The sequence below is a fragment of the Oryx dammah genome, unplaced genomic scaffold (assembly GCF_014754425.2).
Source record: "Oryx dammah isolate SB20612 unplaced genomic scaffold, SCBI_Odam_1.1 HiC_scaffold_28, whole genome shotgun sequence".
Taxonomy (NCBI): Eukaryota; Metazoa; Chordata; class Mammalia; order Artiodactyla; family Bovidae; genus Oryx; species Oryx dammah.
The window spans coordinates 25,975,014-26,119,192 of record NW_024070212.1 but is presented as its reverse complement, the minus strand read 5'-3'; the positions used below and the strand labels follow the sequence as shown (position 1 = coordinate 26,119,192).

The window sequence follows — 144,179 nt, the reverse complement described above, 5'->3', positions numbered from 1 at the left end:
AGATGTCACCCAAATCATGGAGGGGAGGGGGAGTTTCAGGCTTTTATTCATTCTATTTATGTCAAAATTAAAAGAATTAATTCATACTTCTAAACCAGAATTGTGTCATTATCACAGAGTGATCATTTTGATCATTCTTTTCCATTCATGGAAATCCAAACGGATGAAGCCATTTTACAAGTCTGTACTGTCCATTATGGGTAGCTACTAGTCCAATGTGGCTGTTTAAATTAAAATTAATTAAGATTAAAAACTAAGAATTAAGTTTCACATTCTAAGTGCTCAGTAACTACCTGTGATTGGTGGCTACTATATTGAACAGTGCAGATTTACAGAACATTTTTGTCACCATGGAAAGTTCTATTGGACAAAGTTGTTCTACAGCAAAAGATTGAAACCCACACAGGCCACAGAAATACATCCCATACCCAAACATCTATTTGTAGAATAATATAGTTTCACTGGGTCTTCCCAAGTGATGTTAGCAGTAAAGAACCTGCCTGCCAATGCAGGAACAAAAGAAAAGCGAGTTTGATCCCTGCGTTGAGAAGATCCTCTGGAGGAGGGCATGGCAACCCACTCCAGTCTTCTTGCCTGGAGAACCCCATGGACAGAGGAGTGTGGTGGGCTACAGTCCAAAGAGTTGCAAAGAGTCGGACACGACTGAAGTGACTGAGCACGCACACATGCATAGATCCACTGAGAGTGACTTGTAGGACCAGGCTGCTGGCCTGGGCAACAGTGAGGAGGTGGCCTGCAGCCTTCTTTCTCAGACTGAAACTGGCCACGAGTGTCATGGGAGAGGATGAGTCTAATCTCTAGAGAAAGGGCAGGTGCAGATGAGCCATTTCCATTTTCCACTCCTGCAACTCCCAGAACCTCCAGTCAAGACCTGCAGCCAAGTTGTGCTCACACAGAAGCCCAAACCAAAGAGCATTTTGGATTAATTTTCTGGCCGTTACTTCTTTGCAAAATCTATCTTGTGCCTTTGATTAAGGATTTTCTTTCTTTTTGCCATGAATTTAAATGAGTCTAAACCTAACAGTGTTTTCCACCAGCCACGATATTTAGCAAGGCATTGACCAACAGAAAGAAGGCCTTGGACAAGCTAGGATTATGAGACTGAACAGTACAGTCTGGTGTTCCTGGGCTGACATCCTTAAGGGAATGCCATTCATTGACTCTGCATCATTGCAGCAAGTAAACCTATGCACAGACTGAAGTTCTTCCTCTAAGATGGCAAAATGGGAATAATCCCCAGTATTTGCTGCATTAGCCACTTAACCTTGTATAAACTTATAAAACTTAAAAGTACTACATCACCAATCATATCCTTTTCTCTGATGTATCATACAAGGACTATCTTTACTATATCAAGAATGAGATCGAGATAGGATGTCTTTTATAAGATTTTCAGACATTTGCAAAAAACACATGAGGTAGACAATTCTCATTGTTTTAATCACACATTTCTTCAAAGTGGGCTTATTGGGAACATATTTTATATTCTTAGTAGACTCTAAGTCCCTTGAAACTGCTAATACCTATTTGTATCCCACAAGTACCTGATACAGTAGTTTCTCAGAACCTTGCTTCAATTCCATCAACAAATATTGCATTGGCAAAAAAGTTCATTCGTTTTCATTTACTGAACAAGCTAATGAATGAATAAGATGGGTGACAAATCAGTCTTGCCCAGTAACTTTTAGCTAATAGCTGTAGGAAGTTGGAGGGCATGGGAAAGAGTTTCAAATTTTGAGAAGAAACACAGATCGTGAGCTTTTTGAAAGTGTATCACTTCAAAGCTTCCTTTGACTTTCCGTAGGATTATAAGGAGAGAGAAAATTTTTGAAGGTCAACTGTGTTTCAGTTGATGGAGCAGAAGTTCGGTGATGTGCAGCTAGCCTATTCTCTCCTTTACAGAATTTCCTTTCTGACATTCTTTCTGGAAGTAGGGCATCTGAAGGAACGTCTGAATGTGTTCTGTATTGTTTTGTATTGATGGCTGAAGGACACAATAATGGACTTAGCTGACATTGAAAATGATTTACATGATTGAGCCCAAGCCCATACACTTTTTTGTAAACTTAATGAAAACAAATTCAGAAATTAAAGTGATTGCAGGAGAACCTTGAATTCCACCCCCATATTTCTAATCATCCTTGATAAATCAGAATCCAACCCTATCTTCAACATTTCCAAGAAAACAGAACCACAGGTGTATGCTAAAGGCTGTAGAAGGGCCTTTTAAAAATATAGTAACCTCTTTTGTGTTTTAACAATGCCAGTCACCTATGTAAACACATATTGTGATGAAGCTTTCTAGGTTGTGCATCTTTAAATCACCATGACTCATATTTGTCTCTTGTTCCCACTATTTTTCTGGTTCTCTCTTGCAGAATGGTTTCAATTGGAGCCTGGAAAGGGTTGATGCAGGACTCTTGCTCCGTGCTTGCCAACGTGGGAATTGGTTTTAAACATGGCTGTTTCTCATCCAAAAAAAAAAAAAAAATCCCCCCTTCCTGCCCTGGAGTTAGAAGAGATTATTCTCAGACAGGCATTTAGCTGATTTTTAATGTCAAAGAAACTTAATTTGCAAACTCGTTAGAAACTCTTTAGTAAAAGCTGCCTGGTAAAACAGATGATTAATATTGGTAAGCTCCTCATTTACATATTAATGAGTCTCCATACTCAACTAATTAAAACTGCACTGCCTGTTTGAGGACTTCTAGACTGCTGGTCTTGTTTCCATGTACAAACATATATTTTAATGAAAATAAGGGTTAGTAATCATGTCTGAACTTTTCTGATGTACTGTTCCACCTGTGACACTTAGGACTCCTTGAGAGGTCATAGAACCATCTCCAACCAGCCATTTCATTGGCCCAAAGGTCACTTTTGTTCTGGGATTTGTGTGCTCCGTGAGGTTTTTTTGATGGGAAGAAAATTGTTGGATTATTCATGATTGAAATAATCGAAAATAAGTAAGAAAGTCATCTCATTGTATCTCAATATTTGTTTTCCTGAAGAAAAAGAAAATGAAGTTGCTCAGTCGTGTCCGACTCTTTGCAACCCCATGGACTGTAGCCTAGCAGGCTCCTCCATCCATGTGATTTTCCAGTCAAGAGTAATGGAGTGGGTTGCCATTTCCTGCTCCAGGGGATCTTCCCGACCCAGGGATCGAACCCAGGTCTCCAGCATTGCAGGCAGATGCTTTACCATCTGAGCCACCAGGGGAGCCCCTGAAGTCTTACTCTATAAATGTATCTTTCCAGTACAGTAGTTTTTGATATTGAACCTTAGCTACTCTACAGTTTATTCTACTTTTTACTACTTTTTAAGAATTCTAATAAAGAATTACTGGGTGGGGAAGTAGGCTAATCTGTTTCAGAAAATTATGTTTGCAGAAAGCCTAGTGACTTGGTCACAGATCCCTAGCTCTCATTGTTGAGAATACATTGCTATTTTCACTGTACACAAAACAAAACCAATGAGACAAACAAAAATACCTGTGAAAATGAAACTCCTTTTATTACAGTGCCCTCAAATGAGATTCATGAGAAGTTATATTAGTCCCAAAAATCAAGTGACATTGGCCAAATTGCTGGACTTTTCACTCATCTATAAGAACCAAAAATAAATATGCAATGAGTGTCTACTCTGTTCCCAAATTGAGCTAGGTGCCACGGCTGGATTCTTCCACAGCACTCAGTGTTTACTGTTCTAACAGACCACATTCTGTAGTTTCACAATCATATTCTTATTTATTTATTTATGCTTTTTACTGGAAAACTCTCCATAGCAAGGCCTCTGTCTTTTTTGTTATTATATTCTCCAATGCTTATCCCAGTGATAACCGTGCATGTGCTAAGTTGCTTCAGTTGTGTCTGACTCTGTGTGACCCTATTGACTGTGGCCTGCCAGGCTCCTCTGTCCATGGGATTCTCCAGGCAAGAACACTAGAGTGGGTTGCCATGCCCTCCTCCAGGAGATCTTCGTGACCCAGGGATCAAACTCGTGCCTCCTGCATTGGCAGGCAGTCTCCTGCATTGTAGGCAGATTCTTTACCACTGAGCCATCAGGGAAGCCTCATAAGGTTCTTGATGACTTAGCTTTAACCAATCAGATGAATACTATGAAAACTGACTTTAAAACTAAATCAAGTGGGAAAAAAGGCAGTAGCTTGAAGAGCAACAATTTTGCTGGTGTGGATAATAGCAGCTGTGGCATAGCTCTGGGGACAGCAGTCTTGGGTGGAGTCATGTCCCTGGTGCATGGTTTTGAAGGTATGATCTCAGAGTCTGCAGTGGATGTGGCATTTTCTAGACGCTTAGCATATAAACTGTAGCAGAGGGAGCAGTTCCCTTGGCAGGCAGCTTCCAAGGTGATGTTTGGAGCCATTTTTCCTGAAGATCTTGTCTAAGCCTTGGCCATCTAGCCCTTTCAGGAGTTTTGTAGGCATCAAATTCCTTTTTAAAACAACCAGCATAGTTTGTTTTCTATACTGAACCCTGATGGGTAGATTTCTTCCCAGGATTATTATGGAGTTTCCATGAGACATTTTATGTAAAAGTGACTGGCTCTTAGTGAGTATTTAGTAAGAATTTTCTTCTCTCATAATTTGTATATATAAAATCACAGATGAAACAGGTGTTTTGAAAGATTCTAATGACTGTCTCTTAGTTTTCAATTGACCTATAGACAATCTTCAGTCAAAAACTTAGAGTCACACCAACACACAAACATAGAAATATAGAGAGGCAAAATACATCCTTCTTTTATTCATTCTTTTAGCAAAACCTTATTGACTACATATTAAGATCAAGCGCCTGATCCTGAACTTGGACAAATAATTTTCTCTCCCTGAGTCTCAGTTTTCTCATTTAAAAAAATGAAGATGTTGAACTATATCATTTCTAAGTTTTCTGTCTTCTTTGCTTCAAAATTGTGTGTTCTTTATATCACTAAAAAATTAACTCTCAATCTGATCTATGCATATGCAATCTCAGTTTGTCTCAGGGTTGTAGGTTTCTCTAGTGGTTTGGAATTACGTGAGAAGAGTTGAACATGTATTTTTAAGTACTTGTTATTTCTCAAATCGTCTAGGACCACCACCCCCTTATCAATAATAATACATTTTCCTGACCCTGTGAATCATGGATCTAATACTCTTAAGCATAATTCTTTCCTCCCTTTAACATTTAAGAAAGCACTGTCATCATTGGTAACATTTACTGAACAATTACTATTTATTATGCACTTTGTATTTTCTTAAGCCCGTGACTTGGTGCCCATTTAACATCTACAATGCTCTATATACATTTTTGATATGATGAAACTGAAGCTGAGAGAAGTAAAGCAAGTTGCCCAAGATCATAGCACTAGTAAGTGGCAGAGCTAAATCTTGGCTAGGTTTATTTGAACCTAAGGTACATAGATGACCTCTTGATAATAATAGTGATGATGATAATAGTAATAATTAGCAGTAGTAGCTTTGAAAATACTGTTATTTTATTTATTACCTTTATTGAGTATTTAATACCTTTATTGAGTGTGTGCATGCTGTCACTTCAGTTGTGTCCAACTCTTTGTGACCCCGTGGACTGTAGCCCACCAGGCTCCTCTGTCCATGGGATTCTCCAGGCAAGAATACTGGAGTGGGTTGCCATGCCCCCCTCCAGGGGATCTTCCCAAGGCAGGGATAGAACCCCCACCTCTTACATCTCCTGCATTGGCAGGCAGATTCTTTACCACCAGCACCACCTGGGAAGCCCACTGAGTACTCACCCTAAATGCCAAATACTCTGCTCTTTTATTCATATCCCCAATTCATTCTCATAATTTATAACCTAAAACCTATTATAATTGCCATCTTATAGATGAAGAAATGGAAGTTTATTGGTTTTAAGCACCTTGACCAATGTTCAGCTAATCATTTGTGGAGCTGGGCTGTGAGCTTAGGCAGTATGAAACCAGTGCCTTATGGCCTCTGGTACCTTATGGCCTTCTGTTTCCCGTATCAATGGGGCTGAGGGAAAAATCTTGACTTTGCCTTAATTTATGGAAGATGTAAATTGTTTGCGTACTTGAAAGTCATATAAGTAACAAGTACCTACAGCACTCTCACAACTGATTCTGTTCATCTGTGTGCTCTGATACCACCAGGACTGGTGATCCCTACAGACTTGTGAGCACAGAAAGAATGGATCAAGTGGGCTATGCACGCAAGAAGTGCTATGCCATGGACACGCACTCCTGCTTCTCAAATTGGTGTATGATGGCCTCAACAACCCTTTTAAGTATCCTTCCAGAGCTATAGAGTTTCTGACTCTGTTTCTATCAAGGTGATGGTAATTATGGGAGATCACTTTCTATTTCTGTTTTAAACATTATTTTTAATGTTATGTAGATATGTGTTTAAAATGTACATTTTTGCGGGGTGGCGGGGGGTAGAGAGTATGACCATTTAAAAATCTGAATCTTATAAGTGACCTAGATGCCAGCTAAGAATTTAAGAAGGAGAAAAGTTGCAAATCCAAGCAATTAATTATTAAATATTTAAAAGCCAAGTATAGTACCTATGGGCAGAGAGGCCCTTTCCTTTGAGGAGGTAAAAACTAATTGCAAACACAGAACTATTGAGCAGTCACACTGTGAAGCATGGGGTGCACTTAGCAGTTATCGTCTTCTGTTGGCTGAGCCACATGAAAAGAAAGGTGGAGATCCAACAAAAATGTATTTCAAACCCCTTGGGAAATTTATTCAATAAGTCTACATGAAAAGAAATAGATGATAATGAGAGCCAGGGAGAAAGGCAGATGGGAGCTGTTTACTCTGAGTTGCAGGGAGGTTTGTGAGTCCTGAGGTTTTCAATCCCTGAAAGAGACAGATCTAGCACATAGGTAGGTGCTCAAAAATTATTAAAATAACTAGCAAATCAATGAATGGATGAATAGCTTTCCCACCTATGTTTGAGAAAAGAGGAAATTTTATAAATATTATTGAAAAGAGTACTTGTGATGGATTGAATGTTTATGTCCCTCTCCAACTCATATGTTGCAGTTCTACCCACCATCAGCATGATGGAATTGAGAGGTGGAATTGGCACTTGGGAGGTGATTAGGGTTAGATGACAGCATAGGTGCGGGGCCTTGGTCTGATGGGATTAGTGCCCTTATAAAAAGAGACACTGGAGAGTTTGGCCTTCTCTCTCTCCCCAGCTGCGCAAAGATGAGGTTATGTGAGAATGCAGGAAGAAGGGAGCCATCTGTAAGCCAGGAAAATAGTCTTTCCCAGGAAACAAAAAGCCTGGCACTTTGATTTGGGACTTCTCAGCCTCCAAATTGTTAAAAACAAATGTCTGTTGTATTTGTTATGTCAACCTGAACAGACTAAGTCCTTATTTATCTTTAAATCTTACTCTACTTGAAGTTTTAGTCACTTAGTCATGTTTGACTCTTTGTGACCCCATGGACTATAGCCTGCCAGGTTCTTCTGTCCATGGAATTCTCCAGTCAAGAATACTGGAATGGGTAGCCATTCACTTCTCCAAGGGATCTTCCCAACCCAGGGATCGAACCCACGTCTCTTGCGTTGCAGGAAGATTCTTTACTGTCTGAGCTACCTTGTAACTTGTATAAATATACAATAGTGTGTATATATATATATGTATATGTATAGATTGATCATTTTAATGATTTTTTAATTAAGTAGTTAATTTTGAATGTGAAATAACTTGCCAGTTGAATGAGAATCATAGTATTTTCTATGACTCAGAAGTGCTTGTCCAAGGAGAAATTGGTACTCAGATCATAGGACCAATTCCAGGGCCCTAGAGTTAATGTGGTGGCATAATACCAACATGTAGGCAGCATACCAAAGAAGAAATTCTAGTTTCTACACTATAGCTAAGACAGAAACTCACTATGCAGTCACTTTCTCTTCTTTTTCCTCTCTTTCTTTCTTCCTTGTTTTGGACCTTTGGGACACATAACAGATAGAAAAGCAAACAGAGGCCATGGGGCTTTGAGACAGGGTGTGCTGGATACATGATAACTGCCACAATAACAGATTTCAGAGGAGACTCAGATCCCTCAGGGCCTGCTTCCTGAGGTCAAGTTTCTGGGGTTGCAGTGTTAGCAGACATATTTCCTTCTCTCTCTCTCTGTCCTCCTCACAGTGCATACAAGCCATTCCTTAACTAGCAAAGTGTAGTACTAGCAAATTTTAGAAAGTACTAGCAAATCCTGGTTATGAGAGTTCTTGCTTCACCTGTGGGAGCAGTCCTTTCTTTGGGTATACATAGCCAGGAGCTGATAGCTTTTCCTAAGATTTGTCATAAAGATGAAAAAGGTATAGTAAAAGAGCAGTTGAATCCTGGGGATTAGGGTTAGATCTCATGTCTATTTCTTATTGACTATGATCCTTAGTACCTTGCTTAATCCTTCTGAGACTTTCTCCTTCTCTGTAAAATGGGGCTAGTAGTTTCTTCCCTACCTGCTTCAGTGAATTGATCTCAGAAACAAATGAGGCACATTTGGACATACAAAAGCCTTTTGTAAAACATAATATTCTATGCTGGTGGTGGGCAAACTCTGGTCTACAGGCCAAATCCATACATCCCTCTGCTTGTTTTGTATGGCCTGCAAGCTATGGCTGATTTTTACATTTTTAAATGGTTGAGAAGATTTTATGACATGAAAATTATGAGATTCAGTTTCAGTGTTTATATGAATGAGTGTGTATGCTCAGCTGGTAAAGAATCCGCCTGCAATGCAAGAGACCCCAGTTTGATTCCTGGGTCGGTAAGCACCCCTGGAGAAACCTGTCTCTTGATAGGCTACCCACTCCAGTATTCTTGGGCTTCCTTGGTGGCTCAGATGATAAAGAATCTGCCTGCAATGAGGGAGATCCAGATTCAACCCCTGGGTCAGGAAGATACCCTGGAGAAGGGCATGGCAATCCACTCTAGTATTGGACAGAGGAGCCTGGAGAACTACAGTACATGGAGTCGGACACGACTGAGCGACTAACACACACACACACACACACACACACACACACACACACAAGAACAGCACATATGCCAGCTTATTTAACCCTTAAACTGTACTGGTAACCACCATTGCACACTGCCAATGACAGAGGAGAACAGTCCTCCAAAAGCTCAGCATGGAGCCTCACTAGAAACAAAAGCAGGTGAGATTGCAGTGTGGTTCTCGGAAGTAAAGTTTATTTTCTGAATCAATGTTTTGCAGATAAGGAAGCTGGTTTGAAGACTGGTCACACATGACAAATGACAAATAACTCAGTTCTTTGTCTGACAACCCAGGTCTGACCATATCTTTTCAGTGTACAAGGTCATTATTTTCACCTACTTATGCTGTCAGAAATTAAAGTGGTAGATTTGACCCTACCAAATCTCCATAATACAACTCAGCCATACTTGACATAAATAACATCAAAAGCATCTTGGAGTTCATCCAAAGGATTTTGTTCTGGAGGGACCATAAAGACATTGATCACTTTTTAATGTAGAGTAAGGTCACTGAGATGACCTTTAAAGTAGGCAATGTACTCATTTTAACTGAGCTTCACCTGTGTTGCAATGGACTCATTTATGAAACTGGTCCACCCACAAGCCCTTGAAGAGAAAGACCCACCTCCATCTAGTCCCTGTAACTGAAACAGACACTTGTTACATTACTTGCCACCGCTGATGAGCCTTGGACGATTTGCTCGAAGGCCACAGGTTTAGAGACTAGCCTATGGCTTTTGCAACCTGTCTTAAAAAGTTGGGCCAAGCAGCCCCGCCGCCTGGCCGCCAGTTGCCACGCCTTCGCGCTGTGCGAGAAGACGGTGGGGTCTGTGGCTGACAGCAATGCAGTGGTGAAGCTAGATGACGCGCATTTAAACAACTCCTTGGGCTCTCCGGTTCAAGCTGACATATTCCTCCCACAACTGAGTGTGCCATTTTGTAGGCACATAAGAGGTGGCATGAGACCAGGCAAGAAGGTGTTAGTGATGGGCATTGTAAACCTCAACCCGGAGAGCTTTGCCATCAGCTTGACCTGTGGTGATCTGGAAGATCCTCCCGCAGAGGTGGCATTGAACTCAAAGCAGCGTTCACAGACCAGCAGCTACTCAGAAATTCTTGTATTTCTGGGGAAAGGGGTGAAGAACAGTTAGCGATCCCTTACTTCCCATTCGTCCCAGACCAGCCGTTCAGGATGGAAATCCTTTGTTAGCATCCAGGTTTCAGAGTGTTTGTGGATGGACACCAACTTTTTTATTTTTACCACCGCATTCAAATGTTATCTGCAGTGGACACCATAAAGATCAACGGAGACCTCCAGATCACTAAGCTTGGCTGATGTTGTTTAAACCACACCTGTTTCAGAGCATCAGGTGCCGCAACTGTCTGACTGCTGGTCTGGAAGAAGTGTCCTAGCAAGGTCTGAAGACTTAAAAAGAAAACAAAAAGGTAGACTTCACTGTTTTCTTCTTTCTGTGCAGTTTAAACCCAAATGACTTCAATGGTGGTTTGCCCTTAGGAAGCTGTCAGAACTAAGACATGGAGCCATTATTCCTAGAACAAAGTAATACATTTATACTGGATTTTATTCAGACTTAACTGAAATGGATTTGTGATTTGGTAATAAGTTATTCATCTTTTCAAAGCAAGGTGATATTTAGAACAAAAAGTGCTAAAGACTTAAAACAACAACAAAGGTGGTACATAGAAATCAACTCATTTCTGCAAACAAGTGGAATTGTGTAGCACAACCAACATTTTAGTCAGGGTATTTAACATAAAATGTAGATTGTTCAAGGTTTGTTTGTTTTTTTTTTTTTCTTTTTGCACAGCATAATGTTAACTCAGATTTTTTAAGCTTTCTTGTAGTTATTTCTACTAAGTGTATGTGTTAGAGAATGATTAATGTCTCAAGAACAGTTAGTTATGAACTTTTGAATGTACAATTATCTTAGGTCTGAGTGGGGAAATTACCTATTACTGTTATGAGAAAGGTGAATTTCTACCTTAAAGAGTTGTCTTATCCTCCTACCCCTAAACTTAGGATCTCTTGATATAAATTGCTGTTAAGTGATTTTGGGAAAACTACAACAGTTCAGTAAGACTGCTTTTCAAGTTTTTGATGATTATGTAAAATTCTACTTACATTGCTTTTTCTCCTTACTGTGAATTAGCACAGTATTGGCCTCCTTAAGACTAAATAGTTTTCCCTAGATCTACATAATAGCTCATCAAGTTGTTATTAATCTAATTGAAAGCACATTAACAGGTAATTGCATTGACAATTTTTAAAATGGACTGTTGTATACATTTTTAAAGGTATAGTATGAAAATGATTTGGGAATGCAATGGAAAGCAGAAGCAAATGGGCCCAAAGAACTTACTTGGAAAGAATTTATATCAACTTAAGCTGTTAGTTCATTGTATGGCTTTTATTATGTGACCCTCACCCATCCCTAAGCAATGACTTTGGAGCCTCAGAGTAGAAGATGCTTCCTACTGCGTGGGCTCTGCTGAGATAGTACGATAAGATAGGATCCAACCTAGGAAATGATCCACTCAGTTTATCTGAAAAGTTAACTCCCAGGACTCTAGATCTTTGAGTCCAGCCAATAGTGTGAAAGCTCCAGTGAAGCTCTGGGATTTTCCCTGTACTTGTGGAACTGATTAGAGCGCAGGGAGTCTCCAAGAAAAGCCTGCAGTGACACGCATGTCACCACAAGGCAAGGGATGGCTGGAGTCCTAGGTGCTGGATTTCATAAACTGCATTGGCCTTCGAGAGGACCCTTGGCATTGCTCTGGTCAGCTAGTGGCGGCAGGGGAAAGGGGTGCTGGGGTGGGAGTGTGAAGTCACTCAGTCTTGTCGGACTCTTTGCAACTCCCTGGACTATAGCCTACCAGGCTCCTCTGTCCATGGGATTTTTCAGGCAAGAGTACTGGAGTGGGTTGCCATTTCCTTCTCCAGGGAATTTTCCTGACCCAGGGATTGAACCCAGGTCTCCCATATTGTAGGCAGATGCTTTATCATCTGAGCCACCAGGGGTGGGGGTGTATTTATATATAGTTTAGGTTTTGTTTGTACAGTATACTGTGTCTTGTTATGACACGTCCTTGTCCTGCTTTACTTTTTGAGTTTTTTTACACAACATGCAGAGGCACTGAAGTGGCCACGTCATTTTCACGTGTCAAGAATGTAGACAGTGTTTCAGAACCAAAGTTTAAGAAGCAAACTAAAATTGTGAAATTTTTTAATAGGTGATATATTTGGATTCTCCTCAACTTTGAAACTGTTTAGCACAGTTCCATTGTGTTATGTAAGAAGATGCTTTATCCAACAAGACTGGCTGAGCATTGAAAAGCTTTATGTCCCAGCTGACTTAACCAGCCATATTCAGCCAGAAGGGCTGTGCTCTGGCTCTGAGTATTTGGAGCCCATGACTAACCTTGTGCACCCACTAGATTTTGTCGTGTTTGTAGAGAGACCTAGAGGGCACCCTGAAATATATTGGTAGGGGTTTTGATTCTTTGTGGTAGAAGACACCCTCCAACCCCAACAGGATGTTTTCTTTGAGTGGGCATCCATTCCCACCCACTGCATAATTCAGCAGAAACTAAAGTTGGGAGTATAACTTTTGGAACTGACACTGTTCTCTCTACCTATCAGGCAGTGGTTGGCAGCCAAGCCCTTAGGCAGCTTTGTGTAAAGATACACTGTAAACCCTTCATTGTTCTGTGGGGTCAGTGAGAACCTCTTGGTTAAGCCTATTGAAATTAAGCTGAATGATGTGATGGTCTGATTTAGGTATAATTAAGATATGGGGGGGCTAGTCCAGCTGTCCTAATTATTAACTGTAAACTGGAAACTGTTCACATCCTCTCATCAGCATGTGAGGTCTAAGGTGGGAATTCAGGATGAAAAGTACAATTTTAAGCTTCACAGGAAAGCATCTGGATGTGTAAGGTGTTATTTCTGACCAGAGCCCTAATTCTGCAATATGACCAAAACCAAGGAACATAAATAACAATCAGGCTCTGGGGGAATAATAGGCAGGCTTTAGACAATTTATTCATTTCTGCATCAAAATTGGAGTGAATGTATGTATTCTACTTAAAAGTTAATAGAAGTGGCTTCTACTTTCTGGGCTATCCCAGAATTGTCTTAAAAATTTTGTTTTCTTTTAATTTGAAACCCCATTTCAAATCATGCCAACCTAAGTTCAAAACCTCCAAAGAGAGCACTCTTAGAATTGATGATTTGCTAAAATGGCAAATCCTTTCATTGGTATTAAAAAGAAAATATCCAAAAAGAGGGAGGGAGCCCTTTTGCCTCGAGAGAAACAGCCTTGGCATTTTCCAGCTACATTATTAATATAGAAATAATGTTCCTAGAATGACATATTTTCAAAGAAACACTTTCTTATTTACTGCATGTCAGATGTTGCTAAATGTTTTCTTTCGTTATGATGTCACTGCTGAAAGTTATTTGCACTATCAGAAAGGAATTTTCTACCAAAAAAAGATGGGCCATGCAAACAGCTCTCATGGGAACCAGAAACCAGGAAACTGAGAGACTGAGCAATGTAGTCACGGAGCTGAAGGGAAAGGGAGGCTCTGATATCAAACTGATTTTTAAAATCACACTAAAGCTAATGTTAAAAGGAGGTAAAGTCTGTGCTCTGTAAAACAGAGGACATGGGAACTGGCTGGTGGAGAGAAGTGGACAGAAAGACACAGAGATGCTCAGAGATAGAGAAAAAGAAAGTGGAAGGGCTGAGCGATGGAGGAGGGGAAAGCAGAGATGCTAAGAGAGACCCAGCCTTGGGACTTCCTGGGTTTTCTGAATTTCCCAGGAAGCTTTGGTGAGTCTCTATTCCATACAACTACAAGATCCTGTTTGAAAAGCTCTTTCTCATCAGTCTTTAAAAAGGAAACTTTTGGGGGCTTCCCTAGTGGCTGAGTGCCAAAGAGTTTGCCTGCCCTGCACTGACGCAGGTTTGACCCCTGATCTGGGAGGAGCCCACGTGCCACAGAGCAACCGAGGCCGTGGGCCACGAATACTGAGCCTGCGCCCTAAAGTCGGCAAGCTGCAACGACTGAGACCGGCGTGCCCTAGAGCCCATCCTCCACAACAAGAGAAGCCGTCGCAGCGAGAAGCCCATGCGCTGCAACCAAGAAAAGCCTCCACTCACTGCAACTGGAGAAAGACCCGCGCAGCAACGAAGACCCAACACAGCCAGAAATACATTTTTTTAAAAGGAAATTTGTGAGAGAATTGGTCCTTCCTCTTTTTGGGTTTAGGGGCTTCCCTGGTAGCTCAGCTGGTAAAGAATCTGCCTGCAATGCAGGAGACCTGGGTTCAGTCCCTGGGTTGGGAAGATCCCCTGGAGAAGGGAATGGCTACCCACTCCAATATCCCAGCCTGGAGAAATCCATGGACTGTATAGTCTGTGGGTCGCTTATCCCGTTCTTCCTCTTGTGACCTAACTAATCCAAAGTCTGGAACCAAGAGAAAAGTGAAATGGGAAGCAAGAAGTCAGGGTATTTCATAGACAGAAGACTCAGAGTCTGAATGGTGGAACCTGATTACATTGTGCTGAGACTTGGGTTTTTATAACCACTCTGCTCCCCTCTGTGGATAAAGGCAGAATTGAGAGTATTTTTCATCCTATAAACTGTAAAAGCAGAGGCAAAATGCATTTTTTTTTCCTCCTTCCATTTCAGGACTAGGAACCAAACACATCAATCCACTTCGTTACAAAGTATCTTTTTTTTTTTTTCTTTCTGATTTAACAACTTGCTCTACTACGTCTAAGGTATTCTAAACACCTGGACCCTTCTAAAACTCTGCCACCCTGCCAGGCAGGTGGTTCTAGTACGAAAAGCCACAGTGGGCAGTCACTTCACTATACGTTTTATAAGAGACTACCACCTTTCTCCTTCACACTAATTTGCTTCAGACCAAAGCCATGTCAGTTAACAATGCCCGAGGGCCCCCTCTTCCTTTCTGAGCCGACAGTAATAGTCTGCCAGAACGGCCCAGCTGATAGAGGCACTGAGGATAGTTTCATGTCAGGCTGTTTGGCCTTCAAACCTCTGTCAGGCAATCAGAGAAGGGTCTCCCAGGCTCCCCCCGAGTTCTTTCACCTCCTACGTGCTGTTGTTCTACTTTGCTTGGCAGAGCAGGAGTTAGCAAAGCAGGACCAAGGTGCGGTGCTTATTCTCCTGGACTCTAGACTCGAAGTACTAGGCCTCCAATCTTGCCTGTGCCGCTTAAAAATAGATAGCACTCTCTGAACCTCAGTCTCCTCATCTGCGAGATGTGGACGATGGTATTTGTTTCCACTGTGGAACTAAGGGAGTTAACATCTATAAAAAGTTCAGGATAGTCCTTGATACACGATGCACCATGTGCTTGCTAAATCATTAAGCAGACAAGCTCCAAGGAAAGGAGACGACTCCTCCCTGACACAACAGCCGGTCTAGGGAAAACAGAGCTTGGCTTGAGAAGAACTGAGTTGTGTTTCAGGTTATAAAGTGATCTTTTTTTCCTGGCAGGAAATTTCCATTTGCTAATTCATCTCTATTAGACCACTGAATATTTTTAAAGTAAGACATGAAATTAAAAGACGCTTACTCCTTGGAAGAAAAGTTATGACCAACCTAGATAGCATATTCAAAAGCAGAGACATTACTTTGCCGACTAAGGTCTGTCTAGTCAAGCCTATGGTTTTCCCAGTAGTCATGTATGGATGTGAGAGCTGGACTGTGAAGAAGGCTGAGCGCCGAAGAATTGATGCGTTTGAACTGTGGTGTTGGAGAAGACTCTTGGGAGTCCCTTGGACTGCAAGGAGATCCAACCAGTCCATTCTGAAGGAGATCAGCCCTGGGATTTCTTTAGAAGGAATGATGCTAAAGCTGAAACTCGAATACTTTGGCCACCTCATGCGAAGAGTTGACTTATTGGAAAAGACTCTGATGCTGGGAGGGATTGGGGGCAGGAGGAGAAGGGGACGACAGAGGATGAGATGGCTGGATGGCATCACTGACTCTATGGACGTGAGTCTGAGTGAACTCCGGGAGTTGGTGATGGACAGGGAGGCCTGCCGTGCTGTGATTCATGGGGTTGCAAAGAGTCAGACACGACTGAATGACTGAACTGAACTGAACTGAAGACAGTGTTTCAAATTACAGGCAATGTGTTTTTAGGGAAAAAAAGGAAATTAAACACAGAAATGCACCATTTAAATAGAGGTTAATTAATTGGCAATTTAGAGCATGGAAATCAGCGACAGGGAAAAAGAATGGAGGACTTTGAGGTAGTTCTGCCAAAAGACCTGGGCTGCAAGCTTTTAACTGTTTGACCCTTGGCAAGACCCTCCCCCTTGCTTAACTTCAGTGTCTACATAATGAGGATACTTATCCCCAGCTGCCAGGGTGGTCGTGAGGATGAAGTAAGAAACACAGCACAATGCAGGATATAGTGTGTGGCACATAATGACTGAAGCAGTCCTTGAACTTGAAAATAGTTTCCACTGAGCTCAGACACACAACCCTTCAATGTGGGGCTCAGGACTTAATGACCTCTCCTTTAGGCAAAATTCAAACCAGGACATCAGACCTACAAAGGAGGAAACTCACTGACAAGTGAGAAGGGACACAGGGCTGAAAGAGATGATAAATACATAAAGAAGAGAAAATAGAACATTTTATAAAAATAAGACAAAATGTCTTAGTTTAGTAGCCTGAGCTCTTTTACTGTACATAACAATAGCCCTCCAGCCCTAAGTTGCCTCTGACGGATTCACTGTTTCATAGTCCCGTGTAATGATTAACATTGACATGTCTAAAGCCCCTCGGCAACACACAAAGATAAAGACTATCTCTGAAATATCCTGTTAGGACTGCACGTGCCTGAACCCCAGGGGAAAGGGACATGGAGGAGGGAATTCACTGTGTTGTCTCAGATAATGTGAAAATGAATTGCAAGACTAAGAAAGAGGCTGCCTGAGGTTCCAGCTCCTCATGAAAGGACCTTAAAAGAGTTGAAAAGCCTGGGAGGAAACCCTTTCACTAACAACATAAGGGAAGAATCATTCTGAGCTTAGTTAAGATATGCTCCTATCTCCTGTACAGGAAACAGTCAAAGAGGGAAAGAAGACCCTTGACAGAAAGGGCTGTCTGGGAAGGTGGGAATGGTCCCACCCGAGGGCAGGTCTCCAGTAGAGATGCACAGGACTGAAGGCAGGCCGCCCCGGGTCACAGGTGGCCCCGTGCTGGGCCGCTGGGGCCAGGTGTCTGGGTTCCATCCCAGGTTACCCTCTTACTGCCTGCGTGACCTCCTGCTTAATCTGACTTCAGCTGTTCTTTGTGAAGTGAATGTCTGACAGCATCGTTGCATGTGACAGACTGTCCGGCACACCGCGGTGCTTTAGCCAGTGTTCAGGTCAGGTCCGTTCAGCCGCTCAGCCGCGTCCGACTCTCTGCGACCCCACGAATCGCAGCACGCCAGGCCTCCCTGTCCATCACCAACTCCCGGAGTTCACTCAGACTCGCGTCCATCGAGTCCGTGATGCCATCCAGCCATCTCATCCTCTGTCGTCCCCTTCTCCTCCTGCCCCCAATCCCTCCCAGCATCAGAGTCTTTTCCAATGAGTCAACTCTTGGCATGAGGTGGCCAAAGTACTGGAGTTTCAGCTTTAGCATCATTCCTTCCAAAGAAATCCCAGGGCTAATCTCCTTCAGAATGGACTGGTTGGATCTCCTTGCAAACCAAGGGACTCCCAAGAGTCTTCTCCAACACCACAGTTCAAAAGCATCAATTCTTCGGCGCTCAGCCTTCTTCACAGTCCAACTCTCACATCCATACATGACCACAGGAAGAACCATAGCCTTGACTAGACGGACCTTAGTCGGCAAAGTAATGTCTCTGCTTTTGAATATGCTATCTAGGTTGGTCATAACTTTTCTTCCAAGGAGTAAGCGTCTTTTAATTTCATGGCTGCAGACACCATCTGCAGTGATTTTGGAGCCCCCCAAAATAAAGTCTGACACTGTTTCCACTGTTTCCCCATCTATTTCCCATGAAGTGATGGGACTGGGTGCCATGATCTTCGTTTTCTGAATGTTGAGCTTTAAGCCAACTGTTTCGCTCTCCTCTTTCACCTTCATCAGGAGGCTTTTCAGCTCCTCTTCACTTTCTGCCATAAGGGTGGTGTCATAGCCAGTGTTGGCTACTGTCAAATGTAACTTTGGTATATGTTTTACTTTTCTGTACTTCTAATAATGAATGATTGGGTTGCCTCAGCTCCTCTTATCAAAAACAATCTTGTGATGAACACCTTCAGAAGTCTGCTCAATATAAATTTATTGAGTGCCAAAGGTATGATAGACAATGCTTTTCTTTAGTCCTATGCAAACTAAACTCTGGGAAACTAACTCTTCTTACAGCCAGGAATGAGTTACTTACCTAAATTCACTGAACATTGGTCACCTGCTCACAAGTTCACACATTTGCTGCCGGCACCTGAGGGCTCTTGTGTTTTCTTTGTCAACATCCAGTGTCATCAGACTTTGAAAATTTTTGCCAATCTGATTGGCAAAAATAGTATTTTAATTTTCAATTCTGAAGAGAGTGAGACTGAGCACATACTTATTAGCTAATCCAATATCTTTTCTGAGAATTGTCTATAGATGCATTTTGACTATTTTTCTATTGGGCATCCTATCTTCTTGCAGTTGATTTGAAGTTGTTTCTTATATATTTTAGAGATGTAGCATTTATTAATGTTGGATATTGGAACTATCTTCCCTCAATTCATCACCTTTTTTATTATCTATGTTTAGATTTTCTTTATCGAACAGAAATCCTGTGGTACACTGAGCCCGCTTCCTGACTAGACTGATTAACCCTCAATATCTATTGGCCTATTGACATAAATACTATCTATTCCAGTCTCAACTGTTTTTCTACACACAATGTCCAGCATCTGATAAAAATTATAGGATATACATCAAACAGAGAAAGACAAATACTGTATGATATCACTGATACACGAAGTCTAACAAGTACAACAAACTAGTGAAAACAGAATAAACAAAGCAGACTCATAGAGAACAAACTAATGATTGGGCTGAGAGGGAACTAGGGGAAGAGGGGCTCGAGATACAGACTATTGAATATAAGGTGGGCCCAGGGATGTATTGTTCAACACGGAGAATATATATTTGGTAATATTTTGTAATAACTGTAAATGGAATACAGTTATTCCATTTTATAATAACTGTAAATGGAAAGTAACTTTAAAAAGTTATATTAAAGAACTTTAAGTCATAGAACTAAAAAGAAAAAATTATAGGGCGTACAAAAATTAAGGGGAAAACAACAGTGTCAAGACACAAGCAATCAAAGACTCTGATCCAGATATTCAAGTTATCAGAAAGGGACTTTAAATAACTATGATTTGTATGCTAAAGGATCTAATAAAAAAAAAGAGGACAAGAAGCATGATAGAATTTCAGCAGAGATTCTGAATCACTGAATCAGAGACCATAATAATGAGTCAAAAAATTACACGTTCTATTTTTATTCTCCTGGGTGTTTCACCAAATTATTAAGTCTTTTTTCCTCTTAGTAATATCAAAGTCAGACATTATTTATGATGTCAATGGTCACTACTCTGAAATACTCAGATTCAGATCAGGTGTTTTAATATGTACTGAGCTTCGGTTTTACTGCAGTTTTTCCGTAGCTCCCGTTTCCCTTCATTCATTAGCTCACAGTTTTGATATACTAGACTAGCTCTTTTAATATCCTAGCCACAAGGTAGGGATTGTGTATGTGTTCCATCACTCAGTCATGTCTGACTCTTTTTACCCTATGGACTGTAGCCAACCAGGCTCCTCTGTCCTGGGGATTCTCCTGGCAAGAATACTGGAATGGGTCACCATTTCCTCTTCCAGGGGATTTTTCTGGCCCAGGAACCCTCATCTCTTGCATCTTCTTTGCAGGTGAAGTCTTTACCACTGAGTCTTTACCACTGGGAAAGGCCACGATAGGGATGATTTGAGGTTAAAAAGAGTTTTTTTCTGAAAGAAATGGACAGTTTTGCACATCAACCAGTTTTGCCCCATCACATTCCATCACTGGGAATAAAGAAAATTGGACCTGTGGAGACAGGACTTTGAGATGTCTTCCTCTGGGCTACTTATCCATCGAACACTGAAGGCATTCTACCTTCAGCTTCTAAGTTTTTAATGGACTTTCAGAAGTGTTTGAGACCTGAAACAAAAATTGTCTCTCAAATACCAAAAGAAAATTGTGTGCTTGATATGCTATGAAGTAGGGTAATGGGGCTCCAGAGGAAAAGTACTTAGAACACACGCAAGTCCTAGGTCAGTCTTGAACCTCTTGGAAATGGACTACCACCTACTTTGGTTTTAGTTTACAGCTTGTTGACTGAGACCACTGGCTGATAGGGCACAATGGAGAATAACAGAGAATTAGAATATTTAATTAGACTATCTATTCAGATTTTCAAACTGTGCCTCAGATGCATAAGAAAGGTTGAGAGAGTAGGGCTCTGGTTCACCCTGCTTTTGAACCTCCATCTCCTTCAACTCCCTGCCCTGACTGCTATCAGAGCAGCTCCACTTAGATCTGTTCAGTGTACCAGGATTTGTAAAGTTTTGTTTGGAAAATGAGTTCACTGTTTAGTGTTAGAAAACCACTGATCTATTCTGACTCCTCCATTTTACAAATGAGTGCCCCGAGGCTCAGAGAATTTAAGTAAGTTTTCCAAGGTCTCCCAATAGCTAAGAAAGGGAAATGTCCAACCTCAATTCAGGGCTTTTTCTTTAAGCAGAGATTGAGGTGAGAAATGGAGTATTTCCTGCCATATCAGTAAACAAGGATGCCGTAGTCATCAGTGATTCCAGCCCTCCAAATGTGAATTTCTGAGCACTGAGGGCACCTGGGATGGTGAACAGTACCTGCCATCTGGCAGTCACTCCCTATGGTAAACACTGAGGAACTCAGAATGTGAAAAAAGTGTGAGATACTGGCCCCAGGCAGCCGAGATGCATATGAAAGGAATGATTACAGTGAGCCCAGACTCTTGCATCTTCCCATACACAGAAACTCGGCTGCTGAAGCTCCAATACTTTGGCCACCTGATGCAAAGAACTGACTCATTGGAAAAGACCCGGATGCTGGGAAAGCTTGAAGGCAGGTGGAGAAGGGGACAACAGAATATGAGATGGTTGGATGGCATCACTGACTCAATGGACATGAGTCTGAGCATTATCCGGGAGCTGGTGGTGGACAGGGAGTCCTGGAGTGCTGCAGTCCATGGGGATGCCCTTGCGTCAGACTTGACTGAGCCACTGAACTGGATTCATAGAAAAGTGCTAAATTCCTTAACTTGAGATATCCGGTTTTCTTTAACTGACAATAATCTTTTGATGTTCAGACTACTTGCCCTTTGTTGTAAGACTTCTATATAACCTAGCTCCTTTCCTTGGCTCCTTGGAGCAGTTCTCTAAAGGCTACTTGAGATGCTGTCTCCCAGGCTAAGTCCTGAAATTTTCCACTGAATAAAACTTAACTCTCAACTTTCCGATTGCAACTATTTTTTAAGTTGATAGAGGAATCCCAGATATAACAAGTTTATTTCACAGTTTGGTCCTGACCTTGTGCTGAGGTGTTACTGCCATCCTGGGAAGCATGTGGGTTTTGCTAGGGCAGCTGTGATATGGCTCCATCACCATTTCCCATGTGTGTCTTTCAGACCAAGGTCACATTCTGAGTCTTGGAGGAGATATTTTGAAGGGCTCAGAAAGCATCTGTGAAGCTAACCAGGGAAATAAAAATCATTTTTATCTCATATTTACTACTTTTGAAAGGCACCTCCAGTGAAACCAAACTTAAATAAATATTTATCTGATTAAAGGTTTATTTTAGACAGGACAAAAAAGAAAACTTCCAGAGATTTCTGTTAGGCAAAGTCCTGAGCAACATAGGGTCTATCCTATGGGTTATCCTCTGACTTTCATTAAGAAGTTCTTGATTCCCACTGGGAAAAAAAATTTTTTTGTTTTAATCTCTAGAAAAAAAGATTTGTTTTTTAAAAACAAAGATTTATAGCTAATAAGAAAATCAATAAGTAAAACTACAACAAAATCAGAGATGTATATGAAGGAGTAAAAGAGTGTGTCTTTGATGGCAAAGAGCCACTATTGACTAGTTTTGTTGTTTATTTGCTAAGTTGTGTCTGGCTCTTTGCAACCGCATCATGCCAGGCTTCCCTGTCCTAACTATCTCCCAGAGCTCACTCAAATTCATGTCCATTGAGTTGGTAGCGGGGATAAGTTTTCTGGACTCGTTTCTTTCATTCATTTACTGCATGCCTTCTTGTGCCAGACAGCTCTGCTTAGTGTACTACATGTGTGTGGATTAAGGGAGAGAGCCTCTCCCTGCTCTCTTGGAGCACAGTAGAGGTCAAGTGCTGTAAGGGAAAATCACAGGGAGCAAACGAGTGGTTCATAGGATTCCCCAGAATGATCTGGGCAAAAGAAGAAGGCTTTAGGGAGGAGGTGGCACTTAGGCAGGAAACTGAAGGATAAATAGGAGTTGGCCAGTTAGTGTGTATATAGGGAGGAACTGAAAAGGTGTATTCCAGGTCTATCTAGAGTCCTAAGGAATTAGCATGCTAGAGGAACTGAAAGAAGTTCAGTGCACAGAGGTTGAAAATGAGGATTGGGAACTTCCCTGGTAGTCCAGTGGCTGAGCCTCTGAGCTCTGAATGCAGGGGGCTCAGGTTTGATCCCTGGTCAGGGAACTAGATCCCACAGTGTTATAACAAAGGGTTCATAGGCACAACTAAAGATCCTGTATGCTGCAACTAAGACCTGGGAGCAGCTATATATATATATATATATATATATATACACATACACTTTTTTTTTTAAGTGAGGCTAAATGAGAGAGGACCACATGGGTAGTAATCTTGGAGGCCCTGGTAAATGAATTTGGACTCTACCCTAAAAAGAAAGAGAAGCTGTTAATGGGTCATAAGCATAGGAGTCATAGGCTCAAGTTTGCATTTCAGAAAGATCATCCATGTTTTGGTTTAGAGAGTGGGATTGCAAGTAAATATGAGTGAAAATGACAGAACATTCAGTAGGTGATTACTGGCCTTTGTCAACAAAGATCCGTCTAGTCAAGACTATGGTTTTTCCTGTGGTCATGTATGGATGTGAGAGTTGGACTGTGAAGAAGGCTGAGCGCCGAAGAATTGATGCTTTTGAACTGTGGTGTTGGAGAAGACTCTTGGGAGTCCCTTGGACTGCAAGGAGATCCAACCAGTCCATTCTGAAGGAGATCAGCCCTGGAATTTCTTTGGAAGGAATGATGCTAAAGCTGAAACTCCAGTACTTTGGCCACCTCATGCTAAGAATTGACTCACTGGAAAACTCTGATGCTGGGAGGGATTGGGGGCAGGAGGAGAAGGTGACGACAGAGGATGAGATGGCTGGATGGCATCACCGACTCGATGGACCTGAGTTTGGGTGAACTCTGGGAGTTGGTGATTGACAGGGAGGCCTGGTGTGCTGCGATTCATGGGGTGGCAAAGAGTTGGACATGACTGAGCGACTGAACTGAACTGAACTGGCCTTTAGGCAAGAAATGATAGCGGCTTGGATGAGGATGAAAATTTCCTAATTGCAGAGCCTACTTAATCTTTTCATTTACACTTATTTATAATTTAAATTAAATATCAAGTCTTTATCAATGAAGTTAGCCAGATACTGAGTATAACTTTTATTCCTTTGGAAAGAAGTAGCGTAATATTTTTATATAAGTAAAGTTAATTTCAGTTTCAAGCTGCATTCTTATAGAATTTGTAAGTTTTACTTCAGTTGCTTTACGGGGCCTTGCCATCTCTTCTTTGGTATGGATCTGAACGTGGAGGGGTGGTATGCTGAGGTCTTGCACAAGATCTCGCACAGGTGAACAATCCTGTCCCCTTGATGGTGTTCCACTCTGAGATCCACTGACACATTCTTGGTCTCATCTGACCGATGGTCAGAGGTTCACCCAGGCTTCTGCTGCACCCCCATATCCATATTACTTTACAATGTTGTGTTGGTTTCTGCTGTACAACATGGATCAGCCATAAGTATACGTATTTCCCTCCCTCTTGGGCCTCCCTCTCATCTTTGTACCATACTGATATCTCCTTATGCCCACTGATTCTTACACTGTGTCCAAACTGTTCTCCAAGGGAAAACGTTCTGCTTCTTCCCAATCTGGCTGTGGACAACACTCGGAGGCCTCTCGGCCCTGCTACATCAACAGGCCACTCTCTTCTGCTCGAGTCATGCTTAGTGTCCAGGACCAGTAGTTTCTTGTTAGGTACTGGGGACAGATTCAAAAGATAATTCGAAGGAAAAATGTTTGTACTTTATGATTTATATATGTTGAGAAAGAAGCTTCAAGAATGACTCCTAGATTTTTTTTTTTTGCATGAGAAACCAGATGGTGCCTTTCAATGAGGCAGGAACCTTGGAAGAGAAGCAGGTGCAGAGCAGTGGACTGGAATCACACGGTCACTTTAGAACATGATATGTCTGAAATATTCAAGACAAGAAGTGATTGGTAGTGGGGAGTCTGGAAATCAAGCTTGAAAAAATTTCTGGGGTTGAGAAAATACACAGTTGACTCAGTGGTAAAGAATCCACCCGCCAATGTAGGAGACCTGGGTTCGATCCCTGGGTCAGGAAGATGACCTGAAGAAGGGAATGGCAATTCACTCCAGTATTCTTGCCTGGAGAATCCCATGGACAGAGGAGCCTGGTGGGCTACAGTTTGTGGGGTCGCAAAGAGTTGGATATGACTGAGTGACTGAGCCAACTGGTCACTTGCTGGCAGGGCCAGAAGAAAGCTCCAGCAGTAAATCCATTCTTACCTTCTATCAGTTCAGTTCAGTCGCTCAGTCATGTCCGACTCTTTGCGACCCCATGAATCGCAGCACGGCAGGCCTCCCTGTCCATCACCAACTCCCGGAGTTCACTCAGACTCACATCCATCGAGTCAGTGATGCCATCCAGCCATCTCATCCTCTGTCATCCCCTTCTCCTCCTGCCTCCAATCCCTCCCAGCATCAGAGTCTTTTCCAATGATATCCAGCTTCAAATAAAACATACCCATCAGCACATCTTCTCTATGTGCAAATCACTTCATTGAACAGAAAACTTCTCTGCTAAAGTGATGTCTCATTACTTGTATTTTGATATCCAACAGTCTGGTGCAATATCCAACAGTCTTGTGCAATAACTTTCCACTATACGTTATTTCAAGAGGCACCCGTCTCCTTGCAATACAGTGTGTTTTTATATCACAAACATACACACAGCTGAAAAGAGCAATGATAAAAAATAAAAACTTAGCGACTTCCCTGGCAGTCCAGAGGTTAAGACTCTGCACTTCTAATTCAGGAGGCACAGGCTTGATCCGTGGTCAGGGAACTAAGATCCCATATGCTGCACAATACAGCCAAAAATTAAAAAGCAAAACAACACCCCCCTAAAAAAACCCAAAAACATAAACACAAAACAACTTAGGTATCTTTTATCAAATATCTTTATTGTCCATTATATTATTTTATACCATAGACATTTTGTTCCTAAAATCTCTTCTTTCACTTACTTTAGTTCATCATTTTAGCCTCAATGGACATAACTCATGTCTCTACCCTGGGAAGAAAATGGTGAGGAAAAAGCAAGCTGGTCACTGGGATGCTGTAAATGGCAATGACACGTCATTAGGAACACAGTCATGTAACAGACCAGGCCAAAAATATATCATTAAGAACCCAGACAGAAGATCATCATCTTTCGTCATCAAGTGAAATTAAAAAGTACCTCCGAAGGAACTGTTTACTGCTTTGTCTGCAAAAAGTGCTCCGAACAGTAAACCAAAGAGACAAAACATCCTTTAGCGGATTGTTAGAGCACTTAAGGAGGTGTAAATTGTAATTAGCCATATGCTAGACTTTCACAGCCCAATAAGAGAGACGCCTGATGGTGTAAGATCTCTGTGGCCCAGTTTTTCAGGTCAAAAGCAAAGTGGCTGTTGAGTAAGGAATAATCCACCAAGGAAAGTTACAGCACTATTCCATTCTCTGGCTTCAAACACAACAGATGAGAACTCCTTTTGCACATGTTAGAGACTGCAATCACGTTGCTGAGTTATTATCTATGCCTAACGAGAGTGTCTGGCCTCAGAGATAGGGAGGGAGGGCCCTATTCAGTTAAAGCCCCAACCTTAAAATCGTGGATCCAGGGACACATTTACTCTGTTTACAAAGGAATCAGAGTGCAAATGTGTTAACAAAGATAATATTGTTCTGTATTAACATTTCCAGGTAAGAAAAAAGTGGTTCTGAGATGGGACCTGTACCAGAGAACGGTTTCTGTGAATAAAAACAAAAATCAAAACCAAAAAAATAACCCACTAACTTTGGAGAACGTTGTTTTATGTCCTGCTGTGCCAACTATGTGACTTTCAGTATGTCCCTGAACCATCTTAAACCTATTATCTAACCTCCCATAGCCTTAATTTAACATTTTTATAATGTGGGGAGTGGGCTCAGTGATTTCTAAAAAATGACATTCAAAATGTGTGTGAAAGTGTACCTTCTCCAGTACTCTCATTTTCCTGAGAAAAACCATTAATTTCACTGGGTTTGCACAAGGCCTTGTGACTAAAAAAAGGTAAAGGGAAAAGAATAAAATAATGCTATTTGCAACAACATGGATTGACTCAGGGATTATCATACTAAGTAAAGTAAGTCAGACAGAAAAAGACAAATACCATGCGATATTGCTTATATGTGGAATCTAAAATATGACATACATGAACATATTTACAGAACAGAAACAGACTCACAGACATAGAAAACAAATGTATGGTAACCAAAGTAGAAAAGGTGCTGGGAAGAGATCAAGTAGGAATTTGGGATTAATAGATATATAACACTAAATAGAAAACAGATAAACAACAAAGATTACTGAATAGCACAAGGAACTATGTTTAATATGATAACCTATAATGGAAAAGAATCTGAAAAAGAATATATATATATGAGTCATTTTGCTGTACACCTGAAACTAACATAAAGTTGTAAATAAATTATAATTCAATTTTAAAATTTCTTTATTAAAAAAAGAAAGGTGAAGGGGGGTTCCTTAGTTGAAGAATCCACCTGCCAATGCAGAAGGCACAGGTTTGATCCCTGATCCAGGAAGATGCTGCATGCTGCAGAGCAACTAAGCCCATTCGCCACAACTACTGAGCCTGTGCTCTACAGCCCACGCGCCACAACCCCAAGCCTGTGTGCCTAGAGACTGTGCTCTGCAACAAGAGAAGCCAGGGCAATGAGAAACTCATGCACTGCAACTAGAGTAGCCCCTTCACTCCACAACTAGGTAAAGCCCATGCAGCAACAAAGACCCAGCTCAGCCAAACAAATAAATAATTTTTTTTTTTTTAAGATGAAGGAAGAATCCCAGGGCTAGTGAGAGGGGCAAATAAAACCGACAATACTCAAAATCTTGTGCCAGAACAGATAATTAACAGGAGGATTTGATTTGCTCTGTTTGGCTGAGAATAATATACTCATCTCATACAAATGAAAACTGATGAAGAGTTGTTTATATAATTTAAGATGCAATATGATCTTCTGGCTCAAATAGCTAGATGCCAGTAATTTAAGGATTCACTTGGTTCTGAAAAATCATATGAATTTATGCACTAATGTAACTTTCTAAGTGACTTTCACTACTGCAGGGAGATAATAAGATTTGGCTAATTCTTCTTAAGGCAGATAAACATAGGGAGAAGAGCCTTTAGACTGAAGAAGACATAATAAATGCCATCATTCTTTATAATCTATTTGGTTCACATTGTTATCTTTTGATTTGGAGTCCATCTCATGATCAGATAGTAAAGCAAGGATTCAATTTCCATAGACTACAATTCCTCCTCCTTGCTCTCACCCCACCCATCCCATCCAGTACCGCAGCCAAGAGTAACGTCTTCACTGGAAGGGAAGGGCCACTAGGGAGAGGGCGAGGCTTTGCTGGTTTAACACTGTATTCCTCACACCTTGAACAATGTGCTGAATACAGAGTGGTCGTTCAGAACACATTTGTTGAATGAATTCTCACGCTTAACGGTTTTCAGAAGGGTTTCAGAATTGGTGACTTCTTTCTGAGACTGAGTAGATCCAGTGGATCAAACTTGATAAGCTGAAATCTACTTTGGCTTCCTACTTTTTGAAAACAATGTAAATTTCTGGTTTTAATTTAGAAAGCCCAGTTGGGGGTTCAGACTGTTAATCTGCAGGTTATCATCATGTTTTTGTGATATTCAATCAACTCTAGTGTTTCAGGCAATTCCAATAGCATCCAGATTTCAAGCCTGGGGAACTTTGGGGGCAACTGGCAAATTTTTATCACTCCTCCTGAATCATAGCCTCAACTGAACAATCCCCATGAGTATGGCAAATTCATCATTTCAGTCTGTATTGTCTTGTTGTAGAACTCTCCTATGTAAGTAGCACAGTGACAATAACAGCAACAACAACCCTGACATTTTCATTAGAGTTGGGCACTCAGGAATGAATCTGTTGAATTAAATGAATGTCCTATTATCTAAGCTCAGTGCCTCTTGGGACAGCATGTAAAATTGGACTCTTAGCAAGCAAAACACTCTACGATCTAAATTCAAACATAATTAATGGCTAATTTCCCTCATATTTCATCTTTCTCTGCTGTAACCTCCTGAATTTTAGTCCTAACTCTATTCATATTCTTTTATTGCTAAGGTTTGAGACATGGAAATGGCCAACTCTTCCATATTAAATTTAGATCTATTTTAGTATACGCTTTCATCCACTTATGGATGGTTTCTGAATGATAGCTGTTAGTTTGGGAGGCCAGATGACAGAGACATGTCCATCTCACTGTTAATTCCGTTTTCTTTTTGCTTTTCCTCCTTTTGTCTTCTTGCTTCTTCTTCCTTCAACTGCCCTCAAAATCTGGATTCCTTGTGATCTGGTCACTCTCATCATATTCGCTGTGTTTATACCAACTTAAATGTTGACAGAGGTATTTGCCCTTTAGCTATCTTTATTAAGGAATGTTGTTGTGCAATACTAACAGTAGTTATCCAGCATGAAGGTTTATGTAAAAGGAAAAATGTTCCTCAGATTTTTAAAAAAGACTCATTCTGGGTACGTTTAGGCTGGTAAACATTAGGCTGGCAACACTGATTCCAAGGATTTGAAGCAACACTTAACACACTTGAAGTCTACTATCTTGCAAAGGAAATTTTAGTAGTCTTCTGGGACATCAAATTACCAAAGAAGCAAAAGGCATGACACAGCGGTTAAGTGTAACAAAAGAAAGAAGGTAATAATATCTAGATATATTTGCTTCAAGGCTTTCTGTAATTTACCAGATAAGTTACCTTTCTTCCTCACATCCCAACAAGTGTATATTTGATAGACACAGTATTTTAAATATTATTTTAATTTTTTATTATTCAAAAAACCCCAGATGTTTATTACTTCTGAGTTATAAAAGGAAATACAGGTACTATATAAAATTATGGTAGAAAAGAACTTGAGAAAAAGAAAAATGAGTAAAGAATGGTCAGATGGGGAAAATATGCTCTCAAAATGGAACTCTTTGCTAAGAGCCACAGATGCAATACCTTGAGCCTCAGGAGAGCCTTAATTAGGCCAGCTCTTCTTTCAGCGCATGCTCAGAAGCTCTGGCACAGACTGTAAATTAGGGCAAGGAAATCCAGCAGGGGCCTTGGTGGGTTAATGTGGGGGAAGGGCAGGATCTTAAAGGGGCAATGGCCATTTAAACGAGCAATGCCTCTTGGCCCCACCATTTGCCTGTGGCCTTTAGACCTATCACCTCCGTCTTATTCCACCTTCTATTTTTCCTACCTCGGTTAATAATACTACCTCCATTTTCCCAGTTATTGACTTCAAAAACATAAGCATCCTTGCTGATTCCTCTCTTACAAGTCTGCAAAATGAATGACTACCAATTTTTGCAGATTTTACCTAAAATGTGACTTCACTTCTCAATCACTATTATCACTGGGTCCTGCCTGGGCCTTTACTACATGCATGCTAAATGGCTTCAGTCGTGTCCGACTCATTGTGACCCCACGGACTGTAGCCCACCAGGCTCCTCTGTCCATGGGATTCTCCAGGCAAGACTACTGGAGTGGATCTTCCCAATCCAGGAATCGAACCCACGTCTCCTGTGTCTCCTGCATTGCAGGAGGATTCTTTACTGGGCCATTACTACAGTGTCTCCACTGGTGTTCTGTGCATTTTCCACTGCTGCCAATCATCTTTTAAAAATCACACCACCCAACCTTAAAAAGCACTTCAGTGGTGCCCATCACCTGTGGGGAAAAGTTAAAGCTCCTTAGTACTGCATACCTGGTCTCTATCAACCCAAAGACCTCATTTCTGACGCTCCCTAGGTTGTATCTTCTGTCCTCACAATAACCAATTGCTTTTAGCATATATGTTCCAATATAATGTGAATTAACACTGAATATATAGAAAAGTTTCTGATTCATTTAAAATACATAAAATTTAATTAAGATGAAATAACCCAATTTTTACTTAACAATTTAATTTAGCTATGTATCATAAATATTGATTTATAATTTTTCACTCTCACACATCATAATCTCAAAGGAAGATTTCAAAAGTTAAAAATATGACTCTTGTACCTATATAGAATGAACCCTTGTCAATGATTTTATTTTAATTGATGAAAGAACAGGTAGGATGGTAAAGCTGGTTCCAAAAGCATTTGACAAACTGGTTATTTCTAGGGGGAAAAAAAAAGATTGCTAGGTTAGATATAAAACGAGTTAATGTTTTACAGGGCAATGAAATAATAATCATTATCTTTCCTATTAGACATAATTATTTACATCTCTACCAAACAAAAATCTACAAATTTACATGTAACTACACAGTATCTTGGAGAGGGAAATGGCAACCCACTCCAGTATTCTTGCCTGGTAAATCCCATGGACAGAGGAGCCTGGTGGGCTACAATCCATGGGGTTACATAGAGTCAAATTCATAGCAAATAGCCAGGTCAAATACAGGTAAATTTTCCTACTGAATTAAATAATTAAATAATTCTGGGGGTGGGCTTGTTGAATACTGCTTCATTACTACACTGAAAGGACATTTAGTCCTCTTCTTGCTTTCTTGTTATTTCTAAATACAGGATAGTGTTCCTTAACAATAGAAGTTAACACAAACACTTCACATTAGTCTTCTTCATCAGTGTTCTGGCACCACAATAGTCACTTATTGAGTCACCTAACAAAGTTTTCCAAAACATAACACTTTATGTCTCCTATGTTTTCTCAGATAAAGCATTCTTGGAATCTCGGGTAGTTTAAAAAGAGAATAGATATATTAAATAACTATCAACATGGTAGAACAGTATTTCAGTTCTGTGGATGTTATAATGTTGAGTAACTACTAATATAATAACAATAACTGTGCAATCTGTAGCTCCCAAAAGTAGCAGAAAGAGAGAAGGATCATATAAAAATGTCTTTAAGACTTCAATAGATGGCCAGGAAGTAAAAAAGAAAGAAGATGGTAAATATAAAACAGGAAATAGTAGAAATGAGTCCAAATCTATCATTCACAATAAATATACATAGATTTAACTTACCTGTTAAAAGACCAAGATTACAAAATTGTATAAACAAATTTAAAAAGCTTTCCTTTCATAAACATGTCTAGAATATAACAAAACTGAAAATATGAAATAAATAAAAGGATTACAAGGAAAATAACAACAAAAACCTGACACAGCAATATTAACACTAAACAAAACAAAACTTAAGACAAAAAGCATTAAAAGTAAAAAGAGGTATTTTATCATGATTTAAGAGGAATGAATTCAATTGGTACTTTTATAAACTTTCACAAATAAAAAGACAACTTGATAAAAACTCAAAAATGATAATCTCTAGATCACAAGAAAATTCAAATGATTTCCAAGATTTCAGATCTTCATACACAAAGCACTTAAATTAGTAATCAACAATGAAAAGATGGTTAAAAAAGAGCAACAACCTTTAATTGGAAACTAAAGAAACTAATGAACTAACAAACAGCTCATTGGTTAGAGGACATTACAAAGTCATGGAATATTTAAAACTAAAGACAATGAAAGCACCGCACGACAAAGTTGTGGGATAGAGCAAAGCAGTACCGAGAGAGAAATGCTTAAGTCTTATGTATAATTATTCCTATAAAAGGAAAATTGAAAGCAAAAACCTAAACTTTCAAGTCACATAGGTAGTAAAAGAATTATAGACTAGCAAAAATAAGTAACAGAAATAATTCATATAATCCATAAAACAGAAAACAAAGACATAAACATTTTAAAAAATCACAAAAACTGGTTCTTCAGAAAATAATAAAGTAGACAAACTTCCAGCAAGATCCACAAGAAAAGGACAATAAAAATGAGTAATAAAAAAACAGGGCATAAATACAGCTGCTGCTGCTGCTGCTGCTAAGTCGCTTCAGTCGTGTCCGACTCTGTGCCACTCCACAGACGGCAGCCCACCAGGCTCCCCCGTCCCTGGGATTCTCCAGGCAAGAACACTGGAGTGGGTTGCCATTGCCTTCTCCAATGCATGAAAGTGAAAAGTGAAAGTGAAGTCGCTCAGTCGTGTCCGACTCTTCGAGACCCCATGGACTGCAGCCTACCAGGCTCCTCCGTCCATGGGATTCTCCAGGCAAGAGTACTGGAGTGGGGTGCCATTGCCTTCTCCAATAAATACAGCTAGAGCATAATTAAAAACCCTATGAAAACAAGATGAACAAGTTTATTCCAAAAACAATAGAAAAAGTGGATAAAACAGTAACACTTCTAGAACAAACTAAAAGTGATTCAAAAACAAAAGTCCAAAACATATGTGACAAAAATCTCTCTATCCGTCTCTGTAAGAAAGAGGCTCCCCCTTCAAAACAAGCCAAACCTAGATGGCTTGAAGTTTTACCAAACACTTGCAACTCATTTTACTAGGCTACAATAATCTTCCAGCCAAACCTAGACAAGAACAGTAACAAGAAAAGTAGAGGCCTATCTCACTCAATGTGTAAAATTCTAGATAAAGCATTAGCTAGTCACCTTTTCTGTTCAGTATCGTATTGGGTGGCATGGCCTGCAGAGTGGAATACTATGCAGTTGTTAAAACCAACCTAGGGAGGTGGAGAAATGAGGGGACTTAAACCAGGTGACTAGTGTCTCTAGGTCCTGTTGCATTTTTCTCCATTGCCAGCCTTTCAAACTGCTGTTTATCCTTCAAACATTTTAGCAGCCATCACGTCCTGTCCCACAAATTAACCTTTCATATTTTTTACCTCGTGTCTATTTACATAACCAAATGTATCTCAGGCTTTTGCAAGAATTTGGTTACCTGTGGCCTGACCGCATAGCCAGCAGGGAGCAGGAGGAAAGAAATGTTAAAGAGCACTCTTCTCCGAAGGATCTAGAAACCATTTCCACTTCCTGTATTTAACCGATTTGTACAAAAGGACAAATTTTACCAGCGGTCACCGGGTCTCCCAACCGTCATTGCGCCCCACAGCCCCCGAAGCGGGCGGCGGGCAGGCCGTGGCTTAGACGACAAGGCTGCGCTTCACCTTATTTCTCCATCAGAGAGGATGCCTACACCGGAACCCACTTCCTCTTTCCTCTCGTTTTAAGCCGCTTTAAGCTGCGTTTTAACCCACCCTCTCAGAAGGAAATCTTTAACAGAAAGCCCAGAGGCCCGGGGAACCGGGCATCCCGCCCCCGACTCGCGAGCTCGCGCGGCCCTGGGCCCCGCCCGCGCCAACGCGCCGCCCGCGCGCCCCGCCCTGCCCGCGCTCTCACGCCGCTCCTCGCTCCCCGCTGGCTGGGCCGGGCGGGCGCCTAGCGCACCGGGCCGGCCGGGGAAGCCCACGCCGGGCCACGCCGGAGCCGGGGTAGCGGAGGGCGGGCCGGCGCCGGGGCCGCGGCCGGGCTCCAGCTGGGTGCCGGGCGGGGGCCGAACGCTCGGCCCGCCATGGAGGTGGAGGAGGCGTTCCAGGCGGTGGGCGAGATGGGCGTCTACCAGATGTACCTGTGCTTCCTGCTGGCCGTGCTGCTGCAGGTGAGTCTCCCGCAGCTCCCACCGCTCCCTCTTCTGGCCACCCAGCTTGGGGCGAGGCGTACCCCTCTCCTCCCGCCCCCCGATTCCCCAAAGCCCGGCCCAGATGCCAGGGCCCAAACCCCCAGGTGTGGCGAGCCTCCCCCGCCTCCACCTCCACCCCGCGCGAGGGCGGCTGTGGGCCAGGCGCCACGCTTTGGCCCGCGCCCAGGAAAGCCAAGGTCGCCGGCCGGCCTGTCAAGCTTTGTCCCCGCCCACGCCTCGGATCCTCGCCCCATAGGCGCCCTGCTCCCCTCACCTGCGGCAGGGAAGGAATCTGTGGGGAATGAATACTTAATCTGGCGAGCTGGTTAGTAAGAGATGCAAAATCCCCTTGTTAGCTGGAATACGCTTTGACTATGGAAAGGGAATTTCTAACCTGTGGCGCTGTCCCCTTGAAATTTTGAACAGAGAGGGCCCTGATCACCCGCTGACCAAAGGGCCCATCCTTTAGCTCTGGTGTCGACTTAACTATCTTTTCCTAGATTTGAGGGGGCTTCCTGTTCCAGGGGCTTTCAATGCTCCGGGTTTCTTTCTTTCTTTCTGGTTTAAGTTCTGCTGGGTCATTCTGCCCAGAGCCACTTTGGGCTTAACACTATTTTAAGTCCATAGTACCATCTACAACGGGTGGTGTAAGAGGGAATCAGTTCTTCATGGTGTAGAATTCTCCCAGACTGCCTGCACACCACATCCTAGAAATGTGAGTTCTGTATGCTCAAGATCACTACAAATACACTTTGCCATGCAAATTTACTTTCTTTGCTTTTTTAAATGGCCCATTTGACATTAATTACTACTTTCATTCTAGTGGCATTTTATTCATAGATCCTTTTTAGTATTTACTATGAGTTGGCCATTTTAGTTTTTGCTTTATTCAGCATATAGTGAGTGCCTAGTGTATGCTTAGCAGGGGCTGCAATGTAAATCGAAGTCTCTTTCCTGTGAAGTTTGCATTCTTGTGGCCTTGGGGTGAAGCAGTGTGTGCTAAGTTGCTTCAGTCATGTCCCACTCTGCGGCCAGACACCTCTGTCCATGAGATTTTCCTGGCAAGAATACTGGAGTGGGTTCCCATGCCCTCCTCCAGGGCATCTTCCCCACCCAGAGATTGAACCCTCTTCTTTCATGTCTCCCACAGAAGGCAGGAAGTTAAATAATTGCAATTAACCTGTGATGGTTAATTGAATTAGTTATTCTGAGGTAAGGACAGGGTGGTCATGGATATAAGTACCAATCCACCAGTTGCTTAAACTTTGCATAAGTCAACTGCTCAACAGGAAGATTGGGAGGGTTAGAGGTGAGGATTGACTAAGCGATTCTCTTTTCCACTGAAATGTTTGACAGTTCAGTTGGTTTCATCATCTGGCAGTAGAACCATCTGAACAATGCTCTCATAGATTAAGTCAGTTCTTTCTCCAGCAAAACAAGTTCTCAGTTCACAAATATGCAATTTTCTGAAGTTCCTTTAAGTGTGTTGTTTTAGCTTTAAATGCACTTTACTGTGGAGAAAAAGTGTTTGTGCTCAATCATGAAAGATTTTAATGCCGAAAACAGAATGGTAAGCATGATGCCTGGTGGGTGCTTATTGGGTTGGCCAAAAAGCTTGTTCAGGTTTTTCATAACATCTTACGGGAAAACCCAGTATATTTTCTCTTTGAGAAAATTCTTTTCCTATTCTAACCAAGAATTTCAGGAACATGACTTCCTCTCTGAGTAACCTTACCTCCCCATCGCTGCACTCTAACTCCTATGTCATTATCTTCTCACCTGACTAGCCAGGTATTCAGGGACCTTGAATAACTTTGTCTTGAGTGTGGCACTGAAAAGGCCACTATTCCTGTGTTCAGGACCTGTTAAATTTCCACCACTTACCTTTTTTTTCTGGGATTCCCTGGTGGCTCAGACGGTAAAGAGTCTGCCTGCAATGCAGGAGACCTGGATTTGATCCCTGGGTCGAGAAGATCCCCTGGAGAAGGAAATGGAAACACACTCCAGTATTCTTGCCTGGAAAAACCCATGGAGAGAGGAGCCTTGCAGGACACAGTACATGGGGCTCGCAGAGTCAGACACGACTGAGCAACTTCACTTTAACCTTTTTTTTAAATGGTTGACCCAGGTGGTTAGAGTTTGGTACCAGTGTGATCTAAGCCCATGACCGTTCATTGAACCCTACTTGTTGTGTGGTCAGCATTCATCATAGAAGAACTAGCTCTTAGAGCGTTAGGCATGAATACCTGTTTATCTTGTGGGTATGGGCTGGGAAGGTACCCTGTAGCTGTGCTGATCCCAAAAGAGATTAGATGCCCATCCAAGCAGAAGTGAATTATTCACAGCTGTTACCTGTTTGTGAGGACTTAACTACTCCATAGAGCTATATCATCCAAATGGTCCTAGGGTCACTCACAGCTATCCTGGATATGAGAGTGGAGCTTCCCAGAGCCCATTCTACCAAGTCTACTTGGTAGATGATTTGGGCTAGGGGAGCTGGCCTGCAGAGTGTGAGAACTGGAGAGCCCCATAACACAGTTGTAATGCGATGCTTTCATCATTCATGTGGGGGTCGCTTTCTCTACCAAAGGAAAAAGCCATTTTTAGAGTTGATTGGCTTTAATGGAAGGAGCTTGATGGCTTGTCTGCTTTTAAAACTGAAGCCTCTGTCTCCCCAGTGTTCAGCAAGGGTACAGACCAATGGTTTAGCAGCCCTGCCCGAGACGGGGAGTCCTGCACATTAAGACTGCACATTGTGGACTGCCAGGGAGAGGGACTGTGGTGGAGGGTGGGGGGGGACTGCCTCAGCAGGAGCCTTTTCTGTGTCTGTGGTTTGGTGATGACCAGCTTCATCCAAGGAACACCAAGCTAGAGGGACAAAGACCCTTTTGCATTTTCTTCTTTCTAGGATCATTTAAAAAAAAAAAAAAACTAACTCCCTGTACTTCAAAGACATCCAAGTTAAAACTGAGAGGACAAAACCAAATTATAAGCCACATCTAAAGGTCTTTAGGTTAACTGTTTTCTTAGATTGTAGATACCATCATGTAACTCCTCAAACATTTTCTCAATATCCAATTTCTTTTGGCTAGGAGACCTACCTTCACTTGCTTTGCAAACACAATCTTTGGAATCTCCATAGTGGTCAACTATCCGATACATAGAGAATAAATGCAGGTTTTGTAGATTTCTTATCATCATGATGGGATCACATGCCCTGATAATAAGGATGCTTGGTTTTAGTGGCTCCTGCATTGCAGATGGAATCTTTACCCTCTGAGCCATCGGGGAAGCCCACTTTTTCATAAGCAGACATCTAGAGGAGAAAAATTACCTTCTGTGAAACTAGCTGTGTTATAAACAAGCAATAAGATTTCTGATTTTTTAGTTAGAAAAACTCTTACCCACCCCCGAAATATACATACCCTCCTTTGTGTGCGCTCAGTTGTGTCCAACTCTTTGTGACCCCATAGACTGTAACCCGCCAGGCTCCTCTGTCCATGGGCTTTTCCCGGCAAGAATACTGGAGTGGGTTGCCATTTCCTCCTCCAGGGGATCTTCCCAACCCAAGCTTACATCTCTTATATCTCCTGTATTGGCAGCTGGATTCTTTACCACTGTGCCATGTAGGAAGCCTCGCCCTCCTTTGGGTAGGAGGTAAATATTTGTAATATTAAAATATGAATAATTCTATTTATTACCATTTCTATTTTCTAGTCATGATTCAGAATTGATGCTGTCATCACTATTTTGTGTTTGTGTGTGCTTATTTGCCAGACCATTTGGGGGAAAGTTGGAATACAAATCTTTGCTTCTTGATCCCTTTGGACATAAAGTGGAAAAGGACCCTACTACTTCTTTGTTCCGAGTCAGAGATTTCAGCTCCCTCATTTTGCTCAGGATTATAAATCATAGGTTGTGGTATAATTTGCACAGAATTTAAAACACCCATTAATTAACAGGAACATGTAACCTGTAATAAGCCTTTATTTCACCTGCAGAATTGAGATGATGCTGTGAACCTCAGCTTGAGATATAGTACTCTGGTGTTTTGGAGTGCATTATTTTTATATAAACTCTGAATAACCTGAACGATACTTTTCAGCTCCTAGAACTGCCAGTATTTTCATATCGTTCATGCAATAAATATCTTTTCATGGTGCTTTAGAAAGTGGAATGACTGAACAGATATTTTGCAGAAGAGAAAACTATAATAGTCAACACATAAAAAGATGTCTACCTTCAGTGGTCATCTGGGACAGGCGTATTAAAATAACTATGAAATATGATTCACACTTATTAGGTTGGCAAACATTTAATAATCTAACAATACAAGTGTGATGAAAATGAGAAGTAGAAAGTATCGCACTTAGAGAACAATTTGGCACTGTCTAGTAAAATCACAACCCGTGCCGGACTCCTTGGTATATGTGTGGTAATATCTCTTGAGCTTCTGCATAAGCAGATACATGTAGGAAGTTTATTGCAGCATTGCTTGTCATGATAAAAACTAGTAACCACCTAAGTGATTGCTGGCTAAGAGGGCAGAGCATCTGCCTGCAGTGCAGGAGACCCGGGTTCAATCTCTTGGTCAGGAAGATCGCCTGGAGAAGGAAATGGCAACCCACTCCAGTACTCTTGCCTGAAGAATCCCATGGACGGAAGAGCCTGGTAGGCTACAGTCCACGGGGACCCAAAGAGTTGGACATGACTGAGTGACTTCACTTTCTTTCTTTTCTTTCTAAATGGTTCCCCAAAAGGAACTGGATAATTAAAATGTAATATAAAATTTGATAGAATGAAACAGTTAACATGAACACACTAGGTCTACACATGGCCACATGGATGAATCTTGTAAAGCACAATGTGAAATGAAAAAAAACCAGTGTGATATATACAATGTGAAACATACTCTCATAACAAATTTTTAAAAATTAGGAAACAATACTGTATGTGGTTTATGAATGTGTATGAACAGTGTAGAAGCATAAACATGAAGTAGATTGACACACAATTCCTTCCCTCTTGGGAGGAAGGGAGGGGATGTAAGAAGGGATGGATACAAAGGAGAGTTCTTCTATACCTGTAATATTGTATTATTAGAATCTAAGACAAATATAATAAATTGCCACTAGTTAATTGTGGTGGGTTCATGAATCATTTTTATTTGTTCCACTTTTCTGTGTTAAATTAAAAAAAAAATTAAAATGGTAAAAGAAGATCTGCATACCTTGGAGAGGATGCTACAATATTGGAATAACAGTTCACTCTTTTATTGCTCTTCCTTTAACCCATTATGATTGTGAGTTGTGGACATTTACTACTCAGGAGTGGGGTTTCCCCTGTGGCTCAGTGGTAAAAGAGTCTGCCTGCGGTGCAGGAGACCCGAGTTCGATCCCTGAGTCAGGAACATCCTTTGAGGGAGGGCATGGCAACCCACTCCAGTATTCTTACCTAGAGAATCTCATGGACAGAGGAGCCTGGTAGGCTACAGTCCATAGGGTCACAAAATAGTCTGATGTGACTAAAGCAACTGAGCAAAAAGCAAATACTCAGGAGGAAGAATGGGTTTTGTTCAGGATGCTTTATTGAACTTTGTATAGAACATCATCCCATCTCATGGCTCCTACCTGCTAGTATTTATCTTTATGTTCCTTCTCCCCAGGAGATTCATTGGAAGACTGCCTTTGCATGAGGTGTCACTGAGGTGGACAGCTTATGGTTCTAACCTCTCAACCATAAGTGCGTGATACAGTCCACATCATAAACCTTAGTGAATAGCTTAACGGACTGCAATCACTAAGACCGCCCCTTAGGCCCCAGGGAATTCTCACCACCCTCTGGCGTTCAGCCATGGTGAGAACCTGTGGTATTAGTTAGAGCTTCTGTCAGGATTCCCAAGCCATGGGACCATCTACCAGGGATCTCTGCTAGTCTGAGCCAGTTTTATGCCACACTTACCCTCAAATTTAGTTCTGTCTGCCTTGAGACAATGGCTGAGAGCTTGGATGATAATCTGGGGAACTTTGCCTTCTGTTCCTTCCATCAGTTTAGGTGAATGGGTGCCGGTAGGTCAAGGAGACCATAGTTACTCTTGTCCCTAGTATGACCTCAGGAAAAATGTTGTCTACAAACAGACACTGCCGCCTGGTGTAAAGCAGAGGAAGCTGCGGATTATCAGACCCTCCTGTTTCCATTTGGGGAGGATATGGAGATACCAGGAGGCCTCCAGAAGGTGTGAAAGTCGCTCAGTCGTGTCCGACTCTTTGCTACTCCATGGACTATAAAGCCCATGGAATTCTCCAGGCCAGAATACTGGAATGGGCAGCCTTTCCCTTCTCCAGGGTATCTTCCCAATCCAGGGACTGAACCCAGGTCTCCTGCATTGCAGGCAGATTCTTTACCAGCTGAGACACAAGTGAAGCCCAAGAATACTGGAGTGGGTAGCCTATCCCTTCTCCAGGGGAAGTTCCCAAGCGAGCTCCTTAGAGCCTGGAGGGTCTCAAGAGCTAGGATGCACCTTGGGAAGCAACTGACACCATTGTAGCACCCAGCCCCCAGCAGCATGCTAGCCAGGGCTACTTGCAGCTGATTGATACACGCCATGAGAGAAGGTGTTACACTCAAAGACAACACAGAAAAGTCATTTAAAATATGAAGCTGGGCAGTGTGAATATGACAGTATAAACACTAGACTTGAAGGCTGTGACTCTGCTGAGAGGTGGCTGAGTCAACTCATGCCGCTGACCCCCCCAGTTTTTTTTGTGCTCTTGGAAATGGCTGGATCATGACTTTAATTCATTTGTTTCGCAAGGTCAGGATCTCTTAAAGTTGCCCTGTGCCTGTCAGTTAGTTGGCATTGTGTTAGTGTTGACTTTGGGATTGTCAGAATACTGGCTTGATTCATCCCCACAGCTAGAGGCTGCCTTAGAAGAAGGAGCCATCAAATCCAAAGACACACACAGCTCAGAAATCTCCTTTCTCATTTCCTTGACCAAACACTTAAACAGAAACTAACGTCTGCACTAATGGGAATTGTATGGTGCTCAACAAATAGTATATGGTGACTGTAAAAAAAAAGAGAAAATATAGGGAAAAAATCACCAGAACTTCTGCCACCCAGAAGTAAAATATGCTCACCCTTTGGCATATAGATGAGCTTCCCGACTTTGTATTTTATAAATATGTACATTTGTCCTTTGTGCAAGAATTTTTATCTTGACCTGATTTTGTCTGTCAATAATATTGTGAATATCTTGCTGCACTCACAGATTAACAACTCCGTATTTTTTAATGGCTGCAGCATGGTGTCCCAATGTGTGGCCATATCATAATTTGCTTATTCCAGTTCTCTTTTGTTGCAAATGTAGATTGGTTGGTTCCTCTTTTTCAGTGTTCTGGAACTCATGACTTCTGGGTCATCCTTTGACTCAGTCACTTTTTCCAGGCAGTTTTACCACTCTTTTTAAGCCCAAATTTCTGATGATATGGTTCCTCTCGTTTCCCCCAGGTCTTGTCTCAGCTTGATGGATGAGATAGAGGATATGGATGTAAACTTCCTAAGCATTCCTTCCTTTAACTTCAGAATTAATTTTTTATTCTTGTCTATGTTTCTCCACAGTGTCCAAGAGGAAAACATACCTCTGCTTTCTTTTCAGGGATATCCTCTCACTTTTGTTCTTGATTCTATATTATTCTACATCAGCTCTTTCTTCTTTTTTTTTTTAGCATAGAATTATGTAGACTTTATTTTTTAGAGAAGTGTTAGGTTCACAGCAAAGTTGAGCAGAAGGTGCAAAGGTTTTCCCCCTATATCTCCAGGCAAGAATACTGGAGTAGGTTGCCATAGCCATTGCCTTCTCTAGGGGCCTTCCCAACCCGGGGTTTGAACTCAGGTCTCTTGCACTGCGGGCAGATTCTTTACAGTCTGAGCCACAAGGGAAGAGCTAGCTGAACATACAGCCTTCCCCATTGTCAACATCCCCCATCAGAGTGGTACACTTGTTACAACTGATGAGGCTAGACTGACACATCACTGTGTCTCCAGTTTACATTAGGGTCCCTCTTGGTGTTGGACATTCTATGAGCCTGGGCAAACTTATAATGACATGTATCTACTATTATAGTATCATATTTAGTCTTTCTACTGCCTTAGAAATCCTTTGTGCTCTGCCTATTTCTCCTTCCTAAGCCCTGGCAACCACCACATCATTTATTTCTGATCTTGCAGCTTTCTGCATTCTCGGACATCCCGAGGAATGGACTGCATGGTAGATTTAGGTGGTGTATGGAAATATTATTAAATAGCATTAAGTGAAGTGAAGTCACTCAGTCGTGTCCAATTCTTTGCGACCTGTGGACTGTAGCCCACCAAGCTCCTCCGTCCATGGGATTCTCCAGGAAAATACTGGAGTAGGTTGCCATTTCCTTCTCCAGGGGATCTTCCCAACCCAGGGATCGAACCCAGGTCTCCCACATTGCAGGTAGACACTTTAACCTCTGCACCACCAGGGAAGCCTAACACATAAAATAAGAGGGTTACTCCCTTTTGAATCCTTGAATCCTTTTGTTAATTTAAGAAGAAAGTGCTAGCACTTCTCGAAACATTAGCAAATACCTCTTTTAACAAAGGGACTGAACCAGAATTAAGGAAGGTTCAGACTTTGTATAAAAACATTACTTGGTTAGGATTGAACAACATTATCCTGTTTTTATTGCATTTATTATTCATTTTATTTTCTTTTTCTTTTTTTTTGCCATACCACGTGGCTTGCAGGATCTCAGTCTCCCATCAGGTATTGAACCCAGGCCACAGCAGTGAAAGCCAAGGATCTTAGCCACCAGGCAACCTGGGAACTCCCCTATTACTCATTTTTAAAAAAAAACTTTCAAAAATTATGAAACATTTCAAATGGAATACAAGGAATAATATCACAAACACAGGTATACTTACTTCCAGGTTTAATAAATGCCTGTATTTTGCCATGTTTGTCTAAGGTTGTGTTGGTCATAGTTCAACCAGAGAAAGAGGAAACAGAACTCGTAGAGAGAGATATATATTTGTATATATGTGTGTATCTGTGTTGTATATATGTATACGATTATATATCTATCAGTGAATAATTTGTTCCAAGGATTTGACTTTATACCATTGTGGGAGCTGATTTGGCAGTCTCTGTAAGGCTGTTGTCTCTATAAGGCTGTTGTCTCTGTATTTGAAGCTGGAGCTTGAAGTCTGCAGGGAAGGCAGCCTGGAGCCCATCAGAATTGATTGGAATCAGTGTCATTCTCACTGCCTGCAACCTTGATGAAGCAAATGCTATCATGGAACTAAACACACGTCTGGCCCAGGAATCAGAGCAGCTGAAGGAGGGTCCAGGGGAGTATAGATCAGAAGCAGGTCCAGATGAGGCAAAGACGTGACGGTGGCTGTGAGGCACAAAAGCACTGACCCCAACCTTCTGAGCATGCTCCCTTGCTTTCACGCCTCCCTGTCAAAACTTGCCCCCAAATCTCTCTTGTGTCCTACCTTAAATAAAAATATTCTAGCCAACACTTACATTGTAACAGGGTGTTTATAGTTACACCTGGATGGTTATATTTGTATTGATATACACTTTTATTTCTCTGTAAGTTCACTTAAGTTAAAAAAATTTGAGTCAACTTAAAAGCAGACCGTTAAGTAAATAATAAAAAACAGAAATGGGCATGTAGCACTCTTGGAGCTGGGGTTACTCAGGTGACTGAAGTTTGGCAAAAGCTGAGCCTGCCCTGTACTACTTCTTCAAAGAACATTAAGAATGTGTTCTTTATTTTCCTGGCTCTGACTGGACTTCTTCTTTGGCTTAAGAATTCTCCCTGATTTTTAAAAGATAATTTCATTTTCTGTTTTGGCTGTGCCGGGTCTTCATTGCTGCTCGGGCTCTTCTCTAGTTTCGGCACGTGGGCTCATTAGCTGTGGCTCCCAGGCTCTAGAGCACAGGCTCAGTAGTTGTGGCACTTGGTCTTAGCTGCTCTGAGGCATGTGGGATCTTCTGGGATCAAGGATAGAACCTATGTCTCCTGCATTGGCAAGTGGATTCTCTACCACTGAGCCACCAGGGAATCCCCCTTCCTTGATTTTTGTTTTGATTAAACCCCTCCCAGTCTTTCCCTGCTTAGCTCAGATGTCACATTTGCAACCTTTCTCTTTATTCCCTGAGTTAGAATTCCCATCTGCTTTCTTTATGCTCTCATTAATTTCATTTCTACTCTGGCTAATAGAGCATTTGCTAAATGTGCCTTGTATTTATATTTTGGGGCATATTTGTTGTCCTCACCTGAATGTATGTGCTCAGAAGAAAACAACTGTTTCTTACTCATCATTGTGATCACCCGAGGCTTGTGATACACTGTGTTGTGAAGTGTTGGTGCTCACTAAAATTTTTTTAAAAAGTAAACTAAAGTAACAGAAGGGAGGTGGTCAGGTGGTGGCATTTCCATTTAATTTGGGAGATTGAGAGTGAAGCAGATGCATATCAAATATGTGTCCAAAATCTTAATTACTAGCTGGTCCCGGAATTACTGGGTTTTAACCCATTGTCATTTTCTGTGCCACATTATGCAAGGAATTCATTAACAAAATGTATCTTAGACTGTTAGACACACAGTAGTGTGTTGGTTTTCATAAAAGGATATAGAAGTACAAGTCAGGGTTTCTTCTCTTCAGAAGATGATCAATCATTAGCAGAGGAAAATGTAACTCTATCTATACTGTTAAATAATGATGCAAAATAATATTTTCCCAGTAAGTAATGGAGAAGGCAATGGCAACCCACTCCAGTACTCTTGCCTAGAAAATCCCATGGACGGAGGAGCCTGGTCGGCTGCAGTCCATGGGGTCGCTAAGAGTCGGACGCGACTGAGTGACTTCACGTTCACTTTTCACTTTCATGCATTGGAGAAGGAAATGGCAACCCACTCCAGTTTTATTGCCTGGAGAATCCCAGGGATGGAAGAGCCTGGTGGGCTGCCGTCTATGGGGTTGCACAGAGTCGGACATGACTGAAGCAACTTAGCAGCAGCAGTAAGTAATAGAACCATTGAATGCTTTAGACATTAAAAAAGAAGGGGACATATGTATAACTGTGGCTAATTCATGTTGATTTTGGTAGAAAACAACACAATTCTGTAAAGCAGTTATCCTTCAATTAAAAAATAAATTAATTAAAAAAGAAACATCACTGTAGTCCAGAGTGATTTGTTGAAACTTCAGAAGAACTGAGCTTGAGCTAAACTTTGAAGGTTGGGTTTAGAGAGAAGCAGGAAGGTCATTTTAGGTGGGGAGACATAGCTTTGGAGAAAGTATAGAAGAGGGCATACCCTAGACCCTTGCTACACAAGGCGTGGCCCAAGCCATCAACGCTGACACCACCAGAGCTTGTTAGAAAAACAGAATATCAGGTCCCATCCCGGCCTACAGAACCAGTCTCTGCAAGGTAGAGTTTGGGAGGCTCTGCTGGGTGCTATTTGGATGGAGCTATATGATTTACTCTACATTGTTGGCTAAAGAAATATCCCCTTTGACCTTCAGAATAGGCTAGCTAGATATGAATGAGTTAGATAAAGATGTACTGCCAATGTCCAGTCTTACTAGAAGGAAACATGAAGTTTAGAAAGGTTTTGATTTGCTGGAAATTTACTAGAGCTGCAGTTCAGACTCAGGTGTACAGATTGCATATGCTTTTCACAGCACACCGTGAAAAGTCCTGTTTGGGGAATTCAATAGGCTAGTTCAGAAAGCTCGAATGTGGATAAGGTAGCAGTTGTGCCAAGTGGTACAGATCTGGATGCCAGGACATCTGTTATTTATCCATTAATATGATTTAACCAGAAGAATTTCATGAGGACTGCATCAAGGAGACCGATCTGGTGGCATTATGTAGATAAGAGTCGGGGAGGAAATGGGACTTAGAGACACCAGTCATTTAGAGCATAATTAAAATTTTTAAACACAAAAAATAGTGTCAGTGGGACTTCCCTAGTGGTGTAGTGGTTAAGAATCTGCCTGCCAATGTAGGGGACACAGGTTCAACCCCTGGCCCGGGAGGACCCCGTATTCCTCAGGGCAGCTAAACCGGCCCACCACGACTACTGAGCCCGCGCTCTAGAGCCCATACTGTGCGACAAGAGAAGCCCCCGTAATGAGAAGCACACGTGCAGCAATGAAGACTCAGTGTTGCCAAAAGAAAAACAAGTATCCGGAAATTCCCTGGTGGTCCATTGTTTATGACTCTGTGCTTCCAGTGCAGGGGGTACTGTTTCGATCCTTGGTTGGGGAACTAAGATCCCACGAAGCTGTGTGGTGTGACCAAAAACACGTAAGTCCCCCACAGATGTTTATTGAACACCTCCTTTGTACTGGGCCATGGGCATTTAGTGGTGCCTTCGTGATGTGGTCGTGCTCATATAATGCTTTTGGTTGAGTCAATTAGATGACTGAGTACTGAGTGCGTAAAATATTCACAGTGATGACCACCATGAGGTCGCCTTTGTTTCCGCTCTCCCAACTTTTTCTCTGAAAAAAGTTCTGGCCCCAAAGTTAGGTGGCTCCCAGTCTCATCCTGGTTTTGCCATTAGTGTGTCACGTAATTGCCCTGTGGCTCATCTTTCCTACTGACAACATAAACATCACATTTACCATGACATCACAGCACAAGATATTGTGATGAGATAATTTATGGGAGACATTTTTCATTTCCTGAGCATGATAAAAGCTTATAATGCTGCTAGTATAAAATTACTTCTAAAACGTTCACTTTTTGAAACTTTTAAAATTTCAGTCCCCCAGTGCATCTTAGTCACTTTTCTAATTATAATTATTCTGAGAGGGAAACAACAATCCCGCCATCTGCGGCACTTGTTTTCCTTCCCTGGAGGTAGCACTAGTGAGGATAATGATTTATTTGAGATGTTGTTAGTCCCACTCCGAAGGAGAGTAGATGGTGGTTTTTCATCGTGGCTTTAAGGCCCATCTGCAGATGGGTGTGATTCTCTAGACGAGGCTTTGTGGTGAGTGTGCACGGTGTCACAGCAGAGGGAAGACAGGAAAGTGTCCTTGGTGGAAGAAGCAGGATGAGAGCTCTGGGACACTGTCACAGCTGAGGAAGGCAAACTGGGGAAAACCACCCTGTGTTCTTGTGTAGGTGGCACATCCTCTGACTAGCTAAGGGCTAAACCATCTTTGACTTCATAGGACCGTGTGTCCCATGTCTGTGGCTCTGGTGTAAAGGACCTAACGGTAATCTGTATGCAGAGTTCAAGCATCTCCACTTTCACCTAATCCTGGTATCCCTATCACCTTTCATAGTTAGCTTGCATCATGCGGTAGCATAGTTGCCAGGCTACTCGGTCTGTTTTATCTTTAGCAAAGCCAGGTGGCCATCTGTGTCAAAGACGGAAAGGCTGATACCGTGTTATACATAAGTATAGTGCAGTGAAGCAAATGATATGGGTTCCAAGAAGGGTCTGGGTGGATGTTTAGGGGGTGAGCAGAAGCAGGAGGGGGCTTCCGGAGGAACTGGAGGGAAGACAAGGTGGTGGGAGGTGGGGAGGAGGAGGTGGCACTGAGGGAGGAGCTGCAGGTTTCTGACCCCTCTGGCGACACAAAGCCGTGGCCCTGTGTGTTCCCTGAGGCGGGTGTGTGTGCGCATGGGGGTAATGAGAACATTGCGGAGTGGGAGAAGGAGGGCAGAGAAAGTGGGAAAGGAGGAAGTATTTAATCAACCTGCAGAACGGTAAGAATGATACAGATAATACCAGTTAGCTAGGTTTTACTGCTCCCGGTGTTATATTCCTATGTTATGTATCAGCTCCAGCTTTTTTGTTTTTTAACTCTTTTCTATACATTGTAGTTTCTTCCAGGAATGATAGTCTCCACCGTGAAATATGCCTCAGATTAGAGGATCCTTTGGAGGATTTCCTCCTTTACCCAGAACATTACTTATCCTAGAATGATCCGGATAAAAATAAGATGCATTAATATATTTTCAACAAGCACTTAGAATGGTGCCTTTTATATAGTTAGAGAAGTGCTTGCTGCTGTTATTAGTATTCCCATTCTGGTCATTCATTCATCCATTGACTTGCTGAATGTGTGATATCATCTATTTGGGCTCTTAGTTTCTTGTTTCAGGAACCTGAAGGTGAATCTGATGTAGATCCTGCCCTCAGAGAGTATATTTCAGTAGAAAAAACTAAAGTAAATACATAAATGTATAGTGCAGTGAAGAAAATGATATGGGTTCTAAGAAAGGTCTCGATTGAGTTTTCAGAGTGAGTGGAAGCAGGAGAGGGCTTCTGGGGGTTTGGAGGGAAGGTGGTGGTAGGTGGGGTGAAGGAGGGGTATCTGAGTTACATCTCAGAGGTGGGGAAAGAGTCAGACATTGACAGCAGGAGAAAGTGCTTTCCAGGAAAAGTCAGTGGTACAACCAAGGCAGAAAAGAGCATATTTAGAGAGAAAATACCATTAGTTAGCTTTGTTGGATTGAAGGCAGACATGTGTTCTGCCTCATCTCCTGAGTTCCCTTTGCTGTATTTTTTTCATTTCTTTACCCATGAATTAAGTTTCAGCAGGTTGTAATCAGGAAGGGCAGTTACTAAAATGGGTGCAAGTGGCTTTGTAATTATAGCTGCTGCTAAATGCTGTTCTTGCAATTATTAAGGTTTTCATTTTTGTAAGATGATTGCCTCCTGTTCTGAAAACATCCTTAATAATATGCAAATAGGGGCCAAGAAGCAATATAAGTCTAGAAACATGTTTTCCTTTGCATTTTACAGTAAATCACACACACAGACTGACCTGTGGCGACTTTGCATCTCCAGAGGCCCACAGTCATTGGACTCACAATAGGTTGGGACTGCTTACATCCTTGCAGCCTTGGCAGACAGGGGAAAAATCACATCTTGGGCTTTGGCTTTCTGTTATGACACACACAATGTCATGACTTCTTTTCTCTTTCCTTGACAATAATTCCATCATCTGCTTGTGATAAATTACTCTGCCTTTGGAGCTTCAGCTTATCCACTTAACAGCTGAATATGCCCCTCCAGAATGGTGTGGAAGGAGCTGGGAGTTCCCTGGCAGTGGAGATGAATCTGTGAGCAAATCTCTCCACCTTTTTATGCCTTGGTCAACTCATCCATCCAGTTAGGTGTTACTAGGTACTATACAGAAATCATACGCTTTGTGTTTTTTAAACGCTTAATCTGTTTAAAGGTATTTTAAGACTTTAAGTTCTAAGTTAATAGCGATAATTTTTTAGCTTAAATTTTTTTAAGTAGTGTTAATTTCTTAGAATAAGATTGTTTCACAATGGAACAGACTTCCTGTAATTTCCTAATAAAATTTAAACTTGAAACAATCATCACGAGAGTAATATAAAATGGATCTATAGTTAGTCAGGTAGAGGAGGAGAAATATAAGACAATCCTTATATGCAGAATCTGAAAAGAAATTATACAAATGAGCTTATTTACAAAACAGAAACAGACTCATAGAGAATGAAGTTAACTGTTGCAGGGGGCAGGATTGGGGGGAAAGAATAGTTAGGGACTTTGGGATGGACATGTACACTCTGTTATATTTAAAATGGTAACTAACAAGGTCCTACTGTATAGCATGGGAACTCTGCTTGATGTTATGTGGCCTCCTGGATAGGGGGGAAGTTTGGGGGATAATGGATAGATGAATATGTATGACTGAGTCCCATCCCTGTCCACCTGAAACTATTACAACACTGTTAATCAGTTATACTCCAATATAAAATAAAAAGTTGTTAAATGGAAAAAAAAATTAAAATGGATCTATAGCATAAAAAGTTTGCACAGGGCTCAACAGCTTACAAACTCAATATGGCTTTGTGAATAGCCATAAAGCCCAAAACGTTCAGTGACAAATGTCATATATGCTCAATAAATAATCATTGATTGAATGAATGAGATATTTTTTCTTTAGAGGGAAGCTCCGTTAAGATTAAACAACAATTACAGCTAAAAGCCTGGGTGAGCACCTAGGATTTTGAGTTGTTTACATCTTGTAAGTTGTATAGGATACCTTAGTACCTACTCAAGTGCATATAAAGCTTCCTTGCTTTAACAGAGCGTGCTTCCTTCCTCCCCCATGTGTGTGAATGTGTATGTACACACACACATAGACTACAGCTTATGGTGAACGGTGATCAGTGCTGCCGGATTCGTGGTCCCAAGGAGAAGATTTAACTCCAGGACCAGAGGCAGTCTCAATCACTCAGAGCTTTGTATAGATTTTATTAAAGTAACAGGGATAGAGGCACTGGAAGTGGACGGGAGAGTACCTGCCTCACTAGTTTAAGTGGAACCTTCTATACTTTCCTGCTAGCTGCTGAGAATAGAAAAGAAAATAACCTCAAGGCTGTGAAAATTTTGCCCAGACCTTCTCCCAAAGCGTGGGATTCCCTGGTGCCTCAGAGGGTAAAGCATCTGCCTACAATGTGGGAGACCCGGGTTTGATCCCTGGGTTGGGAAGATCCCCTGGAGAAGGAAATGGTAACCTACTCTAGTACTCTTGCCTGGAAAATCCGATGGATTAAGAAGCCTGGTAGGCGACAGTCCATAGGGTTGCAAAGAGTTGGACACGATTGACCTACTTCACTTCACTTCACTTCTCCCATAGCGTACATCCAAAGCTCAAAAAGAGGCATGTACTTGAACAAGAGATACTGCTCACCATGAGGCCTACTTGTCTAAGGCAAAGGAATGTTTACATCCTCGTTAAAGGGGCCTTAGGCTTGGACTTCTTATCAACCTGCCTGAGTTAACTCTCTCATAATATATATATATATATATATACACACACATATACACATATACACACACACACACACACAAAATCCACCTGGAGTCACTTGTTGTGTGATCTTGTTGATTTACATATATGTACACACACATACTGTTTTTGGAAACATTAACTATGCCACAACATGTTTTCTTGTTTAGATCATGAATCCAAGACCAAGACACTCCTGTGCCCTGGAAACTGCTTATCTGAACTAATGTGTGGTGTTAAGGAGAAGATAACTAGAATGTTAGTTTAAGTCAGAGCGGGTAATACTCCCTGCGAGTGTGGAACCATTCTATGCTGTGCCCTCAGATCTGATGTATCTCAAATGCAGGAAAAAACCTTTGAAGGAAGTACAGGGTGCTTTACAGATGCGATAGCTGGGTTCCGTTTGTGGTAGATCAGGAAGCTTCCTTCCATTTTCTCCTTTGTTTCTAAAGCATCTCATTTCTGTAGCTCCTACAGACACAAAAGCGAGACTGCTCATTGAAGGTTTGTAAGCTTGCTAATTGCATTTCCAGCCTAGATTGCTCTGTGTGTTTGCTCTTCCAGCTCTACGTGGCCACAGAAGCCATCCTCATCGCGCTGGTCGGGGCCACACCATCGTACCACTGGGACCTGGCCGAGCTCCTGCCCAACCAGAGCCACAGCAACCAGTCGGCTGGTGAAGACCAGGCCCTCGGGGCCTGGCTCCTGACGGCCAACGGCAGCGAGATGCACAAGCACGTGCACTTCAGTAGCAGCTTTACCTCCATCGCCTCCGAGGTAACTGCAGGAGGTGGGAGCGGGCCCTCGTGACCACTGAAGGATCCACCACTGTGTGGTCTGCTTGATTTAAATTTCAGCCCATCTTCAAATCACTTTCTAGTAAATTTGAGAGTTGAACATCCTTTGAAAACACTTTCTTCTTCCTTCTTACTACAAATGGGACAAGCGTGAGTCCTAACCAAACTAGTTGGATTAAGTAAGACACAAACAGAAGGCGCCTCCCAGGTGGCACTCGCTAGTGGTAAAGAACCCACCTGCCAATGCAGGAGACATAAGAGATGTGGGTCTGATCCCCTGGGGGGGGCACGGCAACCCCCCCTCCCCCACCCCGTATGCTTGCCTGGAGAATCCCCCGGACAGAGGAGCCTGGCAGGCTGCAGTGCATAGTGTCACAAAGAGGCGGTCTGACTGAAGCGACTGAGCATGCACACGTGAGCTCTAGAAGAACCCCAATTTGACTAGTGTGTCCCTTAAAAAAAAGTGAATTAAAACTTCATGTCTCTTTCTTATATCCACAAAAGTCAACAGAGTACAGAGAGAAGTGCAATGACTCACCTTTAACACCCACAGTTCATGTTTAAGTGCAGTCCTGCGTGTGGATCACCTGGGGGCTCCTCGCCTGTACAACATCAGATACATACAGTACCACCCAGTGTGGGCAGGAAGCCTCCTCTTCAAGGGGATTTTGGTAGCCAGAACGTTCTGGTAAGCAGAGCGCCTTCTGGGCCAGCCTGAGGTAAATAAGCTGAGTCCACATAGGTGAGTGAGGGCTCCCCTGGTGGCGCTAAGTGGTAAAGAATCACCCAGCCGATGCAGGAGATGCCAGAGATATGGAGAGGAGCCTGGTGAGCTACAGTCCATGAAGCGCAAAGAGTTGGACAAGACTGTGTAACTGAGCCCACAGTCTGGTGCAGAGAAACTCTGGAATAAGAGGCGCAGGGCCCGGACACAGCTGGTTGTTAAAAAGTTGAAATCCTCAGTGTCCTTTGCCTGGTCCCCACCAGCTATCCATTTGCCTGCTGACACTCTAGCCTAGTGGGGTTTCATGACAACAGTCCAGCACCCCTTACCCAAAAACCTCCAGTGGTTCTCCCACCACACACGGTGAAACCCTATATGTTACATTCAGGGCCTTTACCCTCCCCAGCTTGGTGCTGGGTATGCTTTCCAGCCACATTGTGTATTTCCCTCTGCCTCCCCTGCTTGCCACACATGCCCCAAGCTCTCAGACTGCACCTCTTACCTCAGTTAGGACAGCCCCACCATTCACCCGCTCCTCTCCCCGGTGACATCTTGACTTACCTCTCCCGCTCACGTGACCATCGCCTTCCCTGATAAGTCTTTTCTGACCAGCTGCCCAGAAGTAAATACACTTTTGTTTCTGCCCCAGTAACATTTTGTTTGCACTTCCGTGACACACTGTAGTTTATGGTTCATCTCTATATTTTTAAATCCTTTGAGCTTAGAAACCTTATTTTGGTCATCTTTGTGTCTCCATGGCTTCCTCGCAGCCACAACAATAACTACCATCACCACGCATATCACCACTACTCACCTATAACAATAATAAGTGGCCTTGTGCAGTGACAACAATGAGCCAGGCATTGTAATATTTTACAGCCCTTGTTTCATTTAACTCTCAAAATAATTTATGAAGTAAGCATTATTTCCCCCATTTTATAGATGAAGAAATTGAGACTTCTTGAGGTCAGCTAATAAGGGCAGAGCTAGGATTCAACCCAAATTTCTCTTAACCCAGAAGCCTGTGCTCTTAACATTATACTTTTTAGGGGCCTATCCAATTTAAATCACTGCAGATGGTGACTGCAGCCATGAAATTAAAAGACGCTTGCTCCTTGGAAGAAAAGTTATCACCAACCTAGATAGCATATTCAAAAGCAGAGACATTACTTTACCAACAAAGGTCCGTCTAGTCAAAGCTATGGTTTTTCCAGTAGTCATGTGAGAGTTGGACTATAAGGAAAGCTGAGCACTGAAGAATTGATGCTTTTGAATTGTGGTGTTGAAGAAGGCTCTTGAAAGTCCCTTGGACTGCAAGGAGATCCAACCAGTCCATCCTAAAGGAAATCAGTCCTGAATATTCATTGAAAGGACTGATACTGAAGCTGAAAATCCAATACTTTGGCCACCTGATGCTACGAACTGACTCATTTGAAAAGACCCTGATGCTGGGCAAGACTGAAGGTGGGAGGGGATGACAGAGGATGAGATGGTTGGATGGCATCAACTATTCAATGGACATGGGTTTGAGCAAGCTCCGGGAGTTGGTGATGGACAGGGAAGCCTGACATGCTGCAGTCCATGGGGTCACAAAGAGTGTGACTAAACTGATTGATCCTATCTAAATTAGTCTCCACATCTTACTTCTTTTTGATTGGTTAACAAAAGCTGAAGGACTTTAAAATTATTTTATTTGGAAATAATTTCAAACTGACAGAAATTGCAAGAACAGTGTAAAGATTACCCTTATATCCTTTAGTTTCATCTGTTGTTAGTATTTTACCTCATTGGTGCTATCTGTTTTTCTTAATTTTTAAAAGCCACTTGAAAGCTACACATATTGGTATTTATTTTATTTATTTATTTTTTTACAACCAAATGCTTCAGTATGTTGGCTTCCCAGGCGGCTCAGTGGTAAAGAATCTGCCAGCCAGTGCAGGAGACACAGGTTCAATCCCTGGAGAAGGAAATAACAACCCCCTCCAGTATTCTTGCCTGGAAAATCCCATGGACAGAGGAGCCTGGTGGGCTACAGTCCATGGGGTCCTACAGGAGTTGGATATCGGATACAACTTAGCAACTAAACAGCGACAACTTCAGTGTATATTTCCTAAAAATAAGCACGTTCTCTTCCAAAGCCATAGTGCACTTACCAATTTCAAGAAATGCTGATGTTTCCTCACATCTGCTACTCATACCCAGTTTTCCCACTTGACCCAGTAATATCCTTGATAGTGCTAACTTTCCTCTCTTCCACTGAATTCAGTTTAGGATCACATACTACATTTAGTTGTCATAGCTGTTTAGTATCTTCAGTCCTTCTTTCATTTTTATATCAATACTTTTGAAGAATACATGATACCTCCCTTTTAAATAGTTAGGGTGTTCTTCACTTTCAAACTTTCTGATGATTCCTCCTTCAGGGTGTGCATCCACAGTTAGAAAAACACATAAGTAATGTTGTGTCCACAGGGGATCACATATAGAGATACACAATATTCATCTGCCCTTTTGGGGTGATGTGAAGTTTGTCCACCTATGCCAGATATTACCTGATTTCTCCCCTGTACAGTTACTGTTTTTTTTTTTTTTTTTTCTTTTTCATTTCAAGAAGTAAGCAATCTATGCGGAGTTGAGTCACTAACATTATGCTAATTTGCTGTTCTGTATCAGAACCCCCTCCCTCCAGTTTAGCATCCATTGCTCTAGCTTCATAAGCCAAGCTAGAGTATGATGGTTACAAAATGATAAATTCTTAACTCTGGTGCTTCTTCCATCTTTGCCAGTTGGGGTTTTTTGTTTTTTTTTTTTAATTGAGTTACAGTTGACATTTAACATTATATTAGTTTCAGGTGTACAACATAATGATTTGCTATTTCTATCATTGTGAGAAGATCGCCATAAATCTTTTTGGATTCTACTGTAAATAAGCCGTTTTCTTCTTCCTTGTCCATCTGTCTGCTTGTCTATCTCCATCTCTCTCTCTCTATCATTAGTATATACTAATGGCTTCCTGAAAGAAAGTGAAAGTGTTAGTCACTCAGTTGTGTCTATACTCTTTGCAACCCCATGTAGTCTTTTCAACTATTTATAATTTATTATAGCCTTCAGTTATTTTGGTGCTTAAATTATTCCCAGTTTACCAGTGGGAACCTCTTTGAGGTGGCTCTTTAGTAATTAAAATTTTTGAGATAATTGTAGATTTACATGCTGCTGCTGCTGCTAAGTCGCTTTAGTCGTGTCCAACTCTGTGCGACCCCATGGACATGAAGTTGCAGTAAATAATACGGAGAAATTCCATGAACGCTTTACCCAGTTTTTCCCAATGGTAGCATCTTTTAAAATCATAATATAATATCACAACCAGGATAATGATGTTGATATGGCTAAGACACAGAACATATCTATCACCACAAGGGTCTGTTGCCATATATATTTATATATAGACATACTGACTTTCCACCCTTTCCAAACGCTATCCAGTTTCCCTGGTAACCACTGATCTGTTCTCCTATACTTTAATGTCCTCATTTCAAGAATATTATAAAAATGCAATCATGCATGTAGCCTTTTAGGATTGGCTGTTTTTCACTCAGCTTACTTCTCTGAAGACTCATCTAGGTTTAGTTATATTGCTTTAGTTATATGATAAGTCTTTTATGCAGATAGATTGGTTTCTCTCACTATTCTTTTTCAAAGGTTGCTTTAGCTATCTTAGTTCCTTTGGCTTTCCATGTAAATTGTAGGATAACTTTTTTTCTGTATCTGCAGAAAATCTTGCAATTTTGATAGGAGCTGCATTAAACCTGTATATCAGTTTGAGGATAAATGGCATCTTTACTGTGTTACATCTTCCAATACACGAACACTGTATGTATTATTTAGGGATTCTTTGATTTCAGTGTTTTGTAGACTTTAGCTTATAAGTCCTGTACATGTTTTGTTAGATTTATCCTAAATGCTTCTTTTGTTGTTGTTGTTGTTGAGCGATTTTAAGTGGTATTGTATTTTAAATTTTGGTGTTCGTATGTTCATTGCTGGTTTGTAGCAATACAGTTGATTTTTGCATGTTTAATCTATGTAGTTATGGACTCATTAATGCTAGGAATATTTTGAAGATCCTTTGGCGATTTCTAGATAGTTTTGTAAAAAATAAGGACAGTTTTATCTTTACCGTTGCAGACCGCACGGCTTTTGTGTTTTGTTGCTCTGTTGCTCTGCCAGAACTCCTAGCCCTCTTGTCTATGTGGCATCCATACATCGTTCCCAGTCTTATGGGGAGGCTGCAGTCTTCTACCATTAAGGTTAATGTTAGCTGTTGGTGTTTGTAGATATTTTTTATTATGTTGAGGAAACCCCTTCATTCCAATATTATTTTTTTATCGTGAGCATGTATTGAATTTTGTCAAATATACCACTTTGTAATTTTCTACATAAGTTGCGGTGATCATGTGGTTTCCCTTCTCCACCTTGTAACGTGGTGGGTCGCACTGTTTGATTTTCAAATACTGAACCAGCCTTATATCTCTGCGTGGTAGACACTTCTTTTTGTGGATTGCTGAATTTTAAATGCTAGTAATTTGTTAAGGATTTTTGCTTCTGTATTCATTAGAGATATTGGTCTCTAGCTTTTTCTTGTTTTGTACTGTCTTTGTCTGGTGTTGGTGTCAGAATAAAATGAATTGAAACACGTTCTCTCCCTTTTTGTTTTCTGGAAGTGAGTGTGGAGAATTGGTGTTAGTCCTTAAAGCATTTGGAAGAATTCTTCAGTGAAATTATCTGGGTCTTTAGTTTTCTTTTTTGGGAGTTTTAAAATTACGAATTCAGTTTCCTCAAAAGATATAAGACTAATTAAATGATCTACATAGTATTGTGAGTTGGGGCAGTCTCTGATTTTCAGAGAATTGATCCATTTCATCTAAGTTTTCAAATTTATGTGTATAGAGTTGTTCATTGTATTACTTTATTTCCCTTTTGATGTATGCAGAGTCTGAAATGATATCCTCTTTTGTTATAGTATTGGTAACAAAATATCAGTATTGGTGATTTCTGTCCTTTCTTAATTACTTGTCATGATAGGATTTTGTCAATTTTATTGATCTTTTTAAAGAACTGACATTTTGTTTTATTGATATTTTTTCTGTTTTCACCTTTTTTCTCTTTTATTTATTTATTTTTAATTTTTATTTTTTTACTTTACAATACTGTATTGGTTTTTGCCATACATAAACATGAATCTGCCACGGGTGTACATAAGTTCCCACTCCTGAACCCCCCTCCCACCTCCCTCCCTGTTTGCACTTTTATTAATTTATGTTCTTTTGTTTGCTTTGAGTTTCTTTCTCTTTTTTCTTTTTTCGATTCTAGAGGTGGTAGTCTATTGATGAGTCTATTGCCTTTCTCTTTGCAAATATAGGCAATTAGTAATGGAAATTTCCCTCTCAGGACTGCTTTAGCTATGCCCCACAAATTTTGATGTTGTATTTTCATTTTCATTTAGATCAATGTGGTTTTTTTTCCTCCTTGAGGTTTTTCCTTGAGGTTTGACCCAATGATTATTAAGTATGCTCCTTAGTTTCCTAAATGTTTGGAGATTTTTTTTGTTAGCTTTCTTTTTTTGATTTCTAGTTTGATTCTTTTATAGTCAGAGGAAACTCTCTGGATAATTTCAATTCTTTTAAATTTGTTGACGTTTCTTTTATAGCCTGGGATTTGGTCTCTCTCGGGTGTATGTTCCATTGGCACATGAACCAAATGTATATTCTGCTGCTTTGGGATGGAGTACTTGATAAATATTATTGAGATCCTGTTGGTTGATGGTATTGTTGAGTTCTTGTGTATCCCTGCTGATTTTCTGTTTTGTTTTTCTATAAACTGTCAAGAGAGGAGTGTTTATGTCTTCAATTATAATTATGGATGTGCTGAGTTCTCCTTTTACTACTCTCAGTTTTTGCTTCATAATTTTATAGTTCTGTTTGTTGTATGTATGTGGATTTATGATTGCTATGTCTTCTTGAATCTTGACCTGAAAGGTTGACCTTTTTATCATTTTATAATTTCCCTGATCATTTTCTTGTTCTGAAATGTGATTTATTTGATATTATTATAGCCACTCCTGCCTTCTTTAATTAGTTTTGGTAATGTTAGGTAGGTAGAACAGGGAAAAGGAATCCAAAATGGCAGTGGCCCCAAGACAAGGAAGGAAAAAGCCTGCAAAAATAAAACAAAAGAAGGTTCGAGGACTGGAGTGAGGACCTCACATAAAACAAACAACACTCTTGGCTGGCCCAATTTACATAGGACAGGCCCAGGGAGAGATAAACATATAAACAGAAGAGCCAAAGCCAGCTCTCTCTCTTTCCCTTGCTCTGGGGCGCTCTTCTCCTTGTGTCTTTCGATCGACGTACCCTCACGCCTCAAAGATGGATTTTCCTGCTGCCTTCTAAATAAAATAGAGCTGTAACACTGATTTGTCTAAGAGCTATAACACGGTCCATTTGAGACCTGAGAGCTATAACACGGTCTATCCAAGACCTGAGAGCTGTGACTCACTGAGGGGGCTTTAATGTCCGTCACTCCAAATCTTTGTTGTGACGAGACAAAGAATTGAGGAACATACACTCGTGTGACAGTTTGATATATATTTTTTCCTCCTTTTACTTTCAATTTGCCTGTATCGTGATATATAAAATTAGTTTCTTATAGATAGCATATAACTGGATCAAGTTTTAAAATCTGGACTGTCAATCTTTGTCTTTATTTGTGTATTTAAATAATTTACATTTAATGCAATTCTTTGTATGTTAGGGCTTACCTCTTTCACGTTATTATTATTTTGTTCTCTGAGTTTTTGTTTATTTTTCTCTTTTATTTTCCTTGCCTTCTGGTAGATTGCTTGAACATTTTTTAGGATTCTGGTGACTTATCTACAGTGTTTTTGACTGTATCTCTTTGGCTAGCTATTTTAGTGATTGCTGTTTGCATCAGTGTGTGTGTGTGTGTGTATGTGTGTTGTGTATGTGTGTGTGTATATATATACACACACACACTAAAACTTACCACAGTCTACTAATGTCAGATCACCAATATGAGTGACAAACAGAAACTTTACCTCATCTTATATCCCTTTGCCCTCACGTTTATAATTGTCTTAAATATTTTTCTATATACTTGTAGAACCATATTACATTATAATTTTTGCTTCAACCATTAAACATAATTTAGGAAACTCATGATGAAAAGAAAAATCTATTGTATTTATCCCCATCTTTTGTTATATTTTTCTTTCTTCCTGATGTTTCAGAATCCCTTCTTTTGTGTTTTTTTTCCTTTCTAGAAAATTGCCATTAGCTGGTGGCTCAGACGGTAAAGCATCTGCCTGCAATGCGGGAGACCCGGGTTCGATTCCTGGGTCGGGAAGTTCCCCTGGAGAAGGAAATGGCAATCCACTCCAGCACTCTTGCCTGGAAAATCCTATGGACGGAGGAGCCTGATAGGCTACAGTCCATGGGGTCACAAAGAGTTGGACACGACTGAGCGACTTCACTTTCACTTTCTGATGGTGACAGATTTTTTTTCTTTATCCAATACTATCTTTTAAAACAATTTCTTTTTAACTGAAGGATAATTGCTTTACAATATTGTGTTGGTTTCTGCCACACATCAGCATGAGTCAGTGATAGGTATACATATGTACCCCCACCTTGAAACTCCCTCCCACCTCCCACCCAATCCTACCCTTCTGTGTTGTCACAGACCCCTAGTTTGAGTTCCCTGAGTCATATGGCAAATTCCTACTGGCTGTTTTATGTATGTTAGTGTGTATGTTTCCATGCTACTCCTATCAAAGACTGTCTGGATTTCTTCTTCATCTCTTATTTTCACTGGTTAGAAAACTCTTGGTTTAGAATCTTTTTATTCTGCATTTAAAATTTCCTGTGCCACTTCCTTCTAGCCTTTATGGTTTGTGATGTAAAATATGGTATTATTTGAATTTTTTTTTCCCTCCTGTATTCAGTTTAGTTCAGTTGCGCAGTCGTGTCTGACTCTGCAACCCCGTGGACCACAGCACACCAGGCCTCCCTGTCCATCACCAACCTCCAGAGTTTACAGAAACTCATGTCCATTGAGTCGGTGATGCCATCCAGCCATCTCATCTCCTATCGTCCCCTTCTCCTCCTGCCTTCAATCTTTCCCAGCATCAGGGTCTTTTCAAATGAGTCAACTCTTAGCATCAGGTGGCTGAAGTATTGGAGTTTCAACTTCAACATCAGTCCTTCCAATGAACACGCAAGACTGATCTCCTTTAGGATGGACTGGTTGGATCTCCTTGTAGTCCAAGGGACTCTCAAGAGTCTTCTCCGACACCAGAGGTCAAAAGCATGAATTCTTCGGCGCTCAGCCTTCTTTATACTCCAATTCTCACATCCATACATGACTACTGGAAAAACCATAGTCTTGACTAGATGGACCTATGTTGGCAGGTACCTCTTGATACTTTTAGGGTTGTTTATTTTTGGGGCTTTACCGACTGAGCCACCAGGGAAGTCAATATTTAGAAGTTAGACTATGATGTTTCCTGACGTTGATTTCTTCAGACTTACCTTACTTGGGATTTACTGAGCTTCTTGGATCTTTAGATTTTTATCTCTTGACAGCTTAGAACATTTTCTGCTGTTATTTATTCATGTACTTTTTCTTTCTTTCTTTCTTTTTAATATTTCCTCCTTTCTCCTTTCCTTCTAGAACTCCAGTGACAGAAATATTAATTCTTTTGTTTTAGCCCCAGAGACCCCTGAATTTTTGTTCATTTTTTTTTAGTCTGTTTTGTTTTCAGATTGTTTCCTATTCTGTTTTCAAGTTTACTGATTCTTTCTTCTGTGTCCTCTGTTCCTCTAGTCTGCTGTTGAATCCATTCATTGTATCTTTTAGTTTAGTTTGGATTTTTGGAGGCTTCATTACCACGACCAATTAAATCATTGGCTATTGGTGATTAATTTAAATTTCATCCCTTCTCCTCTCCCTGGAGTTTAGGGGGAGGGATGGAGGTTGAGACTAAAAGATCTAACCCTCTACTCACAGGGTTTGTTTTCTCAGCAACCAGCCTCCACCCTTGTGTGTGTATTAGTCACTCATATGTCCATGTAAGTCCCTTGTGTGTGTATTAGTCACTCATATGTCCATGTAAGTGGACAACTCTTTGCGACCCGATGGACTGTAGCCTGCCAGGTTCCTCTGTCCATGGAATTCTCCAGGCAAGAATACTGGAGTGCCATTTCCTCCTCCAGGGTGGGACCCAAAAGTCACCTTCCCTGAAGCATTTTTCAGGAATGAAAGACAAGAGACAATTACTCCATTACTCTTATACTAAGCTCAGGAGTTCCAAGGGTTTGGGAGCTGTGAACCAGGAACTATGAATGAAGACTGAATATATGTGACAGATACATCCTCATTTGGTCATCTGAATGACCAAATATATATATTTTCTTAAAAATCACAAAATCACTCTTTGTTTACTCCATCTTCCTGGAGCTGAAAATCCTGTGTCCTTTTGATGTGCCCACTTTTTTTTTTTTTTTATGAGCACTTAAAAAATTTTTGGCATAACAAGACAGTCTGGGTTTATCTTGCATCTTCCTAGTCTAACGGTGGGACTAGGCATTTCTCCAAAAAGCTCTGGTTCTATTTATTGCTCCCATAGAATTTTGAAATGGGTGAAAGCCATAAGTCTGCTCTCCAACAAATCCATTAACCACATTATAGTGAAAGTAGATCTCAGGCCAGATTCCACCACAAGTATAAATGAACTTATTAACTTATTAACTCAATTCTTATTCTCAGAGAAGTTCAAAATAATCTTTCTTTCAGGCTTTAAAAGTCTAAACTCTGGTTTTATAGGTGTTCTGTACATTGCCTGCATGGCAGGGCACTACAGGCAAACCCCAATTTTCCGTAGTCAGGGTACAGATACCCACCTTCCCACAGCTTCAAACATAGAGAACTTTCCAGAGTTCATACTGGCTCAGGACCAAGCAGGGGTTTTAACCTAGGGCATCACCTCTATAGAGTACAAAACATACTGGGTTATCTGAAAAACTCATGGAAGGTTAGTGAGTATCTTTAAAATATGTTGAGCTAATCTGTGTATCTTGACTGTCTAATTTCACTAGGGATGGCCCATTTTTAATATTCATCATTGCTAGTCAACAGGCCACTATTTTAATCAAGAATAAGCAAAGCATCCTTTGTTGATAGAGACAATGATGGAGAAAGGGCTTTCTGAAGAGAAGGCCAGCTGACCACCGCTGGACAATGCAACCTTGATGAGAATGCTCGTGGTACTAGGGTGAAAGCTTGACCTAAGTAATACCAATGCATAATATCCCGCTGAATGTGCTTAATACTTTAAAGTAAATTAGATAACACAGTGACGCCATGCTTCAGCATCGTAGACACGTAACAAATTTCAGTGGAATTGAATTAAATTAATACTTAGGAAATCTGTAATTAGGAGTCCTTTTAGTTATCACTTGAGGGACACCATTCTTAGCAAATGTTGTTGAGCAACTACTGCATGCCTGATGCCAGAGGAAGCCTTGATACGAAGAAGGAGAGTACTATTAGACCGTATCCTCTAAGACAGCAGCAATGGGCACTTAGTCAACAGCTGGTCTCCTGTGCTGGCACCTTGACTCTTGGGAAGCTCGCCTATAGCACAACTTGACTAGAGACTGAATAAGAAGGGAAGGGACCCCAGAGGGCTATGATTCCCAAGACAGAAAGTTGGTAGATGCAGGAGAAATGGAATTAAATATCTTCCCCTGGAGAATCCCAGGGACGGGGGAGCCTGGTGGGCTGCCGTCTATGGGGTCGCACAGAGTCGGACACGACTGAAGCGACTTAGCAGCAGCAAAGTGCTGCAGGTCTTTAGAGCAGCTTGGAGAAAGAGGAGATAAAGAGCTGATTGAGATGGCCCTTTACCTTACCTTCCCATGATAGCAGCTTCAGGTCCCTCTTCTTATCACTGCTTGTGTCTGTGAGTCATGATCTCTCCTGCCATCTGTCTTTGTCATACTGTAACTCTGTCTGCTTCCTGCCTTCCTTCCTCCCCTTCTCCTTTTCTCTCTCCTGTTTCCTGTATCCCTCTGTCTCTGTCATTTTGTCATTCTGAGTCCCTCTGTACCCCCACCTTTCCCATCTCAGTTTCTGTCTCTCTGTATCTGTACCATTTCTTCCTCTCTGCCTTTGTCTGTGTCTCTGTCTCACTGGCTGTCTCTAACTTGTCTTTCAGTCTCTTTCTCTGGTGTCTCTGTGTCTTTCTGTGTGTGTCTCCATGTGTCTTCCCCTTTTCACTCTTTCTTCCCTGCCCTCTCTCCCTCTCCCTGGTTACTCACCTGTCCTCTTCCCCATTCCCACCTATGTAACTCCGCTGAGATGTACATACTAGCATATACCATTATCCACCCTGCTTATACGTATATCACTGTAGATTTATAGATACACAGTACTTTCCCCCATGGCATAGAAGCATATATTTGTTCCCATGCTGTTGCCAAGCCGATAGAAGGTCAGAACGGTTCTCTACCTCAGAAATGTGTCTCAAGGCACAAACATCCCCTGGGCAGGAAATGACCTTCAGCCTCCACCTGGTGTTCCAGAACTATGGGGGTTGGGGGGTAGGCAGGAGATCTAGCCAGCTGCATAGCTTGTTGGTACCAATATACCTCTCCATGTGATTCCCAGGGGATGTTCCATGGAGACGGTGGGGTCATGGTTTAGGATGAATTCTCTGAGAGCATCTCAGATGCTCAACCTATGCTCCCAGCCTATGTGAGTTTGTGATGCTTTCGAGGGTGGCTGTGGCCTGCCTGCCCTGGTGATGGAGCACAGGTGGCATCTCTGGCTGCACAGTGAGACAGAAGTCCACTGTCCCCACAGGCTCCTCAGCTGCAGCAAGACTGTTCATACTTTGCAGGGAGTTTGTGGGTGAGATGACGCGTCTTACAAGGCTTAGTAGGTAGAGGGGAGTCAAGAGGCAGATAACCCTGACTACCTTCCAGGGCCGTATCGTGTGAGAGGCTCTCTCCCAGGAGCTTTCCCTGTGTGCTGCTTCTTTACTCCTGCCAACAGCCCCACCCTGTGGATTCAACAACTGACATGAAGACAATTTTTAAAATTAGCCCTGTTTAATAAGCCACTGATCTGGGGACTCAGTGAGCCAGCCTATATTCTTCCCATTGTACCAGTGATCTCCAGACTCCTTTTTTTCCCCTTACAAAACAGAAGGCTTTCATTTTTGAATGGCATCTCAGTTGACATTTCAATATTGAAAAGAGCTGGGTGCTGTGCTGTTGCATTAAAGAGGAGCAGAGTCCAGGGCCCAACGCTCTGCCGCTGCCAGCCAGCCCTGCCAGTGCCACAGGCAGTGGTGAGCAGGGCGAGAGCTTGGCTGTGTCTGGGAGGAGGGGTGGGAGTGTGGGTGTGCGGGGCGTTGAGAGAGCAGGGGGCCCTGGGTGATAGCACATGGTGCACACAGGTGGGACTGAAAGCAGACTCGAGTCTCATCTCCCCCAGCTGCCAGTCGCCCACTTGAAATTGCCTCTGACAGAGTAAATTCTAGGGGAGAGAGCAAACAATTGTAATGTTTGTATTGTGGCTGGCAAATTAAAAATATAAGAGTGCACAGGTTCAGAGTAGCAGGATGACTTAGCGTCGCAGTGGTGAATGGAGGTGTGTGGCCACCAATTTCTGTGGTCTTTCTCCAGTGGCGTGTGACAGAGGCAGGGAGTCAGCCCACTTAGGAATCTGCCACGGTCTGGTTTTCTCTGAAGTGATGTGGCTATCAGGATATTTGTATCTAGTTCATGAGGAGCCTGGCGAGTGGTCCCACACAAACAAATTCACACAAGTACTACAGAAGTAGTAATGATTCCACTCAGCTTTCATAATTGTCAAGCCCCAATAAACTTACAGGTGTCCTGATCTAACCAAAAAATCACGAAGAATCAAATAAAATGAGCAACTCTCGTGCCGCTCCGCCGTTCACCTGCATGCTCAGAACTCAGCGCCTCCTGCCCTGGTGTTCATAGAGTCACCCCATCTCTTTGCATGTGTCCACATAGTACTAAGATGAGGCATGTCTGCTGTATATTTTTAGTGCAGAATCTCCTATTTTCCCTGAAGTCATTTGTTTCAAGGTCCAAAGAAAGTGCCCCCCGTGCACCCTCATCTCCAGCACTCAGAGTGTGTGAGTTCCATGTGGGTTCACATGCTCCACTTCTGCCTTGGGCTCCGGAGCCCTAGCTGGAAGGTGTTCCAAGTTTTGGAACAGGAGCAGGTAGTATGGGTGGCGGCCAGTGTTCTTGCTTCCTCTACCAGCATGGCAAGAGTTAGCGGAGCAACAGCAGCAGGGGCAGAATGATGAGATGATGATCAGGGGCCAGCGGTGCCAGGAGGGATGGCGGTGGCGGCCACTCTTCAGCCAGTATCCTTTAGAAACTGCTGTTCTCTGCACTCACTCTGAGGTTCATCCACAGTTACAGTGGTAGAGTGCAACCCCAGCCAAGCACTCTACATAAAGGCTTAAAATCACTTTTTTTTTCTTGACTGCTGCTTGGCATGTGGGATCTTAGTTTCCCTCTTTAGCATTACTTTAGTTTTGATTACTACTCTAGTTTTTCAGTTATTCTTCCCAAACTCCAAAGTGATAATATTAAAAGAAGCACCCAAACCTTGCCAGTTAGTTGGTAAATATCCTTGGTATACAATCTGTGTTTGTAGACAATATATAGTACATATTGAAATTATTTGGTATAAAATGAGAGTTTAAAAAGCAAATAGAGGTACTTCTCTGGTGGCTAAGTCCAGTAGCTAAGACTCTGGGCTTCCAACGCGGTCCCCCGCGGTTCAATCCCTGGTCAGGAAACTAGACCCCACATGCCACAACTAAAGATCCTGCATGCTGCAACAAAGATCAAATGTCCTGTGTGCCTCAACTGATACCTATAGCTCAGCCAAATAAATAAGCAAATAAAAATGTAAAAAAGCAAGCATAAAGTCTTTTTGTCTTCTCATATAAAATACTTGAAAATAAATACCAAGGTAAAGTCTGCAGAACTCGAGTTTAGGGAGATTGTTTTAAAAACATGCACTTGAAGACTCCTACCCTTATTACATTCAGGTCAGTCTTTGCAGAAGTTATTCATGGAGGATTTTGAGGAAGGGTGAATAAAAGGTTATGTAGATGTGATTAACTTGGTATTAATGCAAAAAAAAAAAAAACCTCTAATCTAGGAGTCTTGACTACTTTAAAATGAGCTAATAGCCATTGGGGTGAATTTATGTAGCAAATTGCTGTCTGCTGTATTCAAATTATTCCCCGAGCTCTGACTCATTCAGAAAGCACCAAATATCACGGAGACACACAATTATCATGCTTAATTAATGTTTGCCACCAAAAAGAGTAAGGTTGGAATCTTTAATATCATTGTAGATATTGAAGAACTGAAATTGACTGATTATTATCTGGAGATTAATATATTTTCCCCGAGCCATACCCTGGGGTCAAAAGACAGAGTGTTAAAACTATTGGAAAAATTCACTGCAATAATTGCTTTAGGGGCTAATTTTTTTTTAATGTCTTGCTTCCTTACGCCTGTACTACTGATTGTTATCGGCTACACACTTCACCCATTAAGTGGTAATTCAGAGTGACAACTACATTGAAATGAAGCAAGTTAGTTAATCACCATGAAACTGTTCCTGAACTACCCTGTCCAAGCACTCCCTAATCACAGGAGGCCCCTGAGGACCTGACTTTCTACTGAAGGGAGATTTTCCTGTGTACACAGCTGTAAATATTATATTTTTGTGGGATATACAGGGCAGCAGAGGGCTGAAGTTTGGTTGGAATTGTTACTAGAAAGGTTCAGAATTTTTCTCAGCACGGTACCCGGCACACCAGTTGTGCTGAGCCCTGGGGGATGTGCTATATGCAATGATGCAGGGAAAGCCACTGTCTGATTCAGCCCCACAGCCTGGGAATACTGATAAGGGGCCAGTCCGGGTGGGGCTGTGGTGCTGGTAATCTGACTTCTTTGTTGTTGTTCAGTTGCTAGGTTGTGTCCAACTCTTTGCGACCCCATGGACTGCACCACACCAGGCTTCCCTGTCCTTCACTATCTCCCAGAGTTTGCTCACACTCATGTCCATTGAGTCAGCAATGCCATCCAACCATCTCATCCTGTGGCCCCTTCTCCTCCTGCCTTCAGTCTTTCCCAACATTAGTCTTTTCCAATGAGTCAGCTCTTCACATCAGGTGGCCGAAGTATTGGAGTTTCAGCTTCAGCATCAGTCCTTCCAATGAATATTCAGGGATGATTCCCTTTAGAATGGACTGGTTTGATCTCCTTGCAGTCCAAGGGACTCTCAAGAGTCTTCTCCAGTACCACAGTTTGAAAGCATCAATTCCTCAGTGCTCTTCATTATGGTTCAGCTCTCACATCCATACGTGACTACTGGAAAAAACATAGCTTTGACTGTACGGACCTTTGTCAGCAAAGTGATGACTCTGCTTTTTAATATGATGTCTGATTTGGTTTCACCAAAGCAGGACTTTGGGTGCCAGGAGCTTGTGCCCAGGGGGTGATCAGTAACACATGCCCAGTCTTGTTTGGCCACCCAGTCAGCCTGTGGAAGCTGCTTTAGGCTTAGTTTTTCTTTATGGTCAGGCAGGCTGTGTCCCCAAGAAGCCATGGGTTCATTTTCCTTTCTGGGGAAAGCTACATTGGACTAGTGATCTCCTCTAGGCTAGTGAGTGAGTGTGCCTTTTGAAAGGGACACAGCAGCCAGGTGGGGGGGCTTGAGTGCCTCTCTCTGTCCTGCTGAGGCCCCTGCCTGGCTTGTGGGCTCGTTGATGTTCTGTTTATTATATACGGCACTGTTCTAATGGCTTTGTGATCCTTGTGCTTCTCTCAGAGGGGTATCTGTGGACCAGGGAAAGGGCGTTCAGGGCCGTACTGCTTCAGTCACTTGGGTATTGGGAAGTAGATGTTTCAGTGGCAGATTTTGCCTTGACAGCTCTTTCAGCCAGGTTTCCAGTACACTGTCATACTTACATTTCTCCTTAGCTTTCTTTCTCAATGATGTAAGGCTAAGCTGAAACCAGAATGTTCCATGTGTCAGATTGGTGCTAGCAGAAAAGAAAACCCCTCAAATCCCAAATCTCTCTCATACCCCACATCTTTTCTCATACAAGAAAGCCATTCATTCAGTGGCTCCAAGTAAACGATGACAAGCTAGGTGGTTCCCCACCTGTCCATCAACTTAGAACTTGATGCTTGAAGTCATGACTTTGAGACAGTGTATATGAAGATGCCTATAAGACTATAACATTTCATGAGATAGTGTATACGAACTCCTATTATACAGATAATTCATCAGATAGTTAATTTGTGCTGGTACTGTCAGTTAAGCACTTGGGATATAACTGTGCACTTAGGAGACTCACAGCATCATAGGGGAGAGACAAGTAAACCAGTAACTCACCATACATCCATCACATGCTAAGTTGCTTCAGTCATGTCTTGACTCTTTGTGACCCTATGGAACAGAAGCAAAAATAGGAAGGAGATGGCAGAAGAGCTAGAGTGGTCAGCCTTGCTCCTACAAGTCAGGCAGGACTTCCCAGGAGAGGAGGAAAGATGAATAGGAGTCCACCAGGGGACCAGGTGGGGTTGGGGGTGGGTATACGAGGCAGGGGCACAGCCCGTTCTAAGGGTAGTCAGTTTCTCTAAGGTGGCAGGCTTCTCGGCAACAGTGGAGTGAGTAATGTTTGTTTTCCTTTGGGGAGCTGTGCCCTCCCTGGGCACCTGCAAGGCTCGGTCCTACATTATTCATGTGTGGCTAATGCAGAGTCATTCATCCACCGATGGCCAAAACAAGGAGGACCGGAAGGTCACAGCCTCCTTGGGGAGGTATATGACCCACGCTCCAGAAAGCTTAGGAGAAAGGGCTTTTGTTTACCATGCACCGCCCCTTCCATTAGAGTGGTCTGTGGTTACAGCACGTTTCTCAACCCTTGTTCAATGAAATGTCACCATACATTAGTGGGGAGAAAGGGGCAGCTCAGGTCATTGACAGCCAATGAGAAGTCTCAGAGGAGAGGCTGGTTGTGAGTCTAAAGATCCTTCTTGCTCTAAAGTCTTCCTAATATGTGTAACCAATTTAAGAAACATCTCTTATAATCGCATTCTAGGCCAGTGAGGAAGGTTAAGGGAGCACAGCACTATTCCGAGGAGGGAAGACAAGAAAGCAACCTGGGGATGGTTTGTTTGTATCCCTGTGGCTATGCCAGGATGTCAGACAGTGTGTAAAGGATAAAAGTTCAGTTAAAAGTTAGAAATTTTATTAGGTATCTGTATTTAAAACATGCACTATAGAACCAGCTAAATCTACTCTTAAAAAATGAATAAACAAAACCAACTTGGAAGTTGATTTTAAAATGAATTATTCCTGTCTCCTCACCCCCAGCCTTCCTATCATTTCCCAAGTAGCCAGGCCACAGAACCTCCACTCCAAATTTGACATGCCATCTTCCTTTTCTACCATTTCCCTCTCCTTTCTGCCAACTCCTGGTGCTGTTACCCTAAGCCACAATGACCTGCTTATTTCTAGTATTCCTTCTAATGATCAGTTCATTTTTTCCATAGTTTCCTGAATGGAACACATGCTAAAAAATAGCCTTCACCCAGCATGTTGTAATCTCTGTGCTTGTCATTTAACATGCTCAAATACACCATTTTATCACTAGTTAGCTCCAGAATTCTAAAACTTGTAAGTAATTTGAGCATATAATGCTCAAGGAAGATTTTGAGGCAGATATCTTGGCATTAGGACCATAATCCACTGCCTTCTCTAATAAGATTGTCTGAGCTGCAGTTGGGTCATCTATAAAATGGAAATAGCAAATACCTATTTTGAAAGGTGGTTATTTGAGATTAGAAGGGAATATTATATAAAAATTGGACGGTTACTCATTATCCAGTTGTAAACAGCATACCCCCATTTGATACATCTTTTTTAAATTGAGGTATAATTGACCTTCAACATTATAGTAGTTTCAAGTGTACAATGTAATGATTCAGTATTTGTGCAATAATATTGTGAAAAGACAACCACAGTAAGTCTAGCTTGCATCCCTTACCATATATAAATATAAAAAAGTTTGTTTCTTGTGATGAGAATTTTTAAGATCTATTCACAGCAACTTTCAAATATGCTGTCTAGCATTAACTATAGACATCATGCTGTATATTACAGTCCCATGACTTACCTATTTTAGAACTGGAAGTTTGAGCTTTTTGACTCCCTTCACCCATTTTGTACCCCCCTCCTCTGCCCTCTCTGCAATCACTAATTTGATCTCTATATCTATGAGCTTTTTTTCTGTTTTAGAGTCTTCATATAACTGAGATCATACAGTATTTGTCTGTCTTTCTCTGTCTGACTTACTTCACTTAGCATAACATCTTCAGGTCCCATCCATGTTGTTGCAAATAGCAGAATTTCCTTCTTTCTTGTAACTAAATGATATTCACACACACACACACACACACACACACATATACATATATATATATATCTCAGATTTTCTTTATCTGTTCATCTATTGATGAATATTAGGTTGTTTCCATACCTTAGCTGTTATAAATAATGCCACAGTGAATATGGGGGGTGCCTATGCTACAGTGAATATGGGGGTACCTCTGTCATTTCTAGTTGGTGGTGGTTTAGTCACTAAGTCGTGTCTGACTCTTGTGACCCCATGGACTGTAGCCTGCCAGGCTCCTCTGTCCATGGGATTTCTAGTTAGTGTTTTCATTTTCTTCAGAAAAATACTTAGAAGTAAAATTACTGGGTCATATAGTAGTTCTGATTTTAATTTTTTGGAGAACCACCATATTGTTCTCCGCAGTGACTGTACCAGTTTACATTCCCACCAGCAGTGCATAAGCGTTCCCTTTTCTTCACATCCTCACCAACACTTGTTTCTTGTCCGTTTGATAACAGCCATTCCAACAGGTATGAAATGACAGCTCATTGTGGCTTTGATTTGCATTTCTCTGATGATTAGTGATGCTGAGCACCTTTTAATATACCTATTGGCCATCTATCTATCTGTCTTCTTTGGAAATTTGGCAGATTGTCTGCCCAGTTTTTGATTGGATTGTTTGGGGTTTTGCTATTAGATTGTATGAGTTATTTATATATTCTGGATATTAACCCTTTATCAGATATATGCTTTGCAAATAATTTCTCCTGTCCAGTACGTTGCTTTTAATTTTCTTGATTGTTTCCTTTGCTATGCAGAAGTTTTTTGGTTTGATATAGTCCAACTTGTTTATTTTTACTTTGGTTACTTTTGCTTTTGGTGTCAAATCCAAAAAATTATCACCAAGATCAATGTCCAGGAGCTTATTAATGCTGTTTTATTCTAAGAGTTCTATGGTTTCAGGTCTTATGTTCAAGTCTTTAATCTGTTTTGATTTTTTTAAAAAATCTTTGTATATGTTGTAAGATAGAGGTCCAGTTTCATTCTTTTGTATCTGGTTTTCTCAACATCATTTATGGAAGAGACTGTCTTTTCCCCATCAAACATTCTTGGTTCCTTTTTTGTAAATTACCTGACCATATACATGTGGATTTATTTTTGGGCTGTCATTCTGTTCCATTGATCTGTATGTCTGTGCCATAGCTTTGATATATATTTTTATTACTCAGATATTAATTTTGTTTTTAGGATTATGTAAGCATGTAATCCATTTTAAAGCAATAATTTATTTTTTCAAATTATATTTCTGCCACGTCAAAAAAAAAATGATTGATTTGATTTGTGATGGTCCCTTAAGGCATAAGGTTTGATGATTTCAAGGGAATTTCTTAAAACATATTTTGTTACCACCTTTAAAACTTATCTCTAGTTCCATTCAATTTGAGGTTGATCTCATCCGTGCTAATGGTATCAGATAATACTTGTTCATGGATGAGTCAGCCTAAGCATTTCCAGCTTGAATCTGGTCTCTTCTCTGAGGTCTCCACCTTGTCCAGACTGGCCTGGACCACTGCAGTGACCTTGACAGGTCTTTCCATACCCATGCTTACTGTCACTCTTCCATTCTTTAAATTGCAGCTAACGCAATTAAAAAAAAAGTATTTTCTTGAAGTATAGTTGATTTACAAAGTTGTGTTAATTTCAGCTGTACAGCAAAGTGATTCAAAATGAAGGAGAATGTGCATATTCCCCTTTATATTCTTTTCTATTATGGTTTTTCACAGGATATTGAATATAGTTCCCCGTGCCGTATACAATAGGGCCTCGCTGTTTATCCATTCTGTATGTAAATAATAGTTCAGCTTTTCTTGACATACACTAATACTTTATCCCTTTTTGAAAGGTGCCATTCTCAGTCTCTAATTAGTAGGAATCCTAATATTAAACAAAAGACCTCCCAGATGCTTCCTTAATGCCCAGTCAGTGGTTACTGTCTCAACTCTTCACGTCTCTTTGCCTGCCTTTTTACCCTCTTTGAGAGCTGGAAGGCCTTGCATGCCACGTGGCCCTGTACTCAAACCCATATTTACCATATTTTTGTTCCTTTCAAGGCACCTGCTATTGGTGCCTATTCCCAGTTGTGCCCAATTTTCTCTCAGATCTGCTTTCTTTAGATGAGTGAATGATTGTACCAGTGCTGTTAATGCCAGGCCCCTTAAATCCTTTTTGAAAATACAGTGTTATTAACTTAAGAACACAGTATTATTAACTTAAGAACACAATATAGTGATTGTGGTAAGCATATGAACAGAAATACAGATGTTGGTTATGAAATAAAAATAGGTCAAACTGATGAACTGAAAATATCTTAATTTTACATTCTTCCTTTTCTGTATGATAAAAGAAAAGTAGATTTCCTGCTTTTTCAATTTGCAAGTGATTTTTCAATCTGAAATGAATTAGTATAGAATGGAATATTCTGTAGCTTTAGAATTTGGCTTGTCATTAAAAATGAGAGGAGAGTCATCACATAATCTCTAGCCAATTAAGGGTTTGAGTGACTTATAAATTTATGATTTTTAAAATTTAAAGCCTCATAAAGAACACATTTTTCAAGAATGTCACAGTCATCATATTTAGGATTTTTATAATTTAATTTCTGATACCTTGGTTTGGGTTTTGCCTTGGTACTAAGTATTGACCAAAGGGCAAGAAAATAACCTAGTAATTTAGTCTAACTTGGTGGGTGACCTCTTTGGTCAGTGGTAAAGAATCCACCTGCCAGTGTAGGAAACACGGGTTCAATCCCTGATCTGGGAGGATCCTGCATGCCATAGAGCAGCTAAGCCTGTGTGCCGCAACTACTGAGCCTGTGCTCTAGAGCCCAGGAGCCGAAAATGCTGGGCCCACTGCTGCAGCTACTGAAGCCTGAGCATGCCAGAGCCTGTGCTCCGCAACAAGAGAAGCCAGCTCAATGAGAAACCCAAGCATCACAACTTAAAAAGTGCCCCCACTCTCTACAGCTAGAGAAAGACTGCACAGCAACAGAGACCCAGCACAGCCAAAACTAAATAAACAAATAAATAAAACTGTAAAAATAGGTCATCTCCTGATAAATTTTCTCAAATACTGTGGGGATCACTCTCCCAGTGTATTTTGTCTGCGCTTTGACAAAATAAAACTCTTTAGATTATATAGTAGGCCCTGGTGGCTCAGAGATTAAAGCGTCTGCCTCTAATACAGGAGACCTGGGTTCGATCCCTGGGTTGGGAAGATCCCCTGGAGAAGGAAATGGCAACCCCCTCCAGTATTCTTGCCTGGAGAATCCCATGGATTGAGGAACCTGGTGGGCTACAGTCCATGGGGTCGCAAAGAGTTGGACACGACTGAGCGACTTAACTAGCTATGTGATAAGCATGTAAACTATATTTGGAAAGTTTTTAATATTGCAAACAGGACAAAACATTCAAACCAAAGTTGTGTAAGTTCAGGGGACAGGGAATGTGGAAAACTGCACAAGTTTACAAGTTGTCCTAAGCGCTTGACTTGGCATTCCTGAGTCAGCCATCCCTAGTTCACCTAGATTTGTCAGTGGGGTCTCCCAGGTTCCAGTTGTCACAGTCTCTAATTTGCTTTTTAAAAATCTGGCAGTGCTTTTCAATTTTTCTGTCGGTTCCTAACTGTTTTCCAGAGATGTAGGAAGATGCGTTAGTCTAGCTGGTGTTAACCTGCAGAAAAATTACTAGAAATTACTTTGACACTTAGAACTAGCAGCCTGAGAATAGAATTTGAAATTTGCTGGTGAAACATCCCTTGGGCCTTGTCTTCCTAAAACTGCCATCCAATCTGATAGCTGTCCAGTGGCTGGAAGGTTAGTATTACAGCCTTTTTGATGAGTTTGAGAAGTTCTGCAAATGTGGTTGGCAGCCATGTTGGTCTCTCCTTATTGATTAAATGTAAAACTGATCAACACAAGTCTGAACCTCTTGGCCATATAAACAGACCAGCAGAATTGAAGTTCAGGATAATCAAAGCTAAACTTGCAGGCCAGATTTTAAAGGCATGAAAGCACCAAAACAAACACCGAGCGTATGAAAGACATAAAAGCACGTGTTTGAACTCCAGGGTGTTAACAAGACCTGACTGCACTTGTTTTTTATTGGCCATTGTAAGAGAAGGGATATTAGCCCTGTGACAAATGCAGCCCTTTCTTCTGTAATCAACCAACCTAATATTTAATATTTGATTCATTTTTCAACCTGAAAATTGTCCCCCTGTGCATTCCTTGTAAGTTGAGAATTCTACCACAGAACTATCCATACATCCAAAATAAATTAATTTTTCACAAAACAGAATTTCTCCTTCAAATTCCAAAACTTGTAATCATTTTATGTGAAGCTTTAAAATGTATTTACTCATTCCTTACAGATCCTTAAATCAAAGTTTCTTAACATCACTTAATTTTTTTTGATCACTCAGGCCATGCTTCCTAAACTATTTGGCTAACCTGAGGTCTTGAAGAGGCTGAAGAATGTTTGAAGTAGGGTCACTGGAGGAAGTGGGTGGAAGTCTGGGGAATGGTGGTCTGAGACTGGAATGTGCTTAATCAGGATTTTAGAGGTGATGCTGTTGTTGAGGATGACATGGTCCAGATGAGGGGGTTAGGGGATTCTTAACCCGATTGCCTGTGAGAATCATCTGGAGAACTTAAAACCATGCAGTGCTTGGGCTCTACCACAGTGTTGTCAGGGGTTCAGCTTTTGACTTCACCATCACAAACATGCAACCCTCTTCATCATGGACTCAGGTAGAGTGCCAGCTTTCATTTCTTTTCCATCTTTTTTGCATACACACATTACCTTTTTTATTTTTAATTTTTTAAAATTATAGTTGATTTATACTGTTGTGTTAGTTTCAGGAATACTGCACAGTGATTCAGTTTTATATATACACATATATATATGGGCTTTCTAGGTGGTGCTAGTGGTAAAGAACGCCCTGCCAGTGTAGGAGGCATAAGAGACATGGGTTTGCTCTCCGGGTAGGGAAGATCTTTTTTAGATTATTTTCCCTTATAGTTATAACAAAATATTGAGTAGCATTCCCTGTGTTATACAGTGGGTCCTTGTTGGTTATCTGTTTTATATATAGTAGTGTATATATGTTAATCCCATCTTCCTAATTTATCCCTCCCCCTTCCCTGGCAGCTCAAACAGTAAAGAATCTTCCTGCAATGTGGGAGACCCACGTTTTATCCCTGGGTCAGAAAGATCCCTTGGAAAAGGGCATGGTAACCTACTCCAGTATTTTTGCCTGGAAAATCCCATGGACAGAGGAGCCTGGTGGGCTATAATCCATGGAGTCTCAAAGAGTTGTATACAATTGAGAGACTAACGCTTTCTTCTTCCCCTTTGGTAACCATAAGTTTGTTTTCTATGTATGTGGATCTATTTCTGTTTTGTAAATAAGTTCATTTGTATCTTTTTTTTTCTGATTCCACAAATAAGTGATATCATATGGCATTTGTCTTTCTCTGTTTGACTTACTTCACTTGGTATGATATCTCTGGGTCCATCCATGTTGCTGGAAATGACATTATTTCATTCTTTTTTATGGTTGAGTAATACTCCATTGTATTTATATAACACATCTCCTTTATCTATTCATCTGTCAGTGGACATTTAGGTTGCTTCCATGTCTTGGTTATTGTAAATAGTGCTGCAGTGAACACTGGGGTACACGTGTCTTTTCAAATTATGGTTTTTTCCAGATATATACCCACAAGTGGGATTGTGGGATAATATGGTAACTCTACTTTTGTTTTTAGAGATCTAGCTTTCAAATAGACATTCTAAGTAGATTAGTAGAAATAAAGAAGGGACAGAGGACAGATCAGCCATCTCTTGAGACCATTTCCTGGACACAGCTACGTGATGCTTCCAATTATGTTCATTGTGCAGAATTTGATAGTGTGGCCATCCTGATTATCAGGGAGATTGGGAAATTTAGCCCTCCTTCTGGGGAGCCATATGCCCAGCTAAGCATTCTCTTCCTATGAAAGAAAGGAAGAGTGGCTGTTTCAAAACAGGCTAGATTCTCTGCCCCAGAAAACTACACAGTCTAATGATGTGGTCTTCAGACAAGCTGATAACTTTGGAATTTGGTTATCTGCTCGCATCTCAGGTTCTCAGGTCCTTGGGTAAAAAGGAAAAGTAGCCTCCAGTTGAGAAGGACCTGGTTCAGTGAGTGAATTTCCTCTGTGGACAATCAAAGTTCAGTAAGAGCAAGAATGGAGAGTACAGAGGAGTTAAAGAAGTAGGGGATTTCCTGAAGGTGGGACATTATTTCACCACCCATCATCCCCCTATGTCTTCCTTTTCTCAGCATAGATTTTATTATTATAGTAAACATTCCTTTGCAAATCCCCACAACTTCCTGGTGCCTCATTCCCTGTGTAATACTTCTGGGAAACCCCTTGACTCCTCCCCGCCTTCTCTGCACACAGTGAATAAGAACAGAACTCAAATGTGCATTCACCGTGCCCTGTGACATTTCCTTTGAATGGGTCATGTCCCCTTCTGAGAAGGGCCTGTCTTCTTCCTCCTTAAACTTTAAGCTCCCCCTCCGCTCACACTCCCTTCAACCGTCAACCTCACTTGATATTTCAGTGAAAAAGAACTGAAGCAATCCAGCAAGGTCCCTTTACTGCCTGCTTCTGAATCCACGTTCTGTCTTCCTCCCTTTTGCATTGGAAGTTCCTCACATCTGTGAAAGGCTCCCTTCTCTACTTTGTGCATTCAAGACCCTTTCTTCTTGCTTTTCCAGGTTTGTTTCTCCTGAAGGTGGCGCCAGTGGTAAAGAACCTGCTTGCCAGTGCAGGAGACATGAAGAGATGTGGGTTCCATCCCTGGGTCTGGATGATCCCTGGAGGAGGGCATGGCAACCCACTCCAGTATTCATGCCTGGAGAATCCCACGGACAGAGGAGCCTAGTGGGCTGTAGTCCATGGGGTCACAAAGAGTCAGACGTGACTGAGCATACCCTCTCTACTTTGTACCTTCAAGCCCCTTCCTTCTTGCTTTTCCAAGTACTTTTCTCCTACAAGGATATCTTCTCTACTGTCTCTCATTAATGCGCACACATGTCAAAAAATACACCAGTTATCTCTGACCCCCACCTCCCTGTCCAAATTCTGTCCTGTTTCCTTACTCTGCTTCACAGCAAAACTCATGGAACCCATTCTGTGTACATCTGCTGCCTGCAGTTCCTTAAGCTCGTCCAGTTCTTCAACCCTCTCCAACCCAGGTGCCCTTAGCACTCTACTGAAATTGCTGTTTTTTAAGTGTCCATTTTGTTTCCAAATATAACTGCACACCTCTGTCCTCATCTTAACTTGACCTCTAAAGCAACATTGGATATACTTGATTACCCCCTTCCTCCTTCAGTCACATCTCTTCTTGTAGCGATTATGACACCACCCTCCCCTCTGTTTCTTGCTCTCTCTGCCCCCCACTGCTGCTGCCGACTCTGTGCGACACCATAGATGGCAGCCCACCAGGCTCCCCCCGTGCCTGGAATTCTCCAGGCAAGAGTACTGGAGTGGGCTGCCATTGCCTTCTCCATTGACCCCCTACTAGTAGTGAGTTTTCTGTGGTAGTTCCCTTCTACTCAGCCACCAAATGTGGAAGTGTACTGGGCTCCTGTCCTGAGCCGCCTCCTTCATCTCTGTTTTCATAAGCTCTCAGTTTCTCTCCCTTGAGCTCAAGACACATGCAAATGCTTGATGAGCATTTCAGTATGAATGTTTTTATAGGCATCTCAGTCTCCATCTCATGCTCAAAATGTGTCTAAACAGAACTCTTACTTTCCTACTATGTACCTGATAACCCTTTTGCAGCTTCCTCTACCTCAAAATGTCACCACCACATATATACAATGGAATATTACTCAGCCATAAAAGAAATGAATTGGGTCATTTAATAGTGATGTGGATGAACCTAGAGTCTGTTATACAGAGTGAAGTAGGTCAGAGAAAAACAACTATTGTATATTAACACATATACATGGTACTGATGAACCTATTTACAGGACAGGAAAAGAGACGCAGACGTAGAGAACGGACTTGTGGACACAGTCGGGGAAGGAGAAGGTGGGGCGAACCGAGAGGGTGGCATTGACGTGTATCTGCTGCCATGTGCGCAACAGACAGCTAGTGGGAAGCTCCGTGACGACCGAGAAGCGTGGGCTGGGAGTGGAGGGGGGCTCAAGAGAGAGGGGGTATGTGTATACTTATAGCTGATTCACACTGTGGCACAATAGAAACTAACCCAGCATTGTGAAGCAGTTGTCCTCCAATTAAAAAAATATGTATCCTCAATATAAAAAAAATAAAAATTTAAAACCTGTCACCACCATCTACTGAGTGGCTAAAGCTAAAAACCTGGGTTAAATCCCTCACTCTCCCTTTCTCTCCTCCCCGCTCCACATCTCATTCATCAACAAGTCCTGCTAGTTCTGCCTTCAAGATCCCTCCCACATTCATATGATTCATGTAATTCCATCACTCTTGCTTTCATCCAAGCCCACATCATCTCCTGGACTATTGTAGGAGGTTCCCTGCTCCCACTTTCCCCGTTGTATTGCATTCTTTAAGTGTGAATGCTGAGCTTTAGAAACGTAAGTCCAGGAATGCAAGGTCTTCCCTCTGCACTGGACTAAAATCCCAGCTCTTTACTGTGACTCAAGGGCCTGCATGGCCTGGTGCCTGCCCAGCTCTCTGGTCTCATTACATCCCACCCTGCAAAAGGCACTCTGACATGTCTTCAAGGACCTTATGGCCATTGCACTTATCCTCATGTTCCCCAAACAGCTTTTCAGTGTTGATCACTTCCTCATCATCCTGGTCACAAATGTCCCTCCCCAGAGAAGCCTTCCTGGATACCTTAAAGAGATTTTCTTCCAGCCTGTCCCTATATGTTTACTTGTTTAATGTCTCCCTCTACTAGAACTTACACTCCATGAGGGCAGGGACCAAGTCTAGCCCATTTGCATCTGTATTCCTGGTGTTTAGAATAGTTTTATTAACCTTTAGTAGAAACTAATCAAAAACTTGTTAAATACTGGGATGAAAAAACCTGGAGTATAGTTCAGTTTTTGGTCATAGAGCTTCCATCACTCTCTCATTTAAATTACGACTGCCACCGAGAGCAGTAGCTACCTGATTACTATTTTTAGGGGAAGTAGCACCCTAGACTATTTTTTCTAATCCATGAAGGGCTAGGAAAATAGTTAATTAATCTTGTTAAGAACTGCATGTGAAGGACAGAAGAACTCAGAAGTAGTAAAGCACAGCATTAGTGAGGGGCTTCATCCTTGTTTATTTTCCAGTGCCTAAATGTTTGTGTGTGTTGTTGTTGCCTAAAGATGTCTTGTCAAGATCTTTATCCATCTGGTCTTGCAGGAAATACAAGAGAAGGAGAGAAGTTAGATATGCTTTGGGCTATAACGACTGGTTGTCAAAGCATGGGACAGGAGTGGTTTGATGGATAGAAAAGGGACAAGTAAGGGGTGTCTCCATGTGAGTTTTCAAGAAGGGGCTTTCTTAAATTTGTCTTTGCTGAGCCCAGGAAAGGGGCTGTGGAGGGGAGAGATGAGCAGTCTCTTGGTTCTCTGAGGTCACATCTGAGACACCGGTTGGCTTTCATCTCTGTAAGCAAAGGTCACTGTAACACGTCACTGCTGCTGCTGCTGCTGCTGCTAAGTCACTTCAGTCGTGTCTGACTCTGTGCAACCCCATAGACGGCAGCCCACCAGGCTCCCCAGTCCCTGGGATTCTCCAGGCAAGAACACTGGAGTGGGTTGCCATTTTCTTCTCCAATGCATGAAAGTGAAAAGTGAAAGTGAAGTCACTCAGTCGTGTCTGACTCTTCATGACCCCATGGACTGCAGCCCACCAAGCTCCTCCGTCCATGGGATTTTCCAGGCAAGAGTACTGGAGTGGACGTCACTAGCTAGGTCTAAAGATAATGGCATTTTAAGTAGAAGGTGATTACTTTCTCTTTGAGCTTATAAGTTTCCCTAATGGTAAAGAATCTGCCTGCAATGCAGGAGACCCAGGTTCAATTCCTGGGTTGGAAGGATCCCTTGGAGAAGGAAATGGCAACCCACTCCAGTATTCTTTTCTGGGAAATCCCATGGACAGAGGAGCCTGGGGGGCTACAGTCTATAGGTTACGAAGAGTCAGACATGACTGGACAACCAACACACACAGTACTCCAGGGGTTATTTTTTATTGTGGTAAAACATAGATAGCATAAAGTGTGTCATTTTAAAGTGTACAGCACAGGGACATTAAATACATGCACAGCCGTGTGCAAACAGCACCACCGTCCACCTCAACAACTGTATCATTATCCCGAACAGGTAACTCCTCACCCTCCCAGCCCCTGGTAACCAGTGTGCTGCTTTGCCTCTGGGGATTTGATTAGTCCAGGTGAAGGAAAAACACTCCTCCAGTGTGTCCTCTACTGGCAGCTACTTCCCTTCAGACGCTTTTGCCGACAGATTCGTGTGGGTGGGAGTTAGGGGGCAGGGTGGGGCTCCCACCTGAGGCTGTTCTGCCGTACCAGCAGGGTGTCCTACAGTTTGGTTCAGGTCTGATACCATCTACCTGAGTTAACATCAGGTCCCACAGGTCAGGGTTCCATCCCACAGGACTGCCTCACTGCCCCCTTCAGACACCAGTCACAAGTTCAGCCTGTTTCCTGTGCTTCTGATAAGCTGATTGTAAATCGAAGGGTCCTCTGACCTCCTCCTTTGGTTGGATTAATTTGCTAGGGAATATCCCAGAACTCAAACATTTTATTTACTAGATTACTGATTTATTATAAAAAGCTGTAACTCTAGAACAGCCAGGTCACAGAGGTGCACAGGGCAAGGTGTAGATGGATGGAAGAGAACAGAGCTTCCACGCCCTCAGAGCTCAACTGCCCTCCCAGTACCAGCACAAGTTCAGTGACCTGGAAGCTCTCCAAACCACATCTTTTTGGATTTTTTGGCAGCTTCATTATGAAGGCATGATTGATTAAGCCTTTGGCCATTGGCAGTTGATTCAACGTCCAATTGCTCTTCCCTGCTCAGAGGCCTGGAGGGAGGGGCTGAAAGTTCCAACCCTCTTTACATGGTTGGCTCCCCTGACAACCAGCCCCCATCTATGAGGCTTTCCAAAAGTCACCTCATTAACATAATAAGCTCAGTGTGATTGAGAGGGACTTGTTATAAATAATAAGACACCTGTTTTAGCTGTATTGCTCTGAAGCTTTTTCAGGAACTGGAAAAATAAATCTTACAGAAAAAATATACCCCCTGAGGGGAAAGTTAGGGAGTTTGGAATGGACATGCACACACTGCTATATTTAAAATGGGCAACCAACAGGAGCCTACTGTACAGCATGTGGAACTCTGCTCAGTGTTACGTGACAGCCTGGATGGGAGGGGAGGATAGGTACGTGTACATGTGTGACTGAGTCCCTTCTCTGTTCACTTGAAATTCACACAGCCTTGTTAACTGGCTCTACCCCAATATCATATAAAAAGTTTTTTTAAAAAAAGATACCCCTGTAATTCTTACATAGGAAATTACAAGGGCTTCAAGAGCTATGTTACAGGAACAATGGTTGAAAACCAAATATATATTTCTTATTATAAACTGCAGTGTCACACTCATAAATGTAATCACACAATATTTTTTCTTTTTGTCTGTTTCTCTAAGCATAGAGTCAGAGTTTATCCATGTTGTTTTTAAGGCTGTATAATATTCCATTGGATGTATATATCACATTTTGTTTATCTGTTCATCTGTGAATGGACATTAGGGTTCATTCTACCTTTTGGGTGTTGTAACTAATGCTGCTATGAACCTTAGCACACACATACCTTTCTGAATCCCTGCTTTCAGTTCTTGTGTATATATACTCAGAAGTGGAATCACTGTATCATATGGTTTGTTTTTATTTAATTGCGAAGTCATGTCCAACTTTTTGCGACCCTGTGGACTCCGCCCGTCTCCTCTGCCCATGGGGTTTCCCAGGTAAGAAAACTAGAGTTCCTCCTCTGGGGAATCTTTCTGACCTAGGGATCAAACTCAAGTCTTCTGCATTGCAGGATTCTTTAGCACTGAGCCACCTGGGAAGCCCAATCATATTGTTATTGTATATATAATTTTTCAAGGAAAATACTCAAGGGATTTAAAGCCCATTAATTTATTGGAGAAAAGGACCGTTCATTTTTGGCCTCATATATGTCATATAGTATGTTAGGTGTCAGAAAAACAGACACTAATGGCATACAGCTCTTCCTGTCTAGAAATGCAGGGACTTGGAGTGAAGGACATAGTCAACAGATGGGTAAGTAATTAGCTATTACATACTGTACTGTGTTCAGTGCTGTCACAGGATGTTTATAGAATACTGTGGGAGCACATTACAATAACAAGTTCTGGGGTTTCTGAATACAGAATCTCCTTGGGTGTTGTCCTGGATGGATGTTCTGTTGAATTCTGGTTAACAGTGGTAATGCAGTGGAGAAATTCTAGTATACAAGTTTTTGTTGTACATTTGCTTTTTTTAAATAGCTAACTCCATCCATCCATCTTTTCTGTGACTTAAATGTCTCCCCTTTGCTTTTTTCTTCCTCTAGTGGTTTTTAATTGCCAACAGATCTTACAAAGTGAGTGCAGCAAGCTCTTTTTTCTTCAGTGGAGTGTTTGTGGGAGTTATCACTTTCGGTCAACTCTCTGATCGCTTTGGAAGGAAGAAAGTCTATCTCACAGGTAATCTGTTAGTGTTCATGAACTGAGTAAGAGAAGTTATTTTCCTAAGGCTCCCAGAGAAATAGTAAGGAGACCATTTTCTTAAGTTTCTCAGGGAATTGCTGTGTGGACCCAGAACTGATTTTTATTTCACTAGTGAGAGGTCAAGTGCTTCTGGCCAAGCATTTTAAAGCATACCTGAGGAAAGCCAGGTATTTGCATTATAAGCATTTCCTAGTGGTGCCTTCTGCAATCCGTGGATTCTAATTCATGCCATGTTTCTAAGGAGAACAAAGATCAAGGAGGTTTGCTAGATCCATTTCCTTATATCCATTTCCTTATATCTTGTGTGTTGATTCATTTCAGATGAGCTCCACAGGACTCAGCATAGTTCACTGGACAAGATGAGTACGAACTAGGAATTTTCAATTTTTAGTGTTATTGGGAATAGTTGAAAACTGCACAAGAGGACAGAAATCAACTTGTAACAAAGAAAACTTCAGTTTTTCTTGATAATCTTTAAGATAAACTGATTTAAAAACAAACAAACCATAGCTTAGAAAATTTAAATTCACAAAGATTTAACTTTACAAATTAACACATATATTACATTCATCAAGTGCATTTTGCCTCTGGATTATTGCATACTGTTCTTCTCTTTCTAGGTTTTGCTCTTGACATCTTGTTTGCTATTGCAAATGGCTTTTCCCCTTCATATGAGTTCTTTGCAATAACTCGCTTCCTGGTGGGCATGATGAATGGAGGGATGTCGCTAGTGGCCTTTGTCCTGCTGAACGAATGTGTGGGCACCGCCTACTGGGCACTCGCAGGTACTGCTTCAATCCAGGCCGTCTTGGAGATGGGGAGTGGCTCCAGAGAACTGTGCAGGAACCAGCTTAGCCCTCATGTCTAAAAATGCATCTAGACTTGAGGTGCTCTATCCAAATACTAGATTTGCTTTCTTTCTTTCGTTTTTTTTTTTTTTTTTTTTACCATATGGGCTCTTAGTTCCCTGAGCAGGGATCCAACCTGCATTCCCTGCCTTGGAAGCACAGTCTTCATCATGAGACTGCCAGGGAAAGCCCTAGATTTCCTTTCCTGAGTTCTGTGTGGCCTTGAATGAGTCATTAGTCATTTTATTTTATTCCCCTATTGGTAGTCTCCCCTGGGGCCTACAGATGGTGACATTGTCCCTATACTCAGATTGCCTGAAGGTATTTGTTAATTGCTTTTTTTACCATAAAGTGGAAAATAGTGCAGAGGAAATACTAGAAACGCCGTTCTCAGTGCCTTGGTATTGTATTTTATTAAATCTTTGTCTCATAGGCCTTTTTACTGTTCTCTTCAAATCAGCAGGTAGTACTCTTCTAGTATTTCTTTAGTGATGTTTAAGTTTCCAGATGGAGGCCATGTTCTGTATTACTTTTAACCATCCCATTATCTTCTCGAGAACTATCAATGATTTTAAAAGCATCCCTGACTTCATGTCTTGGGAGGGCGATTGCACTAAGATTCTACTTTGTGGACTATAGGTTGGCAGTGAGAACTTTGTTTTGCTTTCCATTCATTTAAATGTTATTGAGCACTATAGATGCTCTTGTACTAATATGGGAGCAAGTTGATTGTGCAACTGTAGAGATGAGTCTGCATGAGCATGTAGGTGATAGAGTGCCGGCTACCATTTGCTGAGCATCTGTTATGTACCGGGAACCAAGCTCCGCATCTGGCCAATGCCTCTAATATTCCCAGAACCTACAAGTTAAGAATTTCTACCTTCATTTTACAAATGAGGACCCTTCACCACTGAAGATGTTGCAGGAAAGGGAGCCCTTCTGGAACCTGAGAATGGGCTCTTGTCTAACACTCAGAAGTGAATTGTCGGAGGAGACACACGTGCTGACAGAGCAAGAGACTTTACTGGGAAGGGCGCCCGGGTGAAGAGCAGCAGCGTAAGGGAACCCGGAGAACTGCGCTACCACGAGGCCTGCAGTCTCGGTGTCATGGTGATGGGATTAGTTTCTGGGTGGTCTTTGGCCAGTCGTTCTGACTCAGGGTACTTTCTGGTGGCACATGTGTTGCTTAGCCAGATGGATGCCAGTGAGAAGAATTCTAGGAGGTGGTCCGACACAAGATGTCTCCTTTTGACCTTTCCCAAACTGTCTTGGTTGGTGGTGGCTTGTTAGCTCCATGTTCCTTACTAGGACCTCCTGTCATAAAATACTGCAAATGGTTACTGGTGCCTGGCCGGAGTGGGTGGTCTCAGTCAATGTGTTCCCCCGAACAAAAGGAGAGGTTATGTGCCTGTTTTCACACAGCTCATACTGTCAGGGCCTGGATGATGCCAGGCCCATGTCATCCCACTTTTCCCTGAGGATTCCCCTCTTGTATCTTCCATTTATTGTTGTTCAGTCACTCAGTCATGTCCGACTCTTGTGATCCCATGGACTGCAGCATGCCACGCTTCCCTGTCCTTCACCATCTCCCAGAGTTTGCTCAAACTCATGTCCCTTGAGTCTGTGATGCCATCCAAGCATCTCATCATCTGTCGCCCCCTTCTCCTCCTGCCTTCAGTCTTTCCCAGTATCAGGATCTTTTCTAATGAGTTGGCTCTTCACATCAGGTGGCCAAAGTATTAGAGCTTCAGCTTCACCATCAGTCCTTCCAATTAATAATCAGGGTGGATTTCCTTCAGGACTGACTGGTTGGATCTCCTTGCAGTCCAAGGGACTCTCAAGAGTCTTTTCCAACACCACAGTTCAAAAGCATCAGTTCTTTAGCACTCAGCCTTCTTTATGATCCAGCTCTCACATCCATACATGACTACTAGAAAAATCTTCATAGCTTTGACTATATTGACCTTTGTTGGCAAAGTAATGTCTCTGCCTTTTAATGTGCTGTGTGGTTTGTCATAGCCTTTCTTCCAAGAAGCAAGCATCTTTCAATTTCTTGGCTGCAGTCACTGTCCTCAGTGATTTTGGAGCCCCCAAAATAAAAGCTGTCACTGTTTCCATTGTTTCCCCATTTATCTGCCATGAAGTGATGGGACTGGATCCCATGATCTTAGTTTTTTGAATGTTTAGTTTTAGGCCAGCTTTTCCACTCTTCTCTTTCACCTTCATCAAGCGGTGCTTTAGTTCTTTGCTTTCTGCCATGAGGGTGTTGTCATGGGTCACGTCATATGAATATTAGTTGCTTGGCCCTTTTTTGTCACTGGTCGTGTCTTCGGAGTTAGTAAAGGCTAATGTATTGAATTGGAAGACAGAGGCAAAATAAGCTCTGCTGTATTATGTCCACTGAACTGCTGTCCACACTGAACAACACAGAGGGTTGAACAAGTTAGAGCTAGACTGGGAGGAGGAGACACCAGCTCCATCCTCGCAGGACAGGCTTCTTGCCTGCTTCTTACAGAACATGCTTCATAATTCACTTTGTCTATATTAGCTTTCAGAAAAGCCATTAGAGGTGGGCTTTTTTTTTTTTTTTTTTTTCCCCTAGCCCAAGTCCTAAGTTAGGATCAGTGAGAAAACATCTTTGAGTCTTCAGTTTGCATTGAGACTGTTAAAGTCGTTTTTGCAAGTAGTGGGTTCAGACTTGCTGGGACTTTGCCAGAAATGAGGGATGATGGTATTCATGACCACTCATATTATCCAGGGGAAGACACACAAGCACCCTCTCCTGGGGTTTTGGTTTCCCTGAGTCCAAAATCTTGCTCATACAAAGCATCATGAGTACATGTTTTTCATCTTCCTGGCACATTCGTCTATTAAAATATTCACATTTGACTCTAGTTGTTCCATGAAGAAGACACTTTCTTACAAAACATGTATACTTCCCCCACCCTACCAAGTTCTCTAGGATGATTCCTGTACCGTTGCCTACCTTCAGCAAAAAGAAAGATCTCCCAGTCTCTTGCTCCCTTTCCAGTTGCCTGAAGCCAGTGAAAAGATCTCTGTTAAAGTGCTTCCATGTTCCGTTCTTGTCCTTGAGGCTGAGTTAAAGTAAGGCTATTAAAATTTCTATAGCAAAGGGAAAAAGGGGAAAAAAACTGCAACAGTGGTACCAGATGGTTGCCAAATTCAATGTGAAATTCAGAAGGAGCTTGAGAGAGTTCCCAGAAGGCCAGTGCACTTGACCTGCACCCAGGACAGAAATAAGTTTCTGTTGCTCCTAAAACTCTTTTGTGAGGAGTTTCCTCCTTCCCTCTCCCATGAGCAGTCTTTTCCCGAAGTTTTGTCCTTGACCTTTCTTTCCAGGCTGTTCTCTCCAGTACAATTAAAAAATCAAAACAAAACCTTCCTATTTTGTTTTGAGGTATAGCTGATGAACAATGTTGTGATAATTTCAAGAGAACAGCGAAGAGTCTCAGCCATACATATGCACGTATCTGTTCTCCCCCAAACTCCCCTCCCATCCAGGCTGCTACATAGCATTGAGCAGCTTTCCATATGCTATAGGGTACATCCTTGTTGGTTTTCTGTGTTAAGTGTAGCAGTGTGTCCTTGTCTATCCCAAACTCCCTAACTATCCCTTCCCCCACAGCAGTCACACATTTGTTCTGTAAGTCTGTGAGTCTCTTTATGTTCTGTAAGTAAGTACATTTGTATCATTTCTTTTTAGATTCCACATATAAGGGATGTCATATGATATTTCTCCTCTGTCTGACTTCAGTCAGTGTGACACTCTAGGTCCATCCATGTTGCTCTCCAGCACGATTTTATATACTCCTATAACATCAGATACGCTCAGAGCTGAAAGGAATTGAGGGGAAAAACCTAAATGATTCACAGTAGGGGATTAATTGGAGGAATCCCATGGACAGAGGAGCGTGGCAGGCTCTACAGTCCATGGGTTGCAAAGAGTTGGACACGACTAAAGTGCCTTAGCACAGCATGGCACCCTGATTGTTTAGCAGTAAAAAAAAAAATTGTTTTGAAAAATTATGCATGATTACAAATAATATTTGCAGTATGTATAAAATACTATATAAAGTACCTATAACAAAGTATAAGTGCAAACTGAAAACATCCATTTTTAACCAGTTGCAGTGTAGTGCTTAACAAGAATAAGTAAAATTGATTGAAAATTTTTGAGAGTAGAAAAGGTAAAATACTAAAGCTGTGAAAAATGTCATATTAATATATTTGTTTTTAATTTTCTTATATAAATACCTTATAACAAAAGTTATTGATGTTCATAAAAATCAAGAAACATATAGAAGTGAAAAAAAATCAAGAAACATATAGAAGTGAAACATAAAGAATACATATCGTCCTGCTCATCCAAAGACCACAACTGTAAACAGATTGCTGTGTGTCCTTCCAGAGCTTCTTCTTTGCATATCTGTTCTGCAACATTGATTTATTAAACAGACCTTGCCATGTACCAGACACACTGCTTTTTAAAAAACTTTTCATGGGACTGTAGTTGATTTACAGTGTTGTGTTAGTTTTAGGTAGACAGCAAAGTCAATCAGTTATATATATTCATATATCCACTCCTTTTTTAGGTTCTTTTCCCATATAGGCCATTACAGAGTACTGAGTAAAGTTCCCTGTGCTATTCAGTAGGTCCTTATCTGTTTTATATATTGTAGTATGTGTATGTCAATCCCAATCTCTTAAGTTGGCCTTTTCCATTTATTATTTTTTTATTGGAATAAATTGCTTTACAATGTTGTGTTAGTTTCTGTTATACAACTGAGTCAGCTGTATGTGTACATATATCCCCTCCCTCCCAGCACCCCCCATCCCAGCTCTCTAGGTCATCACAGAGCACCCAGTTGAGCTCCCTGTGCTATACAGCAGCTTCCCACTAGCTATCTATTTTACACATGGTAGGTATATATGTTAATGCTATCCAGATACTACTTTTATAGACAGACACTTTGCGATATAAGAGTGAACACGCCAGGCCTGGGTGGGGGAAGGTCCTTACTCTTATGGAACTTATGTTTTAGTCAGGAGAAGCATAACCAATGTGAAGTAATTTCTGAAAACTTTAAGGGCAGTGAAGAAAATTAAACAGGATAATAGAGTAGGCAGTAAGCGCAGGAGACAGTTACATTAAATAGGAAAGTTAGAGAAAACTTTGATGTAGGTATTTAATCAAAGATGTGAAGGGCGGAAGACCTAGGGGGTGTGGTTTTCTGAGCAAAAATTCCAGTCACATGGAGTGGCAGGAACAGGCCCCTGAGGGCAGGAATGAGCTGCTCTGAGCACCTGAAAAGGTGCAGTGTGGAAAGGCAGGAGGAGGCTGGGCTGAGATCAGGCTGGAGGGGCTGAGTGTTGGAGGGTGCCTGATGGGCCTAATTAGGGTTGTTTTTTGCTTTAACTAAAAATACAGTGAGTCGCCAGTGACTGAATTAAAGAGAGGAGCCATAGAACCTTACATACAGAAAGATTACTCTGGTAGGTGCATGCAGGCTGAATTGTAGAGAAGCAAGAGTAGAAATTGAGGGGCCATTCAGGGGGCCGGTGTGGTTACCCCTGTGGAATCTGCAGATGTTTCGCACCAGGTGGGAGTAGTGAAAGAGGAGGAGAGTGCGTGCATGGTGACCTGCTAAAGAATCAGCAGAGAAGGCAAGAGAAAAAGGGATCAAGGGGGCTTCATGGCCTTCTGCTTGAAAGCTGGATGGACCCTTGGTGCTGCTTATAAAAATGAAGTCATTATCTTCTCACCTGCTGAAATTTGACTTTTGCTAGTGCAAACTGACCAGGGGTTGCAGACTTGAAATTAATTAAAAATAAGCAGAAAAGAAATCAGAAAAATAGATGTAAATAACCAGAGACCATGGGTGCGTGTGTGCGTGCTCAGTTATGTCTGACTCTTTGTGACCTCACGGACTCTGCCAGGCTCCTCTGTCCATGGGATTTCCCAGGCAAGAAAACAGGAGTGGGTTGCCATTTCCTCCTCCAGGAGATCTTCCCCACCCAGGGATGGAACCCAAGTCTCCTGAGTCTCTTGCATTGGCAGGCAGATTCTTTACCACTGTGCCACCTGGATAGGCCCATAAATAGCTACAAAACTACCTATGGCATTCCAGAGTTACAAAATGCAGAAGTGGTGATTTGAAATGTTCATTTTTTTTTAATTAAATTTTTTAACCAAATAGCCTGGAGCCTCACCACATCTTTATCTCCTCCCCTTATTCCTGTTGTCATTTCCGGGCATATGTGTGCAACTTCTGGCTGGGTATCATGTGCAGATGTCTGTTGACCCCTCAAATTAAAGATATTGCTTTCTTTCACCTAAAATCTACATCCTTTTCTGGGACTTCTGTCTATCGCCATGTCATCATGGTTTTTAAGTCATGAAACTGGAACCTTTGAATCCTTTCCTCCTGTTTACCATATTCAGCTGATAACAGGTCTTTCTGTGATAGAGATTCAACTGTGATGAGCTTAGATACAAAGGGAAATCACTTAGTTAACACACGCAAACCAAGAAGAGCCAGGCCTTGGCAATGCTTAGAACAAGGAAGTTAGATGCGTCTCATTTCTGTTTCCCGTCGTCTCTGAGAAACTTCCCCTGCTCAGTCAGGGATGAGGCCCAGCAGATCATTGGTTTCACTGCCAAGTTCAGTATTTGAAAATCCTGAAATACTGGTAGGAACTCTGATTGTCCCAGCTGGGGTCACCATGGGGGAACCTCGATTGACATCTCCCCCTTGAACCACAGGGATGAAATATGGGGAGGTCATCTTTCCAAAAGAAAAAAAAAAAGGAAAGGATTCTTGGAGTTAGAAAGAAGTGCTAATTAGGTAATATTTTATAACAGACACTCACCAGGGGAGGCTTCCAGATGGCATTTTTGGGGACGTTAATAGATATAAGGGGCTATACCCTTTTTACAGTAGGACCATATAGCTAACATTTGTACAGCATGCATTATTTCATTTGAAACTAATGACTATACTTTTTGAGGTTTGTATTATTATTTCTCTTTCATTTATGAGAAAACGGAGACTCAGATATTTAGGGATTTTCCCTAAGTCATATGGCAGTGTATAGAAGAACCTGGGGTCTGAACTTGGTCCTGCTGAAGTGGTCCCATCCTGTGGTCCTTTGTCTTTTTGCCCACGTTGTTGTCAGTGGATATTGAGTACTCGGAACTGTTACTGAGCAGTGACAGAAAGCCTTGTTCTTGGAAACCAGGTGCTATTTGGTGCACTGTAATGAATCTGTAATAGCTATTGATTATCTACGTTTCTAGGGAAATCACAGGGAATGGAAATCCCATTCCCTTACTTAGCAGACCACATGCCCTGACTGGTTTTCTGTTCATGCTGAACTGACTGTCACATTAGCCTTCCCTTCTGCATCCCCTTTTTCCTCACTTGGGCAGACAGCAAACAAGTCATTGTGTTTTGTTATAGATTGATAATCTGTGGACAAGAATAAGAGAAATGTTTGTCTTGCAGGATTGTTGTAGAAAATTCCTGTAACAAAGTTGTGTTGCTGTGGGATGCCCACAGGAGCCCGCCTTTCCCTAGAAGAGTGACAGGGGGCAGGAACGGTACCGAGTGCAGGCTGTCCAGTCAGACCGGGGGACAGCACCTCCTGGCTGGGCCACATGCAGCCCCATGTCTTAGACCGCAGCACCTAACTTTCTCTGAGCTATTTCCTCCGTCTGTAGATAGCTAATAGTGGTACCGGCTTTATAGGACAATGTTGATAAAGTCTGCTGCTAAGCTGCTGCTGCTAAGTCGCTTCAGTCGTGTCCGACTCTGTGTGACTCCATAGATGGCAGTCCACCAGGCTCCCCCGTCCCTGGGATTCTCCAGGCAAGAACACTGGAGTGGGTTGCCATTTCTTTCTCCAATGCATGAAAGTGAAAAGTGAAAGTGAAGTTGCTCAGTCGTGTCTGACTCTTCGTGACCCCATGGACTGCAGCCTACCAGGCTCCTCCACAGTCTAATACTCAACAAATAGTAGCTATTATATAAATAAATAGTGATAGGTGTACTTTACTACTAATAGTAGCAGTTATAGAAAGCATGTCAGAGGTACAGAATTTGCAAGTATACTGGGCAGCACAGTGGGTTTGTACTCATTTGTTATTTATTTCAAAAATCATAAGATCCTTAACAACCCTATGGTTGATGTTTTTACTGTCAGTGTGCTGACAAAAATTCATGCTTTGTGGAACTTACATTCTACTTGGAAGAGAAAGACAAGAAACAAATGTAAAATGTCATGTATCTGGTGGTGATAAATGGGGAAGGACAGTATGGAAAACTGGGGAATAGGCTGTGATTCAAGATAAGGATTTCAGGGACAGCCGCTGTGATGGAGATGCAGTCCCACCACTGCCATAGCCTCATGACCTAAAAACCTCCCACCACGCAGCACATAATATTTCCAAGCCTTAGCCACAAGTTCAGGCAGATGTCAGTGCAACATCAATGCAGAAAGCACTTGGGCAGCTCTTAAGATTTATCTTGACCACATGTGGTTTGTATTTTTCATCTGTCCTTCCTTCTTTCCCACTGATTTCCTGGCCTCTCTTCTGGTTTTATCATCTGATCTTCGATGATATCTGTGTAGGTTTTTCTTTCTGCTGACATCTCAGAAAGAAAGGATTGGTTCCGTGACCTGGGTTGGAAATGGGGTTGCAGATGGTTCTTTCTCCAGTAACAAGTCTCTTTTCCTGAATTAGGGTCAATTGGTGGCCTCTTCTTCGCAGTCGGCATCGCCCAATATGCCCTGTTGGGATACTTCATCCGTTCCTGGAGGACCCTAGCCATACTGGTTAACCTGCAGGGAACAGTGGTCTTTCTCTTATCTTTGTAAGTAGTTTTTCCTCTTAGACTTTTAATTTAAAATAAGCAGAAGGAATGTCTTAAGAGGATGCGGGTCAATGAGCAGCGTTATTCCTTTTCAGGAGTTTGCCTGAACTGACTTTGGTGAAGAACTAAATTCCGCAAGCGCTCCAATGCTTGGCAGCTCCTGGGAAGAGAGATGCTTAATTAATTCAGAATGCAGGTATCCCTTGTTTAAAGTAACCTCTCAACCTCTGCATTTTAACCTTCAAATTCTCAAGGGAGGGTACTAGTTTCTTTTTTAACCTAATGTCTTAAGCTTAAAAATCTTCAGACTGGATCAGATCCCATGCTAGGGGTGTGACCGAAGTATGATATTATAGACCAGTCTATGCATATTGAATATATAGTGATACTTCCTCATTCCACAGATGACTGTCATCTCAGGGCCTCTACAGGTGGACATGGGAAGATGCTCAGATATGGGAGAAATCCTTAGAGTGCATGGATTCAAAGCAGTACAAGGGTGATGCCTTGGTTAAGGCAAGATAACATACCATGCTCCTCTTAAGGCTGTAAAATGAGCCACCAACTTAGGCCTGTTTCTCCAGAAGTTTTACTGTGCTTATGGAAGGTTTTCTCCCCTTAGATATCAGACCTTTAATCCAAAACATCAAAATCTTTGGGATAAATAAAATTTTCAGCCAGTGGTGCCAGCTTTCTTCTGTGCTGTAAAGTGAGATACCTGTAATAGAATTTTCATTGAGGTAGCAATTTGATTTAGTAATTCTTTATATAAGTTCTACTTATTGAGATTTGGTGGGGATTGAGCTGAAATCTGTTTTCATTCTCTCTTTGAAATTAAGAGAATTGTTAAGTGCAAAAATGAATATAGTAGAAATAGTTAACCTATATTTATCGATGTCTAAGTCATATCCAATTCTTTTGCGACCTCATGGACTGTAGCCCACCAGGCTTCTCTGTCCATGGGATTTCCCAGGCAAGAATGCCAGAGTGGGTTGCCACTTCCTTCTCCAGGGCATCTTTCCTACCCAGGGATTGAACTCATGTCTCCTGCTTAGCAGACAGATTCTTTAACACTGAGCCTACAGGGAAGGCCCCAAACTATATTAGAAAGGTAAAATTTATGAAATGCATTCAGTTGTGTGAACTGGAGTGAGATAATTTTATTAGAAAGGAAAACTAGCCATATTTATTAAGCTGTATATTGTAAATTTTGGGGAAAAAATGGATTCCTTGAATTAATAAGCATTCTTATTCATATTAGTAAATAAATGAATTTTCTTTTTAAATATTTAATAAACTGCCTCCTTAGAGCTTTCCAGGCAGCACAGTTGGTAAAGAATCTGCCTGCCAGTGCAGGAGACGCGGAGACCAGGGGGTCACAAAGAGTCAAACACGACTGAGTGACTGAGCACGCAGGTATACTTTTTAATCCAGGCTGGTTCTCATCCCTCCTTCAATAGTAGAGTGACTTCACTGGTTGATCTGAGGTAGTCTTTTAGTTTTCAGAATCTAAATTCTGTTTGTTACCACTTAGTACTCGGTGGGGACCTTGACTTGATTGGAGATTAATTCTGGTCATGAAAAATGGGAAATGGAAGAAAGCACATAAAATCACACTATATGTGTATTCCATCAAGCCTGGAAAGTAAGGCTTGCTGTAGTCAGCCTCCAGTTTCTCTCCTATCCCATCCTGTGTTCCCATCAGCGTACTAAGCTGCTCACTGTTCTGGTTTACACCTTAGGCTGGTCTGCCCCGGTGCCTCCTACTCAGTGCTATGGCCAGCTCCTTCAGTGCCCTTCTCGCCATTTCTCTTATTTATTAGTAGCCTTCCCAGTTTGCTTAAAAGCCAACCGCTCCAAGCTTTTCATGGTCAGATACCCAATCATTCACTTTCTTGTCTGAATTCTGCAGTACTTACCTGGTGCCCTTCCAGTGGTCCCTTATTTCTGCCTCACACGGAGCCTAACCTCTATAAAGCGAGCTCTGAACAGCCCCGGCTCTTTGCTCAGCTGCATTCCCAGCACCAAAGCCCTGGGCCCTTCCATAGACCAGATGCCTCCTGTCCATTGGACAGATGTTCACACAAAAACCTTTAGAATTAGCCTTCATTAACTGTCAGCAACATCAGAAACAGTCATGTCATTTTAGAGACATACCTTGTTTGTTTTACTAGAGATCTTGTTACTTAGCTCAAAAACTCCTGCTTTTCACAATACTTGAATTAGAACAGTTTTATTTTAGAAATCAGTGCCCCCTTAATTTAAAAAGGTTTTCCAACTTGAAAGAAATTCACAGGACATTTTCAAGCAGAGGCCTCAGTGTTAAATTAGCAATATAGCTTCTAAAAGTGATCAGGACACTGTGTAGAGGGCAGCATATTCAAGGGCCTCCTTTTCCTTTTAGAAACATGCCCTACTGTTCTGTGGGAATAATCAGTTCGCGTTAGAACTCATAGTCCTAAATCTGTCCATTGGCGACTGGGTGGGGCTTCGTTGTTGAGAAGTTATCGGCTTCTCAAAATGTGGAGAAATATCAGGTCCTAAATTTAAATCATCCAGATAAATCCAAGTAGAAATAGTTTTATTAACACAGAGTCAAATTTCTAAAACCTGAGTATCTCTCAAATACCATCTTTAAACATGATTTATAAAGTTTTAAAAGTGACTTTATTGCTTATAAACAATTCTGAAAACACAGAGAACCTTAATAGGAAGGGGGGAATAAATTAGTCAAAGATATAATAATAGTGACTGCTAATGTGGTGACTATTTTCTTGTTGGTTCTTTTCCACTCCTCTGGTCCTCCTCAGTTTTAATTTTTACAATAATAGATTTTCTGTTATTTCAGTTATTTTTTATCCCACTTATACTCTCCATATTCACCCCACCAGTCTTATGTTCTTTTTATTTGTATTTAGGCTTGATCAGATAGTTTTACATTGTCCCTCATATATGGCCCTGTGGATAGGACCAGTTGATCAGATGATAATCATCGGCTGGCCTAACTTCCAACCAAATGGCATTTTACTTGACTACTTACTTGTGTGTTAGTAACAATAATCAGATAGCAGTGAAAAGGTGGATAAAGGAATTTTTTCAGGAGGTTATAGAAGCCTTTGTTGATAACCAAATGTTGTGCCTGCATAGTCTCTCCCCTGAGCAGAACTCCTGGGAAAATGCCTGCCTTTTTTGGTTTTCATTGTCTTTCCTCTCAGCGCTTATTACATTGCTCATGCAAAATGAAAGTGCTCAAATGGTTATTGATGAGCTGGCTCTCCATGAAGTTACAAACTGTGTGGTGTTTGTTGCCCTTCACTCTCCTTACTGAAAGGCATGGAAAGTTCTAGAAGGCACTTTAAATATCCTTCAATTAAAAACAAGTACATCAAAGAAAAGTAAATGCATACAAGTTTCATTTTAGTCAAATAATATCAAATTAGATCAAAAGGTTTGATGCTGTGTTTTATAAACAGGGTGTCCATGTTCCTGCCACCAGTTGGTTTTGAAAGGTGCCCTAAAAATATGCAGAACTGTGAAGAGGAGAAAAGATGCATAATACCTGTCTTGAAACTGATGAAAGAGAACTGCTGTGGCAATAGAAATGTTCGATACTTTATAGCTATAGTGAGAAACAGCTGTTGTTTTTTGGAACTGAAAGTTAACCAGAAAATAAGCTTTGTTTCTTGAAGGACTTGGGAGATCAGGAAATATCCTCAGGACATATTAAAGTGAGTGTGTCAGCTGACTGGAAAATATTAAAGCTTTAAAAGCTCTAGAGCTGCTAAAATGTCATCACTTCTTTTTCAGTTTTATATGTAGTCTTCAAATAATCTCTACCTCTTAAATAGCATCACTATGTTAAAAACACTTTAAAAATTCTTTTCTGATGTATAATAGAGATTTTAATCTTTGTGAGGCTTTTTCAGATCTTTAAAACCTCTGTATTATGTTTATGAATATTATTCTAACAACATTTGACTGTGATTTGGAGTCTCATCTCTGATGCATGTTTTATGAAGAATTACTCAGTATTATATTGCTGTTATATATTATGTATATAATTTATAATTATAAATTGCTATTAACATATTAAAATTTGCTGAAAAGTAAATGCGTCATGTTGATGTTTGGTAGTAGCCAACACAATACTGTAAAGCAATTTTCCTTCAATTAAAAATAAGTAAAAAAAAGTAAATGCATAGTCTGCTTTTTTTGCTGCAGCTTTGGAAGCATGATTTTGGTTTCCATTCATAAAAGAGGCCATTATTAATGTTGGCAGCTGTTGACAGCTGCCCTCTGTATCCCTCTCTCTTCCACGTGTCATTGGGAGAGTCAAGCTTTAAACCTAACATGGAATCCACTTGTGGTCTGGGGACCATGTCCTGCGTGGGGGATCTGTCTCCTTCCAGTGCGTATGTACCTATACGAATATACAGCCTTTGATGACGTCTCTTTCAGATCCATTCCTGAATCACCTCGTTGGTTATACTCCCAGGGTCGGCTGCGTGAGGCTGAAGCCGCTCTGTGCCTCATTGCCAAGAGGAACCGGCAGCTCAGGTGCAGCTTCTCACTGGCACACCCGGCTGACGGGAACTGCGAGGAGGCCGGCAGCTTCCTGGACCTGTTTCGTCACCGGGTGCTCCTCGGGCACACGCTGACCCTGATGTTCATCTGGTAATTCTCTCTAAGAGCTCTGCTGTTGATCTGCATCCCAGGTTATTGATAATCTCTTCTTTCTTCAGGGTTACAGAAAATTTCACTCTTGCGTTCAGCATGAGATTGTTTTCAAAAAAAACAATCCTCCTCTCCCTCCCTTAGGCATTGTACTCACCTGAGCTTTCTCAGCATCCTCCCTTTCAAGGAGGAAATAATGGTGCCTGCCAGGAGGTTTACTGAACTTACAGATGTCAGAAACACATCTTTGCTTATGAAGTATCTAATGTAAATTTTAAATCCCCCAGTTCAGTTCAGTTCAGTCGCTCAGTCATGTCCGACTCTGTGATCCCATGAACTGCAGCATGCCAGGCCTCCCTGTCCATCACCAACTCCTGGATTTCACCCAAACTCATGTTCATCGAGTCAGTGATGCCATCCAGCTATCTCACCCTCTGTCATCCCCTTCTCCTCCTACCCTCAATCTTTCCCAGCATCAGGGTCTTTTCAAATGAGTCAGCTCTTCGCATCAGGTGGCCAAAGTATTAGAGTTTCAGCTTCAGCATCAGTCCTTCCAGTGAACACCCAGGACTGATCTCCTTTAGAATGGACTGGTTGGATCTCCTTGCAGTCCAAGGGACTCTCAAGAGTCTTCTCCAACACCACAGTTCAAAAGCGTCAATTCTCAGTGCTCAGCTTTCTTTATAGTCCAACTCTGACATCCATACATGACTCCTGGAAAAATCATAGCCTTGACTGCTGCTGCTGCTGCTAGGTCACTTCAGTCGTGTCCAAATCTGTGTGACCCCATAGACGGCAGCCCACCAGGCTCCTCCGTCCATGGAATTTTCCAGGCAAGAGTACTGGAGTGGAGTGCCATCGCCTTCTCCATAGCCTTGACTAGATGGACCTTAGTCCCCCAACCCTCTTCCTTAAAAAAGAAGGAAAGCAGCAGACAGACCAGGGACAGAAGAGTTTCTGAGGACTTTGAAGCACCTCCCCTTGGTTTTGGCCTCAGGTAGGTAGCACATTCTAATTTAACATTCCCACACACTGACTCAACAAGTGAGCTAACTGTTATCCCTCCTATGAGTGAGATTCTAGGAGTGTCCTAGGAGTGCCACATGACAGCCTCAAAAAAGCCTCAAAGCCCCGGTGCCAGTCAGTGAATGGATGGGTTAGCACTCTCCAAACCTGATTTTCTAGTTTGGCTGATTCTGACCTGCCCTCACAATGTTCTTAGCATTAATGTAGATTGCACTGACTGGTTCAAAATGGTTCCACTGAAAGAATAAAATTGTGGAAAAGGGAGAAATGGATAATCCATATGTAGAATTTGTAGAGTACCCATGTGTTTTAATATTCATTCCATTAAAGTGCCATAAGTGTAATTGGTCCAGGATTGGACACGAACATCATATTTACTGGCGTAAAGGATGGTTGTGCTGTGGTTTGCATGTATTTGGCAAGAAGGCTACATAGAAACTTGTATTTTTCACATGGGAAGTCATTTTATATGAAGTTAATCATATATATATAAAGCTGAAAAGAACAGTAGATTGAGAATAAGAAGCTGCAAAGATAGTTTTCTATAGCATGATTCTCTTTTCCCACCCAATCAAACCCTGGCTACCACCTATATGGTTAGGGGCCAGGTCACACCAGCTCACTGAGCCAGCTTGCTGCTGGAATATCATGGATACATAAAAAATGTTGAATGAAGGACACAAGCTTGGAGGCATGGGGATTAAGGGAATAAGGGAACCTATTTTTAAAATAATCAATTGATTAATTAATTTTAAATTTTTATTGGTGTACAGTTGATCTACACTGTTGTGTTAGCTTCAAGTGTGCAGCAAAGTGAATCAGTCGTGCATATACATATATCCATTTTTTTTTTGATTCTTTTCCCATATAGGCCATTACAGAGTTTTGAGTAGAGTTCCCTGTGCTATACAGTAGCGCAAGGAAGGACTGTTAGTTATCTATTTTATATGTAGTAGGGTATGTATGGGGCCTTCCCAGGTGGTGGTAGTGGTATAGAACCTGCCTTCCAATGCAGGAGACATAAGTTCGATCCCTGGGTTGGGAAGATCCCCTGAAGGAGGGCGTGGCAACCCACTCCAGTGTTCTTGCCTGGAAAATCCTGTGGACAGAGGAGCCTGGAGGGCTACAGTACACAGGGTCACAAAGAGTCAGACATGACTTAGCAAATGAGTTCAAGCACACACTGCAACCCCCCCACCTACACACATACACAGTGTGTATCTGCTAATCCCAGTCTCTCAATTTGTCTCTCCCCCTTACCCCTGATAACCGTAAGTTTGTTTTCTACATCTGTAACTCTGTTTTGTAGATAAGTTTATTTGTACCCTTTTTTTTTGATTCCACATATAAGCATCATCACATGATATTTATCTTTCTCTGTCTGACGCACTTCACTCAGTATGCCAATGTCTATGTCCTTCCATGGGAGCTACTAATTTGAGCTTCTATCAGTTGTAAAGGAAATACTTACAAAGTATGTTCAGGTACTTTAAGGCTCCACAAAACTGCATTTGTGTGTCATGTAGAGAGTCAATCAAACCCTCTGCCTTGAAGGAAGCATCTGCTTTCTTAGGGGTTACTTACTTACAGTTTTTAAGGTTTTTTTCCCAGGAATATTAATTATGGGGTTCTGGACTTCAGGGGATTAAAAAAAAATAGACAAATAAATTAGACCCAGAGTCAGGGAGAATGTTCCTGTTTATTTTGTGTCTTACACAGCCAAAGGAGCTCTTCTCAAATAAACTTCTTCCCCCAGGGCTCAGAATGTTAAAATACACGATAACAGAGACAGTGTCATTCCACATAGTGCCCTTCTTTTTGAAGATGCTATAAAATTCTAAAATCTTTTCTGTGGATCTGTCATTGAAGAAAGCCTTAACTGGGGGGTGAAATTATACCTCTGTGTTGAACATCTGTTCCTTTGGTTATTTCCCACAGTAGTACGGGATAATAATTCCATGATGCCCTAAGTATACTGTTAAATATTATGCAAGCATTTAAAATTTTTGTTTGGGTCCCATAAACAGGATTGAAATGATTTTAATAGCTGTAATTATGCATCCAAACGACCACTCTACCATCAAGGAAATTTGTAGGCGGGGTCCCCACCTTGGGACCAGAGGCCTTGCATGTTCTCCCGATTTTCTCTTACCAGAAGCTAAGCTCCTCTAGTGTCTTGAACTGACTTTGTTTGTTTGTGCCCTTCTTACTGCCTTCACAGCCTGAATTAAATATGTATGTGTATTTCTATGTCTGGAATACTTCACTAGGACTTCTATTTTAAATGCAGAATAAATACATACCAACACATACAATACATTAGGAATAGCGTTAAGTAAGAGGAGGGTCTCGTCCCTACTGCAGATGGAAAGGATTTAAAAAATATTTTAGGAAGGGGATTCCCCTGGCAGTCCAGTGGTTAAAACCCTGTGCTTCTGATGCAGGGGACACAGGTTCAATCCCTGGTTGGGGAACTGAGATCCCACAGGCTGTGTGGAGTGAAGAAAAAAAAATTAGGAAAATATTTCAGTTTGCTTAGCTTGCTGCTCACAGCAAAGTACTAGCGGGCAGGGAGAACAGACAATTCACTGTTGCCTTGCATCCTTACCCGTGGTGTCCCAGCTGTGACTCTGCTCATCATCCATAGTTTATGAATGACAGCTCCACCTAGGACGAAGTAATGGGAAGTAGCTGCTGCCGGAGCTCATTTGCCAGAGAGGGATGAGTCACAAAGCAGGCCATCTCCAGGGACCTCTCTTCCCTCGCCTTCCCTCTCCTTGGTTCCTGTGGCCCATTCTTAATAATAGCCTAGGGCACTTGGCCCACTTTGCTTTTTTGGCAGAGATGGAAAGAAAGCTTTCCCTTTCCTGTTGATCTGTTCATAGTTGTAGCTTATTGGACTTTTTCTAAGGAAAAAGGATAACAAGTGGGAGTTTCCTCATAATTAACACTTGTCAAAATGAACTGTATAAACATAAAAACTAATGAATTTCAAAAACCCAAGTGTTTTACTGTTGTATAGAAATTTTTAGTTTACAAAATGCATTCATATTTAACAAAGCCAAGCTTCAGGGTTTATTTATGTTCTAGTTCGTTTTACTTTTAATAATGCAGTTTCCTAGCCACAAAAGGTTTTGCTCTCTGTGGTTTCAATTACCTGAGGTCAACTGCAGTCTGAAATATTAAATGAAAAATTCCAGAAAGTAACAACTCATAAGTTTTAAATTGCATGACATTCTAAGTGTATGATGAAATCTCGTACCCTCCCACTCCATCCCACCTAAGACATGAATCATCTCTTTGTCCAGCATATCCTGCTTGTTAGTCACTTAGTCACTGTCTTACTTATCAGATCGACTATCCGCATCCCAGGGCTTGTGTTCACATCACCCTTATTTTACTTAGTAATGACCCCAAAGCATAAGAGTAGTGATGCCAGCAATTCAGATGTTCTCTTACTGGGCCCAAGATAGAAGTTAAACCTTATCACAGGGATGGATGTCTAGGGCAAAAAATAGTATATAAAGGGTTTAATACTATCGATGGTTTCAGGCATCCACTGGGAGTCTTGGAATGTATCATCTGTGGATAAGCAGAGAGTGCTGTATTCCCTTCACTCTGGAAGAAATTCCTGTTACTACCCAGTTTGGAGTTTCAAGATGGCCTTTTCTCCAGCATAGCTTCTGGGCTGTAAGACATAGGCTCCATGCCCGGCACAATATCTGCCACTCAAGGGGTGCTGCCTCGATGTTTCTGCAATGCTGTGCAGAAATCTGATAGTCCTAGAGGAGCCTGCCTCTGCCATGGCCTCGTCTTCTCTTCCCTGTTCTGGCTGTCTGCAGCATATGCAGCTGCTGAATGCCAGGAGGGGTTGAGACCTGGCCAGATGTCAGAGTCCCTGTCACTCTGGCCTGCAGGCCACCCACTGGCGGCTCAGGCACTTATTAGCATGTGTTCTCAATACCGTCCCCTGTTGGCTTGCTCCCTAGGAGTTGTTTTCTAGAGTCATTTTCATAATATCACAATGACTGCTTAGGGCAAGTGTTTATAAATAGTTGAATTAAATAAATTTAAAATAGAGTCATTGTCTTCTAATAAACGCAGAAGTGTGTGATGAGGGCACTGACGACATCTTCTCTCTCAGGACCTGGCGGCTCGTTTGCTTTATGGAGCATCTAGGTGTTGCTCACGTCATTTCCAAGGCCCCTTTATTTTTTTCATTTTGTCCTAGTATAGAAGTTCTATTAGGATAGAAAGCCTAGTGAGGGAGTCAAACTTACTCTTTGAGACAGAAGGCATTATTTGAACCAGTATTTTAATCTTTTCTGACAAATTCTTAGGGACTTTTTCATTGTCTTTCTTGTCTTTCACCCCCAATTGCAGGTTTGTGTGCAGCTTGGTGTATTATGGCCTCACTCTGAGTGCAGGTGATCTAGGTGGAAACATTTATGCTAACTTAGCCCTGTCTGGCCTCATAGAGATTCCATCTTACCCTGTCTGCATCTACTTGATTAACCAAAGATGGTGAGTATGAGTGGATATGAAATGTACTGTGTAGAGGACACATACACTAACATGCATAAACACCCCAATATTACTGTCTTTGTCCATATGCAGTATCTGCTAAGTATTCCATGGTGATTAGAATTCTTTTCAGACCAAACACAGTGAGAATTCATTTTTTAGTGCATTATTCCTTGGGTTTCAAGCTTATGAGTCATTGTGTAGATTTTTTTTTAATTGAAATATAGTTGATTTATAGTGTTGTGTTAGTTTTTGGTATATAGCAAAGCCACTCAGTTATACATATATATATATTCTTTTTCATAACTTTTTCCATTATAGTTTATTACAAGATATTGAATATAGTTCCATGTGCCATACAGTAGTGAAAGGTTGTTGCTGAGCCATGGAAGGCACCAGGATTCTTGGCCTCTGGAGGAGAGGAATTCAATCTAGGGCCAGTGACAAGGCTTGATCACTCAGAGCTTTTGTGTGATAAAGTTTTATTAAATTATAAAAGAGATAAGACAAAGCTTCTGACATAGACATCAGAAGGGGACAGAAAGAGTGCCCCACTTGCTAGCCCATGGTAGGTATATGTTATATAGTTATCAGCAGGCTGCTAATTAGAGAAAAGAAATGTCTCAAAACTCAGAGTGGCACCAGGTCCCTCACCCATAACATGCATTTTGAGATAACATTGCCACAAGGTGAGTCAGTTCATTTCAGACCCTCAGTTGTGTCCAACTCTTTGCAACCCCATGGACTGCAGTATGCGAGGCTTCCCTGTCCATCACCAACTCCCAGAGCTTACACTCATGTCCATTGAGTTGGTGATGCCATCCAACCATCTTATCCTCTGTTGTCCCCTTCTCCTGCCTTCAATCTTGCCCAGCGTCAGGGGCTTTTCCAGTGAGTCAATTCTTCGCATCAGGTGGTTAAAGTATTGGAGTTTCCACTTCAGCATCAGTCCTTCCAATGAATATTCAGGACTGATTTCCTTTAGGATTGATTGGTTTGATCTCCTTACAGTCCAAGGGACTCTCAAGAGTCTTCTCCAACACTACAGTTCAAAAGCAATCAATTCTTGGGCACTCAGCTTTCTTTTTAGTCCAACTCTCACATCCATACATGACAATGGGAAAAACCATATCTTTGACTAGATGGACTTTCGTTGGCAAAGTAATGTCTCTGCTTTTTAATATGCTGCCTAGGTTGGTCATAACTTTTCTTCCAAGGAGCAAGCATCTTTTAATTTCATGGGTGCAGTCACCATGCAGTGGTTTTGGAGCCCAGAAAAATAGTCTGACACTGTTTCCACTGTTTCCCCATCTATTTGCCATGAAGTGATGGGACCAGATGCCATGATCTTAGTTTTCTGAATGTTGAGTTTTAAGCCAGCATTTTCACTCTCCTCTTTCACTTTCATCAAGAGGCTCTTTAGTTCTTCTTCACTTTCTGCCATAAAGTGGGGCCATCTGCATATCTGGGATTATTGATATTTCTCCCTGCAATCTTGATTCCAGCTTGTACTTCATCTAGCCTGGCATTTAGCATGATGTACTCTGCATATAAGTTAAATAAACAGAGTGACAATATACAGCCTTGACGTACTCCTTTCCCGGTTTGGAACCAGTCTGTTCCAGGTCCAGTTCTAACTGTTGCTTCTCAACCTGCATACAGGTTTCTCAGAAGGCAGATCAGATGGTCTGGTGTTCCCATATCTTTAAGAATTTTCCAGTTTGTGGTGATCAACATAGTCAAAGGCTTTGTCGTAGTCAATAAAGAAGTAGATGTTTTTCTGAAACACTGAAAGATGAACTGCTCAGGTTGGTAGGTGCCCAGTATGCTACTGGAGATCAGTGGAGAAATAACTCCAGAAAGAATGAAGAGACAGAGCCAAAGCAAAAACAACACCCAGCTGTGGATGTGACTGGTGATGGAAGTAAAGTCCGATGCTGTAAAGAGCAGTATCGCAAAGGAACCTGGAATGTTAGGTCCATAAATCAAGGCAAATTGGAAGTGAATCAAACAGGAGATGGCAGGAGTGGACATCAACATTTTAGGAATCGGTGAACTAAAATGGACTGGAATGGGGGAATTTAACTTAGATGACCGTTATATCTACTACTGTGAGCAAGAATCCCTTGGAAGAAATGGAATATTCATATTCATACAAAAGAGTCCAAAATGCAGTACTTGGATGCAGTCTCAAAAATGACAGAATGATCTCTGTTTGTTTCCAAGGCAAACCATTCAATATCACAGTAATCCAAGTCTATGCCCCAACCAGTAATGTTGAAGAAGCTGAAGCTGAATGGTTCTATGAAGACCTACAAGACCTTTTAGCACTAACACCCCAAAAAGATGTTCTTTTCATTATAGGGGACTGGAATGCAAAAATAGGAAGTCAAGAAACACCCAGAGTACAGAAAGAAGTCAAGAAACACTCCAGGCAAATTTGGCCTTGGAGTACAAAACGAAGCAGGTCAAAGGCTAACAGAGTTTTGCCAAGAGAACGCACTGGTCATAGCAAACATCCTCTTCCAACAACACAAGAGAAGACTCTACGCATGGACATCACCAGATGATCAACACCGAAATCAGATTGAGTATATTCTTTGAAGCCAAAGATGGAGAAGCTCTATACAGTCAGCAAAAACAAGACTGGGTGCTAAGGATCATAAGGGTGCTAAGGATCATAAGGATCATAAGGGTGCTAAGGATCAGAAGGATCATGAACTCCTTATTGCAAAATTCAGACTTAAATTGAAGCGTGTAGGGAAAACCACTAGACCATTCAGGTATGACGTAAATCAAATCCCTTACGATTATACAGTGCAAGTGACAAGTAGATTCAAGGGATTAGATCTGATAGAGTGCCTAAAGAACTATGGACGGAGGTTCGTGACATTGTAGAGGAGGCAGTGATCAAGACAATCCCCAAGAAAAAGAAATTCAAAAAGGCAAAATGGTTGTCAGAGGAGGCCTTACAAATAGCTGAGTAAAGAAGAGAAGCTAAGGCAAAAGAGAAAAGGAAAGCTACACCCATTTGAACACAGAATTCCAAAGAATAGCAAGGAAAGATAAGAAAGCTTTCCTCAGTGATCAGTGCAAAGAAATAGAGGAAAACAATAGAAGAGGAAAGACTAGAGATCTCAAGAAAATTAGAGATACCAAGGGAACATTTCATGCAAATATGGGCACAATAAAAGACAGAAATGGTATGGACCTAACAGAGGCAGAAGATATTAAGAAGGGGTGGCAACAATACCCAGAAGAACTGTACAAAAAAGATCTTCATCACCCAGATAACCACGATGGCATGATCACTCACCCAGAGCCAGACATCCTGGAATGTGAAGTCAAGTGGGCCTTAGGAAGCACCACTGTGAACAAAGCTAGTGGAGTTGATGGAATTCCAGTTGAGCTATTTCAAATCCTAAAAGATGATGCTGTGAAAGTGCTGCACTCAATATGGCAGCAAATTTGGAAAACTCAGCAGTGGCCACAGGACTGGAAAAGGTCAGTTTCATCCCAATTCCAAAGAAGGGCAATGCCAAAGAATGTTTAAACTACCGCACAATTGCACTCATCTCACACCCTAGCAAAGTAATGCTTAAAATTCTTCAAGCCAGGCTTCAACAGTATATGAACCATGAACTTCAAACTGGATTTAGAAAAGGCAGAGGAACCAGAGATCAAATTGCCAACATCCGATGGATCATTGAAAAAGCAAGAGAGTTCCAGAAAAACATCTACTTCTGCTTATTGACTGCGCCAAGGAAAATCATCCCGTGCCATAAAAAGATTGATATGAATCTTGAAGAAAGGCAGGTTTCCAAGCAAATATATAGTTTCATTAACATAGATTAAGAGAATAATTGTATGAGTAAAACATACTGGTTTGTTGAGCCCTTATGGGTTCTGTGTCTTAAACAGAACTGACTTGAAGAAAGACAGAGTCTAGGGTAAATACATAATTCATTAACATAGCTTAAGAAAAACATTTACATAAGAAAAAATGCATAGGTTAGCTCAAGGTTTGAGAAAAGTTAAGTTCAGGTAGAACCAGGTGTCATGGCAACACAGAATTTTAGGAGAAACCTCCTTTTAATTTTGTATAGAGAAGGGAAAAAACCTGAGACTTGTAGTTTGTTTCCTCCTGCCACTTGAGAGAGAGAAGACACGTCTGACACTTGCAGCCTGTTTCTTCCATTTGGAGACCCCTAGCCTTCGTGCCCGTTACCCTCTCTAGGACCTTGTTGTTGATCTCTTTTATATATAGTAGTTTGTGTCTGCCAGTCTCAAACTCCTCTAATTTATCTCTCCCCGCCCTTCCCCTTTGGTAACCAGAAGTTTGTCCTCTATGTCTGTGTTTTGTGGATAAGTTCATGTGTGTCACATTTTAAATTCCACATGTAAGTAATATTCTGTCTTTCTCTAAGTAACTGGCTTCACTTAGTATGATAATATCTAGGTTCATGTTTTATAAATAAGTTCATTTGTATCATATTTTAGATTGCACATATCAGTGATATCATGATATTTGTCTTTCTCTAAGTGGCTTTACTTCACTTAGTATGATAATCTCTAGGTTCATCCATGTTGCATTATTATGCTCTTTTTTATGCCTGAGTAGCATTCCATTTTATTTATGTATCACATCTTTATCCGTTCATCTGTTGATGGACATTTAGGTTCCTTCCATGTCTTACCTACTGTAAATGGTGCTCCTGTGAACATTGGAGTGCAGGGTATCTTTTCTGTTTTTCTCTGGATTTATGCCCAGGAATGGGATTGCTGGATCATATGGTATCTCTATTTTTATCTTTTTAAGGAACTTCTATATTGTTCTCCATAGCAGCTATACCAATTTACATTCCCACCAGTAGTGCGGAGGATTCCCTTTTTTCCACATCCTCTCCAGCATTTATTGTTTGTTGAGTTTAAATGATGAACATTCTGGCTGGTGGGAGGTGATATCTTATGGTTTTTATTTGCATTTCTCTAATAATTAGCAATGTTGAGCATCTTTTCCTATGTTGATTGGCCATCCGCACGTCTTCTTTGGAGAAATGTCTATTTAGGTCTTCATAGATTTTTAATCCAATATTAAAAGACGTTACCACCCAACTGTTTTTGAGCAGGCTGTTTGTAATTTGTTCATCCCAACACATGAGAATATCAGCTCGACATACATAGAACTCCATGACCCAATCAGAATTTCATGACCCACTCACAGTCATTTAGAAGCTCTCACATAAGACAAAGAACTGGAGGAATGAGAAAGACTTTTCTTTCCTTTTAAGTCCCACTGGACTTTGTTGATGGGAAGAATAGATCCTGCTTTTGCCAATCATAGTCAGTGAGCACAGTTTTGAAATATTTTTTAAAAGTTCTTTTATAGAGCACTCATTCCTTGGCTTTCTCAGATTCCTTCTATTACTAAACCCCTGACCAGGGCAGTTGGAAATTGTGAGCTAGAAATCAATTGGCTTATACCATTTCTCATTTTCTAGAAGTCATCATTTTTCTTAAAAAAAAAAAAAAATCATTCCTTTAGCATGCACTGGATGCTGTCCTTGTGGGTGTTGAGGTCAGCTTATTTTAAAGGGCAGTTTTAGATTCCATTCAACTGAAAGGCTTTTCTCTGGGGATTGGTCCCAATTGCTTCTGCTGACCCCTCTCTTCATGACTGAGTGTACTCATGGTCCAAGGGCTGAGTCAGGGAACGTATTCAGAAATCTGTTCCAGACACCCCTCAGGTGTTCTTCCTATTGTAGCTTCCTGTGCCCCCCTCTGACACCCATGTAAAGTGTCACGAGGACAGAGTCCATGGGGTGTCCTGTATGTCTTTGAATCCCTACTGCCTGCCTTGAATGATGCCTCTCACTTGAAAGACATTGGATGCTGACTGTTAAATCAAGCACAATAGCCTGGAGATAGCCTGGAGACCAGCATCCTTCCCTGTGCCCCGGCCACCACCACTGGAGTCAGGGTTAAACCTGGAGCAGAGGGAAGGAGCACCACATTGGGGGTCGGGCAGACCTGTCTTAGCCACGTGTTAATTTAATGACTTTGAGAAGTTATGTTCCTCGATGTATTCATCCTTAAACCAGGGACTGTGAAAGTCCCCTGGAAAAATTATCATAAAAGTACCAAGTAACACTGAAGCTCCTCACAGAGGACCTCGCACATTGCCTAGTAAAGGAAGGCTTATGAATGTTCATATCTTTCTTTCAAGTCTAGAGCTCTTATTTGAAAATTATTTCTCCCAAGAAAGTGTGCAATGAATTTCACTTAATTCTGATACACTAACAAGAAATTTCCTTCTGTTTGTCTTTTTAAGAGAAAAAGAGGTGTATAAAATTTTAACTGCTTAAGATACAAATAACCAGAAAATGAATAAATGAGCTAAAATTCTCCATGTTTCAGTTTTCTTTTCTAGAAGATGGAGAACCTTTAAGCACATGTCTTAAAGGTTGATTATTAGCATTAAGTAAGATGATAGAAAGCATTTCCGATAGTGCCTAGAATGTAGTAAGCACTCACAAAAGTAGATGGGATGATTCTCTGTTCTTGTCCCACACACATCATTTAATCCTGCCATCCAGCTGGTTTTCCTTTGCTTTGTGATGGTTGCTTAAGTCATCTCTTAGTCAGTCACATTTGCTATCCACTCCTTAAGAAAAGATGAACATGTAATAAAAGTGGGGACATTTAAAAAGGAAGGTTGGGGGATGGAGGAAATGAATGTGTAAGTTTCTCTAGAGAGACGTGAACTTCTTTGTTTTATTTAGGTTTGGTCGGAAGCGGACATTGGCAGCATTTCTGTGCCTCGGAGGACTGGCTTGTCTTATTGTCATCTTTCTTCCAGAAAAGAAAGGTATGCCTTTCCAATTTCTACATGGGGGTTTTGAACAGCACTTTTATTACAATGAATCTCAATATAGTGGAGAGATTACCATATGCCATGCTTCATTTCTGTGATTGCATATTATTTAGCAATTGTGTGGGGTATAATGGGCCAGATTCTTTCCATTGCCTAAACTATTCTCTGGGTGAATAATGTGCTTAGAGGTGCACTATTAATTCTTTCAGGCGATTAAGCTACCATCTGGGGTGTCTGGACTGCAGTACTGGTGTTGTTAGAGTTGTTTATTTGATGATGATGAGGGCCATTTAGTTCTGCACAGAAGGAAACTCTGTCCAAGGCTGCAGATTGCCCTCCTCGGTCCAGCCAATCACGAGACTGGAGATGAGAGGCACCGGTCCTCCACGGTGGTTTTGGCACCCCTCAGCATCTCCATCAGTACTTCCAAGGCACCCTGATAATAACAAGAGCAGAATAAGAATAATATTGGTGATGGTTGACCTTCTCTCAGTCTTTTGTAAAGTGTGAATAAAACATCCTTAGGAAACGTTGCTAGTTTTATATTCGTCGCGTTGCTATGTAAACACAGCTTTAAAGAAAAGTCCCTTTGGCATTCATTTCTAACATGATTTCTGCCCTTCTGTAGAAATTCTGTAGATAATGCTGTTCCTCAATTTCTTTTCTGCAGTAGCACACCTGAGGCATGCCCTCTATTGCATCAAGAACTGTGGTTTTAGCAGTGATTTTCACAGAGAAGAAATGGGTCATAATGAACTCTCTGCTTCTGGGGCATAGGGTACAATGAAAACCCTGTTTTAGAGGCTTTTCGATTTTGTTAGGGCTGCATCATGGAGCTTGTTCTTTAGGTGAGAATCATTGTGAAATGGTTTAACATAAATGTTTTTAAGGGGGTGCTAAGCTGGGCAGCTTATAGGGTCTTAGTTCTCCAACCAGGAATTGAACTCAGGCCCAGCAGATTGGGCTTCCCCAGTGGTTCAGTGGTAAAGAATCTGCCTGCAATTCAGGAGCTACAGGAGACATGGGTTCGATCCCTGGGTTGGGAAGATCCCCTGAGGAAGGGCATGGCATCCCACTCCAGTATTCTTTCCTGGAGAATCCTATGGACAGACGAGCCTGGAGGGCTACAGTCCATAGGGTTGCAAAGAGTCGGACATGACCGAAGCGACTTAGTATGCAAGGACCAACAGTGAAAGCTCTGAGTCCTAACCACTGGACTGCCAGGAAACTCTCTAACAAACTTTTTTGTGTGGTTGTTGCTTGAAAGTAATTCTATTTTTTTTTAAACTTTTTATTTTATATTGGCGTATAACTAACTAACAAAGTTGTGATAGTTTCAGGTGGACAACAAAGGGACTCAGCCACACATATACATGTATCCATTCTCCCCAGACTCCCCTCCCATCCAGGCTCACCCTAACATAAAGTTTTGATAACTGCTAGAAATGCAGCTGGAGAATTCCTTTCCTGTCAGAGCATGTCATGTATTAGGTGCTGCTTTGGCGATGGCTTCTCTTCAAGGGCCACCGAAGACGCCAAGGCCACATGCCGTAGTTCTGTAGCCCCGGCCCACCTGCTGTGCTGTTGGCTGCCGCCTGAGGTTCTGTGCCTTAAGACCAGAGCACTGTTGGTTCTAGTTAGGATTTTACTCAGTATTTAGATCAGCCTTATAGTGATTTCCATGGAATCCTGGAAACTAGAGAATTCAGTACGTTTGCCTACTTCTCTCACTGCTAAGAAAGTTGTCACCTGTGCTTCTGCTAGTGAAAGGAGAAACTTCTCTACTGTTGCCCTGCCTTGAGCTTGGAGAACTAAGTGCCCAGTTCTGTTTGTCTGGAATGAGGCACTGATGGGCTTCAAACCATTGCAGTGCTCAGTTCAACAGATTCTGTTTTTCATAGACAACCTGGAAATTCAGGTGTTTTCTACCTGTAATTGTCTCTTATAGAGAGAAACTTCCTTGTTACTCTAAATGCATCTATAAGCTGTCACACCTTAGGCAAGCCTGGCCACTTCATGTCTTTCCTCTCTCCCACATATCTGAATTCCAGGTAACCCACACGGTGGGACTCTACACACAGCCCTTTCTACACAGAGCCAAAGGGAATGCAGATTTGTGGTCTCTGGGCTAGACTGGTCATCACTGTCTGCTCACTTCCTATCTGTCCTAAGACAGCAGCTGAGCCCCTCATGGATCATGCCAACAAACGTAACAGCAGAGTCTCACACACCCACAGATGTGCCCTGGGAATAGGATTCCTATGACATACTTAGAAAAGTGGATGTTGTCTATTTTTGAAGATTTCCAGAGAAAGACATTCCGTAATGTTCCTTAGCAAATTGTCTCTATTTTTAATAGCCATTACAGTGTTAGAATGAGCCTCTTCCACTACAACTGAGCCCATTTCCTTTCATTTTATTCATCGCTAGAGATAGTGAACATATGGTCACCCCTTTTTTGCATAATCCTTTCTGTCTTTGCAGGGAGTCATCTAAGTTATTCCTGAGTCTTCTCTGCTGCTGCTGCTGCTAAGTCACTTCAGTCATGTACTTTGAGCTAAAAATATTTGTTCCTTAAACTTTCTTTGAACCTTTCATATTTACTCTTTAAAATATTCTGATGGCTTTCTTTTAAAGCTCGGTTTTTTTCAAAGGGCCGAGGTTTAGGCTACCTGTTACGAAACTTCCAGTAAATGTATGTGAAGAAAGAGACCTGGCCATTCAAAACCTTGTGTTAACATCTTGTGCACGAGCCTGGTGACCACTCACCTTCTTACTGCTTTTCTGCTCATTTGCCCTCACTTTTCCTTACTAAGCATACATTCACGCTTTCCTTGCTGCCAGCTTAGGTGGCCCTCTACCTCCCAGCTCTTTCTTAGCATCTGCGTATGATCGTGGTGCTCAGTGTCTGAGGCACAGACATAGGTGTGCCTCTAGAAGAGACAGCCAGTAAGCTAGGAAATAGATTGCTTGGCGTTCCTTAGCCTGTGTGTCTGTTCAGTGCCTATTTGCACCCTGGTTGGCCTCTAAGTAGATGTTCTCCCCTGGGGGCAGTGTTACCAAGTAGCCACTAATTTATTCCGCAGATTGGTCGTCATACATTTCACCTGATCGCTATCCTTGATTGAGGGCTTCCCTGGTGGTTCAGACAGTAAAGAATCTGCCTGCCAAGCAGGAGCCGAATTGAGAAGATGGATAGTAAAGCTTGGGAAGGCCAGTACAGCTGGAATTTTCTGGGCAAAATCCTGGAGAGGAGTAAGGTATATTTAGGGAGAACCCCAGAGATCTGCAGCAGATCTCTGAGCCCTTGGCTGCTTTTGGATCTGGCATGCGTCTGAGGCAGCTCCTGAGGCTGGAACAGAAGGAACAAGTAGAACAAATCTTGGAACATAGGGCCATGCCTGGTTTGTGTTCTCTTTAGCCAAATGTGGAGCATTGGGCGAGACTTCCTGGGCCAAAGGAACCCAACATGATAGGCTATTCTAGTATAGCAGAGCCTGCTCTAAAAGCACTTAAGACACTCAGAGGTAAGGTGATTCCAAGTCACTTAACTGCATTCTAGGAAGAAGAGCATCAATATGTAAAGGAATATGACATGATCTAGCACTTAACAGTGTAGCCAGTGGCATAACCTATGGCACCAGTCAGTGTTAGCAGGTGTGCAAATAAGCAGGAAAGTATCTCCCACAACAAGGGGAAATGTCAATAGAAACAGAACCACAAATGACACAACAGAATGAGGAGGCAGGAACCTTGAAACAGCCATTGTAAGTGTATGCCATATGTTTACAAAGACAGAAGAAAGCATGATCATAATGGGCAGAGAAATAGAAGACAGAAAAAGAGGCACACATTACATCTAGAGATGAAACATACATTATATGAAAATAAAAGCAGTGACTGAGATGAAAAACAGAAGAAAAGATGAATGAGGAGGGGACTTCCCTCGTGGTCCAGCAGTCAGGAGTCCACCTGCCAGTGCGGGGGACACAGGTTCAAACCCTGGTCTGGGAAGTTCCCACATGCTGCAGAACAACTAAGCCTATGCACTCAACCACTGAGCCCGTAAGCTGCAGCTACGAAGCCCACACACCTAGAGCCCATGCTCTGCAGCAAGAGAAGCCACCACAATGAGCAGCCTGCTCACCACAGCTAGAGAGAGCCCCAGTATAGCAATGAAGATCCAGTGCAGCCAAAACAATTAAATTCTTTAAAAAATCAGTGAGGAAGACATAGCAAAACACACTCCAGAATGAAACAAACAAAAGTTATGGGACAACACCAAACCCAACATGTATGCTGTTGGAACCTAAGAAGGAGAAAGTTAAAAAAAAAAAAAAGATACTTGCAAAAATTATGGTCGACTACTTTCCAGATTTGATGAGAACTATAATGCTTAATGAAAAAGTGGTCAGTTCATCAGAAAGATATTACAGTTCTGATTGTGTGTGCATCTGATAACAGAATCAAAGTTCAGGAAGCAAAATGGATAGAACTGAGAGGGGAAACAGACAGGTCCACCATTATAATTGGATATTTATAATGACTCAATGACTGATTAAAAAAGTAGACAAGAGAATTAGGATATGGAGACTTAAACAGCCAACATGAACTAATTGACATTTATCAAACACAAATATGCATTCTGTCTGGAAAGTGCACCCAGAACAAGTACCAAGAGAGACTATGTTCTGGGCCGTGAAACAAGTTTCAATAAATTTAAAAGGATTGAACTCTTACAAAAATGAGTTCTTTGACCAAAGGGGAATTAAACTAGAAGTCAGTAGTAGAAAGGTATCAGGAAATCCTCAAATCCTTAAATCCTGGATTTTAAAAACCATTCTTCGAAAAAAAACATGGGTCAAAGAAGAAATCAAAAAGGAAATTAGAAAGTATTTTAAAATAAACAAAGTACAATGTATCAAGTTTGTGGGATGCAGTAAAGCAGTGTTTGAAGGGAAATTAGTGTAGTTAAAAAATGTATCAGAGGGGACTTCCCTCATGGTCCAGTGGTTAAGAATCTGCCTGCCAATGCAGAAGTCATGGGATCAATCCCTGGTTCGAGAGGATCCCACATGCCACGGGATACTAAGCCCGTGTGCCACAACTAACTAGCCTGGCGTGCCTAGAGCCCATGGTCCAAACAAGAGTTATCCCGGCTCACTGCAGCTAGGAAAAGCACACGTGCAAAAAAAAAAAAAAAGAAAGCACACATGCAGCAACGAAGACCCAGCCCAGCCAAAAATAATACATTTTTTAAAAGGAAGTTTTCAAATCAGTTATCTAAGCATCTCCCTTAAGAAAATAAAAGGCAAATTAAAAAAAAAAAAAGACTGACAAACACAAAGCAAAAGAAAAGAAATAATAAATATAAAGTAAAAATCAATAAAAATATAAACAGGAGAATAATAGAGAAAAACCAATGAAACCAAAAGCTGTTTTTTTGAGATCAATGAAATCAATAAACCTCTAGCTAAACATCTCTTTCTGCTTCATTGACTATGCCAAAGCCTTTGACTGTGTGGATCACAATAAACTGTGGAAAATTCTGAAAGAGATGGGAATACCAGACCACCTGACCTGCCTCTTGAGAAACCTGTATGCAGGTCAGGAAGCAACAGTTAGAACTGGACATGGAACAACAGACTGGTTCCAAATAGGAAAAGGAGTACGTCAAGGCTGTATATTGTCACCCTGCTTATTTAACTTCTATGCAGAGTACATCATGAGAAACGCTGGGCTGGAGGAAGCACAAGCTGGAATCAAGATTGCCAGGAGAAATATCAATAACCTCAGATATACAGATGACACCACCCTTATGGCAGAAAGTGAAGAACTAAAGAGCCTCTTGATGAAAGTGAAAGAGGAGAGTGGAAAAAGTTGGCTTAAAACTCAACATTCAGAAAACGAAGATCATGGCATCTGGTCCTATCACTTCATGGGAAACAGATGGGGAAACAGTGGAAACAGTGGAAACAGTGGCTGACTTTATTTTTTTGGGCTCCAAAATCACTGCAGATGGTGACTGCAGCCAGCCATGAAATTAAAAGATGCTTACTCCTTGGAAGAAAAGTTATGACCAACCTAGATAGCATATTAAAAAGCAGAGACAAAAAATAAATAAATAAATAAATAAATAAATAAAAAGCAGAGACATTACTTTGTCAACAGAGGTCCGTCTAGTCAAGGCTATGGTTTTTCCAGTGGTCATGTATGGATGTAAGAGTTGGACTATAAAGAAAGCTGAGCACTGTAGAATTGATGCTTTTGAACTGTGGTGTTGGAGAAGACTCTTGAGACTGCAAGGAGGTCCAACCAGTCCATCCTAAAGGAGATCAGTCCTGGGTGTTCATTGGAAGGACTGATGTTGAAGCTGAAAACTCCAGTACTTGGCCACCTGATGTGAAGAGCTGACTCATTAAAGACCCTGTTGCTGGGAAAGATTGAGGGAAGGAGGAGAAGGGGACGACAGAGGATGAGATGGTTGGATGGCATCACTGACACAGTGGACATGGGTTTGGGCGGACTTCGGGAGTTAATGATGGACAAGGAGGCCTGGCGTGCTGCAATTCATGGGGTCGCAGAGTCGGACACGACTGAGTGACTGAACTGAACTGAAACTAATAAAGGAAAAAGAAAGAGGACACAAATTACCAATATCAGTAATGAAAGAGGGACATCACTATAGAAATTGTAGGCTTTTATAAGGAGATATTTTTGGCATAAATTGGCATAAACATTTTTATGGCAATAAGTTCGACTTAGGCAAAATGAAAGATACAAACTACCAAATTGTACAGAAACAAAGGTAAGCTGAATAGCCACTTTATTTAGTAAAGATATCTAATTGGTAGTTTAAAACATTTCCACAAAGAGAATTCCAGGCCCAGATGGCTGGAATTATGAAACACATAATTATAAACACTGATAAATTATGAAACACATAAGGAAGAGATAATATAATTCTACACATTCTTTCAGAAAATTAAAAAAAAAAATACTCTTCCAACCCAGTGTGTGAGGCCAGCAGTTACCCTAATACTAAAACCAAACAAAGACTTAAGAAAACTACAGGTCAGTATCTCTCATTAATATAGATACAAGAATCATTACCTAAATATTAGCAAATTCAATTCAGCAATAAATAAAAAGGGTAATGCATTATGATCAAGCAGGATTTATCCCACAAATGCAATGTTGGCTTAACATTCAAAAGCTAATCAGTGTTATTCACCATATTAAAAGACCAAAAGGAAAAACAAACTATATGATCCTTTCAATACAGTAGGAAAAGCACTTGTGAGACTTCAACACCCATTCTTTACAATATGGAAATAAAAACAAAAATAAACAAATGGGACCTACTTAAACATAAAAGCTTTTGCACAACAAAGGAAACCATAAAACAAGATGAAAAGACAGCTCTCAGAATGGGAAAAAAATAATTGCAAATGAAGCAACCGACAAAGGATTAATCTCCAAAATATACAAGCAGCTCATGCAGCTTAATATCAGAAAAACAAACAACCCAATCAAAAAATGGGCAGAAGACCTAAACAGACATTTCTCCAAAGAAGTCATACAGATGGCTCACAAATACATGAAAAAAAAAAGCTCAACATCACTTATTATTAGAGAAATGCAAATCAGAACTACAATGAGGTACCACCTCACACTGGTCAAAATGACCATCATCAAAAAAATCTATAAACAATAAATACTGGAGAGGATGTGGACAAATGGAAACCCTCTTGAACAGTTGTGGGAATGTTAATTGATATACCCACAATGGAGAACAGTATGGAGATTTCTTTAAAAAACTAGGAATAAAACTACCATATGACCCAGCAGTCCCACTGCTGGACATATACCCTGAGAAAACCACAATTCTAAAAGACACATGTACCCTAGTGTTCACTACAGCACTATTTACAATAGCCAGGACATGAAAGCAACCTAGATGTCCATCAACAAATGAATGGATAAAGAAGTTGTGATACATATATACAATGGAATATTACCTAGCCATAAGATGGGACAAATTTGAGTCAGCTCTAGTGAGGTGGATGTACCTAGATCCTGTCATACAGAATAAAGTAAGTCAAAAAGAGAAAAAAACATCATATATTAATGCTTATATATGGAATCTGGAAAAAATGGTGCTGATGAACGTATTTGAGGGCAGCAGTAGAGACACAGAGAACAGACTTCTGGGTACAGCGGGGAAAGAGGGAGGCACAAGCTGAGAGAGCAGCATGGAAATGCACGCATTACCACGTGCGAAACAGATGCTGCGCCAGGCTCAGTCGCTCAGTCGTGTCCGACTCTTGGCCACCCTGTGGACTGCAGCCTGCCGGGCTCCACTGTCCTTGGGGATTCTCCAGGCAAGAATACTGGAGTGGAAATTTGCCATAGAGGCAGGGAGCTCAACATGGTGCTCTGTGATGAAGGTTGGGGTGGGGTGGGATGGGGGGTGGGGGAGAGGTTCAGGAGGGAAGGGACATATGTGTACTTTGGCTGATTTATGTTGACGTAAGATAGAAACCAACACAGCATTGTAAAGCAATTATCCTCCAATTAAAGATTTTTTAAAATGAATAAAAAGACAATAGTATGGTGCAAATGCAAGGGGGAAAAATCTCACAGCAACTGGAAGTCTACTTAGCCTGATAAAAGAAAACCTATAGCTAACATCACATTTAATGGTGAAAAGCCAAATTATTGTTCCCTAAGATCAGGGAACAAGGCAAGGATTGCCACTTCTTTGGAGCATTTTACTGGAATTATGGAAATTGTTAGCAAATACAGTGAGGCAATTAAAAAGAAATTAGGGGGATCCAAATTGGAAAACAAAGAACTAAAATTGTCTTTATTCGTAAGACTACATGATTGTCTCCATAGAAAATACTAAAAAAAAAATCAATTAGAATAAATAAATGAATTTAGCAGTCTTTGGTGCAGTTTTATTTCTGTATGTTAGCAATAAACACGGAGAAGGCTGGCAACCCACTCCAGTACTCTTGCCTGGAGAATCCCAGGGATGGGGGAGCCTGGTGGGCTGCCGTCTATGGGGTTGCATAGAGTCGGACACGACTGATGTGACTTAGCAGCATCAGCAGCAATAAACAAAAAATTGAAACAAAACAATGCTATTTTGAAAAAAAAAATATTAAATATCTAGGAATAGAATTTTAAAAATATGTACAAAACCTATATAAAACTATAAAATATAAAACATTGAGAGAAATTGAAGAAGACTAAATAAATGAATTGGTGGTAACGGTGATAATAAAATAAATGAAGAGTTTACTATACTCAAGGATCAGGAAATACTATGTAAGATGTCAAGTTCTCCCCACATCAATTTATCTTCAGCACAATCCCAGTAAAATATTTATCAGGCTTCTTTTTGTTGATACATATTGACAAGTTAATACTAAAATTTCTATGGAAATGCAAATTATATCCAAAATAATTTTTTATCAAGAAAAATTAAGTTGGAGGATTTTATCCTACCGGATTTTGAAACTTGTTACAAATTTGTATTAATCAAGACAACCTGGGGGATTCCCTGGTGGTCCAGTGGTTAAGATTTAGCACTTTCTCTTCAGTAGCCAGGGTTCAACCCCTGGTTGGGGAGCTAAGATCCTATAAACCACGAAGTGTGGCCTAAAAACAAGAAAAAGAAAAAAAAGGCAACAACGGTAAGTTTGGTATTGGCATAAGAGCGAATGTATAGAACTTCCTATATACCCAGTGGAAGCAGAAGCAGAGATCCATGAAAGGACTTTGGTAAAAATGTTCATAGTATATAATAGTTCCCAGATGCGCCCCAGCTGAGGAATGGATAAACAAATTGTGTTATATACATACAATGAGTTACTCACCACCAACAAAGGAAGAAAGTATAACCTTCTGATACACGCAGGGTCGTGGATTAATTTCAGAAGCATTAGAGCTCTCTGATAGATTTTTAACATATTCACAAAATTGATTTTTAGCATATTCACAAAGAGTAGAAATTTACTGTAATCATCCAGTGAATGAAGTGGATGATAAAGTTGAACTTTTACTCTTTGGGTCAAGTGCAGTGTGACTATAGTATACTGAGATATGTATTCTGGTGACCCCAACGGACTCTGAGAAAACTTCAGATAACTAGTTCTGAAAATGACATCCTCAGTAGCTACGTCATTGGAATTAACTTAAAGCCTTTTAAGTTCATTACTTTGAAGGATATAAATGTTTTGAAAATTCTGTTTTTTCCCTCACAAAGATAATTGAGCTTAATTTTTCCTTTTAAAACACTCTTTTTTCTCAACAGTCACTTTGAACATTTATAAATAGCCAATAATATATGATTTCATTTTCGGATAAAGAACCAAGGTCAGAAATCCAGGGAACCAGCCCAGTGGCTGCAAAGCCTACCTCATCATTGACTCATGATGACCAACAGCCCAGCAGCTCCACAGGGAAAAGGCTAAGAAATCATTTTGTAGTAATCAGAGCTGTCTCAAATTGACATGGGCTACTTTGGGGGAAATGAGCTTCCCCACGTTCAGGTGGCCACTGCAGACTCCATTGGCAGGAACATAGAGGGGAAGTTTCAAGCAGCAGATGAGGTGTCAGGCTGATGGGAGCACCCTGTGGGTATGTGGCTGGAGCTGGGCTCCTCAGATGGACCATGGCTGAAAGTGTCCTGAACCTTGCCAGGGAGACATCTTTCAGCTTGGGATCTTGTGGGTGTTTAGATGTCGCCCTCTGCGACATATTATTTGAATTTAATTTTCAGGATGACAATCCCCTAAGCTGTTTTAAAGATGTTCTGAAAGATGCCATCCTGTGTGGGTTGAAAACAGTCCCAAAGATCATTTGCAGTCAAGCAAATGTGCACATTTCTGGTTGCTTCAATGCCACTCAAGACAATTCCTGACTCTCCCGGTTTCCTGAAAAATCACTGATGATTTTAATTTGCCCTCATTATTGGTTTACTTGAATTTTTTAGATATCAAAGTCCAGTCCTATACCTTGAACATGATTCTTTTTCCAGAAGCAAGCACCTCATGGCTTGAAATAATATATTCAGTACTTAAAATCGCTGAGATAGTCTTCCAAATAGCCTGGCAGAAGAGAAGCAGGCCCCAGATGGTCGAGTTTGGCAGTGCTGGGCCACTGCATTCAGAACATCATCTTTAGAACGCCATCTTTAAAGTAGATGAAGATTTATTTCATAGTCAAGCTGGGAATGTGAAACTTGTATTTTGGAATGGGGTGTATTATGTGCCTCCCTCTTCAGATGTTGAGAGAGCATGAACACAGATGCTCTTCACTTAAATTAATCCCTGTCATAGTCTTTACACTTATCTATTCATTAAATATTTAGTGAGCACCTCTGTGCATCAGACTATGGGAGGTGCCATGAGGGAAACACATACAAACAAAGCCTTAGCCTCAGAGAAGTCAAAATATATTTGGGGCAGACAAAATAGAAAAGTAAGCAACTACAAGAGAGTGTCTGAAACATGCCAGTTGCGTGGATTGGGGAATAGGGGCCATGAATGTCAAGGGCAGGAGAGGATATTGCATTTGAGTTATTTAAGGGAAGAGTGGTTTTGATGAACCACGTATGCAGTCCCAAGGAAGGGACAGCCATGTTCTATTACACAGAAATGTCAAGGAGAATGAGAAGCAATTACTTTGGTGATCAAGACATTGCTGTGACCTTCAAGAATAGGAGTTTCAGGAGAGGGTGGTATTGGAAGCCACATTGTAGTGAGTCACAAGGCAGGTGCATTTGAGGAAAGGGAGGGTCACTCATTGGAGGTGTTTGATTGTGAAGTGAGGAAAAGTGCAATGGAGCCGATGAGAATTTTTGGTATTTTTGTAGAAGGAAAAATGTGTTATTTTGAAGGTGGAGGTTAGTGGGTTGCTGAAGGGAAGAGGTTAAATATTTTTGAGGAGTAATTACATTGTAAGATCCCAGAGAAGATAGTATTAATAAAAAGAAAGAACCACTGGACACTTGATAGCATTTTAGATAGGGAAATGAACTGGCATAAACTGTATTTTTGCACTGTGTGTTTAAAAAAAAAGGTTACATTAGGAAACTCAAATATCATTACTGATTAGTAATCCAAGTAAGAAGTTGGGGAGGAGGAAGGATGAAAAAAAGTTCCATATTTAGAATCTTGTTCTTTAAGGAACATTAATGTATATCTTCTGGTAATAGTTTAGTGGGATTATTCCTTATCTTTGCAGTGGAACGCCACGGAATACAAACTGAAGATCGGAGTTTGGGGGAATTTACTCCTCTCATGTATCAGGGCTTCTCATGCTGACCTGCCTTTTACATCATTGATTGTTGAATGAGGTTGGGAAGAAAGGAGAGGCAGGTAATACCTGTAGATAGGTAGAACTTACGACTTCTGTGACACTTACTTGACTCCAGTACAGACATTTTCAGGGAGCTCTGTCGTTAAGGAGTGAGTGCAGGTGTTTTTTTTTTTTTGTTTTTTTTTGCCTAATTGACATATAGTTGATTTACAATGTTGTGTTCATTACTTCTGTATAGCAAAGTGACTCAGTTATACATATATATTCTTTTTCACATTCTTTTCCATTATGGTTTATCACAGGATATTGAATATAGTTCCCTGAGCTGTAGAGTAGGACCTTGTTGTTTATCCATCCTCTATATAATTGTCTGCATCTGCTAATCCCTAACACAGCTGAGACTGAGCACACACACAACCCCAAACTCCCAAGTTTCCCCTCCCCTCCCCCCATCCTTGGAAGTCTGTTCTCTATATGTGAGTCTGGTTCTGTTTTGTAGGTATGTTCATTTGTGTCGTATTTTAGATTCCACATATAAGTGACATGGTATTTGTCTTTGTCTGACTTAGTATGATTGTCTCCAGGTCTACCCATATTGCTGCAAATGGCATTTTTTATGACAAAGTAATATTCCATTGTATATGTAAATATATACACACATATATATATCTTCTTTATCCATTCATCTGTCAATGGACATTCAGGTTGTGCAGGTTTAATCACCCATCATGATAGCTACTGTGAAAGATTTCCTGGGGCTGGCCAAAATGCTGAGAAATATTTTTTTTTGTGCCGTTTGTGATGACTAAACCTTTTTCATGTGTGTCCAATTATACGACCGCTTTGCTACTTGACATCACCATGAGTGTCTCTTACTCCTTCAGAATTAAGTGTGTCATTCAGAGGGATTTTTCTCCACCGAAGACCTCACAGGTATGGCGCTTGTCTTCCTCAGACACAGGTGTGTTTGCAGTGGTGAACAGCCATTCCTTGTCCCTGCTGGGAAAGCTGACCATCAGTGCTGCCTTCAACATTGTGTATATCTACACCTCGGAGCTATACCCCACAGTCATCAGGTATGCCTTGCACTCACCCTTCTCCTTCCTATTTCCTGCATTTTGTTGTAGATTTTTGCATTGACAGAGGCGTGGTCCTCACTTCTAGAGCACAGCTGGTGGGGGCCAGCAGCAACACAGTAAGCAATCATGAACCCAGGGCCTGTGGAGGCTCAGTCTTGCCCTATTAGCTGGGGAAAATATTGCTTTATCTTTGGCTGAATTCTCTGCCATCTTGTGAGAGAATTACTCTACACTAAGCGTATCCCATCACGCAGATAGCGCTTGTATGTTGTTTTTATTTCAGTCACTTGAGTGACTCAGCACGCCTCCCTCCTGTGTCAGGCACACAGTGGATCAGAGAACAAGGTCCCTGTTATCATAGAATCTGTATTTTAGCACAAAATATACATATTTCAAAACTATAATCCTTTATAGTTATAAGTGAATATTATGTTTATATGTTAAAAGTAATTTTTAGGGAGAAGGACATGCTTATATCAAAAATAACATATTCAAAAACAAACCAAGAAAAGCCTCAACATATTTCTTTCCAAGTTTCTCCTCATAAAATAAGTTTGAAAACAAGAAACCAAACCTAATTTGAAGGGCAGAGATGCAGCTTAGTCTTTGCAGAACTGGCTCTGTGTGCTGGGTCTTAGTTCCCCATTTAGCATTTTCCCAGTCTTTTTTGAGGATCCTTCCACATGGATCCTTCTGTTTCCTTCATCCATGCAAGAAGCCTAGTGGTTCTGTCCGCCTTTTTCCCAGTAAGAGATCAGATCATCCGCAATTGGCTTGTCGTTCCCTGGTTATTCCCAGAAACTGCTTTCTCTGGCCGGTGCCTACAAAACTAGGATGGCCATTTGGTTCCAAACTGGGACACTTTTTAGAGTGAAAGTGGACTTGTTAACAATTCAGCTGGGATAACAGGGTGCTCTATGATCACACTACTTATTGTCATTTTCATTTCCTCCCCCCTCCTTAATACCCACACTCCCAAAAAGATAATGTTCTTGGTTTCCTGAGAAAATATGTTCAGCCAGTTCCTATTTATATGCCTGATCCTTCTGTAGCTAATTAGTTGAGTTTAAAAGAATGGACAGACTTTTCAGACCACGAAGCCTTGGCTTTTCGTTGACTATTTGAACTAATAGGAGACCTAAAACATGAGGACATTTAACAAGAAATATTCACATGCTTATTTTTTCACCAGCCTCTATAGCTGCACTGTCCAATCTTGCATGTGGCTACGTAAAGTGCAGTTCCTCATTCTTACTCACGTTGAGCATTGAGTAGCTGCGTGTGTCTGGGGGCTTCCATGTTGGACAGGGAACTTACAGAACATTTTTAGCATTATAGAAAGTTCTAATGGGCGGTATTACTTAAAGTATCCTGTACTTCCACTTTGGGATTTGTTATTCTGAGCCCGCTATCCCTTAGAGCCTTAAAATTGTCTCCCTAGAACTTACTGTTTTTTTTTGTTTGTTTGTTTGTTTTGCTTTTTCTTATACCTTACAGGAATGTTGGGCTTGGAACTTGCTCCATGTTCTCCCGAGTTGGTGGGATCATTGCTCCCTTCGTCCCCTCACTGGTTGGTTTGTACCTCCTAGTTTTGTTTTTCTTGATTGTCTTCTTTGTAAATGTTTGTGCTCTTGAGTAGAAAGAGGCACCAAACAGCTGCCATTGAAGACCAGCCTGATGCAAATGTGAACCTTGTGCCTTTTAGATTAAGGATCTGTCAGTGCAGATGGACCCTTCCCTGGGATTGACTGTGTTCATTGCAGTCAGCTAATGCCAACCTGAACCTTCCTGTCACCATTTGTAAGTTAGCAGATTAGTGAGCATTTCTGAAGTTTCTGTTGTGTGCTGGGCTCTGTACTAAGCCTCTTACATACATTATCTCATTCAGTCTTCACTATAACAGTATGTGCTAGGCATTGGTACCCTGTATTAAATAATGAGGAGAACAAAGCACACCACTTGGAAAAGAAAGTTACAAGCGAAATGTGTGAAAGGGAGATATGAATATTGTAAATTCCATCCCATCTTCAAATGTCCATGTTCTGCAAAAGATCCCATGGAGCCCCTCTGGGCACGTCTCTGTTGGTCTTCCCTAGGACTTTCCCAGCCAAGACTTGTTGAAACGTGACTAGGTTTGATGTGAGGCTGTGAGCCTGTTCTATAGACAACCGCTCATCACTCAGGCTACGACTCATCACACCTTAGTATAGGATATTTCTGAAGTGCCATTGTAGCCTTTTCTTTTCTTGAGGAAGCGGGATACACTTCCTTTTTCTGAGCATCTCTGTTACTGAGTCCAGGCTCTCTCTGCTTGCTGAGTGGCAGGCCAGTTAACCACTGCTGTCTCAATAGAACCATCTTGTCAGAGTCTGAATGCTAGGTCCTTTCATAGAACACAGAGTCAGAGGAGATGAAGAAATAAAAAGGCCATTAATCTTGCAAATATCTCCCAGAATGGCCAGCCGGCAGAGGGGATGTGTTAATCTCTTCTTTCTTGGCAGCAGTTCACAGGTGGCCAGGGTCACATTATCTTTCTGTGAGTCGAACGATGGCACTTTAACCCTCAAGCAAGGTTCTTTGTGTGCTGCGTGCATGCTAAGTTGCTTCAGTCGTGTCTGACTCTTTGCGACCCTGTGGACCGTAGCCTGCCAGGCTTCTCTGTCCTTGGATTTCTCCAGGCAAGAACGCTGGAGTGAGTAGCCATTCCCTTCTCCAGGGGATCTTCCCGACTCAAGGATCGAACCTGTGTCTCTTATGTCTCCTGCACTGGCAGGCAAGTTCCTTACCGCTAGCGCCACCTGAGAAGCCCAGGGTTCTCTGAGGCAGGCCATTATGTATGATTATAATGACAAAAGCAATGAAAAGCAAGTCAAAGAAACAGACCCAACGTGAAGTAAGAATTGACTGTTCCCTGAGACATCTCTCCATGTTTCACACTCAATTTTAGATCACAAGACCCTTCTTATAGGTCTTTCTAGTTCCAGTCTGCAAAATGTGTCCAACATTAGGTGTTTATCGTTAAAGATGCCTGGTTTGGGATGGCTGTCCTAGAACGTTATAAAACCCAACACGGTGTTTCCCCCTGAGTCCGGCTAAGTTGAGAAGAGGCGAGTGTTCCCCTTGGTTCAATCACACACCTGCAGTGTGGTCACGTGTTTGCATGCAGAGGGCCGGAGTCCTCCTCTCCTCCTCCCCATGCCTCCCTCTCCTCCTCCATCATGTCATCACCTTTGAAAAATCAGGAAAAGATTACCAAAGCAGACATTCTAACTAGCCACAGAATTTAGAAGCCCAAACCAGGGATGACAAAACTAGGTGGTTCCCATGCAGGAATTTAGGAATGATAATCAGTTCAGGAATCTCCTGGAGCCCAGTCCTGCAAGGACCATAATGTTATCTTTGAAATGACATGTTTGTATTTAAATTTTCCTGAGAATGTCTTTTGGATCAGCCTGCTAGCATAGCAAAACCATATGTGTAGGTTTCTCTAGGCTTTTCTCTTCCTTTTCAGGGTGTTCAGTTCAGTTCAGACGCTCAGTCGTGTCTGACTCTTTGCGACCCTATGGACTGCAGCACGCCGGGCTTCCCTGTCCATCACCAACTCCCGGAGTTTACTCAAACTCATGTCCATTGAACAGCAAGGAGATCCAACCAGTCCTTCCTAAAGGAAATCAGTCCTGAATATTTAAGGATGTTTACACCTTTAACCCCAAGCCTCTCAGTCCTGGTGCTTAGGGAATCAGCACACGTGTATGAGACTATTTGGCCAGTTCCAGGGTTGGGAACTTTAAAAGTTCATTTGCAGTGTCGCCTGCATGTGGAGATCATCATGTCACAGGCCACTCGCCTGGAGTGCAAGCGGAGTGGCTGAGTGTCTGGCTCACCATGCACCCTGGCCATGTGTCTTCGCTGCCCCTACCCCACAGCCCCCGCCCCGAGCATAAAACAGTCTGCTGCTTCCGCTCCACAGCCAGAAGTCCTTTTTATCTGCTCAGTTGCATCTCTGTGCCTGAGGACTGGCTCTAGTTTCCCCCGGTAGTTCTCTATGGGAAGAGAAGGAAGGCTGTGTGGTGTATTCTAGTGGGAAAGCAGGGCCTGGACAGTAAACATGGCAGGTCCTTAGTCATGAGACTGCTGACGTCATCTGCTAGGAAACTAACACTGAATTTTTGTTTGTTTTCATTCCACTCCCTATCCCCACAGAAGTATGTGCAGTGGTCTTTACCCTTCATTGTCTTTGGAGCCACAGGGCTGACCTCAGGCCTCCTGAGTTTATTATTGCCAGAAACCCTTAACAGCCCATTGCTGGAGACATTTTCTGACCTTCAAGTATACTCATATCGGAGGCTGGGGGAGGAAGCATTATCTTTACAGACTTTGGATCCCCCTCAGGTATGACATAATTGTTCTTAATCTTTCTGGTTTACTACATGATGACAGTTTGGGGGTAATAAAAAGAAAGAATGTCTGCTTAGAGTAATGTGTGTGTGCTCAGTCACGTGGACTTTGCAGCCCCACAGGCTGTAGCCTGCCAGGCTCCTCTGTTTCTCAGTCAAGAATACTGGGATTTCTCAGGCAAAAATACTGGAGTGGGTTGCCATTTCCTTCTCCAGGGGATTTTCCCAACCCTGGGATCCAACCTGCATCTCCTACATCGGCAGGTGAATTCTTTACCACTGGGCCACCTGGAAAGCCACCTGGTTAGAGTAATAGAACTGAGCAAAAATGCTGGAAAACAAAGGTGGGATCTAATTGCAGATAATTTTCAGGGAAAGAAAGATGATTCATTAGCTTTCTTAGAACACTTTAGGGACTAATTCTTAGGGGAATAAATATCATCAGAGTACCTTTGTCAGTTGAATGCTAGACAGTAATTTAATTTTAGAAATGTCATGACACCATTTCCCTGCCCTTTTCTTCTCTCCTGCTTTAGTCTGTGGACAAGGAGAGCCCTTTAGGGAGCGAGAGTGATGAAGAGGAAGAGTTTTACGATGCGGATGAGGAGACTCAGATGATCAAGTGAGAGCCCCAGGTTCCTCCTCGGAAGCAGAGGGTCATCTTCTGTGCCTCTGTCGAGGGCAGGTGCTCCTGGGAAATTGCAGAGAGCTGTGGAAAGAAAGGCTTGAACAAACAAGGTACTCAGTGTGGCCTGATGTTTTATAGGCGCCAAGGAAGTTGGAGAAGAGAGTTCCGTGAACAGGACATCACTGCTTTGAGTGAAAAGCTATCACTTGGCCTACAATTGAGATATAGTGCAGAATCATGACCTTTGGCCAGATTGCTCAATTCTGCATGCCTGAGTGGTAAGCTCAGTTGTTTCTAGACATTTGATTATGTTGCCTTTCAACTTCATTGTGACCTAAAGGCAAATATGTAAAATTTCTTCTCACCATTAAGATGGAATCTGTGTACCAGATTTGACATCTGCCTGTCTCGATTGCTCCTCACCAGGAATCTTTGGAGGCAAGCTGATGTTAGCATTGCATTCATTTTTGTGCCAGAAGAAAAGCATTGCGAGATTGTTTGTGTGACCTGAGGCCCTCCAGCTTTACCCCAGGAGATGAAATCTGGGCCCTCAGCTTGGTCCCTGGTTCAGTGATTGGTTCCAGTTCCTCGTGTTAGTCCGACAGATGACCCACTAGAAAAATCCAGCTGCACCAAAGTAATGTTCAGAGTCCAAGGTGTGTCTGCACCCCCACCCCCAGCAGCTCCCTTTGATACGTAAATTTCCATCTCAGATTCTAGTACCAGCAAAACTTCCAAACGTGCCCAGTAAATGATGACATTTTATAGAGGGGAAGGGAAGTTAAAAAGTGACATGTTGAGCCCATTTGTTGAGCCCTTGGATGTTTAAAGGGGAGAAAAAAGATGCCGTTTTTAATAAGGAGGAAAAGAATGTCATCTTTCACAGTTTTCCGTTTGTTTTGTCTTCAGTGTTGTGCATGGAGGAACTTGGGCAACCTTTAAGGACTTGAACTCATTTAGTCCTAGGTCAGCCCCAGCCTGTTTAGTTTAGCTAGAATGGAAGGCGCAGGAATTTCCTAGGAAATGTTGGTTTTCGTTAAGTACCACTGGCTTTCAAATAAAATCAGTCATACTCTGTTTCCTCAAATCATGTGCCAGAAGTGTTTCCTGTGAAACTCGAGTGTTATCTCAAAAGGAAGTGTTATCTTGGAGTCAACAAGCTTGGACAGCATTGCTTTAGGTCAGTTTCCCAACTGGGACCGCTTCTGTGTTTTCAGAATTTCCATTTCTGCTAATCTCTTGGAGAAAAAGAAATTTCATTAGAAATAGAAGTCATCACTGTGTCTGTTTCTGGAAATCTTGGAGGACTCACCTCGAATTGGCTCCAGCCCTCTCCTGTCTTCTTCCACTTGCCTCTTGGTTTGTACTATACTAGCCTGTACCTTTGTATTTGTTAAAGTGTTTTATATCCTTCATGCCCTTAGGTATTGGGCTCTTTATAAATAGGAAGCATCTCTACTACTGTTTATTTCTCTCCGCTGTGCCCAGAACACACTATGTGTTGCTGTTTCTAGCCATCAAGGAAGCTGTAGAACTGCCAGTATCGTTTTTGGCCATCACAGGCAAATCTGACCCAAACCCCCAAACTGTGGAATCTTGGCATCTTTCTCTGGGAGATGGAGACCCTGCCCACCATCAAGAGAAGAAGAAAGGAAGAACTTACAAGGACACTTAGAAGCTCTTTGTTGTGACGTTAAATGGAAAACAATAAGCTAACATATGGTGATTCTTGTCTGGTTGTCAGCCTCTTTGCATTATAAGAGTAATAACCCCATTATCAAAAAATGGGGAAACTAGAAGCTAAAAAAAAAGTACTACTCATAGACTCAACACCCAGAGACAGCCAGTGTTGTGGCTTTGTTCTCTTTGAAGACCGACTGGTAGCCCATCTTTTCTGTCGGCACTGGGGTTCCCTCTGCCTCTGACTAGATGAATAAGCATTCCATTAGTTCTGTCCCTGAGTGTTCTCTTTTTCCAACTCTAGGGTAGAAGAAGGGAGGGAAGGAAACACAGTCTGAACACATGTCGCTAAGGCTGGACTTCCAGCTGCTCGTGTCAGATGTGCCACTACATTTCTTTAGTGTTTCTTTCTTGATGGTCTTTTGGCAAAGTTTAATAATTTGCCTTTTATAAAAACAGATTTTGTTTCCTTTTTGCTGTTAACTGTTGAGAAATAGTGATTGTGGAGATTGTGCACATGAGTACATTTGTGTTGATTAAATTCTTGGAAAACTCTTAATCATAGATAACATATGTTGTTTGTTCAGATGATTTGTAAAAGGTTTCCTTTTAAATGTCTGTATTGTATTCAAAATTAAATTTCTTTTCTCCAGAAAAGCAACAAGAAAAATGTAAGACACATGAGAAATCCCAGGGCTTCCAGCATCTAAGATCTTATCAACAGCTTGTCCAGAACTTAAGCACCACACAGATGTCTTGAAAGAAACTGTGCTGTAGTTTTCTGATCAGTAAGTTAAAAACCACTGCCCATTAAAATGCAGTATTTGTCATTTGGCTGATTTCAAGTGACAACAGACATTCTTTACTATCTAAAAATAAAGAAAAAAACACAAATACAATAAGTGAGAAGCAAATAAATGTTCCTGGGACACTACCCAAGTAAATTTGATCTGGACAAGTATTTTTATAGAGGTCAAATCGATAAAGATACTTCTAATAGATTTATATTCTTAACAAAAACATTGCAATAATTCTCTCTACTAAACCAGAATTAAAATGCAGCTTTCTAATAGAACTGAGTCCTCCATTACAATTTTTTATTAGATCATTAGTTCTTAAACTAGACATCTATAAAGGATTTATTTCAGTAAATAGAATGCAGCTTTTTTGGCTTCTTGTGAATTTGATAGAGAATTGTAAAACATAGGCTTTTTCTTTTGTTCTTACAGAATATGTCAGGGTGTATACCGTAGCATCTTTGACAAATGGAACAAATATAGAATATGCTAGTAACTGGGTGGTTTCTGGGACAGGGGCTATAGCAAGTTTAAGGAGTTGGTGGAAACAGAAGATAACTATAAAAATATATCTAGAAGGAGAAAAATGCAAAGATAAGGCATGGTTAGAAAATGTATCTGTGTAGTATATTAGAGGGAAAGACCTTATGGTTATCTCAATAGATGTTCTTAGTTGCTCAGTTGGGTCCGACTCTTTGTGACTCCATGGACTTAGCCCACCAGACTCCTCTGTCCATGGGGATTCTTCAGGCAAGAATACTGGAGGGGGTTGCCATGCCCTCCTCCAGGGAATCTTCCCATCCCAGGGATCGAACCCAGGTCTCCCACATTGCAGGCAGATTCTTTACCATCTGAGCCACCAGGGAAGCCCATCTCAGTAGATACATGAAGATTATTTGACAAAATTCAACACCTATTTAAAATAAAAGCTACTAGCAGACAAGCAATAAAAGGAAACTTCCTTCTCAGGATGAGGGGTATTGTAGTACATAAGGTTAATTGGGACATAAGATCTTGTCACCTTCCCAGAACTTTGGCCTTCAGACTTTATTGATAATGACCACAATAACAAATGGATTCTTTCTCTTTCCTCTTCTTCCACCTCTTTCTAATCTCTGTCTCTGTTTCAATTTCTCTTTCTTCTTGCCTTACAAATGCCTACTAGATGAAAATATTTAAAATACATTAAAATATGTATATAAAACTTTCATGAAACATGTTTATTCTTAAGATAGCTTATATTCTGTCCCATTTTGTCTTTTAAAATGCCATTTGTGATCCACTAAACCAATTTCATGACCTGCTATAACATAAAATCCATGGTTCTTCTCTGTCTTCTTGTACTGCAAAGGCTTTAAAGCTAAAATGTACATTTCCCAAACACCCTTTGCAGCTAGGCTTCTAGGTGCAATTAAGTTTCCATCACTGAGATTCAGATGGAATTGGGAATGTGGGAGTGAGGTGGAGGCCGTACTTGTGGTGGATCATTTTTTCCTACTGGGGTCTACAAAGATGGAGGCATTTGGTTTTGCTGAGGTAGTTTCAGCAGAAATGTTGACAGTCAGGGGCAATGCATATTAAAACCTTAATAAGGTTTTTTGTTTTTTTTTTTTTAACACAGAACCTGGAAAAATAACTCTAGTTAAAGAAAAGTAAAACTTCAAAAATACTCAACAATCCCAAAAATATAAGATGAGCAAGAGACTTGACTTCCCAGATACTAAAACTTTTTGAAGCTATGGTATGAGTGTAGCAATAGGTACGCAGATCAGTAAAACATAATAGAAATCTCAGAACAAGACAAAGGATATATAACAGTTTGGCATTTTTTGAAGATGGTATGACAACTCAGTGGGGAAAAAAACTGAATTATTCAATTATTGTTGTGGCAACTATTGGGTTTCCATATCAAAAATAAGATAGAATTACACCCTTTCTACACACCATAACAAAAATTCCAAATGAATTGAAGAACTTAATGGAAAAAGGTAAAACTTTTTAAAAAAATTATAAAATTATATAAGAGAATGTTCTTATGACCTTGAGGGATAGATGGATTTTTCAGACAAAAAGTAAAAATCACAAATCATTTTTAAGAAGATAGGTTGATATGTTTCACTACATCTAAATTTAAAACTTCTTTCTATATGACTAGACACACCACAAAACTAAAAGCAAAGCAATAGATTGCTAATGCTAAGTCACTTCAGTCGTGTCCGACTCTGCGACCACATGGGGAAAAGAATATTGGCAACTTCTGTAAAAGACAAAGATCAGTATCCAGAATATAGAAAGAATTAGTGCTGATCAGAAAGAAAAATAAGGATGAAGCTTATAAAATATATTTTTAGGTAATTTACAGCCTCACTAGAGGATCAGAGAAATACAAATTGAAACAGTGTTAAGTTATTCAAAATCCATTAGATTGGAAGAAAAGAGTTCTAAAACAACATTTTGAAGATACAAAGAAGAAGGAATTTCTCCACATTCTGATAGAAGTATAAATTTACTTATATTATAAATCTAGTTAGATTGTCAATAGCCAGTGAGGTTGAAAAATGTAAACATTCTGTGACACAGAAATTCTTCTGTATCTATTAATATGTCATGGAAGAGTTTTCAGATATTTTGAAGAAAACCAATTCACACTGTGCCACACGTAGTACACAAACGTACATATACATGTCCATATGTACATATATGTCACCAGTCATTTTTTATAAAATAATACCATTACTAAATGCATTGTACTGTATTTTCTATGCTATTATATTTTACTTTAAAATGAAAAGAATATTGGTGAAGACACAAAAGTGATTAAAGCATGCAGTTGCAAGAAGTGAAACATAATACCTTTCATATTTACCTTAGTACTTGCCTAGTGTGCTTGTCTGCAAGTAGATATGTACAGAGATGTCCGTTATAGTTGTAATGAAACAATGAAATTAAATACCTTCAGTAGGGAAATGTACAGATACCATTTTATATTCAGGAAATGGAATTAAACCTGGGACTTCTATGCACTGAGGTGGATGGATGTTCAATGTTGAATCAAATGTTAGCTAATCTTTTCTAGATCAAAGTTATTTCATGGTTAAATTCTTTAGTGAGTGACAGGAGTATTTGCCAGTTAAAGAGATCCAAATGCTTTTTAGGCCATACTTTACAGTCAAGACTGTTGATATTCTGTTGCAGAAATACAAGTCTCACCATTATTCCTAACCAAATGAAGAGTAATCCCCCTTCCCTCTACATCTGAATTTTTCCTGGAAAAGAGCTTTACATCTGTGAAAACATTTAGACTGCTTCTCAACCGAGACCCTAGAGCTCTGTAATATAAATCTTAGAAGAGATTAGTTATTTATTGAAAACATCAGGGGCAGATGTAGCCAAATGAGTATTAAAATAACTTCAGTTTAGACCTTGCAGAACAACTGATTTTGAATAGACTAGATTCTGATGGAATTGCTTTGCTTCAAAATGTAACTGGGTGAAATGATTGTGTAAGATAGGTAAAGATGCACACTCAACTTGGAGGTGAATTTAATAATAAATGAATGATTTGCCAGTATGTGGGCAGAGCTTCCAGAAACCACAGAATAGAAGGCAGTATGCAGAAGGAAGCCCATTGATACAGTCTGCACAGGTCAGCCTCCTAGGCCCAGCACAGGTTGAGGACTGGATCCACAGAGGTAAAGTGTTCAGCACTGGGAAGCATTTGAGAGCTGGTAAATATTTGTCACATCAGATTAGGGTTTTTGAATTGTAGACGCTACGATATGCTTGCTGGTGACAATACAATGGATTCATTTGCTTCCTAGAGCCACTTTAATTACTATAGTTACATTTCCCCATGTATAGGATGCCTGCTTCCTATTTGCTATAGCAGGTGGCATGCATCCATTTAGTCGTGTTGCAGGATCCAGTTATATGTGTGTGAATGTAACAGAAGAGGGACTGTAACAGCATGATTCACTTTCAAATAAAACCCTTCCCATGGTATGTATCATCATTAAGTTTTCCATTGTACTTTTGTCTGAATATGTACTATAATCAAGGGAGAAGACAACGAGTATTTTGCTTCTACAGGTAGAATAGCAGCAGAATACTCTGGTGGTTAGAAAATGTCAGTCAAATTAACTTTTCCATAAAGATCCCCAAGACTCCTTTTTAAAAATATATATATATTTATTTATCTGTCTGTGCTGGGTCTTTGTCACTGTGTGGACTTTTCTCTGGTTGTGGTGAGCAGGTGCTACATTCTAGTTGCAATGCCCAAGCCTCTCATTGTAGTGGTTTCTCTTGTTGGGGAGTGGAGGGTCTAGGGCACACAGGCTCAGTAATTATGACTCCCCAGGTCTTCCCTAGTAGCTCAGATGGTAAAGCATCTGACTACAGTGCAGGAGACCTGGGTTCAATCTCTGGGTCGGGAAGATCCCCTGGAGAAGGAAATAGCAATCTACTCTAGTATCCTTGCCTGGAAAATCCCATGGACAGAAGAGCCTGGCAGGCCATACAGTCCATGGGGTCACAAAGAGTCGGACACGACTGAGCGGCTAACACACACAGCTCTAGAGCACAGGCTCAGTAGTTGTGGCCCATGGGCTAGTTGATCCCTGGCATGTGGAATCTTCCCAAATCAGGGATGGAACCGGTATCTCCTGCATCGGCCAGCAGATTCTTTACCACTGAGCCAACAGGGAAGCCCCCAAGACCCTTTTTAGTTTACATCGGTAATTGGATGCTGTATTAGTTTCCTATTGCTGCTGTAACAAAATATCAGAAACTTTAGACAACACAGATTTATTCTATTACATATTTGAAAGTCAGACGACAAAGTTCATTTTAAGGGGTTAAAATGAAGATGTCAGCAGGGCTGTTTTCCCCCCTGAGTTTTCAGGGGGAAATCTGTTCCTTTGCCTCCTGCAACTTCTAGACAGCACAGCGTTCCTCATGCCTGGCCACAGCACCCCAGTCTCTGCTCCTCTTGCCTAACATGGCCTTCTGCTCGCTCTGATCTTCCGCCTCCTTCTCATTAGTACCTCTGTGACTACGTCAGGCCCTCCCAGATAATTCCAACTCATCTCTCCATTTCAAGATCGTTATCTGCAAAGTCCCTTTTGCTGTAAAAGGTAACATTCTCAGGTTCTGATGATCAGCATGTGAATATCTTTGGGGGCCGGCAGTCAGCTTATTATAGGTGTCTTAAGTGTGTGTCACTAAAGTTTTCTAAGTGGACAGGACCGCTGGCATCATCAGTGTATACTTGTAAGTTTTATGGGAAAACCTGGTCATCATCAAGATAAGCTGTACTCAGACCATGGGTAACAGCCACAAATCTACTTTTCTTAATGAGTTTATAGACACAGTTGGCTAAACTTGAAGTCTCCCAGTTATTATTTGAAGGAATAAAGTGCTTACAAAATAATTTAAACCTACTAAGACTTTGTCTCTGAGTTTTATTTGTTGCTGTGTCTTAACTTCCAGTAGTTTTCTTATCAAAAACAATGGTTCTCTCTACCTTTGTTGTATATTCTTAAGCATCTTGTACTTTTCCATAATTATAGTATTTATTATGTAATCTAATAAATGATGATGTCTTTCCTATTAAGCCATGAACTGTATGAAAACAGGGTACATGTCTATCGTTTTTCCTACTAAATGCCCACCCATAGCACTGGACCCAGTGTGTTATTAGGCATTCAGGTACTTTTTTTTTATATTGGAGTATAGCCAATTGTAGCCCAGGTGGCAATAGTAAAGAACCTGCCTGCCAGCACAGGAGATATAAGAGATGTGGGTTTGATCCCTGGGTTGGGAAGATCTCCTGGAGGAGGGCATGGCAACCCTCTCCAGTATTCTTGCCTGGAGAATTCCATGGACAGAGGAGCCTGGTGGGTTATGGTCCATAGGGTCACAGAGAGTTGGATATGGCTGAAGCGACTTAGCACACATAGCTGATTAACAGCGTTGTGATAGTTTCAGGTGAACAGTGAGGGACTCAGCCATATATATACATGTATTTGTTCTCCCCCAAACTCCCCTCCCAACCGCTCTGCCACATAACATTGAACAGAGTTCATGTGCTATACAGTAAGTCCTTGTTGGTTATCCATTTTGATAATAACAATTTGTACATGTCCATCCCAAACATTCAGGTATTTTTGAAGAAATATTTTTGAGGATTCCTCACTACTCTTTCCTATGAGCTGTGTCACTACGTTGAACTCAAAAGCAACCAAAGAGGCTGTATCTTACTCGTCTTAGTACCTTTAAGAACTAGCACAGTACTGGGGACACGGTAGGCATTCGTTAAATTTTTAAATGAGTGAATACCTAGACACAAGGGATTCAAGATTGGCTTACCTGACCTACCAGCTAGTGTTCTTAAACAGGATATTCTTCCCCAAGATCAGTTTGAAAAGAAGGTCTGTGGAGTGTTTAGCTCTGAGAAAGCTACTTATAGGTTCCTTAAAAACAAAAAACAAAAAACAACCTTCATTCCACATTAACCTTCCTGTTACCTAAATCACCATTGTGAGCAAAGTTAAAGTTGGGATTAGAGTATGTTCAAGAGAGAAATGATCCCTTTTAACAAGGTCTAAAATGTCTGCCCTGAAAATAGAAGTAAGCAAAGAAGGATTAATTATTAAATAATGATCTAATCCGTGTATTTATTTATTGGAATATAATTGCTTTACCGTATTGTATTAGTTTCTGCTTTACAACAACATGAATCCTGTATAAGTATACATAACCCTCTCCCTCTTGAGTCTCTCTCCCACCCCAGTCCATGTATTTATATACCTATTACTAAAACACCATTCATCCTACTGAGTTGTAGAATAAATCAATTTAGTGATTCTTTTCTTCTCACTGAGGCGTGTCCCAGAGGATATTCTTTGGGGGAATTTTTTGGTATAACCATCAATGTTATAATAATCAGCTTTCCTAATATAATTAATCTAATGGAAACAACGTGTAAAAGTTTCAGAAATGCTGTCAATTTGATTCCAGGCATTTGAGGGCTCAGCCTATTAACAAAAAAGTTGTTAGGAATTGGATCAATGTCTTGATTTTCCTGTTTGCTAGGTGATTCAGAAGCTGGCTCTCAGGTGTTGACTATGTCTCCCTTAATTTATCAGAGGAATGCAAAAATACCTGAAAACATCTCAGAGTAAAGCCTAAGGGGAAACCTGGATAGTTAGGCTAGTTGTATTTACTTCTCCATTCTGCCATGTGCAGAAACTATTTATTATTGGGAAGCAGGTTCCAAACTATCTTGAATTCAAGGCCAGAAAATGGAATCAGATGCTCTTGGGTTATAGAATTCTATAATGATTGATTTGCCAATATCGAAGCAGAGTCAGAACATAGCAGATGCGTTTCCAACAGTAAAAGAATTTATTATCTTCCCAATCCAGTCCATCAGGAGAGAGATGAGGCTTGATAAGGATTTTAACTGATTAAGAATGACTAGGTAAAAAGTTGAAGACCTGGACAACAACAGAGAATGTGGGGGAAAAAACAGAATAAAGGTAGTGTTGTTTTGTCTTGTGGAACAAAATGTCCAAGTTAAGCAGAGGTATAGAACCATTAACAAGTTTTGTTGACAAAGGTGTCATAAAATGACATCCAGTAAAGAGAGTGACCATCTAGGCTTTGAATGTTTACGTTCAAACCACCCGAGATAGCTTCAAGATTATCCTAGGAAGATGTGCACAAAATATCAAAAAGATTTCCTTAACTAGTTTCTTAGATTCAAGAGGAAAAGTAACGGGAAAATAATTTATTCCTAAAATATTTAGAGTGCCTACTGTGTGCTGTGTCCTATTCTTGGTGCTGGGTTAAGAGAGAACATGTGTTGAGTAGTATTCTAAACAGTTTATATTTCTTGGTATATACAATCTTCAGAAGAAAACTATGAAATGTATACTATGGATCCCATATTATAGGTGAGAAAACTGAGGCCCTAGTTAAGGACCCCAGGTCAGACAGCTAATTGTTGGCAGAACCTGGATTATCTGACTTCAGAAGTCACTTCTTAAGTGACTAAGCTATACTGCTATAATTCTAAAGTGACGAAAGTGAAAGTGACGTAGCTCAGTCGTGTCCAACTCTTTGCGACCCTGTGGACTGTAGCCCACCAGGCTCCTCTGTCCATGGGATTTTCCGGCAGGAGTATTGGAGTGGGTTGCCATTTCCTTCTCCAAGGGACCTTCTGGGGTTCTTAAATTTTAGCAGGCCTTGTATTTTCCAGGTTCTTTTGATGATGATGGTGATGGTGTTTATAGCTACTATACACTGACCACCGTGCGTCATGGCGTCATGTCACCGTGTCTATGCAGTCTACGATTATGTCTTAAGAGTCTCACAACAACTCTGTTAGGTAGGTTTACAACAACAAAGATTAGGGGCATTTTGTAACTCTCAACATCACAGCTGGTAAAAGGCACTGTTAGGTCTAGGTCGCATTTTGCCAAGGCCCAGACGTTTTGATTAGGCTCCTTGAGGAGGCAGAATATTTAAAGGATTCTAATTAGTTAATGATTCTCCCTGTATTTTAGAGCCATTAAGGTTTTTTTTTTTCCTTTCCAGAATTTAAATCAATAAAGGAATATAATTGTCAGTCAAAAATATGGATTGAGAAGCTCATTCAGATTCATATAGCTCATTAATGGATCAAATCCAGTTATGCTCTCATAGAGAAGATGGAAAAATTCTCCATTTCTGAATAGTCTTTGGGGTTACATTCATTATTCACTGTAGGGCAACTATTAAGCTACCTTTCCACCAAATATATTCAAGAAAAATTCGCTGAGTACCTACTGTGTACCAGGCATTTTCATAAGCTTGGAGTTGTCAAAGATCATTGAGGTGGGTTTCTTAAGCTGTGAGCCTTCCCAGAGTCTTTGGTCTAACTGGGGGGATTTAAGTCCAACCAGTTGAAAAGGACTTAGTGAAACTGAGAGACCTTCTGGGATCCAAGTTTGGGAAACTGGCTGGTGACTGAAATGGATTTCTTTTTCAATGAAGAAGTTCTTGAGAGGTGAGGTCTCAGGCTGAGACTTTTGATAGTGTTTTCATTTGATAGTGGTTAATTATGCCAACAACTAACAGGCTAACTAAAGCCTGTTATCTGAGGAGAGTAAGCTTGCTGCTATCAGCAAAGGGACACCTAAACATTTCCTCTTGTCAATACTCTTTCCCTTTATCAGATTAGCCGCATTTCAAAGTCCTGTGCAAAGACCAGGACTGCCATCTTTTTTTTTTTTTTTTCATTTTCCTCATTAAAATTCTTTATTTGATAACTTAATAACTTTTAACTTTGGAGTAGTTCAACATGCTCCCAAAAGATATTTTAAAGACCCTCTGAAATCTTAACAGTATTGTAAGAATACAGTTTTAGAATCAGATTTTTAAATTTTATTTTCCTCTTCTTTAACATGTAATATTAAGACATCATATATCCCTGTGCTGATTACTGAGTAATGTGTATATAAAACAGCTGCCAAATAGGAGAGCTTCAGTAAATTCTACTACCTAGAAACTGCCAAAGATTTTTAAACAAGGATTTAATACACACCTTTTAAAACGCTTTGTTTTGGTTTTTTTTTGGCCACGCTGCAAGGCTCGTGGGATCTTAGTTTCTGATCAGAGATCGAACCTGCACCCTCTGGAGGAGAAGCACAAGGTCCTAACCAACTTCTGGACTGCCCCCAAATTCCCAGAAAATGTTTTAAAGAAAGTTAACTCTCATGGTGCCATATATATTTTTTTTTTTCCCAAAATGAAATTTACATCGAATGTTTCAAGAAAACATGTTTTCAATCTGACCCGGTTCATTTGCCACCTAATCATGTAAATGAGGAAATAAGGCTTTTGTAAGACCACTTCCTTTTTCTCTATCTTCCTTGAAGATCTGGAAGCTCCCTTCCCCTTTTCCCCTCCCACTTTCCTGAGGAATCCGGGTTTGGGGAGGAGGCAGTAGCCTCCCGGTAGGAGGAGAGGAAGTACTATAAAATCCATTCCTTCTAACCCTGGACCCCAGATCTTCTCTCTTTCCCTTTTGGAAGCAGCTTGGAAGGGTAAGTGTGGGAGAAGAGTACTTGGGAAAGTAAAGTAATTGGGAAGTGTGTGTTTCCCACCCAGAGCTCCACAAGGGAGCCGGCGAGAGGAATGCTGCTTGCACCGTTCTCTGGGTCATAGAATGATTCTTGAGGATTCTTTCTGTCTATAGGGGCACTCATAAGGAGTGATCTGGTCAGAGTGTCACCTGTGATTAAATCACTGAAACTCAAGGGAGCCTTAGGTGAACAAACAGGAAGCAAATTCAGTTACAATATGTGGACCACACTTAAGGCTGATGAACAGGTCTTACTGTTTTGAGAACAAGCAAATATTTCCAGTCATTTGTATCTAGTTGTTCACATGAGTTCTATTCCTTGCCCTTTTCACTTTTTATACTCTCCCTGAGCAATCTCTACTTTAAATACTGAATTTTATTTATACCTTTTCTCTGATTATAAAAATTTCAGTATGTTAGTTGTAAAAAAAAAAAAAGGTGAGGGGGGAATCCAACATGGAAAGTAAAAATTCGATGCACTCCCACCACCCAGAGAAGACCACTTTTATTTCACAGGTAATGTTTTGTGACCTACTTTTTTCTGTCAATAATGTCATAAGCATTTTCTTCTTCTTAAATATTCTTTACTGTATAATTTTTAGAGGCCACAAAGTCTTCCATCATATAACTATATTATAACTTATTAGCCAGTGTCTAATTTGTATTTAGTTTGCATCCTTTGTCTCCTGTTAAAAATGAGGCATACGGAGAGTTGGCATACCTTTCAAGCTTCTTTCATATAAATTTTAAGATGCAGAGTCATCGAGTTAGTGGGCATGATTTTTAAAATTTTGATAAAAATTTTCCTGTCAGTTTACATTGCCGTTGTTAATATATCAGGGCCATATTCCCCACCAGCTTCTAAGCATTATTACCTTTCTCTAATTTTTGCAAAACTATCAAATTAGGGGAGGGACCAGATGAAAGAATATCTCATTGTTAGAATCTAATTTGCCTGTTTCTGTAACTAGAGATATAACAACAGTTTGGGAATTTTTTGTTTATTAATTGTCTATATTTCTTCTCCTATGGATTGTCTTCTCAGATTCTCTGCTTATTCCTGCATTGTGAAATTATGTTTTCTGATTTTGAAGTTTTGAATTTTTATTTGACGTTTTCAGGACCTTCAGCATATGTTCTTCATATACACAAGTTTAGGTAAATGTTGGCCTCCTGCCTCCTTTTTCCTCTGGTTCCTTTTGTGATTTGTTTCTGTTTGTAACTCTTTCATTTATTTGGAATTTATTTTGCTGTATGAGGAATATGGGCTTCACCGGTGGCTCAGTGGTATAGAATCCGCCTGCAACTCAGGAATGCATATTTGATCCCTAGGTGAGGAAGATCTGGAGAAGGAAAGGGCAACCAACTCCAGTATTCTTGCCTGGGATATCCCATGGGGAGGAGTCTGGAGGTCCATGGTCTGTGGGGTTGCAAAGAGTCAGACAGACTCAGCGACTAAACAACAGTGAAGGGATACAGGAAACTAGCTTTATTATTATTATTTTTTCTAAATAGCTGAGCATTTTTCTTTCATCTCAGTGGTTCGTATTATCCTCACAGATTAAAAGTTTCACCTTTAAAAAGAAAATAGCCTGTTTTAAGGATCCAGAACTCATGCATGGTCAGGACTGTTAAAGTGGAAGAAGGGAGATGGGTGGGAGGGAATGGGGCTTGAGAAAGGCAGTCAGTGAGAAGACTTCCATTTTATGAGAATTATTGTATCAATTACACTTTTTCTTTTAAAAAAAAGATCAGTAGCAAAAGTGACAAATGTTTTCATTTGTAAAGTCTGGATATTTGGACCTAGAAGTATTTTCTATGTTTTTCTGGCACTCTGAAAAAATGTATGGGAACTGTATATTTCCTGGAGTCACCAGTAAATGGAGCCTGGCATCTTCTTAACACTTTTATTATTTCTTCTATAATGGTTGCCCTTAAAATGTTCTTTCTTCTTTTGAGTTGATTTTCCTTGTTAATTTTCTTCTAGGACTTCATCTACTTTATTTCAAATGTTGAATTAATTAACATATGGTTTAGAAGAATAATCTGTTTATACCTGTGACTGTATCTTTCTGATTTCAATTTTTCATACTGTAATTGTCTTTTTATTTGATGAGATTAACTGAAGTGACTTTGTGTTTCTGTTGTTTTAAGTTATTTAAAAAAAATTCCAAGTAGTTGGAATTATTTTGTATATAATC

The 144,179-nt window shown here is 41.2% G+C and overlaps 1 protein-coding gene and 1 pseudogene across 1 annotated transcript; both read left to right on the top strand.

The window, feature by feature from the left end:
* The window catches only part of LOC120855466, a 10,957-nt pseudogene extending 584 nt beyond the window's left edge, over positions 1-10,373 (top strand).
* A 23,813-nt stretch (positions 10,374-34,186) lies between these two features.
* On the top strand, positions 34,187-131,949 carry SLC22A15 (solute carrier family 22 member 15). The gene is made up of 13 exons (XM_040230960.1): positions 34,187-34,310; positions 51,739-51,951; positions 83,942-84,074; positions 84,719-84,883; positions 93,711-93,840; positions 98,299-98,514; positions 103,924-104,064; positions 110,847-110,932; positions 124,227-124,347; positions 125,848-125,920; positions 128,554-128,742; positions 129,284-129,428; positions 129,514-131,949. The coding sequence occupies exons 1-12, from the start codon at positions 34,224-34,226 to the stop codon at positions 129,371-129,373; spliced, it is 1,644 nt and encodes a 547-aa protein (XP_040086894.1). The 5' UTR covers positions 34,187-34,223; the 3' UTR covers positions 129,374-129,428; positions 129,514-131,949.
* Positions 131,950-144,179: the final 12,230 nt, after the last annotated feature.

Excerpts from the sequence above, each read along its gene's own strand:
- SLC22A15 (XM_040230960.1), top strand. The coding sequence starts at position 34,224 with ATGGAGGTGGAGGAGGCGTTCCAGGCGGTGGGCGAGATGGGCGTCTAC. Across the intron at positions 51,952-83,941 it reads TTACCTCCATCGCCTCCGAG|TGGTTTTTAATTGCCAACAG; the intron begins GTAACTGCAGGA and ends TTCTTCCTCTAG. Across the intron at positions 84,884-93,710 it reads CGCCTACTGGGCACTCGCAG|GGTCAATTGGTGGCCTCTTC; the intron begins GTACTGCTTCAA and ends TTCCTGAATTAG.